Raw genomic sequence first — 110,373 nt, 5'->3', positions numbered from 1 at the left:
ACCAGGAAAAACTGTTAGGATAGCACTGGTGGTATCAGTGGTCACTTGATTAGGACTGTATGGGCCAAAGAATGGGTTATCAGTGAAGGAAAGTGTTGCTTAGATTTGACTGAGAGGTCAGTTTTTAAGCACTACTTAACTTGAGGGAAAGATTTCAATAAAGGTGTCAGGGTAGGAGCAGTATTAGAGTGAAAGGCTTGAGTTTACTCTACAAAAAGCACAGTTAGATTGTGTTGAGCCTGCCTGGTGGTGTGTGGAAGACACAACAGAGAACAGAAATAGCTAAATCTGGTTGCTCTTACTCTGCTGTGTTCTCTAGCCATTTTTTTGCACATTTGTCTTCTCAATCTGCTTTCAGTGTGGCAAAGGACAATGTATTCAGCACGTGGTGAACTTCTTTTAAATAAGCCTGAACTGTAGTTCAACCCTTAGGACAAAAGCCATAGCCTGAGGGTCTTAGAAGGACTTGCAAGAAAGTCTAGGGAAACAGCGCAGATATTGGCAGGGGCTTTTTGTCAAATAAAGAGTAAAATGGGGAAATAAAAAATTGTTCTTGCACCTTAGCTGTTCCAGAAATAACCATGTATTTAGTAAATATTCAGTAAATAAAGTTAACAGGGCCAGTAAGTAAACAGAGGTTTACCAGAGATACTGTTGAGCAACAATAATTAAATGCACACATGCCTTGCTATGCAACAGGGTAAGGGACAAGAAATATTTTTTTTAAAAGGAGAATCTCAGAAGAAACTCAGATTCACTTTGAATTGCTACAAGAAAGGAACAAGATGGGTGGAACTGCACAAACCAGAACCAACAAAATGTTAACCCAAATTTTTGCTGTGGAAAGCTCTTTCCTACTTTGTCAGATAAATTCTCTGTGTTCCAAGCCAATTTACAGCGTAGTCCCTCTCTAATCTCTGCATCCAGCAATGTACCTGAACAGCTACAGCCTTCTCCTCCCATTTTGTCAGTCACTGTCTCTTTTCCATTGTATCTTTTTCCTCCCCAATTATTTCATTTCTGAAATACTCTTGCCTAGTGAGCACAAAGAGCATCTGTGACATCTAATTCAAAGGCCAATGGCTTTAATCTGTCAGTCTTCTTGACCAATGTTCCCATCACAGGAAACACCCAAAATATGGCAACTCTGTCAGGAAACTTTACAAATGGCTTAGATTAGTCCTTGAGTAAGACAACGACACTCTAGACTCCATTTTGAATTCTTGGAAGTATTCTTTATGATGTTGAGAAAATCTGTGGAATTGTGAATTTTGTGGAAACTAGGATTCTTCAGCCAGATAATCATAAAGACATATTAGTAAATAGGAAGAGATTTAAAAGATTCATTGTCTTTGGCAAGATTATCAATGTTGATGCAGCTGCTGTTTTTTATGGCAAAGACTTGTATTTTCAAGCTCAAACCTTAAGTGAAAGAGAATGAAGTCTTTAAAATAGCAAAGAATATTGAACTTGATGTGAAGATATCTTCAGTATTCCTCATATTACTTAATTCAGATTTACTTTGCCAGCAATCCCAGTCATGGTTATTGGAGGAGTTTATTTACTGAGCAGTAAGAAACCACAACAGCAACTTACAGTTCCATTCAACTTTGCTCAGAGAATCGAAGAAGTCTGAAATAGGGTATCTCCTTTTTTTTCTGGGCAGCTGTTTCCCAAGATAAGCTAAGCTTCAAAAGCTAACCGAGCTCAAAGCACAAACAAATTGCTCCAGTTGTCAGAGTGCTGACTGGACTCTGATTAAGATATTTACCCCAGATTCTTTAAGAAAACAAAAATCCAATCAGTGACTTTTACCATTAAAGCAATCCTCTCCAGCCTGCAAAACCAGATACTTGAATCTGGCTGCTTATTGACAATGCATTTGGTGTGACATCTACACAACAGGCTTGTGGAATAGAGCCTGCACAGCGGATCATCTAACACACAGGTCCTCACACATCAGGGCACAGATCAGAGCAGAACTGGCACTTCAGGGTGTGGAACATTTCCCACACTCCCACATGCAGCATTGTCCCTCTTCTCCCCAGCTCCAGAAGCCCACGCTACGGACTGATGCTCAATTTACCAACAACTATGACCCCCAGGTCCCTTTCTATGGTGCTGCTCTCCAGCATCTCCTTCCCCAGTCTGTCCATACATCCAGGGTTGCTCCATACCAAGGTACAGAATCCAGCACTTGTCTTTATTAAACTTCATATGGTTGGTGATCATCCAGCCCTTGTCATGGTCTCTCTGCAGGGCCTCTGCCCTCGTGGGAATCAACAGCTGCTCCAGATTTAGTATAGCCAGCAAATTTACTTAGTATTCCTTCCAGTCCTGCGTCCAGGTCATTAATGAAGATGTTGAAGAGAACTGGGCCGAGGACAGAACCCCATTAGTGACAGGACCCACTAGTAATGTCACTCCATTCACTACAATCCTTTGTGCCCGACCCGTGAGCCAGTTACTGACCCGTCACATGATGTGTTTACCCAGCTGAGTGCTGGACATTTTGTCCAGAGGATGCTGTGAGAGACAGCATCAAAAGCTTTACTGAATCGTCTCCATAATTCTATCGGGCACTGAAGTGAGACTGACAGGCCGGTAGTTTGCATGGTCATCCTTCTTACCCTTCTTGAAAACCAGGACAATGTTTGCCAGCTTCCAGTAGACTGGGACCTCTCCAGATTCGCAAGATTCAGACATCATTGAGAGAGGTCTCTTGATGACACCAGCCAGCTCTTTGCTCTTGGATGAATCCCATCAGGCCCCAATAGACTTAGAGGGATCCAGCTGGAGAAGCAGCTCCTGCACAAGTTCAGGGTAGACTGGAAGTTTATCATTCTCAGTCATGAGAAATTAGTTTAACACAGAACAAAGAGTCAAACATAGAATGATTTAGTGATCTGCTCAGAATACTTCTTCATGACATGGAATTCTTCCAAGTACAGTAAACATTGCAAATTCCAGGTTTTAGATACAACTCCTCAAGGCTAGGTTGTAAAGGAAAAATCAGGAGTTATGAGTTTAACATTAGATCCCAGTTCTGAGGCAGAATTTTAAAAGCTATTTCCCACTGCAGCATTCCCAGCCCTCTTGAGGGCCTAGCAGGGCCTACTAACCTTTTACGGCTATGAGGAGACTTTTGAAGCCCCACAGCTGCACAGGAGCAGAATTCTCTTGTGTTTGGAAGACTATCTGCAGAAAGGAGCTTTTATGATGCTTCTCACATATACACCAGTCACTGACTTGAGCTCTCATAATCCAGACCCAGATTCTTCTTGTGTATTATAAAACAAGGAAATGGGAATTGTCACACTAGGTGGAGCATTTTTAAGAACTGGCAGGGGAGTTATGGTATGTTAGTAAATATATTATGCCATTATTTATATTAATTGCCAGTATTAAAAGGCTGTAACTTCTTTCAGTTTGGGTGACCTGGAGCTATAAAGCCACCAGCTGAGAGTTATAAATGTCTGTCATTGCAAGACATCAATTGGTCATAAAAATAGTTGGAGTATTCACTTCTCTTTGATGGAAATGTGAAAAACATGCTCTGGATCCCACTTTCCCATCAAAACCCTTTTTTATTTCCCTCTTAGTACTGCCATACTAAACTATAGGGTTCCCAAACCCCACACTATCACAGAAGGAAACTACGCATGATGAAAATTCTCAGGAACACACAAAAATCTTCAGCTGCCTAAAAAAACCCCATGTTTTGACTTTGCATAACAGCACTGTGCACGAACAAAAAGCTTCTCATTTTTAACTTTTACTTCTTCTGTCTCACCCTTTCAGCAAGTTTTCTATACAAGGCAAAAAAAACATTTCATAAACTGGCCTTGACAGAATATTAAGGGAAGGTAAATGAAGCTGAAATAACTTTGGCACAGGGGCCTTCCATAAGAGATTAATGGGGAAAAAAAAGGTGTTTTATGCAAATAGTTGTATTTGAAGAGACAAGTTAGACCCAGTTGCCTTCCATTGCAAACCAGAAAAATTTTCAAAATTACTGCTGTATGCAATAAATTAATTTCAGAGAGAAAAGGAAGTCAAGTTTACCTACTTATTTTGAAATAAAGGTAGAAACAGAATTAATCTCATCTACAGATGTAATCAGCTCAGTTTAATTTTTAATCAATGACTAAAAATACCATTGAGGAAGGACTCACCCCTTTTAAACAGGTTAATAAAAAATTAGGCTTAGTGGGAAACTCAGCATGCTTCATTATACTCAAAAAGTGCAGTGTTTCATATTTTATATAACAGCTTTATTATCAAATGGCAAGAGACACTTAGTAATGATGTCATGCAGGTATCACCAAAAAAATTCCAAAAGATAAACAGGTCACCTAACAGCTCAAAATCCCTTGCAATTAAAAAACAAAGCTACATCTTTCTGATGTCCTGGTTTGTTCCATGGTAGCCACTATTTTTCTGTTGAAATGTTATGGCTCTCTCTTGGATCACTTGCTGGATTTCCTAAAGGAAACAGTAGGCTAGTACAGTACTCCACAACACAGTGCTTTTTTTGCTTTCCACAAGGCCTGCCTTACTCTTCACAACCCTCACAAGTCCTCATGGGATAGGAAAGCACCTCAGGCTGCTGGGAGCTGAAGATAAACACAGAAGAGATGGGTTTAAAAAAATGCTAAGGTTTTGAAAAAGTAAAGAACCCTATTTTGAACCTTTTTAAGGTCTTAAGGCTTTTAGTTATTATGATGGGAAGCCAGTCTTGTGGCTGAAACACAACAGGTTTTCAGTAACAAAGCCTGATCCCCATCTCCATAGTGAAACAGAACTCAGTGAAAATGTCAAGTGATAGCACAAGTCACATTAGATTGAAGGAGAGTTCAGTTCCTTCTTTAGTGAGAAGGTTCCACCAAAACATTGGCTTTAAAACAGCTTCTGTTACTGACCAAGAATTGAGACAAATTTTGAGAAAAGTCACTGGAAAATAAGTAGTAGGTAATTTATTCTGAGAGTTCATCTGCATGAAAAGTTAACTCTGCAGGAAAGTAGGCTGTAAATCTACAGCAGCTTCACTCTCAGTAGTCCGTGGGACCCTTGCTCACATGGCTCAATTCACATCCAGGTATACTATGGAATAAATCCCCTGGGTAGAGGAGCGCTGGAGATTAGAATGGCAGCAATAAAAGTAATCACTGTTCAGTGTTAAATGCCAAAGTACACTTTTAGAGTAAATTCTACATAACAAAAGAATTGCTGAAGCTGAATGATCTTACAATAAACTTGCAAACAGAACTGATATAAATTCCTTTATATACTTATGTAAAAAATATCATTTACTGTGCAGCCTGGATTTAAATAAAAGACAAATGGTCTATCAATATTTACTATATATTTACAAGTAATACTGTGATGAAATGAAGCAGTCAATTAACATTATGTTACAAAAACGAATAAACCCTTTAAAGGTACCAGTACCTTTTACATTATCACATTCATGAACATCTCAAAGATCTATGATATGATCATGAGTTAACACGAGGACATGGACAAATAAACCCTGGAACTGGAGCACATGCTGCTGTGTCAACTCCCTTTTCAGGGAGATGCTGCAGGGGCATCAGCTTAAACCGCATGAGCAGCACTGGTTTCAGCAGGATAAAACGTGAGTGTGCTCCCCAGCTCCTGACCAGGGCCTTGGTTTATGGGGTTCCACTGACAAGACAACAAACTACCACAGCTGGAAGCACAAGGGGAGGTATCTTGTACCTTACTGAAAGAATACACAGAGTTCTACTGAAGGCGAGTCATGGCTGGTTGCCCATTGCCAGTCACTGACCTGGCAGACAATGGAACCCCCCATTTTTATATACACCGACACAAGAGCCTGCTGTTCCATGGTGCTCTGAACATTATTTGGGATCAGCTGTCTGATAGGAACTGCACCGTTTTGTGTACCTGACATTTCTTTTAGCTAATCAAGCTGCAATGAGAAATTTTATACTCTTTACATATTGCTTGAGAAATGGTAATATTACACTGCTTAAGCATTTTTAAATCACTTGAGAACTGCAAGTTTTACATAACCATATGATCACTTTCTTAAGTTGGCAGGATAAATCTATGCAAGTGAAATAATGGCAAAATAATCAACACTAAAATATGAAAATTAGAACTTAAAAATCATCAGCTAGCCAAGATAAGAATTCTAAGCTGCTCCCTCCCTTCCTATATCTGCTCCCAGAATAAAATTTTACAGGGGCCAAGAGGGAATGATGTGACACTTTGTTAACCCAGTAAGTAAAGCAGATGTAGGTTCAAGTATTTAATTCCATACAGCACTAATAAATAGAAGTAAACAACTAGGATGAGAATAATATTGTAGTTAAAGTACTGCAAAGAACCTTTGTTTCTGAGTGAGCACCATTATATTATTTTGAAACTCCCCAAGGCAAGAAAGAAGGAAAATATTGTTAGTGAGAAATGCACTCAGACCAGATCACATGCAAGCCTACAGACAATGTTATAAAGTTGGACTGAATAATTCAGGGCTTTTTCCTGCAAGTGTTAGAAAGCATCACCTCTAGTTTATGTCTACATTACAATTTTTGCTCTGCACATAACTAGAGCAAAATGTTACATCTATGTTCTCACTTCCCTCATCCTGAGGGCCACATACACACCCTCCCAAAATAAAACACTAGTGGTTTGGTTACAAAACTATATGCAGTACATTTCTGAACACACTTCCTTCCATTTAAGGACATGTGTTCATTTAAAGACATTCTTATCAATTACAAGCCTCCCCTTTAATTGCTTAAGATCCAATAGAAAAGCAAATATACAAATATCAGAAGTGCTGATCCTGAGATGAAATATGGGAAATTCTGGTCCAGTTTGATCCTTATTCAAACTTCTGTTTCAGTTTCTTCTGGAAGAGAGCTGGTAGGATGGAGAGGATGGCTAGAATCATGAGAACAAAAACAGAGTTCCAGGAAACAGCTTCCCCTGCTGTTGTAAGCTGGTACAGCGTTGTTCCTGCCTTAATGGCTACAAAAGACGGTGGTGCTACACCTGGAGCAAGGAAAGGATGAAAAAACAGCTTGTTAGGGTGAAAAAAACCATAATTAGTCATCCAAATTTTAACACCAAAATCTTGAGATTTTTGTTGTCTTGTACTTTTTTTTTTTTTAAAGAGGACTGTAAATACAGAATTCAAAGACAAAAACCCCTTATCAAAAGAACTAGTTTTATGCCATTCTTAATATTTTTAATGCAAACTCAAATACAGGAGACCAGACAAATAACCTCTGCTCTTTAGGCTCTGCAGATTTCAAGTTCTCCTTTCAAACTGATTTTAAGTTCATAAAGGAAAAATACTGGATTGTTTCCCAACCAGATTAAAAAGTATGTGCAAAAATATGCCAATTAAAAAATCTATAGTGTATACCCCTTCTTCTGGCCACCCCAAACTGTGGCTCACGAGCCACAACTCTTACCTAGGAAAGTGCCAATGAAAAACACTTTCAATGGCACATTGATTACAGGAGATGTGATATTGATAAACCAGTTGGGAAGGAAAGGTGTTATTCTCAAAAATATTATGTAGTTAATGAGATGTTCTCTATGTCGTTCAACCTGCCAAAAAAGAAAAACCAAACATTTGGTTAAAAAATCCCTGCCTTGAAAATACACAACTGTAGAGGTTTAAAGGGGTTTTTTTTCCTGTCTTTTGTAGACATTTACATGTTGTAAACATAAAAATCAGTTAAAAATGCGTGATGTGGGGAAGTGAATCACCTGTTAGATAGTACTGAGATCACCCTGGAAATAGCTGTGTGTGACAGAGCACAGTGGTGATGTGTCTGACTGACTCAGCTAACTCAAGCAGCAAGTAAGTCATAGGCAGAGCCACAGGCCTTACTCTAACTTCAGCACATCACCTCTGTCTAATTCTGGCCCAGTCAACACAGCCAGTCTCTAATCTCATTCCTAAAGCTTTTGCAGCAACTAGCAAGGAAGTTTGTTCCTCGAGCCATTCTGTCCTAACCTGTGATCAAGCTTCAAACACAGCTATATTCCTCACTTGGAAACTCAGCCAGGTCCCAGCTCTGAACTTCATGAGGCAGCTGCTCCCAGCACAGTTCCAAAGCCAGTCTCCTGGGCTATAGTGCCCAGCATTAACATTTACCCAGCAGCAACAACAGCTCCAACTTCATTTACAGTATTAATTATGTTTTTAGGTCTAGCCTAGCTCCTTACACCAATGCTACAACAAAGCCTCTTCTTCCAGCCTGTCTCTAGCACATCAGTCTTTCCAGACAAGTGTGACCTCAAGCCAAGCTGCAAGGATAGCCAAGCATCCACAGTTCTGGCCCATCCTAGCAGACCTGCACTAAGATTAAGCCTCAAACAGTTGAAAACAAATCTGGTCTGATTGCAATTCCACCTGAAATCTCACATGGCAGCTCACCCCAGTCACAACCCTGTTTTGCAGCTTTAGCCAAATTTAAATTTAACTGTAACACCAAAATCAGGAGCACTGTGGGTTTCTTAAATCTTAATGAAGGACAAATTATTTAAATATTGATTAATGCTGCATATAAAATGGCTTAACCTCAATACACAAGCATGATACAGTCCAGTTAACCTGGAAACAGTGAGATATGAGCTGCACATACAATTTTAAATCACATGTTCAGTTCTACTAATGGCAATAGTAACCATTTGCTACTCAGAATAGTCTCAAGATTATACTGCAATATTAAGATTTACTTGGGTCAAGAGTCAAAATAATAGTATATAATCTAACAAGGTCAGTTGTGCCAGACAGCTCCAGATCTTATCTAATGAGGAACAAGTTTAAAGCATTTTTATGTGACTCAAAAAAATCTTGACCAGAGTACATGTGCTTCATACTTGAAAATTAAAAAAAATTGTTTGAATGTTTCAGAGTATCAAAGAAAGACACATAAGGTCAAGTACAAATCACACTGTATTTCTGTACTGCAAAACCTTTAGGTTCACCTCACAATCAAGACTTGCTGAAATTAATGTTATCAGACACTGTAAGAGAACGTTTCTATATGCTCCAACTACAATAACATCTTCAAATTAATGTTTCTCAATCAGACATACAGCTACAGGTTCCTCCAACACAAAAACACAAACCCAGCTTTCATTAGTCCTGATGCTTAGAGAGCAATTACTTGAAATTATCTATAACTGGAGAGGTTTCCTATTGACACTAAATAAACCAGGGGGGTGATCAGTTGCAAACACTTCCTAGGCAAGAACAAATTTCTCATGGGAAATACAATAAAATCAGGAATACTTCAGAATCCCTTCTGTGTAATGACATACATGAGCACAAGACCTCTTAGTTTTCCATGCTATTCCACGACACATTTTGTATCGTAAGTTCCAGCATCTCTAGAAACCGTACCTGTTCTGACCATTTTACTGCTTTTTCTGTTAAATATCTGTACACAACAGGACGTCCCACTAGGTATGAAAGCATATAGCAAAAGGAAGCTCCAAGTCCTGAGCACTGAAAAAAAAATCAAAACAGACAATAAATGAGCAGAAACTCTAATTAATGTCAGCCTTGTTTCCCTACAAACTACACTGCCTGGCTAGAGCAGGTTTCTATGCAGCCCTCCATCAGGGCTCTCCTCCAGCAGTATGTACACACTCCCCAAGTACGCTGTTGACCCAAGACAGTTTATTTCCAAGGCATTTAAATCAGTCTTAGCACTCAAAGTAGACAACATTGATTACTTATCAGTTAATATCGAGTGCTTCTGCAGTTTTAAGACTTTGAACAGTGAAAGCTTTGCAAATAAGAGGCACAATGCCATTAAAGAAATTCAAACATGAAAACTGAACAACAGGGCCCTCCCTACCTTTTCAATACTAAGGCTCATTATGATTGCATCTTTGGCCCATAACTTATTAAATCTTGTTGAAAAAATACATTTCAAATCTTAAACTAAGCTTCTTGCATATTTAAGCCAGTTATAAACCAGATGTATTTTGTAGTGTGATAATAAAACAACAGTAACTGTGTTGTGAAATTACGACTGGGTTCTGGCAGATGCTGAACAAATTTAGAGTAAAGGAAACTCTGGCTGATTCACACTCGAATGTCTTCATTATTAAGAAAACCTGGAGAAACAGCTCAGTGTTTTGGATCATCACCCAATGCTACAGTGAATTTTTGTGGGTAATTCTTGCAGCAGAGCTGAGTAAGAACTCAGTAGTTCATCAGAAACTGAAGTGTATGCCAGTTTCAGACTGATCATTTCCAACAGGAAGCTGCTCAGATGCTTGGTTGTACTCCAAATGGATAAAAATACATGCCCTCACAAACTACTTTCCATACTTACCAAACAAACAAGAAATAAGGCCAGTGGAAAGGGATAAAGAAACCCTGACAGGATACTGAGAAATATAGACCCAGGAATAGCAAATGTTTGCAAGCTGGATGCATCTTAGTTAAGGGAAAACACATTCCTAAAAAGCTACACACCTCCTAACTTTAAAAGCAGTCAGGATACATATTACAACTTGAAAAACCATAAATAGTCAGGGCCCCTCAAGATCCTTACTTCAAAATGCCTTTTGTGGAATAGCACAAGAAGTGCAAGCACAGAGCAACAAGATGTAGATTTGTCACTACACATACAAAAAAATAAGTCCGTAAGTAATAAAAGCTGACTGCATTTTTCTCTTTATCTGCGCTACAACTGCCACAGAGGATTTATTGTGACTTCCAGGAAACACAGACTTCTGATTTTACACTGTTGACTAGAGATGTGCAATTTCAGATATTCTCTCTGGAAAGTTCACAGGCCTGTCTGAGCCCATAAGCACAAGTTTCATGGAAGACTGAAATGTATGAAGGCAGCTACTACTTCCTTACAAATAGGCTTGGTGTAATCACTGACTACAATAGCTGACCACTACTTTCAGTCAGAAATTTTAAAATTTTTAAATTTAAATTTTTAATCAAAAATTAGGATTCTGCAGCATAAGCAAGCAGGTTGCTGGATTTAAGGCTTGCGAGGCATACTTGAGACTATGATGCATTGCTCACTTTGGATACAAAAGATATAAAGCAAAAAAACCTGCACACTATTTTACCCAAGTTGAACTGACCAAAATATTAGAAAGTCCAATAATCTTCCTGAGTCCATTACAGTCAGTCCAGCTTTCACTAAGCAATGTCAAGGTTCAGAGGTAACTGTACCATGCCTAGAAACTGATCACAGTCTGCTGCTGAGACAGTAAAGGTCATCACATCAGCTCCTAGAGCAGCTCAATAAAGAGCCAATTTATTCTCCTCCTTGTTAATATAGACACTAACATTTTAATTTTCTTCATAGATCTATAATTTGGAAAACATGAAACTTTTTGTGAAATACTTTAAAAGAATGAGCTGAAGGATAATTACTAGTGGCACGTTCAGTGCTGACTCTCCTGAGTTACGAAAGCCTCCTGCATTAAAACTGTGAAACAAACCTCTTCCACAGCTTTAAAGTTATTAACCTTTAGTAAAGTGTTCCAGTTAAGAGTGTGTTTAATGATTAATATATTCAGCACTCAGGAAAAAGAAGTCAACACAGAACACAGGTAGCCTTTGTGTCTCCCTACACAGAAAGTACTTCAGAAATTCATCTCTCTGAAAGAAAACAGAGATTGGGTTTTCTTAATTTGGGCAGTGCAGAGATGAAAGATGGCTCAAAATACTTTCCTTCAGAAATACTGCTAAATATTCTACAAACTACCCTTATGTGGAACTTTGAATGTCTCAAAGAAGAGCACTGCAATAGTCTCAGTCTTCCTTTAGAACAAACAGTAATTTCTACCTCAAAATTCACTTTATTTTAAAAGTTATCATAACACTAAAGTGAGACCAAGCCTAATAGAGAGAAATGTTTCTAAATTTCCAAGATTTTAAAATATTTGTGTCTCTTTGTAGACACTCCTATATTAAACAAAGTATGTTAAACTTCACCCATGACCAAGAAGTTATCAATTTGTATTTTTCACTTATTTTTTCAGAGAAGCATGACTACATCAAAGCTGCCCTTTATACCAGAAAAAGGATACAAAACATATGTGGCAAAATAAGCCACTAACACTTGAACGTAAAATGTGTCCTTGTATTTGGACAAGACTTTTCCCAAGGCCTTTGCATCATCCATATCTCTAGGAACCTTTATACATTCTCTTTCTTCTCTGGAGAGGAAAAAAAAAAAAAAGCAGGAATGATGGAAATATAATTTAACAGTGTAGTACAATTACTTACTGAATACAGAGATAATTAGATACACTACATCACTAAATTACAGCTTCAGCAAACAAACCATGATTATTGTTGTAATAATGCTCTCAGGTGAATACCTAATATTTACAGTGTAGTTTATATTAGAAAATCCCCAATTTTAGGTATTTGCAACCTTTTTTTTTTTTATTCAGTACAATAATGTGCTTCTCTTCTAGGTTTTTTTTCTTACCAAGTACTGACCAAAAAGAAATAATTGAGCAAACTAAACCTTGGCAAGTGAAAGGAGCCAACATTTCAACCAAAACCAACTGCAGTTGCCTGAGTGCTGGGGTCATAACAGTTGAAGTGCAGCAGGAGTGGCAGAACTTCACCTCACAAACAAATAAAGCTCTAAGGGCAAAATCTCATGTCACACCTTAATCTGGTGCAACTCTGGGCAGCACAATTCAGTGTCTTCGCTTCCTCTGTATCAGATTTAGGGATCAGGCTGTTGCAAACTGACCTTGTTGAGCAAGTTAATCAGACAGAAAATTAACTACTAAAAGGGAAAAGAAAACTGTTAGACAAGCAGGCTTTCACCTGTCAGCCTGCCTGCCTTCCCAACACAACTCCTGGGTGCAACAAGAAGGTGAAAAAGAGAAGGCAAAGTTTAGCTAGGAAGGAAGAAGGATTTCCCCTTTGGTGACAGCCTCCAGTTTTACCAAGGCACAAGGAAGTTTAAAGTGAACCCAGACTGAACCAAGCACACTCTGATCTCATCTGAAGAAGGTTAAGGACACACCGATAATGTGCTAGAGGGTAACACCTCAAAACACGGGATCTCCACTGTGCAACAGAAACCTTAGATCAAGACCAATTCTCTGATTTTGTGCCATATCCCCATGCAGGATCTGATACTGAAAAGAAAATTATTTGATAAATAATTGATAAATTAAACTTTCATAACATACTTACTCACTAAGTTGTGGGAAATTTTTATATACCAGGAACATAAGGAAAGCAGCTGATAAGAAGATGGACACTAAAATAAGAAGTGATGTCCGAGCTGATCCACCTTCTGCAAGAGCTTTCCCTGAAATTAAACATAAAACAAAGTTAGAAAAAACCCCAGCACTACCAAAACAAAACAACAAAAATCAATCCCTCACAACTTACAACAGATTCCAGACTTATCCTTTAAGGGAATATTAAAGCAAACCCTCTGTGGACATCATCTTCCTACCAACACCTTCAATAACACACATCGGTCACATTCCCGGAAAACTTTCAAACAACCTTGAAGTTTTTACACTGGCAAACATCCCACAGAAGTCAATCTCTATGATCCATAAGAATTCAGGCCTTAATTAATAAATACATTTGTAAAGAGAAAAATCAGAGCTAAACAATGTAAGCCATACATATGTTTTCCTTTTCGCCAGAAATTTTCTGCCAGTCTAATTAACTAGAGATTTAACTTGGAAGTTAAATTTCCAGTACATACAACATAACTCTGAAACCTGCTCATTAACAGATTCTTCCCTCTAATGAAAGACTACCAGATACAGCCAGTTAGGTGAGACACATTCATTAGGAGGAAACCTATATAAACACACACACACACCAGCCTGTGATATAAAGATCACAGTTCCTAGTCTTGGGAATTACACATATTTTACACTCACGTGGATATGGGTATATATAAGTGTGTATTAGCCCTTAAATTCCAGCATAGTGGAAGCAATGGGAGTGCAGTAAGTGACACTGACATTTTAGGCCTCTTCTGCATCTTAGATTTTTATCAAAATGACCACATAAGTGCAATACTCTGATTAACACAAAGGCAACTACACACATCAAGAATTTAAAACTGAAATGAACACTAAGTACTCTCTGCATCCACACTGGGGTGTGGATGTGGGCATGTATTAAACCACTCCTCAGGCACTTTGAGGCTCACCCAGCTTCACACCCAGGGTCACCTGAAGAACACTCCAAGAGCCGAGGCTGTTTTCTCTCACAGATGCTGCTGGCACAACTACAATGCCAACACACAACACTCAATCGGGTCACGGTGACACCTCACTGTTGTGAAATGCAGCGACTGGATGACGAAACCCACGGAGCCGGCTGGGCAAGCTAGCAATTTTATGGGCTTTAAGGTTTTTTAGGTTTAAGGTCAGTGCGACCCCACAGGTGTGCGCTGGGTCAGGTCAGCCGAGGCCAAAGGGAGCATCCACAAACAGAATCACAGAACCGTCAGGCTGGAAGGGACCACAGTGGTCATCTGGTCCAACCTCCTAGCTCAAGCGGGGTCATCCCAGAGCTCATGGAACAGGACTGCATCCACACGGATATTCTTGAATATCTCCAGTGAGGGAGACTCCACACCCTCTTTGGGCAATCTGTTCCAGTGCACTGTAACCGTGGTTATTCTGACAACTTCTCCAAGGAGCAAAATAAAGAATAAATAAATAAAAAAGCAACTTATAGGGCCAATAAAGAAAAACACAGCCCACTGCGCTTTCTGGCACTTCTACTTTCTATACTTCAGCTGTGCCGGTAGTGGAATAACACAAACACACGCGCACACACAGAGACATGAAACCACGCGTGTTCCCTCACGCAGGGCAGAAGGAAAAGGGGTCGGTGCCCCATTTCGGCTCCCGCAGGGCGGGAGCCGCCTCACCCCGCACGCACCGTGAGGGGCCCGGCCCGGCCGCCCCAGAGCCCGCGCGGAACGGGGCCGATGCCCGAGGCGCCGAGAGGCACCGACAGCCGCACCGGGCACTGTCTCCCGCATCGGGCACCGTCCGATGCCAGGACGAGGTCACCCCCGCTCCCGCCGCCCCGAGCCCCCGGCACCTTCCAGAAGCTGCCGCTGGTGCCTGGCGCTCTCCGCCGCCGCCGCTTGGCAAGGCCCGCGCTCCGCCGCCCTCCGCTGCGCCATGGCTCCGCGACGCCCCGGGGCCCGGCGAGTCAGGGCCGGGGCAGGCCTCGGCGGCACCAGGAGCCGCGGGGAGCAGGAGGCGGGACCGGCAGCACCGGGACCCGCGGGCAGGAGGAGGAGAAGAAGGAGGCGGGACCGGCCGCTCCTCCTCTCCTCACCCCACCGGGTCGCGGCCGCGCTCCCGCCCCCGCCGTCTCACGGCGCATGCGCTTTTCTCGGGGCATTACGGCTCTGCCGTGGTATACAGGAGCACGTGTTGGGCTCCACGTCCTTGAAATGTGGTGGCGGGTTAGTGGCAGTAAATACGGTAACACCGCCTTTCGGGCGTACCCATGTGGGTGGGTATATACGGTAACGGGGATGCGCTCAGTAGTGGTAAATACGGTGCGGGGCGGCGGGGTACCAGCCCGCTCCTCGGCCCGGCTGCGGAGAAGGCACACACATCACTGAATCCACGTTGGGAAAGACCTCTGAGGTCATCGAGTCCAACCTATGACCGAACACCGCCGTGTCAATCAGACCATGGCACAGAGTGCCACGTCCGGTCGTTCACTGAACGCCTCCAGGGACGGTGACTTCACCACCTCCCTGGGCAGCCCATTCCATTGTCTAATCACATTTTCTTTGGAGAAATTCCTCCTGATGTCCAACCTGAACCTCCCCTGGCACACGAGGGGAAGTTCAAGAGGCTATGTCCTCTTGTCCAGTCGCGGCTTTCCTGGGAGAAGAGCCCGACCCTCGCCGGCTACAGCCTCCTTTCAGGGAGTTGCAGAGAGCCATAGGGTCCACTCTGAGCCTCCTTTTCTCCAGGCTAAACACCCCCAGCTCCCTCAGCCTCTCCCCACAGGACTTGTGCTCCAGACCCTTCCCCAGCTTCGTTTCCCTTCTCTGGACACACCAGCGCCGATCGTGCCAGAGGGCAGCGGGATAAAACCCGTCTGTGAGCTCGTTTTCCCTCGGCAATGGCTTTACATCAGTGAAGGGAGCAGGATCTCCCCTCAGGGAGCGGGAGGCGGGAGCCCCTCGGCGCTTCTGGCTGTGGCGCTGGAACAGTGTCGGGTTTCCAGGAAACGGGGAACTTTATTGGGTTTGTTCCTCTCGTTCGAAAAGAAAGCTTATTTCCCGGGACGAAGGAAAACTTCTCTATCAGCCCCAGGATTTTCCTCACGTCGGTTCCTGTCAGTAAGAAGGTTTGAAATCCCGCAGAAAAGCCAGCGGGGCATGTCCCACTCTTCGCGGATTCCTTCGCGTTCAAGCCGAATGTGACCTCGAAGCACCTTTTCCTCTGCAATCTTCTGGCAGCAGGAGATCCCTGAACTTTCCAAGTGCCCGGGCAGCACAGAGTGTTACAGGGACAGTTCTCCAGGGAGAACACTGGAACCCTGCGGACAACACGCATTGCATAAGCTTCTGGGCAGCCGGGTTGGCTGAGGGAGCTACGGTGACACCCCCTCGTCCCTTTTCCAGCTGTGTCTGCTCGTAAATGTCCAACTCTTCTTCAGGGTCGTCTAGAAAGGAAGCTCTCCTGGGAGAGCTGGATACTCAGATTTAACTTCAGCCTCGTTTGTCTGATTACTCCGTGACTAAACAGCTCTTAAAATTGCTCATACAGGATCCAGCAGATCAGTTGTTTCATAGCAGTGGTATTTACAGATTGTATTTCCCGAGATCACTGATCTTTCCAAAGCCAAGAGGAAGATGCAGGTCAGCACACAGCAGAGCTCGTAAAAGCATGGCTTTATTGCTACGTGTACAAAACTCACTGATGTTACAGTGCAAGTGTCTACAGGAAGTTGATGACTCAGTTAAGATCTCAGTAGTCTAATATTCTATTACACGAGTACAGCCCCTGCCAAATCCAGTGGCAGGAAATAATCCAAACTATAAATTGTGGTCAGATTCCACATAAAGCTTCAAATCATGAGCAGATTCCATGCCAAGCTATAATTTACTCAGAATTTATTTCTTTTAGAAACAAATTATTTTAAATTATTTCATGAAACCATGTAATTAGCTCTTTTAATATTTGCAATTGATAATTCAGGAATTTAATGCCCTGAGAAGCTGGTCAGGCCTATGAACTTGCTGCTCTGGGCATTGGTGCCAGATGAGGGAGTCCTTTGTTTTTTCAAACCCTTTCACTAGAAAATTGTACATACTAGCAAGATGAGAATTGCTGACACTGTAGAATATAGCATTTTTTTCCCTATTGTAAATGCACATCATGTTTGTCATCTCTTTTCGGTTAATTACTTCTGAAACTCCAGGTAAAATGATTCAAAGACTGGGACTTTTTTCCTCTCTAACTTCTGACAAAGCATCAACTAGATACTAAACTGAAGAATGTTGGAAGCAAAATTGGAAACCAGATTATTATGCAGACAAATCTTTACCAAGTCATCCTGAAACAGAGGCAGAAAGATGCAGACTGAAAGATGTATATAAAATAAGTACCACAATTTAAAAGCTGTAGATGGTAAATGCTGCAAGGGCCATCTCTCTTTTTGGTGAGGTAGATTGTTCGGTGGGGTATGAATCCCAGTTTGGTGTGGTTGTTGTTCAGTAGCCACTCAGGGCCAAGGAGCTGGGCAGAACCTACTCCAGGGGATGTCTGATTTCTAATTAACATGCTCTGTATGGTGTAGCCCCTCTGTGTAACCCAAATGCAGGTAAACTGACACACAGGCCAAGTAACTTCTGATTCTTGCTGAACCTTCTGCAGCTCCCCCGTCCAAGACACCACTGTAAAATGCCCAAGAAGCAATTTCAACAATACAGACTTTCTCCATGTTTCCCCTTCCATTTAGTAGAAAGCACATGGCCTGCAGATGATTCCCAGGATGCTCATTCTGCAGTAAGCTCACAGTGTTGGTATATGTCTCATTAAAAATAGAGAAGATTAATCATCTCAATGTTAGGGAGCTCCAGCTCTCTGAATTGCTGCCAGAGTGAAATTTAAAGATTCATTAGATAGATCAATTTGCAGTTGATATGCACTGCACAAATTGTATTTGTTAGACTGGATTATCAGCAGACTTTTAAACTGCTCTTCACTGTTCTCGGTTCTCCTTGCTGGGGGGTACTGCTGGCGTGAATGTGTTGTCTATTTTACTAACCTTTGAAATTGTCAGTGGTGTTTAGTATCCACTGATAATTTGAACAGTCCCCTGCAAAGACATCCACACCTAACAAATGCCAGCAGAACCTCTGCAATCACTCAAGGAAAAAAAAAGGACGTGTCTGGGGAATGTTTCTTAGGGCTCACTCTGTAAGCTGAATAATTCAGGAACTCTATTTAGAAGATTAACTTAGATTTATTTACTGGAAAGAAGGCAAAGAATGAAAAATACTGCCATAGGCCACATCCTGTACGTGTTCAGAGCACGAAGAGTTTTGGTAGCTGGAACTCAGCGAGTATCAAGGAAATTTTTGACACGTGGTTGAGATCAGCACTGCCAGGAACAGCTTCACTCCACAGCACACTGGGAACAATAGCTATGGACTGAAAATAGATTTACTCTCATCATGTATAAAGTATCCTGTATATATAATGTATAACTTAAGAAAGAGCATAAAACCTGCCCTGTCTTTGGAGCATCTTTCTAAGCCCCACCTGACACAGAAGGCATGCTGCAGAATGCTTTGTCCAGCAGAGAAATGAGAGAAGTGCTCCAGTCTCCAGTTGGAGTTTGCTCAGTGACTTTACCAGTGGGAGAAGCACTCTCTGTGCTTAGAGACTAGAGACTGAATGAGCCAAAAGCTTTATATGAAATGGTTTTTGGAAAATGTACCTTAAACTCTGATTAGGAGTTCTTTCAAATTATCTGTGAACCAAAAAAGCAAAATGTTTTTCTGACCTGCTGGGAAGTAACAAAATAGATTGACATCTACCAGGGCAGCAGCTATGTGGTCAGCTCCATGAAGTCACTTCCTTCTGTGGGTGGCTGGATGAAATGCTTTATTTTTGTCTGATTGAAAGAGTTGTCTTCCCTCCGCACAAAAACTTGTGTTTGCCTCTTTTCTAAGTCACTCCTCGATGGACTGATAGAGCCCATGTCACATGGCTGACTCACTGACTCTGCTGATGCTTTGTGGACTGAGTCATGCTAGCTGTCAGCAAGAGGAAGGAGGATGAGAGACTGAGAGCAATCCTACTCCTGAGAGCTTCTAGCTGAAAATGATAAAAACCAGGAACACTAATCAACAAGTAAATCATACGTATAATTTCTTGAGAAGTGCAGATTCAGAACCCTTTTCTTCCCCTATTATTGTCTTATTTTTGACCATCATAAAGCAAACTGCATTGTTTTAACATTTTTATTTTGTAGAAATATGGCAAGAAATTAGACCTCAAACATTTATTGTCATTATACCTAAATTCTAATTTAAACCAAATAAACTTGTGCACTTGGAATGGGGCTTGAGTGTTTTACTGAGCTCATAATTTCATTAGTTATGGTAAAGAGTTTGAGGATGTAACTGGAGAGTAACCATCTGCACAGGAGACAACTTAAGGTGGAAGTCAAATGCTTTGACCAAAATTAGTAGAAAAATGTCACCAACAAGTGAGATAAATAGAAATGAGCACCTATTTGTAGCTGTTTGTGTGAATGAAGGGTTAGAAATTTCTTGGAGCCAAAAGGAGAGTTAATGAAAGCTTTTATTTATGAAAGCCAGTGCTCAAAGACAGAAGCTGAAAAAATTACTAAACAGCGAGAGCAGAACTTGTAATTTTTAAAATGAGTTGAATCTGAGCTCAGGGATCATAAGCATTCAGATTTCTTTCTCTCCTTGTATTTTTTTATAGAAGATACGATTCTTAACTCCTATTGTCCTTTTTATGTAGAGTTGTACATTTTGGGTACATCCTGCACATATGTACAGACAATACACTGTACACAGATTTATGTACAAATGTACAAAGTGCAGATTTTCAATAGTGTGTACCTATTTCTGTTACTGCTTAACTGCTTAGGAACACAATGAAATAGATAGCTATGATGTTTCTATTCCAAATGGTAAAAATAAGAGACAGATTCTCAATTCTGATGTACCTCTTGTTCCTAATTAATAGTAAATAAATCCTCTTAATAGCCAGCTTTTTTTTTGTTTTTGTTTTTCTTATTGCATGTGTCAGTGGTGTACATGAAATGGGGAAAGAAACTTTTCTCGTCAGCCTGCTCATATCCTCTATTTGAATACAAAAAACCAGGAATTAAAGGTTTTGTCTTCCTGCAAATTAAGCATGAAACATACCCTGTAATAAGCTTATGCCACCCCAAATGAGGAACATGAAAGCTCTGTCAGGTTCTTTAAATGTAGTTCCAACCTTCAGAGGCCTTACTTCCATTTTTTTCCCAGTCTTGGAAAGCACTTTCTCTAAAAAGTCAAACCTCTTATTAAAAATACTGATAGAAGAGGGAGTTCTCATCACAGGACAAGGAATCTCAGGTGTCCTCCTGGCAGCAATAACCAACTTAGTGTTCGTAACAAGAAGAGGGATGAACAACTCCACCTCCCCCTGTCAATCACCTCATCCCAGCTTTTAGTCCAACCTACAGCATCTGAGTTGTGGGAACTGGCTCAGGCAGCAAATATATTGAACAGCTCAGCCAATGTCAGCTCTTTAAGATAGGTAGCAAGAAAGGCAAAAATATTTCCAAAGCAAGAAAATATTCCTGACACCTTATTCTAGCTCAGAGTCTCCTTTGAAGCTCTTGGGAGTACCTGTGGAGCACATCAGAGCCCACACAGAGCAGAGCAGAGCAGAGCAGAGCAGAGCAGAGCAGAGCAGAGCGTGATCGGGAGAGGCCAAAAGGGAGGCAGCAGGAGAGTGGGATGTGGAGCTGCAGGGAGAGTCCTTGCTTGACTCAAAAGCAGCTGCACAACACTTCAGCCATGCAGCTCTGCTCTGCAGCTGAGGTATTTGTGAGCTGGTGTTTATTGCTTGTGATAACGATCACAGTTGTAAATTTCTGTGTAGAGAATGGCCAGGCCCTTATCCTGAGATACACCCATTAGTCGTGATTCATATTTAATGCTAGGGTAGGATTAAATGTAATTATCAGATTTATACCCTGTCTGAAGCTGAGTTTATATTAACATAGCTGAAAATTCAAATATTCCTGCTTAGGAGGAATATGTTCCTTCAAGGATTCCTTCTAATTTATAGCAGTGATGTAGCTGGACATACCCATCTGCAGGGCAAATGTTTCCAAACCTAAGTTATTCCATGCTGATAAAAACACCACCTTTAATCTGACCAAAGACTCATTTTAATTTCTCTTTAAATGACATTACAGATTTTGCCTCTACAAACGTGGAACTGAAGTTTCAGCTCAGTTAAACCAAAAATTGTTGGTCTGGAGAACCAGCTTCAGGTCACCTCCCAGTGTTGAACACACGCTGGGGAGTGTAGCTTTGACAATGTCTGATCTGCTGGAGTAATGACAGAAATCAATGCTGCGGAGTGCAATCAAGATTTTTTAAGCTGCTTTTTCTACTACACTCAAAAAGGCCCAAGTGGAACCTCCTACTGGAACTCATCAGGACCTGAATGATCTCCTCTTGCTGCTAGGTTCTTAAAATATCATTGTAACTGTCTATTGACATTTCCCTTCTGTGTTTTGTTTGTTGACTCTAAGTAGGATAAGCAGGTTGCACTGTCATAAAGAAAGCTTCCTTTTATTTTAATTTGCCCTGGTTTGAGGTCCTAACTCTGTCCCCTAATATAAGAAAGAAGCTAGATGAGAAAATGTGTTTATAAAAGACTAATTGAAAGGAATAAGATGCTAAACAGAGAATAAACACTGTGAAAGGTTAAAAATGAAAATCTGAGACCTGAACAGTTCAGATTCCTCATTTATTCTAGAGGCCTTGGAATGTGGTCTTTCCACAACTCACCACTTGGTTACCTGACCTGGGTTTTCAGCAGAAATGTCAATCAGCCAATTGCCTGAAGGTATTGAAGGCAGAGTCGAGTGGTTAAATTACCAGCGACCATGTCCTGCTCTCAGTGCAGTTGCAAACATTCTCTGGTGTAAAGTGGATGCATTTTGCTTGGAAAAGGAGGTACAGATCAGCATTAAAGGCACGTAGTTTTGAAAAACAGACCAATAAAGTGTAAAATTAACACTTTCTTCAGTGTTATTAATTACCTAAATAACATCATTCCCTTCATGAATGTTATGGTAGCCACGCGCGGCAAAGGAGAAATGATAAAGACAGAGCTTCTCAGAAACGCTGAGTACCTGACTTCTGACCTCAGCTTCTCTGAAATTCAGGGTCAGACACTCAGTGTAGCACTGGGTCATGTGGCACTGTGTTCCTGGGGTTCTCTTTTCTGGGAATACATTTCTCTCTTACTTACATACCATGGTAAACTATGTCACATCATCACACAAGAGGAACACGTTCTGGTCTGATGGCAGGAGCAGCCTGTTTCATATGACACAAGGCCTTACACACTTACTTGGTAGTTCCTTCAGTGACAGGGGCACTGGTTTAATCAACCTTCTTCCAAAATTTACAGTTTGAAGTGCTGCTGCTTTTACTGTTGCTTCTGAATCTCTTCTTATCATCAATGTACCCGAAATTATAGCAGTTGGCCAATCCAAGCTGTTCACTGCTTGTGCTTACAAACACAGTTGCTTTTTGTTGCTGAAGAGAATCATTGCTTATGATTGAAAATTTCTTCTATCTTAAAGGAGTAAGAGAGGAAAAAATTCAGGATCTTTGGACATGCAGACCAGACAAAGATATTTTTTTTTGACTACATGGTAGTCAGACACTCGATTCAGGAAGAAAATGTGAACGACAGTTCTGATGGGGAAAGGAAGATGGGGAAGTTTGCTCAGGTAATGCAGGAGTGTGAAACGTTGCAGAAGGAAGCAGAATAAGGAAAAAGGAAAAGCAGGAAAACTCAGTATAACTTTTTTAAAAAAGCAAAACTTCCAGAGAAAAAGTTTACAACTTCTAAATCTTTCCCATACTGCAAGGACTCCCTGCAACCTTCAGATAAATTGTATTAATTGCTTTTCAGACTAGAAGGGAAAAAGTTTTTTTTTCCTGTTACAATGTGTATCACATTTCACAATTTAAGAATGCATGGTCTAATCATAGTATGTGCAAATGTCATGCCATGTTTTCATCCAGATTGCTTTTTCTGTGAGATACAAAATGTCTGCAGTGAGAGTGCTCACTGTTTGTCCTGATCTGGCCTCTAAAGTCTAAGTGCTTGAAGAAAACAACCATAAAGAGTGGGCCAACAACCAGTTCACAAGGAACAAACCTTTCACCCCTGCTGCATGCAGCCACACCCATAGTTAGTTTTAAAGAAATATATTCAGGTCATCATTAAACCAGTAGTCTGCAATTGAAAATAATTAAAATTCAGAGCAATATCAGAAGGGTCAAAATGTGATTTAATTGAAACATTTTAGCAAAGCTGCCAACATTCTGAGAAATGATTCGCTGTATGTGTATTCTTATGGGAAATTATTAAATTAATTGAAAAAGCTATAATATGCCTGATAGCACTTACTTTCATAATAAATGAGCATCACAAAATCAGTTGTTAATCAGGATTAGAGATTAAATGGGGACAGTCTGATAAGAATCTTTTCAGACTCTTTTCACCTAAGGCAGTTCTGTGAAGGAAAACTCTTCATTTCAATTTTGAACTTTATGCACCCAGTCCTAGAAAAGTTTCCTGTCAGACACCTTGGCTGAGTGCAGAAATCCAGATCTACAAATATCAATAAAGAAATTTGCATGCTTTCCACTGCATGAAATACTAGGCCCATTTTGCCTATGGACAAACCACAGGATCAGCTTTTTGGCCTGTTCCCTGCAACGAAATTGGCTAAAACCAGTGACTGCAGAACAGAAGTGTCAGGCGCTTGAGTAAGACATTATTAACTAATATGCTGTAATCGTTTCTGAAAGAGCAAGACTAATATAGAGAAAATAAAAGGAGTCCCCAGGAAGACTGGTAAGTGGTTTTATAAGAACTACAAGAAGCTGGTATGCCATTATTCTGTAGAAATCCTTACTGTAGCTGAACCAGCATTTTTTTGTGTGGAATTACTTGCTGTACTGGTGATACACTATCATCCAAATGCTTTAATAAACTTTAACCTTGGTTTGGCTGTAGCAATTAATTATTTTATCTTGTCAACCCAGCAGAAACATGAATGAAAACTCATTTCACATTCTGAAGTGAGGAATCCTTTCTGCACAGAAAAGGTCAGGGAGTGGAACACCAGGATGCTGGCAAGCAGGAGCCAAGGATTATGAGGAGTGCCCAAGAGGAAGCTGACACAGCTCCTTGCTATCCTGAGAACACGATGTTGTCCTGCATGCATCATTCATGTACCTTCCAAAGGTGAAATGAGGTGCAAGTACTTTCCACCTTGTTACACAAAACACCTGGAAAAGACACGGACTCTTGTTCAGACAAAGACATGGGCACTGGCAATATATTTCTTGTGTTTCCTGCCTTGCCTTGCTGCTGCAGGTGCTGGAACTTTAATCCAGCTGTTGGCTACCGAGAGCCTGGAAGCCATAGGAGTGTGGATTTGTGAGCAGCTACTCCTGCTGTTCTACCTGTTGTTCTACATAAACAATTAGTGGTGCACCCACAGTCACCAAGAAACACAGATGTGTGTGCACAGCCAAAGTAATATCAATTTCATTGCTTGTTTTCACATCTGTATTTCTTCAGCAATTTACACACAGATCAGCATAAGTCCTATGTTTGCACATCCCAGCATTATGACTGCTTTTGTTAAATTGGAAAATACTGGTATTTAAAACAATATAACCAAATAGAAAACATATTAAAACCTTTTGGACAGCAATACTGAAGTGTAAAGCTTTGCAAGGAATAAACAGAATTTATAGCACTCCTAATAAAAGTGCCAACCAGATAACATCTAAGATACAAGTAAAAAAAGAAAATTAAGGTGATTTCTTATAAAAAATGTGGGTTTAACACCCTCAAATTCTGTTATTTATCTTCAGCTAGGAAATCCCCATACTTGTCAACCCTAATTTTGTTATTTTTGACTCTTTTAACATAAGCAGCTATCTAAGGCTTATGATCTATAAAAGCATTTCTAATAGCAAAGTATTTTCATGAAAAAGTAAGGTAGTTTCATGAAATGCTATTTATTTTAAAAACATGCATCAAAAGCTGTGGTTCACTTAGTGAGTCAGGAGTCAAACAGAAAAGCATGTTTCTTTTAGTGCTTGTAAATAAACTTTCCAGTTGCTGCTCACAAACTCTGTATGTCATCTCAGTTTTTCTCCCAGTGAGCTGTGAGCACTTCCATGTGTGCCCTTGGGTCTTTCTTTGATGCCTGCCTTTACTAAGCTTCCTCTTGAGCAGAGAATTCACCCTGCCCCAGTCGGTCTCCTCTCTTTGCAGTCAGACCCAAGAAACACACTTGGCTCTGTAGCTCCAATTCTTCACCTCAGCTTTATATTCTGTAAAGCAACCAAAGTGGTTTTACATTTTTCCTGCATAAAAGTCTCCTTTTCTATCTATCTGCTCCCCCTGTATTACACAGAAATCAGTAACTTTACTCTCTGAGTACTTTGCTTTGTCTCCTCAAGTTTAGAAAGGACAGAGGGAAAGGCAGATGAGAAAACATGGAAAATTAAGAGAAAGGAATAATGTACCATGCCAACACAACCAAAAAGTGTTTTCTTTTTTATAATAAATCTATAATAAATCCCAAATGTACAGTTAAGACTGTGGTCATCACTAGAGGTCAATCACTTTTACTGATCTGAAATGCTTCACAGGTTCCCGAGAAGCCATGCTGGCACACTTCCCAAACACAGGTGTGTCCTGGAGGGAACTGCCTGGAGTTGTATGGACTGGAACGAGTTCACACACTGAATACTGTGTTACTAGATTACTGAAATTCTCAATGTGTGTTTGTAGTTCCTTGCATATAAAAAGCTCTCCCTAGGTGCTGAGAATTTATTCGGTGTGAATTTTTAATATAATAAAATCCTAGTCCTGTTCTACTGTACTCATTGTTATTTAATTTAAATGGGAACAGGATAGGATTATAAAGATTAAAATTATTCTAAACCAGACTAACTTGAACTCTCTGTCTTATTAAATAAAATTAAATATTATAGCTTGATAAATGTACATATAGCTTGCATAAGCCTCACTTGCACACATATTTAATTATACGACTGAAGTTATAGCTTAAATATACTTTTTCACTCTTTGGAAGTTTTAGAAATTTTTTCCTGTTCCCCAATTTGAGTATTTTCACAACTCTTTCTGAACAATTCCAGTTAATTGTTTCATCTAGGCTGAAAAAACATCATTAGAAAACTTGTGTTTTAAAAATCAGCATCTGCTTGAACACTACTAACTCATAGATACACAACCCTTATACTTAAATTTTCTTTAAATTTGCTTTCTCAAAATGTAAAGTCAGCATTACATTGGATTCACAGCTGTCCATTTGAGGAACAATCATAAAAGATAAATAAGCCTGGGGTCCTATGTAAGGAACAGTAAGGAAAGGACATACTTGTTTCCTTGCAAAAATAAAATAAACCAACTCCCATACTGCATATAAAGAGATATTCTTGGAAAACACTGTGATCACAGGCATTATTCTGAGGTCACACTGTAATTCTGTGATCCTCAGCACGAGTTTTCATTTCACAATAGTATAACCAATTCCATTGATGCCTTTGTAACTTCTGTGCCTTTACACCTGTATCAAAAATGTGAAAAAGAGCATGAACTGTGAGTGTCATCTTAGTGCCACAAATACCAGTTGCTGTCTCCTGCTTATCTCTCCAGGGTGTCACCAATCCACCATTCTGCAGCTCTGTAAGTGGCATTTTCCCTCAGGGACATGAAATATAAATATACAGGGTGGAAAACAGAGCAAGAGGGAGGAGGAGGAGGTGAACAGGTTACAGACACTCTTGCTTCACTGTCTGTCACGCAGGGCCTGAAGCAGGTTGTGGGCTGCATTAGCTGGACTTCCACATAGTGCAAACCAAGCCTTCAGGAGCAGATAGATCTAACCTGACAGCAAACAGCAAAACCCAAAACATCGCGCAGTTCACCGTCACATTATCTAGTCCAACATCCTGTTCAAGTTTTATGCACCTATTTTCTATTAAAGCACTAATCTTGTTGGTTTGACTGAAGCACAGCTTGTGTTTTCACTAAAACATATCTTCTAGAACTGCATCCAGTCTCACTTGGGAAAAAGAAAGTACCAATTAGTGCCACTGGGAATTTTTTCAGTGATTCTCTAGTTTCACCTGTTAGACATTTGTTCCTCTTACAACTTTATTCACTACAGAGTTGTTCAGTACCCACTATTGTCTTCCTGATCTTTCTTTTTTTCCTCACCTTGCTGTCCAGAGTTAACTGATAAAATGATGAGGAAGTCCTGCATCGTTGAAGAGATATTTATTAAGACATCCAGTTTTTCTGATCTTCGAAGAATCACACATCAGAGATTTTTTTATTTTCTGGTTTTGTTTGTTGGTTGAGGTGTTTTTAATTTTTTTGATAAATCATCGGTATAAAAGCCCTGTGAAAGCTCTAAGAAAGCTCTGTCTCCTTGGCATTCACTCAGGACCTTAATATCCCTGGCTCTATTACAGAGACTGTTTCTTTGCAGCTTCATCTCAGCGTTGCTACTCCTGCTGTTCCACTTGCAGCCACTTCCACCAGCTAATGGCCAAATCTTGTTTTCAGCATCTGTCCCCTGGGAAACCTGTTTGGATATGGGGTTTAGCATCTGCTCAAGCCTTGCCATCTGGCTGGAGGGGGTGGGGATGGCTCCTGGGGTTTTTGGCAGGGTGTAGCTCATGGCTACATAAAGGAGCATAGTGCCTTCCTTGCTGAACGAAATTCTGAAGAAATTTCAGCAAAGTTCTCCATAGGGGTGAAGCCAACTCCCAGCTGACTAAAGGGGATTAAAGGGAGCCGTGAAACCATGGCTCGGGCATGTAATGGCATCGTGCTCCCTTGCTAGAGCCAGCCCCAGAGCAGGGACTCTGCAAGGAACCACCCTTACTCTGCCTGCTAAATCTCTGTTTCACCTCAACACAATTGTAGTGACAAACAGCAACCAAGACTCCCCACAACTTTTGTCTTAAACATAACTGGACATTTAAAGTAGGTCTCACACAGATGAAGAGAATAAACTCTTAATCTCAAATAACTTTTGGGGGTATTTCATGCATTGTAATTTGTAAATACCTAAAAACCACAAATGCTGGTGTTATTCTCTGGCAATGGAAGATCCATCTCTCCTCACCAGCAGGAGGGACAAACCACTTCCCCACTCCCCCTCTTCAAACCTCTGGTTTCAACTCGAAGATTGTGCTAAGTCTTTTACCACAACATCCTGCTGGGAGCTCATGCCAACCTTCATGCCCATGGCATCCCTGATAATCCTTCCAATCTTTCATTTTCTGTTCTTCTATGTGTAACTTCACATTTGCCTCTGTTAAAGTGCATTTCTGGTTCTTTTTCAGGTTACCATCCCATCTCATCCACATAGGATTGTTTTGCTAATCTTATGTCATTCTCACAATGATCTGCAGTGATTTTTGTACTTACTTCAAAACTACCTAAAGTATCAAATAGAGTCTGCTAGTGGTATCAGCAGAAATCCAGTAGAAATTGGCCCCTTAAATAATCACTCTTCACTTACCACCTTTTAACTGAGAATTGTAATTTAGCCAGTTCTCAATCCCCTTCAATATGTGATCAGGGTCATAGCCTAGTATGATCTTTTAAAGCAAAGAAATATACTTATTCTGTACCATTTCCCCAGCCAAACCAGAGAACTCCTCAATCAATCACCTTTGTTTGATGATTTTACACCAAAATATGTTGACTATCATGTTTCATTTCGTAGTTTCATATTTTAATCCTATTTCAGCTTTTTTTAAAATTAATATAAATAGTTATTTGCAAACTTTGCACATCAGCACAGTATTTCTGTGCATACCTTTTTCTCCCTGTTGCCATCTTTGATTTAGCAAAAGTAGCTTCACGATAGCTTTGGGTGCTGGTGATTCATCCACTCACTCCTGTCCAAACTCCCTTTGGATCTGTAGGACTGGTTAAGTACCTTCATGTGCAAGTATTTTTTTCCAAATCCTGGGCTGACATTTGGAATGCTGTTGATGCAGGAATACACTCTGCATAGCTGGAGTCAATTGGGCTGCTGTCAAATCTGTTCCAGCACAGAACAGCTGACAGCAGCATTTATTAGTTACTGTCCTTGGGGGGGTTTTTTGAATACATAGATGGCATAAAAAGTTGTGCACAGTTCTTTAGCAACATCTGGTGAATGCACCCAAACTCGGTGATCTTTGATAGCTGTGCTCTCCTTATACACCATTCCTGGCTTTTCACTGACAGTAGAGAGAATGGTACCCCAGAAAGGCACACAGGCTAAGCAGTGCTCCACAGTCAGCTCCAAGGAGCACATTATTAAAGCTGACAAGTACTGTCTTTGCTATTGTTCCAGCTTTCCAGGGAAAGTACACGACTGCTAACCCCAAGACAGACAGTGTATGAGAGCACATCTTCAGGAGTAATTGAGACCGATTTGCATCCGATGTTTGAGGCCTGTGCAATACCACAGCTGCCCTTTCCGAGATAATTTGAGCGGCTCCGTTCTCCCACAGCAGCCTGAGGTTGTCTGTAGGCATCCCTACACAACAGAGAACAGTACTGGGCAGCTAATCCCTGCAGCACGTACACATTTGTTTCCTGGTCTGAGACCAAGAATTTGATGAGGCTTATCTGGCTAAAGGACATACTTCTTTCCAATGTTAACTCTTGTGATTTGAAATTTGACTGCAAAATTAAATTTTCCTATCAGCTCATCTGCTGCATCTTGCAAGACATTTATTCATGTCCCTTTTGTTTGTTAAACAGGTTTGGCCAAAGTCCTCACTAATTTCTGTGCTGTGCTGGGTGGGCTTAATGTCTCTTTTGTCCTGCTAATACTCTTCAAACAAAGTGACAGAAGTGGGTATATTTATTTAATCTTGACAAAATTTCAGTGTTAAGGATGCCACAGCTCACCAGTCCCCTGTAATTTGAAGTCAGTTGCCGTCTGTTAGGTTGCTCCACTCAAACTGCTGGTGTGGCAGTTTTCTTCCACCTTTACTCTTTCGTCTCTCTCTAACACTAAATTACCCACAGCAAATGTAATCCACAAACAAATTGTTCAGATTTGTGATAAATTCTTTTTTAACCTCTTGGATGTTTCCTCTTAAATTTGGCTTCCTGTCTACATGAAATGTCCATCTTGACTGAATCCTGCATTTATTGTTTTCTGTGAGTCATTTATGTAATTACTCCTGCTGTGAAGTTAACAATTGTTACTACTTCTGGGCAAGAAAAGATGCAAATACAAATGTCCTGGACAATGCAAACATTCCTGGACATACAAGGTTTTCTTTTTCACAGTACTCAGGGTGGACAATTGCTTACACATTCTTTTGCATGACTTTTCTTTGGTCTCCTCACTTTTGAATCCAAATAGGAACAGCTCTGGCACAAGCTTCCAGAGCAACAGCACCTTTGCTGACAATAGCTCACATCCCATTGTGCTTGTCTTTGCAGCATTTCACATCTGTACACCTGACACAGAGCATTATGCATGTCATGAGCCCTCTGTCCTTTGAAGTACTTATTTTTATTCTTAGAGAAGATATATTCTGCTTTGTAAGTTGTTAGATCAGCTTAGCACCTAAGTTCTCCCTGGCTGGAGGCATTATTGCTTTGCTCCTTTGATACAAAGAGCATTGAGATTTGATCTTGTTATCTGTGCTGTGACACAAAAGCAGAGAAAAGACTTTGTTGTAGCATTTTGTAATGCTGTTGAATCTACAGTATTCCACCTTTTTTTTTTTTTTTAACGTTTTGGGCAACATCTAGAATGGGAGTATGACTGCAGATCTGGGCAACTTATAAAAGAACAGCATATGACATCATGTCCCAAAATTATGCCACGTTGCCACTTGGGTCATCTGGGCCCATATGTCTCCTGTGCTTACTTAGAAAGGCAGACATTCATTGCTGCTTCACAGTTCAGTTTCATAAATCAGTTGCTAATTTTCACACTTGTAATGAGAAAAAGCTACCTAGGGTAAATCATTTTTGGTTTTCAGCATTATGTAAAAAAAAAAAAAAAACACCAACAAGCCAGTAGCAAGAGAAACTGAGAAATCCAGGTTTTAGTCCAGTGACAATCATGGAAAAAATACTAATTTGGAAAAATTATGTACAAAAGCAAGTCTGTTATGCTGTTCCATATATGCAAAGACACTCTAGATAAGCCTAGATTTCCTGAAACTTAAGTTTAACATAACTGTAAAGAGATAGTGCACTTTATCAACTTCCTAAATTGTATCACTTTTAAATTTTGTTATTTTCTGTATTTGCATGTCTGCTTTTCTCTTTCATATGTGCCTTCATTTCAGAGTCATTCCAGGATGAGGTGTTTGTGAAAATTTTTTCTTGATGGTATGATCTAACTGTTCAATAAATTCCTCTCACAAAAATAACTCCCAAAATTTCAAGTAAGTACATCACTGCACGCTGTCCCCCAAATGAAGGCATGAGAGTTAATGAATGACTGTATACTGCCAATTAAATTTTACAACTCACTAACTTATAAATAGCATTGCTCATTTTACCATGACTACTCATGGAAGTGAAATTACTTCAGTGCTCAAATGCTCATAGGATGAAGCCTACTGAAGTGACTTACAGAGGAACAAGTTAAGCAGTTCAGTTCTGACTCTGTGACTGAGCCAAGGCCTCCAGAATCATTGAATCATGGAATCGTCATGGTTGGAAGAGACGTTCAGGACCATCCCATCCAACCACCAGCCCAGCACTGCCCTTGTAACCCCTAAACCACTAACCCGTATCATCCAGCTCCAGTTTCAGATGCCTCTTGAACCTGGGCAACCACCCCGACAGTGAAAACTTTTTTTCCAGCATCTCATCTGAATCTCCCCTGTCTCAGCTTAAGGCCATTTCCTCAGATCCTCTGCAGGCACAGCAGGAGTGACCGGCCCTCACCTGGCTTTCTTTCTCCCTTTCAGGGAGTTACAGAGAGCGATGAGATCCCTCCTGAGCCTCCTCTCCTCCAGGCTGAACACCCCCAGCTCCCTCAGCGACTCTTCTTAAGACACGTTTCCTAGACCTTTCACGAGCGACAGCTCTGCTTATATTGATTTTCTGACAAAACTTTGACACATCTTCGGGATTTTTGTTCTCTTCTTTTTTTTCCCCACCACCCCAAACCCAGCACGGCGGGCACCCGTGCAAACGCAAACCCATGCCTCCACGACCCCTCCTTCCTCTCTGAGCCGCACCAGTTTCTCCGAAAACGGGGCGCGGACGCGGGAGGGATTTCCAAGGGAGGCACTTTCGCTACACCAATGGATCCCTCAGAAGCGGCCGAGGAGTTCGGTTCAGAGCGGAGCCGCGGCTCCCGCGACGCCGCCGTTCGAGCGGGGCCGCAGCTCCCGAGGCGGCTTCTGCCGGCCGGCACCGCACACCCCGCCCGCTCCGGGTGGCTGGTACGGCCGGTCGTGTCCGGAGCGCACCTCCCCGGGGATCGGTGCCCGGCCGTGCCCCTCCACATCTCCCGGGGCGTCGGTGCCCAGCCGTGCCCCGAGCGCGTCTCCCCGGTGCCGGGGACTGCATCTCCCGCGGCGCCCCGCGGCGGGGCGGGGCGGGCCGTGCGGCGGAAGGGGCGCCGCTGCCGTCGGCGGCGGGGGCAGCTCTATCCGGGCCCTTGGCGCTCTCCCTTCCTTTCGCGCCGGCGGCCGCTGGAGGCGGCGGGTCCATGTGCGCTCGGCGCGGCCCCGGCCCCTGCCCTCCGCCCCCCGTACTGCCCCCGCCATGGACCCCAGCGGCATCATCGAGGCCCTGCGCGGCACCATGGACCCGGCGCTGCGCGAAGCCGCCGAACGGCAGCTCAACGAGGTGAGGGCGCCGCCGGGCCTGGGCCGGAGCCGCGGCGCTGGGGAGCGGGGCCGGGGCCGGCCCTTGGGAGGGGGAGCGGGGCGGGGGCGGAGAGGGTCCCCTCGGCTCCTCGGGCCGTCCACCCGCGGCCGCGGCCCCTTCCCGCCGGCCGCGTCCCGGCGGCCGCAGGCCGGGCCCGGCGCGCATTGTCCCCGCACATGGCAGCGGGGCCGGGCCGGGCCGGGCGGGGCTGCTCGGGCGGGGGGGCAGCGGCAGAAAGCGGCCGAGGCCCCCGTGCCTCTCCCAGCGCTACCAAATTGCCTCCATTGTCTCCGTGCTCAGCCGGGAAAAGGGTGATCCGCTGAGGGGGCTTTAAAACCGCCCTTGTGCAGGCCCTCGGTGGCTCAGGCTGGACATCAGCCGTGCCTGGGACCATCTAAAGGACATCAGTCTTTGGATGTTGAAAGCACTAATTTGTCTTCAGGGAAGGAGGTAGCAAGAGCCCCATCACTTCGCAGGCAGTGCAGCCTGTAAAAGTGGCCTGGGCTGAGTTCAGAATCAAATCTGGTGGCTTGGGCTGAGTTGGGATTCAGATCTGGCAGCCTGGCGGTGTTTTATGTTCCAGATCCTGTGGGCTCCGGGTTCAGCAGGGCTGCCGAGGTAGGTGCGCTCCCTGGGTGTATACGGACACGTGTCCAAGGGACGGGGGCAGACAGGGTTCCCATCCCAGGTGTGTCATCCGCTTAGACTGCACTCACCTGCCAGGCTGGGATGTAAAAACCCAGCAGATCCTAGTTCCACGGATTTCAATTTTGGAAGAAGATTATATTTTTGTTCTACTTAGCTGCACCTCGTAGGTGAAAACTTTATTAATGAGACACAGCCACGGGGCTTGTAGACATTTGGAGAACAGAAGTGCTTTAGTGTTTGGCCCAGAGAAAAGGTGATGTCTTGATGGAGGAAGTGAAGGATAAGCCTCTGTGGCAGTTCTTGTGGTGGCTTTTTCCACAAACATTTTTCCTTGTTGCTCTTAAGCAGACTTTGGGCCTGACAATACTCATGTAATGCAACAGATGTTCAGCAGAGCTTAGATAAAGGTGGGCCAAATGTTCTGCTGGCAGTGAAGAAAATTTCGAAAACTAAAGGTATAGCTTCTCAGAAAATAAAAAAGTGTAATTAAGACATATTCCTGCATGTTATTTAATAAGCAAATGGCAAATAAATATTAGGTACATTTGAAATAGATAGCTGTAAAACTATCAAATGATTAATTGAGACTTGTATAAAGTAATTGCCTGTCTTTTCCATGTACTCTGTTAAAAAGTGTGTTAGTGTTTGTTACTTAAATCAAAAATGCAAAAAATGTGATGGCCTATAGAGACAGTAATATCTATGAAATCTTGAACTGGCCCCAAAATGCAATTTTTTTTTGTGTTCAATGGATGTCAATATTTATATACAGTAACTTGCTTAAAATCTGTTTTAGTTATTTTCTGCAGGTATTGAGCTGCTGAAGGTGCAGGGAATTGTGTTCACTGCCAGTCGGGGTCTTCAGCAAATGGCAAACCCTTGCAGGAAGGATTGTGCTCGCTGGCCACTGGCTTTTGTTCTCACTTTGGAATCAAAACCCTGTGGTCTATCGTGTACTACACAAGTGCTAAATTGGCATAAAATCTGAATATTTGTCCCCCTTTAAAAACTCCAGATATTATTGAACCAGCGTGTAAGAATTCCTTGTTCCGGGAAATGGAGCATCACTAATCTTTCACAGATATTTTGTGATAAAACTATGTGCTAAACCAGAAGTCTGCAAGCACTTACACATACATGCAGCTTTAGTCACATGCGTGGTCTTGGTTTTACTTAGGTTTATTGAAGTCAATTATGCATTTTCTTGCAGTATGCTGGTCTAAATTTGTCGAATATTAGAGCAATTCTGTTACCAGTTAATACTTAATTACAGGTATGGGGGTCTCCTTCTTTCTAAAAATGAGATCACAACAGCAGTGAACACTGTTCTTGCTTATGGCCAGGCTACACAGGTGTTTTTATAGCTTAATAGTTGTCCTTGGTTGACCTTTTAGTTTACCCTTAGTTTGTTAGAAGTGCCTCTGTTGAGCTGATGAGACTGGCTTTCAGCAGAATGGTCACTTTACCTTACCAGAAAAGACCGTGCATCGGTCAGTAATTGATATTCCTGATTAGTGGAAGAGATATCTAAATAGCTAAGAGTTAACCAGGTATTTAGATCTGTCTTCACCATATCCTGTCAGTCAACAAAGTTTCTACTGAGAGGAGAAGGGAACTGGGATGTATGATTCTTGATTTGTCCAGACTCTATTATTTTTCCTTTGACCTTGGCCAAGTCTAGAATTATTCTATGCTTTATTTCTCCTTTCACTAAGTTTTTATCAGGCTATATTGCCTGCACATAAGAGGCTGTGAGAACTTCCAGAGTTGAGATAATGGGAAAAAGCAAGTATTTTGGTCTCTTTGGCTTTACTTTTCTCACTCTGAAAAGAAGTTATAGGGAATGAGGTCACTGGCTTTTGTGTCTGAGAATTTTTAGTTGATGAGGTACCCTGAGGTGTTCACCCATCTCTGTCCCCGTCTCGCAGGGGAAAGCTGCCTTTTACCAGGACTTAGAACCAGACTCTTCAAGTAAGCTACTGGAGAACAGCAGGAACACATTGCTGCCTTTTGAAATAGTCTTTGTGCTTCATGTATAAAGTGTTTTTCAGAAATTGTGATGAAAATAGGTATTTTTAACTATGCAGCTATGGAATGACACTCTGAAAATAATACACAATGTTGTTTCATCTTTTAATATCAACATAGTTATAAAGCTGAAGTTGCTAGATAATACTTTCAGGTTTTTTCTTTGTAATTCCGGGGAATTTATAACTTCACTGTGATGTATGTCTTGTAAGTCTCTGAGATTAACCTTGGTGTGTGAGCTATTAAGATATTTTTTTAGACTAACAACCCAATTTTTGTGTCTGACAATGTTTAGGGGGAAAAAAGTACAATCCCCCATAACTCATCCTTTTTTATAAGTCAGAGCTCAACAGAGTTTGTTTAGGAAAACATCCTGATGCTCTATTGGAAAGCGACTTTCAGAAGTTACACTTAAGCCTTTTCATGTTCTAATATGAGTGACACAGAAAGGATGAAAAGGAGATCTTGTTGGCTGGCCACCATCACCACTGGTTTAATGGTACAGTAGGGCCTAGTTCAGTGCATTTCACTGCCCGCTTAATAGCCACAAATGTCAGAAGGATGGTATGATTAAATTAAAAAATTGGACTCTTAGCTGCTGAGAGTTTAGGAGTGAAAGGTTGTCAAAGGGAAAGAAGCAAGTTGCTTCTTACATGGTGTCTTTCAGACAAGACTTGACAAATGCTGGAATTCTATGGATACTTTGGGCTAGGTGTTTATAGTGTTACCGCCAGCGTGAATTTTTTTTAACCTTTTGTGACACGGTCTGTATGTGTAACATCTACAGCTCTATATTGTAGTGTAAGAAAAAGAACAGAGCATGAGTTTCTTGGCTTTGATTATCAGATCACAGGGTCTCTTTTGAAGTTGCTAGGGTGACATTTTACCCAAAGTACTTCGTTACTTTCACTTCCCTCATCTTCCATCTATATATTCTGGTGCGTGCTAGAGGAGGGATGCTTTGGGAAATGGTGTTTTAAACTGTGTGTGCCAAGGCTGGTCCAACACCAGGAGTCCCCTTGGGGGCAGTAAGGAACCGAGGGAGTCCTGGCTCCACTAGGAAGAAGTTTCCTTCTTGGTGCAAGTTGCCCAGCACAAGGTAAAATGTGAGCGGAAAGGGCCACTTGCCACTTTCTCATGACTTAGCAGATAGTTCCTGTGTGTGCTTAGCAAGCCTCTGCTAGGAGCACACTGCTTTTTCCTCAGCCAGCAGTAGAGCAAATAGTCCTCCAAACTTGCAGACAGTATTGTGATAAAAGGAGCATCAGGGATGTTTGCAGGAACTGATAAGTGTATGTGTATCTTTTGTGGACATTAAACTAGGTTTGCATATTGGTTGTAGCTGCCTAAGAGGTGGCAGAACTGGCTTGCAAAAACCTGAGGTCAGAATGACTTCCACACCTGCTGGGTTCTTATAAAAGAATTAAAAGAGTGCTACAGGGCAGTTTGCTGATTCAGCGTGGCCTTACAGCTCCTGACCTTACCTTTGTGTAAGAAAAGTTTCATCTCAGTGTAATAGTTATGTGCACCCAGTCCTGCTATGGCTAAGATCAAAAATTGCATGTAGGTTTTTCTTCCCAAAAAATTGAATGGAGGAGAAGCATTGAATTCTTATTTTTTTCATCTACTTTATTTTTAAAATGTTAGCCTTTATTCACATGTGTGCTACTTTGAATAGCTATATAAATAACCTAGGGTTCTAGTTTAGCAGCATGTAGTAAGTGTTGCTCATCTGTTCTGCTTTTTTGGGCAACAGTAAAGGAGGTGCCTATTGTAGTTTGTTTGTTATGGTGTGTCAGGTTCCTGATGTCTGAAGAGAATGCATGGAAATCTTTTTACCCAAGATGAAACTTGTTTTTATCATTTAGAGGCATGCAGGCTTTGTGTGAGAGATGAATATTCCAGCATTAAAGATGAATGTAACTTACTGCAGTGAGTATCATTACTGGAGGAAAAGTGCTTTTCCACATTGTAATTAACTATTCATAGTTCACATGCCATGAACTGGTCTCTTCAATGTTAAGTTTGAACTTCTTTCCTCTTTTGGATTATGTAGCTGGTATGACACTTTTCTCAAAAGTCTCTTTTAGCACATATCTAACAAAGCAACCCTGCTAGGAGAAGCTGCAATGAACTGTGCAAAAAGATTGTATGTTCTGGAGCAGTGATTGATACTAACAGACAGTGGTGTGAGGTTTGTGGTCTGATAGAACACATTCCTCAGCTAGCCAGGCTGCATAGCAAAGATTGCTCTTGGGAAAAGCCCCTGAATTCTTTGGCTCTTAGACAGCAAAGTCATACCAGTGACATGGCATGTTGGACCTTTTGTAAGGGGGAAGGACTTGAGATGAGTTTTGGTTTTGTTATTCTTTAAATGCTGAGTTAAGTGTAGGAAGACTGACTTCTGTGACAGAACTATTTTAAAAAAAATAGTGTCGTTCTCTAAATTTAGCATTTACTTTTAAATGGTGTTTGTAAACAAGGAACAAGAGAATAAAAGTAAAAATTTTACCATGTCAAAACTTTGAAGTCTTAGAAATTCTCTGTTCTTAGTGTAGTTTATAGTAGGTGATAGCGACTCTTGTGAAATCCTGATTTTAGTTCAAAAATGTACCTAAAATAGGTGTGGTTTTCAGTGTGGTTGTTTTCTTTAGCAGTGCAGTCAGTGAAGAGGAGCATGCTGTCCTGAGAGGCAGCAGCCCTCTTGGGGGACTAAAATTATTAAAGATGGAAGTAGCTGAAATAGATGTGGGTTCAGTGTTTTTTAATGACATGGATACAAAAAGGCACCGAGGCACTGTCTTACTTTAGGTTCAGTTGTTTTTTTCCCCAAGTGAAACACTGGGTGCTCTTTTTAAAAGTGAAGCAGAGCGAGGGAGCATGTGAGAGGTGACTGTAGTACCTGGAGTTTTCTTTGAGCATTCAGTACACTCTTGTCTTCATGGAACTGTCCTTACTCATCCCAACATTTCAGTTTCTCTGGAATCACCTTCCTTTCGGTGGCTTGCGAAGGAGGTCATTGTGAAGAGCTTGGAAGTCCTTTATATTCCATACAGAATGCATAGAAGTGTTAATGTAGCTCTGTGTGAATGTAGGTATTAACTGAGAGGATTAAGAGCAGACTATGATTGGCAAGTACAAGGTATTTTACTTGTATTAAAAGCACAGATTATATCTCGGCTGAGTCTGCTTTGAACCGCTAAAGGTGATAAAGTAGCTCATCCTCATGGTTGGTTGGAGTCTGATGCTTCAGATGCTAATAAGGATGATACTTGTAAGATTTTAGAAAAACCAAACAGATAATGGTGTAGATGTTTTGGTTCTGTCCTTTAAAGCTTGCTATAGTTCAAAGAATCCAGTGAAAATATATTAATCCACATACTAATAGAATTGATATTTCTAGGGAGCTTCTGTAGCCCGCTATAGGCACAGGCTCAGTCCTGTCCTTGTATATGAAGAAAACATTCTTTGGTATTTTATTAAATTTCAGTATATGGCGGTTTTATACACTGCTGTCTATTTTCTGTTTCTTTGAAGACATAAGATTTTAAAATTTAATTTCTTTTGGTTTTTCCGTTAGCTCCTTAGTAGCTCTTAAGCAATTTCCATATTTGTTGCTGAAACTGATGGTTTTTATTGCAAGAATAGCGGTCATTTATCATGGGAAAGGGAAAGTAATCCCTCATTTTTAAAATTATAGAATTAAATGCTTTTGACTTCGCAAACTGCAGGTTTTCACTATAGGAAAGATATCTGTTAAGCATATAGCCCTTGTGGAAAGACATCAGTTTGCACTTTTAAGTCCATTTTATGCAGACTAATATGACCTTATTTGTAGGTGAGTTAAAGGTTATTGAAACTGAAAGCTTTCTTCAGGTTCATAACTCGTTAAATACAGGAGCACTTCCGCTGACATTAATGTTAAGCATAGATCTGAGTGCTGTGCCGAATTAGGGTCTGATGTCATTCGGAATGTGCTGCAGGACTCTGTGTGTCTATTAATGCTCCTTAAGAAAAGGAGGAACTTAACGGACCTGGACCTGTAGGAGAAATCAAACCCAACTAGTAAATTTTATTTTAAATTTATTTGTTCAACCATTACTTGGCAGTTGAAGACAGGCGCTCTTTTTATTTTTTTCATTTGAAAGTGTATTTGCTTCTTGAGGACTTGAGGGATTATCACAGGGACACGGGTCAGCAGGACGTGTGCTCATATTGCAGTGTCAGTTACTCCCAGTCCCAAATCACACTCTACAAATAAACATTTCAGTGGGACCAGATGCTTCTGGGTGCTCTGCAGCCTGTAGAGTTTTAGTGCACAGGATGAATGTGTACAGCATTTTAACATTTTGGACAGATTCTTAAGTCAAATTTGTTCTACGTTTGAAGTCTGTTTGAAATTACAGGAGATAGAAAACAAGCTACGCTATTCAAATCTGAGTACCAGTGTCATGTCCCAGGCTGTCCCTTTTACAGTTGTTTATACTGGAACCTATTGGAGATACTTGCTCAGGAAAATTAAAGTTGGAGAGAAGATTCTGGTACTGTAGGAGTGAGCTGAGCAGTGTTACACACTTAGGAGGAATCTTGATATCAAGGGCTTTTGGTCCTACTGAAAGAATGAAAGGATAATTTATGATTATTTCTCTTTATGATAATGAAGTTGCTGCAGTATTTGAGACAGCCATTTGGTTTTGATAAATAGTGTAATTTTGATGGTTTTCGAAGTAGCAAGTGGGTAAGAGGTGTTTTCCTACATGTTAAATTATGTGGACCTGTGCAGTTGTCTTTGATAGAGGAACTGCAAAGAACATAAGAAACAACATTGCCATGTAAGTGAAGATAAAGCAGAAGAGCAAAGCTGTTCGGAAGTTGGATGAGGTAGATCAGGACTTGTCCAACAGAACATCTCTAAGGATGAGATCCCACAGCCGTTGTGGATGAGTGTTCCAGGCCTTGGCCTCCCTTGTGAATTTTTTTCCCATGCATAAAATAGGGATTTCCCACTGTAACTCATCTCTATGGAGTCTTCACCTTGAGGAAAATTATGTTGGGTTTCAGTTAAGAAAAGTAGTTAGTTTTGAAGGATTGCAATTCACTCTTCCCAGCAAAGTCAATGTATCATCTCAAGTTCTTGATGCTTGGGAAAGGCAGGTAAAGGGTGTTGTAGTAATGTTAAGGTTTGTTTCCTCATTAAAAATACAATCCAGTCCTTAATGTATCAGTGACAGTTCTCATTATTGTAAGAAAAAACATGTTTTGTGGTTTTTATAAGTGAACTCCTGCAGATCTTTGGGAAGCTGTTACTCCGCAGATGTGTCTCCATTTGGATCTCCCTGCTGTTGCTTTGCTGTTGTGTAGTTCTGTGGACAGCTGCTGCAGTAGCCCATCAGTGGTCCATTGAAACTGGTTTTTCAGAAAGATGAAGTAGGAGTTGGACTTAGTTTTAAAACGTAGTTCCCATCTGTTTCTTAGCTTATTGTATAATGGACTCATACCTTGCTAAAGGTCACTGTAAACTTGCTGCACTTGGGTTTTTCGGGCTGCTCAGGTGCTTCAAGTGTTTGTTCTGAATGGGGAACATGTTTGGTCACTGTGGAAGGCTCATTTCTGCAGCCTATTCAGTGATTTTTTCAATTTTGTTACATTAAATGGTAGGGTTTTTCCTCCCCCTTGCTGTCTTCAAAATACAGTGAGCACAAAACTTTGGAATGCTTTGGCTGATTAGCTGACTCCTGTGCAAATGGCTGAATTGCTGGTATTCTACTGACTGCATTACATCATTATAAAGATATTGTAAAACTTAATGAGACTATTCTAAAACTTAACTCTTTTTTTTTTTTTCCTCTCCATAGGCTCATAAGTCAGTGAACTTTGTTTCAACTCTGCTTCAGATCACTATGTCCGAGCAACTGGATTTACCAGTGAGACAGGCAGGCAAGTTTTCAAATAATTTTTTCGTTGTATTTACTCTAGTGGTGCATACACACAATGCAGATACTGTCAAAGAATTCTAATGGTTTTAATATCAAGCACTCAAAAGTTGGGGGTTGCTCAAATTACAGTCATCATGAGCTATTATCTGGCACCATACACTGAGCAAGGGAGACAGAAAGAAAAGGTGTGTCTGGCTCTTGAATGATTCTTCCCCTTTATCTCTAGTGAACATTCCTTGGGGAAGCAGAATGGTTTATGATGCTGGGACACTTGGTCCAAGGAGGTCATTTAAACTTGTACTGTGAGCACTAATGTTTCTAAATGTACTAAGTGGAAGAAAACAAGTTATGTCTTTTGGAACCATGCTTATTTGCACATGAGCTATCAGTAAAATTGGATGTTGATTATTGACAGCTCCAAACATCACCTTAAAGCTGCTCTAATACTTGATAGAGGTTTTTAGTACAATATTTCAATGGGTTTTCTGACTTGTCAGGAGGGTGTGATCTAGATTGCTTGTTTGGACCTTCCATGTAGTAGACTACTCCAGGTTGTAGCCTAAACTTAACATGCATTTTTATCTTACTGCTTGAGGGGGTACCATTCAAACGATGACACAAAAAGGTTACTGCTTTACGAGTATAACATGCAAAAAGAAGTTTGAAAACAACCTGTGAAATTTCACCCTCCTCCATGTGAGCCAATTAAACCCCAAAGCATCCTGTGGAGAGTGGGGATGGCTCATTCAAGGCACAGCTTACAAACAGTGTGTGTTTGCACAGCAATTAATGATAAATCACTCTGAGGGCTGGCTGAAGTCTCTATCACTTCAGTCTTGTAGTAATCTGCTGAGTGTTTCTTTACCTCTGCAGACACTTTTAGAAAGCCTGTGGTTTCTGAATCTTCAAAAGGTGCATATGAAATTTAGGTAGAGAAGTTGCTTTATGGACTTGTGCGTAGAATTAGATTAACAGTAACTTTGTTACCAGTTTGCCCTTTGAGATTTCCTGTTGCATGTTGTAAGTACTTCTAAGTGCAGTAATTTATATTCTGCCACACAGTTTGGATTTGGTTGTCAAATGGTAAATGCAGAGTTTGTTCCAGCAGCCTGATTGCTACAAATTGCTCTGGCCCATAACCTGGGTATAAAGGAGCTCTGTTTTGCCAGGGTTCATTCCTGTATGACAAACTTAATTAGATTTTTTTCTTTTTTTTGCTTGCAAGGGATGTTTTAAGTCATCATTGGTATTGATCAGCTTTTCTTTTTCTGTTTTAATGAAAATATTGAGAAAATCATTTTAAAGGATTTTTCAGAAGTGTGTTGCTGAATAGTTCCACAACTGCTTACTGGAATCACAGATAAAAGCAATACCTTTAGTATTTTTATATTAAATGGATGAAAGTATCATATAGTGAATTATCGGGTTAATAATTTGCGTGGTTTATATATTTTGATTCTCCTACTTAGGAAGGGCCAATGATTTAGTAATTTTGGTCAGTTTTGTTCTAAAAAAACATTTGCTTGCAAGGTGTGTGTTTGTTTTGTTCTTTGAATGGCTGTCAGCTGATTTGCCACTTTTGTTTCACAGGGGTTATCTACTTGAAAAATATGATAACCCAGTATTGGCCAGACCGTGAAAGTGCTCCAGGAGAGATCGCACCTTACTCCATCCCAGAGGAAGATAGGCACTGTATCCGTGAGAACATTGTAGAAGCCATTATCCACTCTCCTGAGCTGATCAGGTGCACAGTTTTAGCCTCTGCATGAATTGCCTGTGGATTCTGACTGCTGGGTTTCTTTCTTTTTTTATTTTTCCCCCAGCTAAGATCACCCACGTGCTAAGCATCATTGTCATACACTGTGTATCCTAAACATAGAATTAATGTAGATGGAAAAACAGTTTTCAGCTTGTGTAGCATGTAGAAATTTGAAGTTCCTTAAATGGAGAATATTAAGCAGAAACTACAGAACCTAAACCTTCTAAACAAAAAGGAAGTCTACATATGGACAGTATTTGCTGTTTCAACACTAGAAGAATATTATTAAAATAATAGTAGTAACTTATTTAATTGTTGTGCTTTTGATTTCCAGAGTACAGCTTACTACTTGCATTCACCACATTATCAAGTATGATTATCCAAGTCGTTGGACTGCAGTTGTGGAAAAAATTGGATTTTATCTCCAGTCTGACAATAGTGCTTGTTGGCTTGGAATTCTTCTCTGTCTTTATCAACTTGTGAAAAACTATGAGTAAGTTCTTTCTGGTCTTCCTCCATATAAACCGGCAGAATTAATATATTGGTGTGTATTTTTTTTGTACTCTGTGTGTATCTTGTAACCATATAGAATTGTCTGTGGGACTGCACAAAGGTGATGGAAATGTCATTTTAGGAAGTGTTCTTGAATACTTGCTATGCAGATGCTGGCTCGTGTATCTTTTCCACTAAAAAAATGACAGAAAAAGTGCTTCTAAAAGTCTAAATTCAGAAAAAAAGAGGGTGTTTTAAAACCTTAATGTGGTAGTTGTTTTTTATGGATTGATGGCAGTAAGAAAGTCTGCTCAAAAGCATGACTTTTGCAAGAATTTATTATTTAAATCAAGTTTAAACTTTTAAACAATTTTTACTCTAATACTTGGTGACAGTAACCACAGAAGGGTTTCAGAGTGTGAAATCTGGAATGCTGGGAGACTCAGAATTAGTTAACTGACTTTGCAGTGATCCCTTGAGTAGCCTCATCCAACCTATCAGGATACTTTTATCAAAGCCCACTGTATTCCTACAAGCAAGGCATTGGGCTGGAATACCTGTGAGTGTTCCTGGCTCTGTATCTGTGTTATGTCAGAGCTTTAAAGTTGAGGTTGCATTTTAAGCAGCTGTGTGGAGCTTGGCTGCTGCTGCCATCCATGAAGCACATTTGGGCTGGGTCAGAGAAAAGGACAATCCTGGAGTCAGGGAACTGTAGCAGTGGGACTGATGGAATCTGCAACTTACTTTTTCAAAGCATTGGAATGCATAACATTTCTGTTTCAGGTACTTGTCTTAAAATGTTGCATGGAAAAATTTCCATCTAATTTCATGAATTTTATGTCAATCAGTGTAAAACAGTGAATGTCAGTTTCTCAAAAATACTTTTACAGGAATGCCATAAAGATCTTTGTAATCCCATGTGGGAATTTTCTTAGTGGCTGAAAATTGCAAGTCCTGCTAGGAAAGGAAAGCAAAAAATTTCTTACTTGACTTACAGCTTAAACATTTTTAACTAAATATGCTGCAGAGATCTGTGAGCTACAAGTCAAGCAGTGTTCGTGTTCGTTCGCTGGTAGTGAATTATGGTGATAGAAATCCATGTTTAGGGATCTGAGCACAGCCGTTGTGTGATAAGGTAACAGGTGTGTCTGTAGTCTCAGCTGATCAAACACTTCAGCTGAGGCCAGGAACTGCTCCTGCATGCTCAGCTTTCTGGTGAACTCAACAAGGGTGAGTTTCATGTCACAAATCATGTAGGAATATGCACATTTCAGTGTGTTTCAGTCAGGTTGGTGGGATGGGAATCTCTGTAATGTTATGACTTTGATCATGTTTTTACTGCTTGAGTTGTAGGAATATTTAAGTATTGACTTTTTTTTTCTTAACATGGTACATAAATATCTTTGAGCTTTTCACATTTTTTTTCTTTGAATTTAACCAGCAAGATCAAATGGCTGCTCTTTGCTTAGTCATTTTTTCTTGTCTTTTTCATTTTTTTGTGGAAGTTAGAAACTGAATTTTCCTGAGCAACATTTAATCTTAATGATTATGTTTCTGGTTCAGAAAATGCATGAAAACAGTATTATTGAACAGGATTTTGGAGCTCAGTGTTTTGTAGTAGTTTTTACAGAGCATGCCATCTGGCAGCAGATTGAGTAGTCTTTATCTTGTTATATTCTGAAAATTGCCACTGTTTAGGAAGCTGAGTACTGATATTTAATATTAGTGAAAAGTCTACAAAAAATGTGTTTAAAAAACAAACTGAAACCAAACGAAAGCTCAATCCTCTAACCCAAAAAATTTTCCGCAGGAGTCCAAGACTATGACAAGTATGGATTGCTTAATCAAGTGATAAATGTACAATCATAAAATGATACTTTACCTTGTTATTGTCATCCCCAGTATGGACAAGATCATGTTCTGCTGTGATAACTCTTGAGTCAATAAGGAGTTTCTTGTGTACAAGTTAAAAGTTGGGGCAAAGATTTCAAAACGTGCTTTCGTTTCCTTTCAGGAATTTTGAAATGTTTGAGAAAGGAAATGGAGCCTTGTTTTCAGCATGGGCAAACTGGTGGGCTGTCCCCAGCACAGGAGGTCTGAGGCACTATTTCGAGGGTGGTTCCAGTTGAAGCCTGCTCAGAGTCTGCCCCATAGCCTCGAATCCCCACCTTCTCTATCAGATTGTTAGCTTTGGGCAAATTAAATGCCGAGATGTGAGACATCAGTGGCAGGCTGTGAGAGACTTCTCAGTTTACTTTACCCAGTGTCAGTGAAGCAATCTAGCTTCTGCAAATATTTTGCTAAATTGTGAAGTCTGATTAATGTATTTCTCATCTGTAACACTATATGGCTATGGCTTTATTTCGGAACTGGCTACGGGGTGTTTTTAAGCCATAGGTTGTTACAAGCTGTCATATAACCTCCTTGGGCCTACACTGGGGCAAGGTGAGTTTTCTCAATTTAAAGCTACCTGAAAGAACTACAAAACTGGTTTTGGTCTTCTCTAAAGGTACAAGAAACCAGAAGAGCGGAGTCCTTTGATAGCTGCAATGCAACATTTTCTGCCAGTCCTGAAGGATAGCTTCATTCAGCTCTTGAATGATCCATCAGACCAGTCTGTCCTCATCCAGAAACAGATCTTCAAAATATTTTATGCCCTTGTCCAGGTAAAAACCTTTGTTTTTCCTTACTTTGTACTTACTTACTGTTTTTTTTTACTTGAACAATAATTTAAAGTAAAGTATTATGCTTTTCTTTAAAATAGTGAATGACAGAAATATTACAATATTAGATTACATCTGAATAATTTTCCCTACTACTCAGCTCCATGAATCACAAGTTTCTGATTGTCTTGTGCTTTTACTTTTGTACAGTGCTATTCCTGGTTGGCATTAGATAAAACTTACACATGCCATCCTCTAAGGTAGAGTGTTTGCTGGAAAACCAGTTAGAAAATGAGTTTTCTAAGGACAGATTGTGGAGGCCAGCATACAGAGAATTACCAGGGTAAATATAGCAGCTTGGAATGAAACTGCTGTTAAATGCTTCAGAAATTAGAGTAACATCCATTTAAGTAGCATTTTAGCATTGCATAAGCACAATGAATTGGAGCAAAGACCTCTGGCACCTTTGAGGATATTTAGGCTATAGATTAGATTGTGTTAAGTTCTTTAGCCTTGCTTTTGAGGTAAATTGCTAATCTTTCATGGTAGCTAAGTGCAGGCAAAGATTTGAAAGCTGAAATTCAAATTGTAGAAGTAACATAAATTTAGTATAAAGCAATTCAAAAATAATTTCCCCTTTTGCTTTTTTTGACAAGTACACATTACCTTTGGAGTTGATAAATCAGCAAAACCTGACTGAGTGGATAGAAATCCTGAAGACTGTTGTCGATAGAGATGTACCAGCTGTAAGTGGCTTTTGGCTATTTATGCCTTTAAGCTTAAGTATTTTTCATTCATTAGAATGTTCAACAGTTTAATTTTTTTATTTCTGCATTCTCTTCTCTCTACAGATGCCAAGAAAATAATTTTTAATAAGATTTGGCTAAATGGGGAATTTTAAACAGACTAAACAAATTTTGAAAATATGTAGCTTGTATGGGAGTTCTGTTGTTTTCCAATTATAGCAAAACTTATTTTGGCTTCTTGTTTAAAAACTTACTTGATCATTTAGGCATATTTCATGGGATTTATTTTTAGATATGCTGCACTTCATACTTCTGTTAAGCTAGAAGTGGAAATGGCAGGTTAAAAGCCAGATATACTATGTAGTTGTTCAAATTACATATAATTTGAGCTCTTTGTGAATAATTGGTAAATAATGTTGTTTTTTTCCTAAAGGAAACCCTTCAGGTTGATGAAGATGATAGACCTGAGTTGCCATGGTGGAAATGCAAGAAGTGGGCTTTGCATATCTTAGCTAGACTCTTTGAGAGGTATTTTCTCTTCCATTATTATTTAAAAAAAACCCCCAAGCAAATATTCAAGACAGTAATATTGCTGCAGACTTGAGTTTACACACTTGCTTCTAATTCTAGGTATGGAAGCCCTGGTAATGTTTCCAAGGAGTACAATGAGTTTGCTGAAGTTTTCCTGAAGGCCTTCGCTGTTGGTGTTCAGCAAGTAAGAAACACTGAATTCAGGGGTATTCGGATAAGTTTAGAATTAGTAGTAATTTCTTATTTCATTATTTTCTGAAAAGGCTTCTTGCCCTTATTCACAATTTTTTTTCAAGCACATTGGTATGGAAAGCACTGGTGTCTGTGGGTTAAAATAAAAAGTGATAAGGAAATCATCCGTTTGCCACGTAGCACAGTCCATTTTCTGCTAATAAGCCCTCAGATGAGCTTCAGACAAATGCTACCAATTTTTTTCTTTTATGAAAGAGATGGGTATAATTATGTGGTGTAGTTGACCTTCAGAACTACCTTTTTGCTCTGGTATAGTTTTTCTTTGACTCAAAGTCAGTAAAAGTCAGAAAGCTTTCAGCCTTCTCCAAAACCTGATCAAGCAGAGGCTCTCTTACAGACAGGTGATTCTGACAGTCCCTTTCCACTTGTCTCCCTGTTTTGGGGTTGCCACTTGTGCTGTGTTTTAGGGTCTGCTGTATGCAAAGAATCTTTGGATTAATTAAAAACCTCAGGTATGTTTTTATAAAATTTATTTGTATTTGGTTATAAATACCTTTATTTTAAGGTGATTATGTTGCAAATGTAAATAGACTATTAATTTATGAAAATCTCATGGTGCAGAATGTTTTTTTCAAAGTCTTTGAGTCAGACAAACAGTTCTTAGTTCAGTTTAAGTTCTCCTAATTTCTAATGAAATTATAATGAATTACAGGACTTTAAAAGAAGAAATGTAGGGAAAGTATCTCATAAACCCATGCTTTTTGAAGGTTGGCCAAAGAATGGAAAACATTTGTCCCATTGAATGTGAGGCAATATATCCCAACATTCCCCTCAGACAAGTGGTGTCAGCATTGCTTCCTGAGGTGCTCATCTGTCACCTGTGGTGACATTAGGCAGTTAATTATTGCATGCTTCTTAAGGCCTTCCTGGTTGCTTTGCACTTCCAAGATAAAATGAAGTTCTGAGAAAAGGCTGTGGCCTTTTACAGTCTCTTTGAATCAAATTTGATCCTAACTGTTATTGCAGCTAGGAAGCACTAAGAATTCAACATTTAAAGGAAACTGCTACAAAATCAATACTTTAGCAGGCTTAGTTTATTCCTAAACAATAATGTAACTTGTTTAGGAACACAGACTATATTTAAGGTTCTGCCCTCCCGTTTTTCTGCAGGAGATAGATCTTGGGCCTTTGCTCAGGACCTGGAATCCGTCAAATAAATGTTGTGGAAGATTTTTGAGCAGGATGTGTTTCTTTACAGAAATTGGAAATCTGTGAAATACTGAAGAATACAAATTTGGATAATAAGTTTCATTGAGTTCTCTCTACTTTGCAAGTTGTTTTCATCCTTTTAGTAAAGGAGTAATAGATAAATACAAGGCATGAGACTACAGGTGGTTCAAGTATAAACTTGAAATATACTACTAATATTATTGTCCTAATTACTTCTCATTGATTATCCCTCATCTCTCTCAAAAAAAAAAAGTCCTGTACATTCAGCATCCACTTTAGCTAATCTTTCTTAGCTTGTCCAAAACAGGCTGAGCTGCCTAGCTGGAACACCTTGAATCTATCCCTTGTGTTAGCAGCTGTTTTGCTCAAGATGCTTCTCATGAGCCAGAACTAAGTCCTGGGTGGACACTACTGCCTTGTTGTTCCTTGGCACTGTTACAGAATTTTATTTGCCCCAGAGTGTCCATTCTGCTTTTCCTCACTGCAGTTCTTAAACCTTTTCTTAATTTTATCCTATCTTTACCTGCTGCATCTGAATCATGAAACTACATGCATCTTCTTGGATAGTCCTCAAAACAGCTGCAAGTTTGAACTTTTGCTCTCTTCTTTTCTATCCTAACCCAATACCTAATGCCATGAAAATGTTGTACTCAGGTGTGGGTACCGACCAGTAGTTTCCCTGTAAATCCTGGAGGTTTTTAAACATGAGCAGTTCAAACTTTGGGAGCTGCTAAAGCATCTAGAGCATAAAACCATGTGTAAAGCTGTGAATATTTTGGCGAATGAGTGCATCCCCCTGAAACTGAAGTGCAAGGCAATTCCTTTGGGAAAAACACTTCAGTGTTTGTGTAATAAATGGTATCAATGGCATTCATTTGCAAAATAATGAATCTTATTTTCCCCAAATTTTTATTTTGGTAATATTACAGATTGATAGGTATCTTTCCAGTCCCTTCAGGTTTGGATTTTTTAAAAAATTCTTGTTCTGTGTGAAGAATTAAATGAAACCCTGGAAAGGGGATTTGCCATTTCTCTCCAGTTGGTGATGCTGCTTCTGAAGGTGCAGTGTTGCCACTGACCTGAACTGGGCTGCAGGGAATTCCCTTTGCATTACCCATGCAAAATTCTCCTGTGAGGTGTAATTTAATTACTGGTCATGGTCCCGTGTCCATTTCATGACCTTATTTGTGGAGAGCCATAGACTTGAACACAGGTAGATCCCTGTGAGGAGTTCTGGATGCCACCTCAGGAGAAGAATTGAGGCCAGAAAGCCAAAAGGAGTGGCTGATGGATCACTCTCCACACGCGCACATTCCTCACACAGCTGTGTGGCTGGGAGGCTGCTCAGAGATACAGATCAGTAGAATGTGAGTGTAGAGTGTTCCACCAATGCAGTGGCTGGGCATGAATTTCTGCCCCCAAGGAGTGGCAGGATGGAATAATAAACCTCAGAGGTCAAGGCCCCCTGGGGTGTGTTGGTGGTGTATTAACATGTATGGTTTGTCTTACTAAAGGATGGTATTTTTAAAAGATGTGCAAGCATCCAGTATGAGCTGCTAATTGTCTTATAAAATTAACAGTGACATTTGGTAGAAGGATTAGTCAGTACCCATTTTAGCCTAATGAATAAACGGGGGTTTTGTTCAGTTTAGAGGGGTTCTTATGTAGGCTTGTGAGGGAGGGTAGAATTGTGGTGAAAATGGTTTGTGCTCAGTATAAGCTATTGATGAGATCTGATTTCTCTAGGTGTTGCTGAAGGTGCTGTATCAATACAAGGAAAAGCAGTACATGGCTCCTAGAGTTCTGCAGCAAACGCTGAATTACATCAATCAAGGAGTGTCTCATGCAGTCACCTGGAAGAATCTGAAACCTCATATTCAAGTAAGTTGGTTTTAGGTTTAATACTTAGATGACTCAGAAGTACATTAGTCAGTCTATTGTACAGTGTTTCCAGCCTTGCTACAATTCACATTTTAGGCACTTCTCTTATAAATTAGGGGTGGAAAGAGTTTAAGTCAGTTTAGTGAAGGTTGCCTTGAAACATGAACAAAGCCAGCTGATTTATTGCTGTCTCTCCTTTGTGCTTTAATTTATTAAGGATTACATTCTAACACAGCAACAGAACATATTTGGAGATGGTGTTAGCTGCTGAATTTATGGCATTGAATGATCTCCACATAACATTATCCAAAGCCTATCTAGCATCTTGTGTTGTATTTTAACTCTACCTGAACATGAAAGATCTGCTTTTTTGTAAAGTGCCACGTAAATTCACTCCAAGTCCAAATAGTTTTAGAATGTTACCATTTTATGTGAGGAAGTGCCAGGATGGACAAAATCTGTGAAATACAGAATACAGAGATTGATTTAGTAGTGCTAACCTGATTTCAATCTGTTTTTTTATTTCAGGGAATTATCCAAGATGTTATTTTTCCATTGATGTGCTATACAGATGCTGATGAAGAGCTTTGGCAAGAAGATCCATATGAATATATCCGCATGAAATTTGGTGAGCATTTGAAATCTACTCATGTTAAAAAATGATTTCACGCAAAGATGGGGTTTTTATGGGGTGTTTTTGTGGAAACAGAGATGGCTTTAATCCTTAAAAAAAAAAAAAAGAAAGAGAAAAACAGTGTATTAACCAAATAATAGAAGTTAATATAGTTAACTTGGACATAGTGGTGGAAAGGAGAGAGAAGATACAACAGTCAACAATGACACAGGAGTTTGTGCACTTGTAAAAGTATTTCATTTTTACAGTTACAAAGTTTTTATTACAAGTCAAACAGTCCTGGTCTTGCTAACAACAACTACATAAATTTAATGTCATTTAAAGGTTATGCTTTACAACAGCTAATATTTCAGGCCCTGGATTTCTTAGGGAGTTTCACCCATGGCACAGTTCAGAGCAGACTTACCCCAGTGGTAAATGACACATTATGGAGTAAGCCTGGCATTCCAGACTTGTCCCATTTCGCCTCCTGTGCTCTGCTGCTTTATGTAGGGCTTTACTGTAAGTCCGTGCAGCCCTCTGAGGTTGGGGACGGAAAAAAATACTTCAGACTCCCTGAACAAATTCTTCCCTCCCCTAGGAATGTTTATGTGGTTAGAACAAGGAATCTTGAGGGGTTTGGGAGTTTTTATCCCTCAGGTCAGAGGCATACCTGTAAACACTACAGGTATTACACAAGGCTCTTATAATCCACTTCTGCAGAGAAATAAGAAACTGAGCTTTTTTTAACCCAATTAATGCTGTGTGCTGGCCTGTAGAGCAAATAACTTCTATGTCACAACTTGACTGTTGTTACTTGGTTCTACTGTTACCAAAGATTTATCTTAAAAATAAGAGACATACAGCTTCAAATTAGACATGTAGAGGCAGTGATCATGAAAAAACATGAAACATATGTATCCAACCACGTGTTACTCTTTGGTCTTGGAATATCTGTAGCCAGCAAGCACCATTAACCACCTGAAAGGAAAATTACTGGGGTTTTTTTCATATTAAGTATGTTGGGATCATGAACTGTAGTAAAGGACAAGAATTTGTAACTGTTACAATGTTATTTAACAGATGTATTTGAAGACTTCATTTCTCCAACAACTGCTGCTCAGACGTTACTGTTTACATCATGTAGTAAAAGGAAAGAGGTAAGCTTTTCAAGGATTATACTGAAACATCACACTTGATAAATTCAATTTATTTGCTGAAAGAGCTATTAATATAAGTTTTACTTTTCTGCTCTCATAGTATGCTAAAATTTGAAATTTCAAATTTATTTTGCACTGGTCTGTTTGTGATTTTTGTATTTGCAAATTCCCCTAGGACCCATCTATCAAGAACACTGTGTGTTTATAACAAAGACATAAAACATTGCCCAAATTCCAGACTTGGAGCAGACTATTAGATATTTTAGCATTTCAGAACACTGAGAATGGTCTCTGAGATGGCTGATTGGAATACTTTGACTAACCTTACATGTAATGTAGGTCCTGCAGAAGACAATGGGCTTTTGTTATCAAATCCTCACGGAGCCAAATGCTGACCCTCGCAAGAAAGATGGTGCTTTACATATGATTGGTTCTTTGGCTGAAATTCTCCTAAAAGTAAGCATAACAAATCTGATGGTTCTTTTCATTCTTTTTTGCCCCTCCTATGCTTTCTTTAACATGTAGTGTCTTAAAAGAAATGCAAATAGCTCTGAGTTCACAAGTTTCTGAATTGCTGCCAAGCTTTTTTAAGCTGTTGAACTTAATTGTTTTGGGTTTAATGTCAGCTTAATTACTTAATTGCTAAAGTTTTATAGGTCATGTTCGAGTTCAGATTATTGTTTTAAGTTCCTTTAAGGTTCTGTGCTTCTAGTGAGAATTACTACACCATTTCTGTGCTACACTTAATTACATTCACTTTCTTGTGGAAGGAAGGAACAAAATGCATCCAATGAGAGGCTGTTGATTTAATGAACTCTTTTTGTGTATAGAAGAGAGGAAATAAAATGAAATTAGTGACTTTGCTCAGTTAAAATGGTAGCAAAACAGATGCATGGCTAGGACTTGTATTTGGACCACAGCTCTAAGAAGTTTTCCTGACCACTTTTGCTTTTGATGCCAATGTGCTGCTAATTAAAAAGTGTCTCTTGGGGTGAAAAAATGGCTGGGGGAAAAGTGTCACTATTATAATTGAAAATTTACAAAATCCATGTAGGATCCAAGTTTAATTACTATTACAGGAGATCATTGTTGCATAATTGACTTTAATAAAGGGATAAGTTAAAAGTCTGGGGGTTTTGTTACACTGTTCACACTTTATCATGTGTGACATTTTTTTACTGGGTTAGAAATACATTTTTATATGAAGTTTTAAACTGATGTACTTCTCTATATTTTGGCAGAAAAAGATCTATAAGGATCAGATGGAATATATGTTGCAGAATCATGTGTTCCCTCTCTTCAGCAGTGAGCTGGGTTACATGAGAGCACGGGTAAGGAAGTGTGGCATTTACTGTTGAGATACACTGTCTGTTCCAACTGAAGTATTCAGAAATCTTTAACTTTTTCCCTCTTACAGATGCTCTCCTTTCTGCACCTTTTCCTTAATAAATTGTACACTTATTCAGGGATGAGTACCAGTGTTTATGTGTGATTGTAGACAGCCACTGTGTAGTTTGGAAATGGCTGCAGCGTTGTGTGCACAGTTTCCCATCTGTGTCTGGTGGTAGGGTCTATGTGTGTTTTGCATATAGGCTGTACTGCTCACACAAAACCTGTGGCCAAAGATGAACCTGAGATCATAGTACTGGTCTAGTGATGTCTGCAGGACGAGCCTCCCACTGACCAGCCTCCACACTCTCAAACATCTTCATCACTAAAATGTTTTGTAGTATCTTTATTCAACAGGAGTTGTACCTCAGATTCAATGATTTGTGTGGGTTATGGGTATACAAGTAGTTGATAATCCTCTTGGTAGGTTTTGCAGCTCTGAATTTGTTCAATGTGGTGTTTTTCAGGCTTGCTGGGTTCTTCATTATTTCTGTGAAGTCAAATTTAAAAGTGACCAGAATCTCCAGACAGCCTTAGAACTTACAAGACGGTGTCTGATAGATGATAGAGAAATGCCTGTGAAAGTGGAAGCTGCAATAGCTCTTCAAGTTCTTATCAGTAATCAAGAGAAAGGTAGGAGCCCTCTTTCTTACAGCTACAGGGAGCTTTAATGGAATAGGTGTTAACTTTGTGATGTTCAGGCAGGCTTGTTCTCTTCTTCTCTGATATTAATTTCCTTTTTGCAATTGTGACTTGTAATCACTTACTATAATTTTTCAGCTAGAGAAGTTTAAATTTTTCAATAAATAATACAATAAAATGCATTTTAACATTATAAGACATTATGATTATTAAAACATTATAAACAAGAGCTTCATGGTACAGTAAATCCAGTTTTGTAGCACCTAATAGTTGTATCAGAAATACAGTGGCAGTATCTGTCTTGGCATATATTCATTCATGTTAAAATTTATTTAAAAAAAAAAAAAACTGTCTTTATCCAGGCAGGTTTTACATGGCTTAGTATTCCTGAAGCTGGCATAAAAGCCACAAAGCAAACAAATTCTCTATTTAATACTTCAGGTCATTTGACAAAGATGTGTATGTACCCATTCCCATTCAATTAACATTTGCATTGATTGGTAATCTTGCATTTTATGAACTCAGACTGCAGAGCTCTGGTTTTCATACTTAATTTTGTTCCTTTGTTATATATTGTTATTCAATTTTTTTCTGAATGGTAGTATTGCTATAATGATTTATACTACCCATGGTTTTGGCATGTTAATGCTGAAGCACTAAATAAAGTATATATTGAGGTTCTTACACTGATCTGTGGACTTTTAAGAATGTTAATTCAAACATTCCACCTTTTTTACAGCTAAAGAATATATTACTCCATTCATTAGACCTGTAATGCAAGCTTTGCTTCATATTATAAGAGAGACTGAAAATGATGATCTTACTAATGTGATTCAGAAGATGATCTGTGAATATAGTGAAGAAGTTACCCCAATTGCAGTAGAAATGACACAGCATTTGGTGAGACTTTATGGTGGCTTGGGAAGATGTTTAATATGGGAAAGATTGGTATTTAAAAATGATAGTTGAGTTTGACCATCAGTAAATAGCTGTTGTTACTGCAGTCTAAGTGCATTGATACAAGTAATTGTCTTCTATTTAAACAGTTTTACACCAAAAGTGGCTTCAAACTTACACCAAGTGGAAATTTCTAAGAACAATTTTAGAAATGTTTGCAAAATCTTTGTATATTTTCTCCTGATAGTGGTAATAATGAAATCGGTAGCACACTTTAGATAGTCTCTAAAATGTCACTTATGTTGTCTGGTTTAAAATATTAAATTAAAGAGCAGGTTTTTAATGAAAGATTTGGTGTGAAAATAAAGTTGAATCTGCAGGAGGAATTCAGAACTTGAATGTCCATATCTAGCAAGTTGTACTAATGTTTGCACAAGCAGAGGTCAGCTCAGTGCTTCCCTATTAAAGGCCCTTGCCTTGGAGTTAAAACAGTTTGCTTGTCTTGTCTGGGAATGCCTGCCAAGTATTCTGGTCTAGTTCAGCTACTGAGGAAACCTTGTGGCAGAAGAACTTACCAGGAGAAAATGTATTCTTCTGCATGGGACATAATGTCATTTATATGTTTTCATTCGTGATAAAGGGCGACAGCTCCAGCAGCTTAACATTGAGATTTTATCATGCTGAAAAATTCTGGAGCAGAGCAGTCACCTGCTATTATCTGTACATGTTTTCTCAGCAGAAGTCCTTCTTAAATTGTGTAGGACGCCAGACTTTCACAACTTAGTGTCATATTTATGGCTTGTTCTGCTATTACGTGCAGGCAATGACATTTAACCAGGTGATCCAGACTGGTCCAGATGAAGAGGGCAGTGATGACAAAGCTGTGACAGCAATGGGAATCCTGAATACTATCGATACACTTCTCAGTGTAGTTGAAGATCACAAGGAAGTAAGTAAAAATTACTCTAAAGCTGATATGTATGGTCTAAGACACTGTAAGTCCTTTATAGTTGCTGTGTTCCTGGCATTGTTACCTGAAAAACTGTCCTTTTGACCAAAAAGATGTTAAAATAGAAAACAGTGAAGTACTCAGTCGTGTGGCTGAGTTGCAACAGAGTGGGTCCCATTTCTAATGCAATGCATGCAGTAATAGAGTTGCCACAGTATTTCCCATAAGAATCCAGCTTCTTGTTCAAACAGTGGGAGCAATGTGTCTGTAGCAGGTGGAACTCTGTCAGCTCAGCTGGAAACACACATCTGATTTGATGAGGTCTGCCCTTCAAACAAAACAGATAAAGCTTCACATAGCTCCAAACATTGGCTCTGCTGACTGGGTTTGCTCTGTGACAGAATCGATGTGGGTAAACACAGCTCTTGTGGCTGTGCTCAGAGATGGGGCATTTTACCTGCCTCATCTGCCCTGGAGGATTTTCCACTGGGATGAAAACTCCTGTCATTTTGTTTTGTTGTACTGAATGGATTCACTTCTGTCCAGAGGACAGCCAGTTCAAAAGATGCTATTTCTGGTTAAAATCCTTCTTGACAAAGTCAGCTACTGTCTTTTAATAAATACATTATAATTTTTTTAGTGACTAAAGAGTTCAGTACTAAACTCTACTCTGAGGGCTCTGAAGACTTCACTAGAGAAGCAGCATCATACAAATTCCCAAGGGCAGAGTCCAGTGCTGCCACACAATAAACCAAGGACCAAATCAGCTCATTTACTTGTTGCTAGAGCTGCTCATCAAGCTTTTCATGTACTTGTTTTTGTCAGCAAATCCTTGCCTTCTAAATTAAAAGTCTGTGTAACAATATGCTAGTCCTGAGGAATTCAATTTGAAGATGTTGACCAGTAAACATTTATATTTAGAGACATCTCACACAGGATGACCAGTGTTCCAAGAGATAAGGTATTTAGCAGGTTAGTTTCAAATCCTGTTCTGCATAGCTAAGACCAGAAACTCAACCCTTACTTGTCCCTGTGCAAGGTGAGTGCCCTCAACAGGTTAATGCCGGGTTTGTTAGCTATTCCATGGAATAATAAATACTTATTGGGAACACTGACTGAATCTGTAGGACCAGCATTTAGACCAATGGTCTCCATACCGTATGAACATCCTAAGCTAGGTTTGGGAAGGGGTTTGGTATTTGGGGGTTTTTTTTGTTTTAGTTTATTTTCTGGAACAGGAAATACTTCCTGTGATTTCCATAATTTACTCCTTTGATATATAGTTTTTCTTACAGTGTTTCAATGGGACTGAACTGGTGCATAGGGTTACTGACAGGATTTTCTTTTTAAAGGATGCCCTGTAATGAGATTCTTCCAATACTCTAAAAATGCCTTGTATTGAAAGCTATCTTGCAAGTCCTTGGCTGAGTGCTGCTCTTACACATTTAGTGCTCTAAAATGTGAGACATTTCTAATTATTTTTAAAAACTATATTGTATATATAGAAACTGCTTTGACAAATTTTAAAATGTGTTTAATTTCAACTCCCAAGCATTGAAAATAGTCATACATCTCCTTTTTTTTTTCTTTTTTTTTCAGATTACCCAGCAGCTGGAAGGGATCTGTTTGCAAGTGATTGGAACAGTTTTGCAGCAGCATGTATTAGGTATCCATATTTCTGCTGGCTTACTTTTAAAAGTGTATGGGATGGGCATTATATTTACCTAGATTCTGTTTGTTTTAGAGTTCTACGAGGAGATCTTTTCCTTGGCTCATAGCCTGACCTGCCAACAGGTTTCTGCACAAATGTGGCAGCTTCTTCCTCTTGTGTTTGAAGTCTTCCAGCAGGATGGTTTTGATTATTTTACTGGTAAGTAATATAAATAAATCAGGAAGCCAGATGGTTTCATGGATGCAGTTTCAGCCATACAATGAATTGCATCATGACTGAAATGTTAGAAAAACACTCAAGTGAGGTTACACATAAAGTATTTTATTTTGCTGTTGCTGCTGCCAGCAGACTTGTTTTGCCAAGGAACCTATGACTTGCACACAACTTATCTTGGCAAACATTAAGCAACAACTGTAATTATTAATACACAGATTTCAACCTGATTTTAATAGCATGCAGACAATACCTAACTGTGATTGTCCTTCTTTTAATACAGATATGATGCCTCTCTTGCATAATTATGTTACTGTTGATACAGATACACTTCTGTCAGACACAAAATATCTTGAAATGATCTACAGTATGTGCAAGAAGGTGAGTAGATTCCTGTGTGGTAACAAAACCTGCCATCTCTGAAGAAATAACAGTGTTAAACTGGGTACTTTTTTCCACAAGAGCTTTTGACATCTGCTCTTTAAAGTATTTTGCTAACATCCTCCGAGATTCCCCAAATTACTAAGTTATTGCAGAGAAATTTAAAGAGATTGCATCAAAATTTCAGATATATGCCTTTGGCAGAAGGGAAAAATAAATCATACACAACAAAAGCAGAATAAACAAACCAGGTTTGGTGCAATACACTTTGTGCATATGAGCATGCAAGACAAATGGCAAAAGGTGGGTGGATTCTTTCGTCTGGGATTTGTAGCCTCACCATGGCCAGGATAACCCATGCTGAGTGTGTGCTGAAGGTCTGATACCTGTTAGCTAAACAAGTGGAGTAGGGATGGAAGGTAAAGGGACAGGAATAGGATATTATTTTCCCAAGTTCGTGCCAAGTCTGTGGTGAAAGCTGGGAGCAGAATGCAGTTATTCTGACTCAGTGCAGGCACTTTTGGGCAGGGTTTCTGTATTCTACTGTGTATTACAGGTAGCTGCCAACTGGGCTTTTTGTCCAGTCAAAATGCAGAATATGCAGCTTTCCAGAATGTTAGCCCTATGTGAGGAAAGGAATACTTCTTTATAAGATGGTGTTAATGTTTTATCATCTCTAACAGTAATCTGTGGGGATTTCAATTTTCCACTCCTGGATATAGTGTGTGGTGTCTATATAAGAGCTTTGGTGAACTGTGAGCTGTGCTGCCCGTGGTATTTCCTGAGTAATTCTTTGGAAGATGTTTAAATATTATAGTGAATAACTATTTTAGTATTCTATAAATAGTAGTGAATAACTCGTGCAAGCCTTTGTTTGAAAACAAGTTGCAACCAGGCCAGTTAGGGTGTTTGTAAATTCTTGGAATGTTAATGTATAAAAAAATTAGTCTGCCACAACCACTTAGTGATTGGTGCTAGCTGAGAACAGCGAATATTTAACACAAGTTTTAGATATTGCATGGTCTTCCACTGGATATTCCATTTTTCTAAATAAAACTACGAAATTTTATATATTAATACAGAGGAAAAGTTTTGTGTATGGAAATAACCCTTTGCAAAATGGCAGCTGATGCTTTTACAGTAACTGTGGTAAGCTCTGCATCCATAGAGTTACTGAATATTTGTACACGTAGGTTAGTTTTGCCCATATTCAGCAGTTTTCGGTCTGTGGTTGTCACACTGAGCCTTTGCTGTAGATTTGGCTGTTCACTGATGGCTGTTGATGCTGGCATTGTTAGAGGGGGTAAATTCATGCCAGCTTTTCAGAGCAAAGCAGTATATAGAGAATAGTCCTTGAGGGGTTACCACCACCAATAATGGCTGTGTTTCAGGTCCTTACAGGAGTTGCTGGAGAAGATGCAGAATGTCATGCAGCAAAGCTGTTAGAAGTAATTATTCTTCAGTGTAAAGGGCGTGGCATTGACCAGGTTGGTAACAAGTTTGGTTGCTAAAACTAATATTTCAAAAAGATTTTATTGTGTAGTATTAATTGATTATGTATCAACATGAGTTTTGTTACAAACAGTTTGTGTTGTGCAACTGATAATCCTGCCTTATACTTCAGAGTTATTCACTGCAGAAAGTTCCTGCACACTCTGGCTCCAGAATATAGGACATTGCAAAACTCTGGTGTTTTCATGAATCTGGAACAGTGCCACCTCAGGAGCATCTTGGTTCCAAAAAGTCAATTTATTGCATTCTAAGAATACTCTAGTGAATATTTAATGAAAATTGTTCAATCTGTCATGCTCATAGCTTTGAAATAAGGAACAATGAAAATGAAGTTCCTAGAATCCAAGTCAGTGTAATAGAGAGACCAGGGACTTCATTATGCACGTATGGAAGTTGGAATTTGAGAGATTAATAAGCTGATTTTTCTGGACTTCCTAGTGTACACATTTCCTCTATTTTCCATTTTTAATAACAAGATTATAGAACCAGAAATTACATTTGCTGTGCAGGATGTCACAAAATCCATGTGATTAAATATTTTCACATTTTCATTTCATCTTTGTATCTGACTTCTGCTGGCTATTAAAAACGACTCCATTTTATGCCATCTGTGTTTATGTGCCAGACTGTTGAAGTACAGAAGGACAAATTTTATTTTTGTTCACTGAGTGTGTAATGTTCTCACTATCCAGTGCATACCCTTGTTTGTGGAAGCTGCCTTGGAGAGACTGACCAGAGAAGTTAAAACCAGTGAACTGCGAACCATGTGCCTCCAGGTTGCCATAGCTGCTTTGTATTACAATCCTCATTTACTATTAAATACGTTGGAAAATCTTCGTTTCCCCAATAACGTGGAGCCTGTCACCAATCACTTCATAACACAGTGGCTTAATGACGTGGACTGTTTCCTGGGGTAAGTGTTTCCACTTTTGGAGATCATTCTCTGTGATACACCTGTGTATGACCTGCTTGTAAATCATGACAAAACTTGCAACTTTTTTACTCTTCTGTTTTGTAGACTTCATGATAGAAAGATGTGTGTGCTTGGCTTGTGTGCTCTTATTGATCTGGAGCAAATACCACAGGTTTTAAATCAAGTTGCTGGGCAGATCCTGCCAGCTTTTATCCTTTTGTTTAATGGATTGAAAAGAGCATATGCCTGTCATGCAGAGCATGAAAATGACAGCGATGATGATGATGAAGCTGAAGAAGATGAGGAAACAGGTATGGAGATGGAAACTTCAATGTTTTGCATGTTTCATTTTCTTCTCATGGAGATACTCAGTTCCTTTGTGGAATTTCTGAGTACCCTAATTCTAAAAATGAAGTGCTGCAGTAGAACACTGGACATCTTTTGACAACTTTGACCACTTTTGACAACTTGATAACTTCTGATTTATTTTCCAGTCCCTCTTAAAACTAACTTCCAGGGCTGAGTTAAATGAGCTCCCCCCTTTCTAGCCTGCACTGTGTTGTTACCACTTCCAGTGCCTGTTTTACATAATTTGCCACATTTCTAAAGAATTGTTCTTGCTGTTCTCAAGATAAACCTTTTTTTTTTGTGTTGTAATTAACTCAGAGGAGCTGGGGAGTGACGAAGATGACATTGATGAAGATGGTCAAGAATATCTAGAAATTCTAGCAAAACAGGCAGGTGAAGATGGAGATGATGAAGACTGGGAAGAAGATGATGCTGAAGAGACTGCTTTGGAAGGCTATTCCACGATTATTGATGATGAAGACAACCCTATTGATGAATATCAGATATTTAAAACAATTTTTCAGAGTAAGTAGCTGGATTTCCTTTCCTGGCCAACAAGTTACATTTTAACTTTAGTGTACCCTGTTGTAAACTAGAACCTGTCAAAACTTCCAAACAGGCTTTCCAATACGTGCTTGAAGCATTTCTTTCTTTGGAAAGGGGAAGCCGTCATTAAACTTTCAGAGCAGGGGGAGATGCTTGAATGAACTTACTTTGGTAGGGAAGAGGTCAGAAGCTGTAGTAGTGTTTAAGTGTCTTGAATTATGTAACCATAACAGAATATTATTCTGATTAAAATGGCAGTGAGTAAGCTTTGAGTTATAGAACATTCTAATCAACGCTTCCCTTTTGCTTGTGTTTTCTTTCTGCTGCAGCAATTCAGAACCGTAACCCTGTGTGGTACCAGGCTTTGACACAGGGCCTTAACGAAGAGCAAAGGAAGCAGCTGCAGGACATAGCGACTCTGGCAGATCAGCGGCGGGCAGCACATGGTATTTGCACCCCTTTATACCACTAATGGCTCCTTTTGCTCTTTGAATGCCCTGGATGGGCTCAAGAAGCATAATACTAAAAAGCCTGTAATTCAAGCCTGATAATGTCTCCATCAAAGCAGTGTTGTTTGAAGTCTCTTAAGATTGTCAGGTAACAAAGCCTCAATGCACAACCTGGATGGCAATACCGCAGGTGGGAGGAATGGTAGAAACACTTGGGGAAGTGGCAAAGGAAATAAAAGCATATTTGTCCTCATTGCTTGGATTTGAAAACAATTGATTTGATTATCTGAAGGTAGATGAACTCCAAGTATGTTAACAAACACATTAAGCGGCTGATAAATTATTTCCTAAGATGTGACATAGTCCAGTTGGGATAGACAAGGATTCTGTGGATAGGAGGATATTAAATTACAAAAGTAGTATCCATCTGTAAAGCCACATCATTAAGCCCATTAAATATATCAGAACATTACAGATAATACAGATTTTTAAATCTGTATTCAGTTCTTCTTTTTCTTTTTTCCTAGGTTTTCTCTTTTGAGAATAAGCCAGTATATATCACACTCTAAAGTCAAGACTGAATGTTGAGGGATCAGTCCAGCCTCCTATCCTCTGTCTTATTGAGCAATTGCTGTAGATGTTTCAAAACAGAAATTCAGAAATATTTCAATAAAAAGATTGGTAGTAACAATACACATTGAATAAGTGCTTTTTATGAGAGCACAGCCTAAATTACCTCACAAAGCTTGTAAATGTTCAGAATGATCCAGTTTTAATGGTTATAAAATACAGTTTCACTGTGACCCCTGTCAAGCAGTAGATATTATATGATGAAGTTATATACTATTGCATTTTATGGAGATAAAAATGTTTGAGGTATGTGTTTGTTTGTTCGGTTTGTACTGTTGTTTTCAGAGAAGTTGTAAAGTTTAGTTAAAGCAACCAGATCCTTATGGGAAATTCTTGCCTACTGTCAGAACACACTGATACTACATTTAGGCCACCCACCACGCATGGGGACATCCTGTTAGAAGGATTTGAAATACAGTTCTCCCTCACTAATGTAGCTTAGAAGAATTTCCATATGCTGAGAGATCTGTCTTTTGTGGAGCTGTGAGGGATTCTCCCCCCATGCTCCATTAGCCATGGCAACATCTTTCTGGCCTGTTCCCAAAGAGCCAGAGCCAAAATGCAGATTTGCTAGATAATATGAGCTGTCCTGTATTCCCAGAGAGATTGCAACTGTTTTGATTTAGGAGAAAGCTCTAAGACCAATGTAAGACATTAGTAAGTGTTATCTTGGCCTAGGAATAATACAAACCACCTTCTGCACTGTCTAGACTGTAGCAAAGGTACAACCTAAATTACCAACCTGATTTTCAGTTGTCCATGTATTAGAGCTTGTGAAAACCTCTTATAGTAAAACCTGTCCTACAGCAGTGTTTGAAGGATGATAAAACCAGACACCTTAACTATCACTGGTAGTTACAGTGATGGATATGTGGACCTTAGATGTCTAAAGATCTTGAGGTTTGGCTGAAAATGAAAAGTGATGAACTGGGTAGTTTTCTCTCAGAATTATGTTTCATGGTCTAGTAATCTAAAGTCCAAATTATCTGCTTGGTTAGCAGCATGTGTAAAAAGTCTTTTTCTGGTGCTTCAGTAGCCATTTCTGCTTATATTGTTTGAATCGAGATAGGAACACTGAAAATTCAGCCAATATCTACGTACTGCTTTTTTGTATATGTGTTCTGTTACTGATTTGACTGCAAGGTGTGTTGATGTTAACCAGAAAGAATTGTGTGCCTGTTACCAAGTTTATAAGTGCAGCATTCATTCAGGTCCTGTTTCTAAACTAGTCATGTCCAAAAGCTAAAGTTTGGGCTTTTTCAAGTACAAATTCATTTAAGCATGGCTTTAACAATATTGAGAAGTTAAAATAAGTAAATAGTCCATCTGTTCTTTGGGGCCTAGCACATTTCCACGTGTGGGTGCTGATTCCTTTGTTGGGTAACCCCAGGTTAAACCTGTATCTCTGAGAGACTCAAAGTAGTCAGTCACAGAACCTTGGTCTGTCTTCCCCCCTACACACGCACTAAAATATCTTCCTTCTGTTTTGTTTTGTTTTGTTTTAGAATCCAAAATGATTGAAAAGCATGGAGGATACAAATTCAATGCTCCAGTTGTGCCAACTTCATTTAATTTTGGAGGCCCTGCCCCAGGAATGAATTGAATTATAACTTTTCCTGCTACTGTGTGATTGTAGTGAAGAGCTTGTGTTCCTCCCAATAGTGGTTCCAGAACTGGTTCATGTTATCTACAACTCACTCTAAACTAATTTATAAATAGATTGGACAAAAGCCCCAGAAGTGGGACCTGATTATACAACCTAATACTGGAAAGCAAACCAGAGGTTTTTTTGAAGATAGGAAGAATCTGAATTTAAAGCTTCAAATGACACACTTTGGAGATCGGAAATCAAGAGGGGATGTCATGAAGGCAGCTTTTCTTTTTCTGAGGAGAAAAACCTAGACATGGGCTGCAGGACTATTTAAAATGTCTCATTTACAGTTCAAGCTAGAAGGCAGACTTAATTTTTACACCTGTGGCAGTATGAGTATTTGCCCAGTTTCTTTCCCTTTTATCGCTACCTACTGGGTGTCTATTCTTTTAATGTAAATAAGATAAGGTAATCAGATAGCCTTACTTAATCTTCATCATTTCCATTTATCAAGAATGTTCATATGTAGAATATTGGACACTTAATGTAGCACTACATAACTGATAAATCTGTAAATTAATTAGCACTTTCATATTGAAACAAGCCTGCTAGCCTATGTACAAAAATAGCAAAATGTTTGCTGTTTATAAAAATAAAGAATAAGGGATGTATTGGGGAAAATAATTTCAAGTTATTAATTTAAAATGAACTAGCAGTTTTGTACCTGGTGACTTTGTGGTGCAGTCACCTCTGGTTGTGACTTGAATTCGGATATGTAAAAAGGGGTTAGTGATATTTCATTGCTGCTAAAGAAAAAATAGCAACACCCTCCGTGTCCTTTGTTTTTTTTAAAGATTTCACTGTACAAGCTAGAAAAGTGAACAAATGTGTACTGTAAGCACAAAGAAAAAGCTATCCTCTCTAAAGCAGGTAAATAAGATGTGAAGTTCTTAAGGTCAATTGAAGTATGTGGGTGAAACATCTACATATGCAGTCTGTTAAAAACACAACAGTGTCATTGGCTGATCTGGGCTATGGTATATAAATGCAATTTTTTCCCCAGTTGTGCAAAATATTTTCCAGCTCATGGTAGTGCAGGTGCACTACTCCTGCATTTCATTCCCCCTCTTTTTGCACTTGCAGCATTCGTGTGTGCTGTTGTCTGCCTGATCCAGACAGTGTATTTGAAGTTTTGCCAATCTTTCAGTTTTGAAGCCACAATTTTCTTCCTTCAAAGTTGCTATAGTAACTAGTATTTTAGCTAGAGAGGCAAAATACAGTTCCCTCTGGGACCACTATCAAAACCACTGTATGAAGAAGCCAGCAGGGAGAGGCTGTGAATGGGTTGGCTTTAATGCCCCCCTTTTTTTTTTTCCTAAAAGCAAAATCCATTGGCGTTTGATCTTGCCTTGAGATCATTGGTGTCAGGTCTTTTAAATCAAATGTTTGGGTTGGTTTTTTTTTTCTTTAGGCTGTTTTTATATAAAATGTCACCTGCTGTTACAATTGATATTAAACAAGCTACCTTAATTTAATGTAAGCCTCCAAAATTTAAATACAGGTTAAAAATAAACTGAGTTTTTATCTGTAAAAATGAAATGCACATATATATATATTATGATACTCAAAATGCAGTCTTCAGAAAATTGGTTTGTGTGGTGTGGTTTTTTGCATCAGCAGAGTAGCAGGATTTGGTGGTGGTTTGGGGTTTCCTTGCTGAGCTGCCCAGCCCCACGCTCTGCCTTCCACTGGTGCTGGCACTTCTCAGGCAGCAGGAGGGGTTTTCCAGCCCCTCCTCTCGGGCTGCCTTGCTCTGGCAAATGCTTCCCTGTGCTTGGGGTGCCAAGATGGGACACTCACTGAGCCAGCTCTGCAGTGCCACGCTGCCCTACCCCAGTACCAAAGGGACACTTGAGAAGCAAAGCACCCGATGAGAAAAAGCCTAAATAATGATGCCTTGGATGGGAATACCCATCCATCCTCGTGGTGGTGTGAGAGCCAGGATAGTTCCTGTGCATCTTTAGGTGACTGGCCAAGTGCACACAGCAGAACTTACTTGGGGTTTTGTGACTGTAACTCATGGGCACGTCCAGGTATGCTCCAGCCCCCAGGGCATCTGTAGACAGGGTTTTTATTTTTGTAGAAAAAGCTGACAGACTTACTTCCAGCATGCCTTCCCCTGTGCAGTCCTTGGGATCACCCAGTTTGACATAAATCATTTCTGGACATCTGCTTGTTGGGTATCTGCTTACCTCCATATGCATCCAAAAAAATGTATGAGAACCTTTGAAGACAGATGAGCCACTTAGGCCTCGTGGCTGAAGATGTGACAGCAGCAGTGAGAAGGCTTCATGTATAAAGCAGATGACAAAAAAATAGGGGGAAATCACCAGTTTTAGTGCCATTGTCAGTTCTGGAACAATTATATTTTTCAAGTCACAAGTCAAGGGAAGAATTTTATCTTGGTGTGAGGAATACAGTCTTACTTCAAGGGTGCTTTTATGTGTCACTAGACTGGTTAGCAAGGAGCATCTTTTTTAAGAATGGATCTAGAACTTTGCTTTCCTTTGCTCCAAGAAATGTATTTATATCAATTGCAAAACAATTTTGCATTGTTGTTGGTGGTGATAGCGCATTTTGTGATGCAATATATCAATTTCAGTGATACACTTATGTCAAATTAAAAACTGATCTTCCTCCTAGAACTTGCGCTTATCCATTCCATTTTCAAGGATAATGCAACTCTAAAGGAAGAGCTGGGAAATTTAAAGCCTCTGTTTTTTCTATTATGGAAGATCTCCTTGGATTAATAAACATCTAAAGCAAATCCTTATCTTCACTTATTTCAGTGTGGTGTTTTGAATGTAGCTGTATCCCTGCAGTAGAGTCCTCCTCAAGTTGTGTGTAAGGTTTGTATTTCCCTCCAAAATATTTCTCTGAACAAATGTTAGGCACAACCACAGTTCTCTTCAACTGTGTTAAATATAAAAAATAGGCAGTTTTTTAAAATGCCAACATACTGGGTAAATTTAATCTTTTTTTTTCCCTACATCACTGTCTTAAAAGAATTATCAATACGTGCCAGCATAGTACAGCAAAGCTCTGTTCAAATCTCTTATAGCTTAGAACTGATACTGCAAGATTTATCAATTCTGCAGTGGAGTAATTACTGACTACCTGCCAATAAACATGCAGATGATTTTAATTATGCCTAGTAATGGATATACCTGGTAAGTTTTATGGGTTTATTTTCTCTGTGAAACCTTCTACGTACCCAGAATGAGTCGTGGAAAAGCTTTGTCTGCTGCTGATTATCAGTTACTTTTCAAGCAATATGTAGCTTTATGTTAAATGGCATGTAACTGGTTTGTGTATTTCTGCTTTTTGTAGCAAACTGTTGATGCTGGAAACATAAAGCACTTCAGAGTGGGAAATAGAGGTTGCAGCATTTCACAGAGATGTTAATAAATAATTATTAATACAAGGGGAGTTGGCAAATCAGAAATAGGATTTTATCTCGGGTATTTCACTGCTGCTGTACCTTGAACCAAACTGATGGCTGCAGTTTGTACTTGGTTTAAAACTTACAATTAGGAAACAGTACATTAAGAAAAACCGGCCATTAGCTGGGCTTACTGTCCCATCATTGGGGAGCATTCGCGTCAACTGCGCAAGAAAAATCGCCTGCGGAATTAACCGTAACACGCTTTGCTTGCTGTAGACTGGGAGCTGCTGGACTATTTATTACACGTTTTCATACCTAAAAATCACGTAAGGATAAACACTCCCAAGCATAGCTTTAAGCACAGCGTCCTTCTTCCCCGGAGCCGGGCTGGAATGGCAGCCGGAGATAATCCGGCAGGAGGCCGGGAAGGGAAGGGCAGAGCGCTCACTGTCCCCGGCCCGGCCACGCGGCCCCTCGCACGGCCCAAGGGGGCGCGGATGGCCCCGGCCGAGCCGGATCCGCTCCCCAGGAGGGCCCGGCGGCCGCCGCCGTCCCCTCCCCGTCCTCAGCGCCTCAGGCGCTGCCGGCTCCGCGCGGCGCCCGCCGGGGGAGGGCAGGAAATGGCGCCGCTCCCCGCTGGCGCGCGGGCGCCTCGCCGCCCGCGGCACAAAATGGCGGCGGCCCCGCGCCCGGCACAGCCGCGACGCCATGAAGCCGCGGGGCGGGGCCGCGGGCGCGCGGCCAATGGGCACCGCCGCGCGGCCCGCAGGCCACCAATGGCGGGCGGCGGCGGCGGCGGCGCGCGCGGTGCAGCCAATGGGAGCGGCGGAGTCGGCGCTGCCGGGCCCCGCCCGCGGGGCGCGGGGCGGTGCCGTGCGGGCGGGCGGCGCCGAGCGGCCGTTTCCTGTCCTGGTGCATGGTGGTCGGACGGAGGAATTGTTGGAAAATTTCTCGGCGAGGTTCGTATATAAATGTGCTTTTACCCAGTGTGCCTTATGCTCCCTCCGCCATCTCCGGACGGGGCCGCCGCGCCGCGCCCGCCGCGCCCGCCGGCGGTGCTCGGGGAGGCGGGCAGGGGCAGCGGGGCGCGGGCGGCATCGACCCGAGCGGCAGAGCGGCGGCGATAAAGCCGCTCCGCTCCGCGGGGCCCGCCCGGCCCCTCCCGCCCGCCGGGCCCGCGGGGGTCCCCCGGGCCGCCCCCCCGGGCCCGCTCGGCACTGCGTCACGGGCGGGGGGCGAGGGGGGCACGGGCCGGGGCGCTCCGGGCCCCGCGCCCGCCGTGCCTGAGTCGGGGGGGCTCATTTATTTTTACATTTTCCCCGTTGTTTGGGGCTTTTTTTCCCCCCTCTGATTTTTAAATATGTGGTTTTATTACTATTATTTTTTCAAACTTGATGTTCCCATGCTGTCGGCCGCAGAGCGGCATTAAAGCGGTGGCGGCCGGGGCTGCCCGGGCCCCGCGCGCGGCCGGACCCGCGCAGGCTCCGGAGGAAAATCCGCTGTGCCTGCCCCGAGCCGCGGGGCTGCAGCGCGGCCCTGGCCGCGCTCTCACGGGAAAAGGTCCTGGCACCTCCCGGCCTTCTGAAATCCAGCTGTTTTACTGCATCTCGCTCACCTCGCCAAAATGCAAAAGCATTTTAACCCTTTTTTTGGTGGTTTTTTTTTTGTTTTGTTTTGGTTTTTTTTTTGGTTTGGCTTTTGGTTGTTTGGTGGTTTTTTTTGGTTTTTTTTTGTTTTTTTACAATTGTTCTTGTCGTTCCCTTCATCTGTTTTCCTCTAAAACTTCTAATAGAACGGGATAACGAGAAGCTGCTCCTCTAGAAAAATGGCCTGCAATAATGCAAAGATTTTAATTTTGTTTCCTGATAAGGCCTGATTTGTGTTGCTTTTTCATCCAGAAAAAATGATGTGACTTCCGTGCAAGTTTAAATTTTCTGTTAAAACAAGGCTGCGGTTGAGCAGCTCCACTTAAGTTTAAAATTTTTGTAAGGGATTATTTTGAACGATCAAAGAGTTACATCTGCCATTATATGCAGAGTGATACCAGTATTTGTAAGGAATGTTATTTCTGGTCCAGTGACACAGGAACTGCAACCTTACAGTCTTTCAAAGCATTTCCTCTTGTTTTATCGAGATTCTGCATCAAATGTTGTCTGTCAGCTGTTTTTGCAGACTATACACCAGATATTTCTGTTGTAGCTTCTAGGTGATGGTACCTGAAAAATGAAATTAGGTTATCCTCAGCTAGCAGCTTTTTAACATAGACATAGCATATTGTTAGCTTTGTGCTAACATTAATAGCACAAATAGCTAATATACTACGTCGAATGGCAGAGTACGGTGTAGCCGTGTTTTCATGGCTTGTTTCTTTGTATTTCTGCATTAATGCCTTGAGCTTTCAAGGTGTGTTTGTGTCAAACGCGATTTGTCTGTATCACTGCAGAAAAGGAACCTCAGGAATATGTGGTCAAATAATAGATGATTGCTTTGGTAATGGATTGCGGCTTAAATGAGATGTAAAAATAAACATTATGAAAGAGTTTTGAGAAGTATATTTCAAATTGATTTAATAATTTACCTAAACTGTTGTCATAATTAATATTTCATTTCTACTACTCTATCTGAGGAAGAGTAATTTTGCTTTATATTAAAGGCTAAAATAAAGCAAATACTTTAGAAAGTGTAAAAGGTACTTTAGGTAGAAGGTCACACTGACTTAACTCTCTTCATTCTTGTGTAGCTTTTGGTGCATTTCTCAGAGGAGGGAGGCACAGCAATAGTCAAGTGATGAATAGTCCCTGGTAATGGGTGCCAAAATTAGGCTGTAAATTAGTGTTTTTCTTTAGAATATCTCCAGTTGTGTGTTGCTTCAGCTCACTGGGCATTTTGCTGTCCTGTACTGTCCAGGAAAAGGGAATTGTCAGGAGTTAGAGCGGTAGATAGGTCCAAGTGCTGGCTGCTGCTTCTGTGACTGCTCCCCCGCAGCTCTGTGGGATGGGCACAGGGATTAGGATCAGGATTCCTCGGTTTTAGTTTGGTCGGGGTGGCTTCATTTACACTGCGGGATGCTGGTCTTCCCTTGCTGTTGCATGTGAGTCTTCACCTTAAGAGTTTTGGGTTAACACATACTCAGCATAGGTGGAGTCTTTGAGAAGCACTATTACATTTTGAGGAGTCTTTAGCTGTCACTTGTGAAACTGTGAATTGTTTTCCAAAGGGCTTGGCTGAATTTGGATGACTTTCCACACACAGAGATAATCAGGGCAATTCTTCCAGTTTCAGGCCTTACAATGGCCAGAATGCAAATATTCATGAGGAAGGTGGGACCCATCTTGGTGCTGCTGTACTTACTTTTCTCCTGTCTGTATTTTGATTTGTACCTGCTTCCTTGGCCATCCCCATGATTTGTGCTTCCCGTGATAATCTTCTAGAACTCCTGCAGCCTCTGACATGTATGTACATAGCACAGCATCCCAAGCCGGCCATTCCTTTCCACTGACTTTTTTTTCCTGTGTTGCTGCTACATCTCTTGCAGATCTCTGCAGCTCACCAGCAGTGCTTTCTGCTCAGCAGTAGTAGGGGGCAGCTTTGTTTTTCATCTCCTCTGTGCAAGGAAATCAGTGCACCCGGTAAAGAGAGCATGAATTGGGTAGTCTGTTCCTGTGGCTTGTGTCACAAAAGATCCCAAAAGATGGGAGGGAGGTTTCTACTTAGCTTATGGATCCCTAAGATATACTGTGATCCGAAGGGATGCATCCTCTTCTTGAATGCAGGAGTTCAGCTCTGAAGTGCAAGTTCTGTAACTTTTGTGCATAGGTCTTGTTCTGAGTGTGGAGTGAGGAGTCTGAGGAAGGTATCTCTCCATGGACACCATTTCTAGGGAGGAGGGGAAGGAAGCCTTGTGACCCATCTTGGCACAGTGGGGTTTATGGCGTTTTGCCTGTACCTAAATGTAACTTGATCTGCCCTTAGTTGTATTTTCTTAAGGGAATATGATTTTGCTTCTCCCTCTGTGCACCAGGGATCATTGATCAGTTACTCAAAACCAAATTGGACTAAATTAGTAAATGCTTCCAGTGACTTAGTCTGTTAAAATTTTCTAGGTTACATGGCTCTTTTTCATTGTATATTGGGATTGTGCTTTGCTCCACCAATAACACTTGTTAAATAAATGAAATTTTTGGTTTTGAATGGAATTTACAGTTCCAGCAAGTTTTGCAATTTTCAAGGCTGACATCAGACTTACATTTAAAACTATGTAATGCGTCTCTCAGTCTGTATTTCACTGACTGCAGAATGTTTCCCTCTGTATACACTTGAGCAGAAAGCTGTGTTACCTGCTTAATGCTCTTGGACTTAATTTCTGATGACAGACTTTTCTAGAATTGGAAGATGGGTCTGTATTTGCAAGTTAGTTGGTTTGACTGTATTTTAAGTATATTCATACATAGCTAACATGATGCTGCACAGAGTTTTTTAGGATTTATTTATTTACAGTATTTATAGATGTACTGTGTTTCAAGTTATGTTTGTAATCTGGCTTTGGCAATCCAGTTGGCTGCCCCTTTAGTTCCTGAAATACAAGCCCGTGCTAAAGCACTGCCATTAACTGTCATGGCTAATGCTGATACATCTGTAAGGTAGTTATCAGATTGCTAATTAACTCCTAGCCACACAAAACAACCCACTCAAAATTCCTCTGTTTGTTGGCAGTCTCAGTGGGTTTGCAGGATTTGGAAGGGCATGGCCAGAATTCATTTGTTTTCGTGATGTAAATAAGACACTTTTGTGATTGCTTGACCGATTAAAAGCTAGAAGGCTATTTGACATGAAAGTAAAACAGCAATAGAAACAGCAGGTCTCAGTTTCTTTCAGATTTTTAGCCCTTAAGTATTCATTTAATCACCAGGTGTTCCCAGTTATATTTAAAACACCGATATAACTGGAGGTTTTATGATTTAAGGGGTAAGTAGCCCCATGAAGTGCTTCAGAAGTTAACTGTATGTAAATATATTTTTTTGTGTAAATAGGCATCACTGCTCATTTCTAGGAGTAACGTAGATACAGTTGTGACATGCATCACCTGGATGCCTTCTGGATACATATTTTAGCTATATATGCGCTTGATGGTAGAAACAAACCCAACAAAAGCTAGTAGTTTTAAGAACACACAGATTGATCTGTTAGGTGCTTTCAATACGTTTATCCCTTCATAGTTCCAGGGTGAAAATCCATTTGGAATGAAATGCTTTATCTCACTGACATGTGCTGTAAAATTATTTCAAGTTTGGGGTTTTTTCATCTTTGGTAATCATGTTGTAAGTTTTTTCAGAAAATCAGCTGACCTGCCATAGGTTCAGCTGTTTTTCTGAGTGTGCATATTATGAGTAGTTACCCTAACTTTTTTTGACTATTAAAACACAAGTAACTTATTACCAGTCAGTCTGCAATAAAGAAATGGGTTTGAGGTTTTTTAGAAAGGAAGGTTTGCCTGAGCATTGATAATACAAGTGTGGCCAGGAGAGAAGAAATGTATCCTAACTGAACGAGAAATGTGACCTGAGTTGAGAGAAACTTGCTGGGCTGTTTTGGTAGGTGAGTTCCACTGTTGCATTTGCAGTAGGTCTGCAGGCCATTCATTCCGTGCATTCCTAATGACACAGGGGTGTTTCAGTCATACTTGAATTGGTGTTTGGGACAGATTATATGGCCCTTCCTCAAGCCAAACCTCTGCTGCTGTGTGCTACTGCTACTACTGACTGTGTCATTAGTGCATTGCTCATTGACCAGCTGGATTAATATGCTTTTTTGTACCTTATTAATATAAACATTTTGGAATCCTGTTGTCTGTACCCCTGCATGGATCTCAATTGCTTGTCAGGTTCCATGCAGGATTTTTGGAATTGGCTCTGTTGGAAGACTCCCAGATCTGTTTCAAACCTCTGTCTCAGGAAGCTGTGCTGCTGGAATAATACACCCAGGGCAGCTGTGGTCATGGAATTGGGTGTTTGCTGTGAGGTGCTTGTCCCAGAGCTGCAGCATGAGTTTAATTAGCTTCTGTCAGCACTGCTGACAGCTCACGTGCTGATGGAACTACTCTGGCCTCCTTTCATTAACCAGTAATTTCTTCTCTAATATATTCAAGAAAGGTGTGAAGTTAGAAGTCATATTTGAGGGATCAAATGAGGAGTCAGCCTGAGTCTTCTACATGTGTAGGACTTGTTGGTGGGTGGCTTTCTGATCTGCCTGTGTTTAAATGCCATACCTTTGAAAATAATAGCAACCTTAGCATTCCTGCAGTGTGAAAATACACACATATACATAATCTCATTAGTTAGAGTAAGGATTTGTAAATATTCTTTATTTGCACTGGTTAATCCAAATTTATATATATATCTATAAAATGCAAGCATTGACATCTGACAATACTTCTAACATTCACAATGGGATTTGCAATATAATCTGTATGGAAATGACTTTGGGGGGAAAAAGACTGCTGAAACATGAAGTAATCTTGTCAGGCTAAATATGGTTCCCACTGCTCACACTGAAGTCTGATGTGTGGTTAAGGCAGTGATAAATTTGGTCTTGCATTTATTTTTCAGTTCTGAAGAGATACCAAACTGTGGCAGCGAATTAGTCTTGAAGTGCATTATTACCAGGATGTGGATGTATCTGTTGTGAAACAGAAAGGTTGAAATACTGTAAAAATGAGCCTTGAATTTGACTACAAACCTCTGCTTCAGAGTGCTTATGCAGTTGACAGTGCTCTCAGTCTTGGTCTAGTTTTTCTCCAGGGCCAGAATTAGAGCCTGTGCTTTATCATTCACAACACTTCTTCACCATGTAGAAAATTAGAAAATGATTGTGTAATTTGCTATTAAATTGCATACCTTAACCCTTTATCTGAGTCCAGCTTTTGTTACCAGGTTATGTAGTAGATGTTTTTGTTCTGTATTTCAGCCTTGTTAGCATTTTATACTGTGGATAATTCATGTGGTAGAAATTGCTGTTTAATTATGTTTTGCCTTTACAAGAGACTCGAGAAAATACAGTAAAAGAACTTGAGAGAGATTGTGTGAGAAAGCATGTAAGAAGTGCCCAACATGAAGTAGTTGTTACACTTATTTACTGAAAGTCAGTCTGACTGACAACAGCACAAACCCCAATTTTTCAGTGCAGTAAAGTCCCGGAAAAAGTAAGGGCTGTTGATGAAGAAGGAGATCCACGTCTACTGAAGTGTTTGATCAAAGCACCCACAGGATCCAGATTTAATTTCTAACCCTGCTACAGGTTTCTGCAGTAATACTGGAAAAGATTATCGTGCAGCTATGTAGGGGAGCAGAAGATTGTAAAAGGTCTTCGTTCTCCTGTGTTGTGTTTCTGAGCTTACAGGTGACAAATGACTTTATGTAATTAGTGGGGGGGAAAAATGCTGGAAGTCCTCTTGGGTTGTCTGAAAAAACTTTGCCTGGAATAGTCAGTTTTCCAGAGGTTTTTTTGCACTGATACTCAGAAGGCTGTAATGCATATGAATTACCAATTGAAATGTATTTAACCTGATTGTTAATTGTAGGTATTAGCTTTGATTTTTCACACTTTTATTACTCAGACTAGTTTTGTGAAATTACTGGTATTTGCAATCATATCAGTTGTTAAGGACCCTAAGGTAGCCAGTATTTAATCCAGAAAAAACTTAATTGTGTTACTGTGTGGACATACTTGAATTGATTTTGGGATCCACCTTTGTGAAACATGGGACTACAGTTTTCTAAAATTCCTTAATGAAAGTTTCACTATTGTGAGGCTATGTGTTATTTGCCATCTTACCCTTCTTGATTTATTCTTATTTGCCATTTTTATAAGTTTTATAAAATTACAATGGTTTTGTACATTATTTAGAAGTGTATTAAAAATAAAAGTGATGTTTCCTTTCAAATGAAATAAATGCATATTATTTCAAACTTCTCAGTGCTGTCTGCATGAGGGGAGTGAAGAATCAAAACATTGCTGAATGTCTGGAGTAGCTTTTTTTCCTGTCATTCTTTCCCAGTTTTTTCTGCACATTCAAAGTTTGTATTTTGTAATAGTTAAGTTTTCTTCCATGACTGCTGTTACAAGCTTTATTCCATCTTAATCATCTAAGCATCATCTTTGCCTCTCTCAAGGAATTTCTGCTACTGTCACTGCAGGATTTTTCTCTTTTGTCCAGCAATACAGTGGTACAGTCGTTCTTTAAATGACAAATTCCTGCTCTTTTCCAGGCACGCTGGGCTCTCCTCATGCTGTCCTCTCAGCTGCTGGGGTTCCCAAGTGCCCCAAGCCCCCTTTCTGCTCCACGGTAGCCACTCTCTCTGCCAGCTCTTCCCTTGCTTTTCAGCTGCCTCAGTCTCATCTGCTGTTTCTTAGTTGCTTGAATTCATCGTTTTTAGTGGAAATTCCTGTTTCCAGTTGCTAGATTGAGTTTATATAAAAACCTTTATTCTAACATTGCATCTTTTCTCCAAAACAAGTGATAGCACCCAGAAGATCCTATTTGTTTGAGTGTTAGTAGGGGGAAAAGTACCGGAAGTGCTCTCTAGATAGGCAACTTGATGAAGTCTTCATGAAAAATCTTTTATTTTTAACCGCCATCTCCCCTCTCACATGCCTTTGGTTTCCAAGTGTTGAGAACTTAATGTGTGCCTGAGGGTAGTTTTTTCTGTTCAGGTAATTTGCAGGGGGTGGTGGTTTGTTTTGGTGTTTTTAATAAAAGCTTGCACCTCTGTACCCTGCTGGTTGGCTGTTTAAGGTATCAGTGTTAGAGTGGGGGTGACTGCCTGTTGTCAGACACTCAGTTCAGAGATTTTCAGTCGAATTTTTTTGCCTCAGGCTGATTTTTTGTGAGAAGTGTTTTAACCATCTCAAAGAATGGTAATATTTTCTCTGCATGGATACCATAGACATGTTTTGGTGACTAATCATTTTAGGAATGCAAGATACGTTACTGTCCTTGTGAAAGTCTTCTCAAATATCACCATTGACGTGCCTGAAAATTGACAGTTGCAACTTGCGTACGATCTGTGAAGATTTGCAAGAGTTCACAAAGTCAAGTCTCAAGTTTGCACTTCAGTGAGTACTTCCTGACTGAGCCTGTACTTGTCTTTTCTGTAAAACAGCTCTTGAGATTAAGCAGAATCCACATGTGTCAATCTTACCGAGCTGCTGTGCAGGCCCCACCACAGCATTTGTCTTTTTCTAAAAATGGATACTTTCAGCTGCTTTTAACTAATGAGCTGCAATATTTGATGTGGGTAAAGGAAATCTTTCTCTCCCAGATTTTTACTGACAGAACTCCTGGCAGACAGGAGATTTAAAAGAAAAAAGCTTAGTGATGCAGATGCAAAGGAATAAAAGACTTGAGGTGGATTAGGGAAAGAAGTTTGTGAAATTCAGATTAGAAAAACAACGGAGACAAATTTCATGGAAGCTGAGGAGAAAGCAGAAGAGAGTGATTAAAGTGGAGGCAAGGGAAGAGATTTGAGTTTGATGAAAACCAACTGGTTTTGAAAAAGCAAAGCAAATTAAAAAATGTTAGGAGAGTAGATTTGGAGGGTGGATGATCCACCAACAGCAAGGTGATGCTGTTGTGTATGTATGCATTGAAATGATTATCAGAGAGCAGCTGAAGTTGGAAGGACTTTCAGAAGTTGTGGTTCAGCCCTGATCAAGGCAGGTCTCATTTGCCCAGATTGCCCAGGGCTATGTCAAGTTGTTTTGAACCTCTGCAAGGCTGGAAAGTCCATACCCTGTTTCGGCAATTTGTTCCTGTATTTGACTACTCTTACCAAGTAACACTGTAGCATCATTATCTCTGATAGATTGACTCCTTTCTGTGCAACACAGGCCAGCTCTACATCTTTCCTACATCTCTCCAGCCCTGTCTAGCTAGTCAGTGTTCTCCACTGGGGAGAAAGAGGAGAGCCTGGAAGGGAGCAGCACATCCACTTTTGGCTGAGGGTTCTCCTCCCTGCACAGCAGAGTGACAGAGCAAAGCTGCTGTGTCCCTGAAGAGTGAGTGAAAGCTGGGGAGTGGTGTTTGGGAGCATCCCAGTGCTCCAGCCTCTTGTGGGGGATGTACTTCCCAGGTGGGCCTGAACATGAACTGTTGACACAGAGGCAGGAAGGGGATAGACAGTGGTGTGAGGGCGGCATGGACCAGCAGCAAAAGAAGACTTGGGGACTTGTTGCAGAAGGAGTTGGTGTGGGCATGGAACTATTTTAGATTATTCTGACAAGAAGGATGGGATTATATTTGGGAAGAGGCATGTCCTAGGAGTGTGGTACCGTGATAGGACTGAAAAAGAAACTTGGTACTTCATGGGAAAGGGATGGAGCTGGGGATAAGGAACTTAGTGGAAGGACAGAGGATTGAGAAAAGGGTATATTGGGAGTGACCATTGAAAGGAGCTAGAATTGGGAGAAACACAGACTGCATTGCTGCTGATTCTTGTGTGAGACTGTATGATTGTCCAGATCCTCTGGAACAGAGGAAAGTCGTAGGCATTGTTCTGTGTGCAGCAGTTCCCTTTGGTTCTTTTACAGTGTGTGAGTTGACAGTCAGCCATGCTACAGTAACAAACACTGTGAAACAATTTAAACAAATACTATTACTCCTCACCCCTTTAATTTATCTGGCATTAGATTTCTTTTTCTTCCGAAGTAGCTACTCACCCTTTAAGAAATTAGTTCTGCTCAGACTGTCAGAACTCTGCAGCTGCCTGCATTGCCTGCATTCTCACTGCTGCCCAGAGGTGAGAGAAGAGCCATGAGTTCTGGAGGAAGGCAGATGATATTAAAGGTGCTAGGGATTCTTAAAAGATACTTTGTCTAAGAGAGGGAATATTCTCTTAAACAAGTAGACCGGAGCTGAAAGGCCTTTGAGGTGCAGAGTCTGCTGGAATTGTTTCACTCTATAGTTCTAGTCAACACCAGTGGTTGTGAAGCCTTTCTTCTCTGCTGTGTGCAGTGGTGTAGCTGTTTTGCAGCCTGCATCCATGAGGTGTCCTAAAAACTGAGTGCATGGAAAATGCTGGCAATAGAGACCTCTGTTAGCAGTTCAGAGGATAGCCAGCCTCTGGGTACCACTAGCATATAATACCAGAATTAGTTAATGTAACTCGCTACAAGCTGGCAGTGTCTCTGGAAAAGCAGCCCTTGCAAACTGGTCGGGATGAAACTCCTTTTGCTGCTAGTTTGTTTTTTTTAAACTGCAACAGCTTTCTGATCTTATTTGCTTCATAGTACATGGATACTGGGCTGCTTTGCTTCCGTGCCTGCTTAGGCTGACTCTGTAGCTACAACATGTTGATTTTTGGTTTGTGAGCAAAGTGCTTCCTAAGGAATAGTTTTCTGCCTATTTTGAGATGGGGGGATGATAAATGAGTAGTAGGAAAAGAAGTTACTTTACCAAACTCACAATCATGGACATGGCAGAGGAAGACCTTGAGCTCAGGATCTTTTATATCCTCATACAATTCCTTGTCTCTTAGATTATAGTATCCAAAACACTTTCCTATTTTATTTTCTTCAGAAACATCTATATAAATGCAATTTAGTCTGGATGGCCTCTCTTTTTCTTGTGTGTCACATCTCTTTTAGAGGCCTCATTTTCTGTAAAAGCTTATTTTCCTGAAAAGGATGTTGGGAAGAATTATCCATCTTTTCTTGGATGTTAAAAAAAATCCCTCACACCCATTTTGAAGTACATTTTGGGTTCCATCTTAATTGTATCTTCTTTTTGATGCCAAAGTTGTTCAAGGTTCACATTCCTTATTGAAAGCCAGTATTTTAATCTCCTTAATGTTCCAGATAGAAATTATGGAGGATTTTAATCTTGGAAGCCACATTTCTTACACAATTATGCACTGATTATTAGTAATGCTTTTTTCTTGTATGATTTTCAGTATAACATGCGAAAAATCTTTAACCTTCCCAAAGGTACCCTTTCTTTCCCTTTCCTTTATATACTGACTGGAAACAAGAAACTTAGCCTGCACCTCTAGGAAATAGTCTGGCTCACTATATACTTGGATGTATTTGGAAAATACTGCTTGGGTGTAATTTTCAACTACTAAATTACAGTGGCAAACTTTTTAAATACTGTAGGCCCACTGGAGTACCTACATGGTCTAATTTTGTGCTCCTATTCCTTAGTTTTGACAGAAGCACAATTGTCTCAGTGGTCTTTGAGACTGTTGATGAATTGCTTATTCGTGAGCAGATTTCTGGATTGTAGAGGTAAAAAGAGTTAAATGTATTTATAAAGGTAACCATAAGTAAATTAAACCCCCATGATTATTCTTCTCAGCCTTGAATTATAAACCAGCAGGCCAGAGAACAACATTAGGATTAAAAGCTGTGATGTGATCTCCCATATTAAAACATGCCTGGGTAAAAATGTGAGTAGCCAGAGGGGTGGCTCTGTCTCGTTCTGTGAGATACAGCAGTCACTCCCTAATCACTGTCCTCTTGTCTAATTAAAAAATTTTATAATAGGATACTTCATTATTTTAAAGGACAGATTGTTTTGGTTGGTTGGTTTTTTGTTTAAACAGAAACCTCTCTGGAAAATCTAGGGAAATAGTTGAATTGTTCAGTAAGACTTTCCCAGTGTGTCATTGTTTTTAAATCTCTTACTGGCACTGGAGAGATCTTTAATTTATACAGAGAAAGCCCTGCTGTTGTCATGGGTGACTATGGGTGAATTGTCAGCTTTATTTCAATTCTGGGGACAAGCAGGTATCATTACCTATACTGTCACTACCACCGTTATTCTTTGTACATTGCTTAAATAATTTATATTTAACTGAAATTTAAATGTGGTTGATGCACTTTAATTTAGTAACTGCTACCTGAAGTTGCTAACATCTGAGTTAATTGAGGTAGTAATACTTACCTATTTGAGATAACTTTATTCCTTTAAAGTATTTTCCAGATAAGTCAATTATTCTTTGCATCTATTCTATGCGAAACATAACATAAAATATTTGTAGCAGCTATATAAAAATCGCATTAAACTGGGATTACCTAGTTCTGGGTGTGTATTTCAATTTTCTGGTTTTTTGAATACTTTCTTTCTAGGTAGACGATGTTATTAGCTCAGATAAATCGAGACTCTCAGGGAATGACGGAATTTTCTGGAGGAGGAATGGAGGCCCAGCACGTGACTCTGTGTCTAACAGAAGCTGTAGCTGTGCAAGGTGAACCTTCAGGTTAAAATACCTCTATGTTATTGTCTTTTCTCTTTGAAACTCATATAAAACACTAAAATTCATGTCATGTATTCTGAATTAAAAGTCCAACAGAAAACAGTTAACTGAGATTGATTAAATTCACTGATTTAATTCTGGATGGAAATTATCTTTTAATTAAGATTATAGAAGTGTAAATGTGCCAAAAATATATGAAATATAAAATCTGACTTTATTCTCTGTATAGTCTTACCATTTTATACTTTGTAAATTCAGTTTGTATCTAAGTATGTATTAAACAAATTGAGTTTTAAAATAGATTAATGAATTGAAATTGGCTTAAACTGTGCTTCCTGAAAGCTTTGTTAGATTTTACATGATTACAGACCCTTTCCTAAATCTGCATTTTAATTTAAATAGTTTTGTGTGTATTAACAACAGGTAGTGTTGTACGAAACAAATTTATCAATGCAAGTGTGTGTCATTATTTCACTGTTGGCTCTGATGATTTAATTCATAGTTCTCCTAAAACCTCAGCTTTGTAGTTATTTATTCAGTGATGTATTTTTTTTAGTTAAGGAAACTAACATTGTAGCTGTCATGTTTACAGAGCAAAATCTTGAACATATAACTCTAGTATACTAGTGTCCCAAGCTCAAAAACCAGAAAGCAAGTAAGAGCTACTTGCTCTTACTATTTGTCAAACCAATATACTTTGAGGGGATGTAATAATTTATGGAGGTGTTTAGGTTGAGATTTCTAGGGTTTCATGCTGGTTGTAGTGAAGGTGAACTTTTTTCCCTGCTAGATGGTGACAACTTGGAAAACATGGAAGGTGTAAGTTTGCAAGCAGTTACCCTGGCTGATGGCTCCACTGCTTACATACAGCACAACTCTAAAGGTGGGCAAAGGACTGCAAACTGATGGCTACTGAAGTGGTATTCCCCTTTCTAACCCTCTGTTTGCATTGTAAAGTCAGGCAAAATCTGTACAATATTTCTGAAGTTCCAATTCCATTTGGAAATTACAGTAATACTATAACATAAATATTTTTTTTTGCTACTAATAAGATGCAAAAATGAAATTCAGAACTTAAGTAAAATGAAAGTGATCTTTATAGTTCCAACCCAGATATCAATGTTCTGCCTAACAGATAGGACAGCAGACCTTTTCTGGTTTTTTAATCCCGTAATTTTAAAAGCTCTGTACAGTCACACTGTGCTTTCTATTTACCAAACATTATTTCTTGTTGACATTTCATTTATATGTTAATCAACAAAGTATCAACTGTGTGTTAAAACTCTAATGTGTTACACAATTAGAATTCTTTGAAATATTCTGTATATTTCAGATGGTAAACTGATGGATGGCCAAGTGATTCAATTAGAAGATGGTTCTGCTGCTTATGTTCAACATGTACCTATGACTAAAAGCAGTGAGTGCAATAATAAAGAAATGTGTCATAAAATAATGTATTACTGATAAGTATTGATATTAAGTAATTAACAGTCATGATAACAGCTTGATTTCTTATTTTAGTGGAAATAGTTATGAAGAGATCTTAGGTATTTTGTAATCCAAGGTGTTTAGTATTTAATCTTTCCATCTGATGGATTCTTTGAACTCTTGCTGAAGTGCTGTAATTCTTCCTCCTGAGCAGGGGACAGCCTGCGTCTGGAAGATGGACAAGCGGTTCAGCTGGAAGATGGAACTACAGCATTTATTCATCACACCTCAAAAGGTAACTGTTTTGTCAAGTGGGATTTATTGCATCAGTGTTCAACAGAACTTCAGAAATGTAAAATAGGATACTCTCTGAAAACTATCATCTTTCTTAGTGAGATTCCCAGTGTGGATTACTTCTTGCTTTAACTTTGTGAGATCTGAAAATTATTGAAATGAGACTGGTTCAGTTTCTTACTTGGGCCTCATGTAACAGTTTTAAGGGTAATCAAACCCAGTGCATTTCACTGTTTTTTTTAGCCCAGGATCCCATTAAAGTGAGTATATACCTTTAGGTAGTAGGGCAGAAAATGTGACAGCCAACAGTCAAGAATGCAATTGTATTTATCCCAAATGATAACTTACGTTTCTGCAGAAGATGATTACACTAGTCTTGGAAATAGTACCACTTCTCTAGAAAAAGTGATCAAGTATATGTTTTAAGTCTGTTTAAACTAGTGTGACAATTACATTTTACAACTGACAATAGTAAGAGGAAAGAATGTAATATAGAATTTTTTTGTTAAAAGTCTTTTTATATTTTGTTTCTTTTGCGTATTTGCATGATTCTCTTCTTAAAATGTGAGATTTATGAATTCTAAAATCTGAAGTAAGGGTATCAGTAGATCTCTTATATTATTTTCATTTTATTATGAGTGGATGTGAAATGGAAAACATATTTGTGTTCCTGATTTCCTTTGTCTATAAAGCTAGATCCATATAAATTATTTTGTACTTTATAAGTGTAGAAATAGAAGTATGGAGGTGTTGTCTTGAAAACAAATTCCTGTGTTATTCATAGTATTATTTTAAGTGGTTGTATTTCTCATGTATTTCATATGTATGTATGACTTCAGGAGACACTTCCTGGAGAGCAGTAGTTTCTCGTGTAGCACACTGCTGCTCCTTTCAGAATCCTAACACTTTGCAATATCATTCCTCAGACAGTTATGACCAGAGTGCACTGCAAGCTGTGCAGCTGGAGGATGGAACCACTGCCTACATCCACCACACGGTGCAGATGCCCCAGTCAGACACCATTTTAGCCATCCAGGCTGATGGCACAGTGGCAGGTCTGCACACAGGAGATGCTGCCATCGACCCAGACACCATCAGTGCTTTGGAGCAATATGCAGCCAAGGTACTCTGCAAGGCATTTTCTCTGTCCATCATGTTTTACTGTACAGCACAACATAGCTGGCAGCACAAGCCAATTGTCATCTAAGAAATAAAATTACAACTGAGAGACTCTCAGGCTCCTAGAAGAGAGAACACCAAATTGTCATGACAGTGCTTCACTGCCATGAGCAGCTCTGGTGTATAAAGAGGAGAAGAGATTGAACACTGAACTGGAGTCAGATTTAGAAAGGAATCTAGACAGCTAAATAATAATCTTCTCTATACTACAGCATTGCAAAGGAGTCTCTTGAAAGGACACTGTTTGGAAAGAAGGACAAAGTTAAATTTTTCTTGTTCAGGCACTATTGCTGGATTAATTTTTTTCCTGAATGGGAAGAGTATGGCCTGGTGTACTGAGCAAGGACAACACATAGTATGAAGTGTAGAAAAGACAAATAATTACTGAGTTCAGAAAAAACCTTCTTTGGTCCATATTTTCAATAGTAAAAATGCAGTCTGATGCACAAAATTCATGTTGTTTGCTTTACTGGACTTCTGTAAGGCATGATGCAAGTATGGTAATGGGTGATGCAACTTCCATGACTCCATAGTTAAGCAGTGTCCCACTTGCTGGATAATTGCCATCAGTGCTCGTAATGCTCTTGAAAAAGAGCAGAATAAATTTTAAAGTCTGTCCTCTTCATGTCAATGAGAGTTGTCAAAATCTGGGAGAAGGCCGGTTAGGATAATTAAATAGCTTATTCACTATTCTTTTCATTATGCTTCTGTCTGTTGGAATTCAGATATTTTAAGGCAACCAGTCAAATCGTGTTGCGATGCTATGGATTAGCATTTCATAAATAAAAAGTAATTCAGCATTAGTTGAGCTGTAATCACAAGATTTCACACATTCCACAGATCCTTTTTCATTTAGATTAAATCAGCCATAACTTTGCCCTTCTTAACCAGCAGCTATATTAATCATAATTTCTGAGAAGTTTCTGTTTTGAGAAGGTGAAGAAGAAACAGAAGAAATGCAAATAGATTTGCATTTTCATCCTATTTAACTCAATATGTGTTTTTTAATTCTGTAATGTGAATTTGTTTTCTGTAGTGCTCTTGTGTGTTTGTTTAGGAAAAATTCTATTTTCCTTAAGCTTTCATCTCAGAACCTTATTCTGAATGGTACTGCTGGAACCTTTAGGGAAAGTCAGTGGAAGTGAGTTTCCAAGTGCTACACCTGATTTATGTACAAAACTAATTAATAGCTTAGTGGTCAGAACCCTGGATCTCTCTTAAAAGGAGAAGTGGGTTTGTGATTCTTCTCCATGTCCGTGCACACTTCACAGTTAGGCAAGGTGTACTCTTCATAGCAGCTGGTGTTACAGACACTTTGAAAAAGGTACTGAAGAAATTAAATACACCTGGTAAGTATATGATAGGATTTTATAAAATTATAAGTAGCCCAAAGAAGAGTAGTGACTTGTCATTGGCTGCACCAGTTTCAGAACTCATAAGCATCAGGTGAAACTCTCAGGTGATGGGTTCAAGAAGAACAAAGAAGGCTTTTTCAAACAGCTCAAAGTTAAGCACTGCTTGTAGGATATTGTGGATACTAATATGTCCTTGGATTCAAGGAGTAATTAGATAAATTCATGGAAGAAAAATGTGTCCATGGCTATTAGGTAGAAGCATGTGACTTCTGGTTCAGGAAGTTCATAAACCACAAATTGCTTGGAGGTTGGCAGAATATTATGGGGAATGCATCACTACATGCTTGGCCTGTTTGTTTAGTGTTCTCCAGCATCTGCTACTGGCTGCTGTTGGAAATGAAATGGTGCAGTAGTATGGTCTTTAGTTTGACTCAATGTAGGTGTTCTTGTGTTTTTATTTGAAGGCAGACTAAATCTTTCTTTAGCATAAAAGAGAGTATTTTAGGAGGAGCTCAAAGATCTGCCCTGGAATCCTTCCAGAATTCTTACAATACTGCAAAAGAGAAGTTTAAAATAGTTGGGTGTCTTTTTTTGTTTGGTTTTTTTTAGGTTATCTTTTCAAAACTTAAAGGGCAAAGAAAAAAAAAAAGATGCATTTGGAAAGTGGTGGCTCTTCTTTGTTTCCCTGTCCTATGGAACAGGCAAGAACAGACAGATCAGTGGGGTGCCCAAGATGAGTGTAGAATATAAGGGAGTTCATACAAAGAGATCCAAGCAGACTACTCAGAAGCTCATGGAAGTGGTGGAACACGTACATTTTTCATTGTCCCTCACTTCTCCTTCAGGCATAGAACCACCTTCCCACAGCATGCAAAGCACATGCAGACTTAACTAGAGTCCTCTAATTTTGGGCTGAGTCAATGCCACCATCCTCCCAAAGCAACCAAGGGAAAATGGTCATTGCTCCCAGTGAAGTCAGAAGATGGGTGATGGAATTGTGAAGAGGTTACAGCATGTACTTTCCTTCCATAAGCTGTTTTCCTGTGCCATCACAGCTGCTGGCAAAGTACAGTAACTGGGATTTGTGCGTGTCTCAACATATGCACATACATTCTGTTTGGATCATTTGTTTGTAATAGTTGATCAAGTTCTAATTTCATGTCAGCAGTTCTTTTCTCAACCAACAACAGGAAGTTCAGGATGAAGTAATTCAAGTCTCCTTTCTGTGCAGGTTCTCTCCTCTCCCTTTAAAAATTCTGAGGGAGAAGGGCCCAAAATGGCTATTGTTTTCCTTTGAAAAAACACCCCAAAATTACCTGCTTTCTGACTCTTTTCAATCTTTTTGTAATGTAAATTTGCCTCTGCTTGGGAACTTTCCTCATTATTCTTCTAACTCAAAGTTCCCAAAAATGTATTGCTCATAATTGTCTGATTTAGAGAGAGAGTACAGTCTGAAAACTCTTGTGGGATGAGTCTCCAAGCAAACCGCTGGGGGCTGATGCTTTGGGCAAGATGCTTTACACAAGCACCACTGTTCTCAGGAGCCTGCTGTGGCCTCCTGCCAAACTGTTTTAGAGAGGAAGAGAATCACTTAGACTAGGCTTAGATGCATCAGTCTCAGCCTTGAATATAATGGATGCAGAGGGTATTGTGAATGCCTGTGCTTAATACAGAGACAATTAAGGAATGGGAAACTATGCAAAGTATACTTTAATTTTTTATACAGTGACCACTAACATCCTGTTCTTTGCTTCATGTGAGAGAGTTTGGGGTGGTTTTTTTGAACAGGGTAATTACATTTTTATTTAAATAAAATTTTCACATTAACATCTAACAGTCTTTCAAATATTTTTTTATGAGCTCCTTGGAAACAGCAATGCCTTCCTCCTCCTGGAGACTGTTCTTAAAAACAAACCTATGTAGTAATACCCAAGTCCTTGCTTAGTTGTAATTTGACTAGTTCAAATTGACATGTAACACATTGTCTTAGGTATTTTGATTCGAAAAGCAGTTGTGCTGTTTGAAACAAGTACATTCTGCTTAACAAGGAGTGAGAGAGATATCTTTATTATGAAAGATGTAAATGTTTGGGGTTTTTTTTGTCAGAACTCAGTATTGTTAAATTCATTGATTTATTGTAATACTTTTGTCAGTCTATTAATTTAACATATTTAGTTCTTGCAGTCTTTCCTACCCTGTTATAAACCAACTTTGCTATGCTCACTTTGCCTGTTCTGTAATGCAAGTGCTAGAAATGGTGATTTTTATGTAAACTCATGTACTAGAGGATAACCATGTTCCAAGAGGGCGCTAGAGAGCTATAAAATAACAAACCCCCAGAACTGTCTGTAACCCTCTGTTTCTCAGATGAATAAAAATAACCTGTAAATGTTTTTCCCATTTCAACTTTGTTTTTCAGGTGTCTATTGATGGAAATGACAGTGTTAGTAGCACAGGAATGATAGGTGAAAATGAACAAGATAAAAAAATGCAGGTATGTGCCAAATACAAAATAATTAAATATATTTATTTCTTTTGTCTTTTCTGCCCAGCAAGGTGCATGATAGGGAGCCCCGTAGCCATGAACTAGGGTCTGCTTCTACCCTTCAGAAGTTATAGATTTCAAACTATACAGGTAGATTATATTATCTCACTCTGTGCAAGATCCTGTCACAAGATTTTTGAAAGATCTTCTAATGCTTATTGTTTTCTATGGGGCATTTCCTGCTAAAAGGTAATTTAAAATTACATTGGCTTTCTAAGATTTTTCAAGCTGACCTGAGCATTTCATCAATGAGAGTGTAAGTATTCCAGAAGTTCTTTTCCAGAGAAGAAACTGATTTTTGACAGTACTTAGAAAGGATGCTGTCTCAATTAATAAATTTCTTCTAGGAGAGACCATTCCAGGCACATGTCTGGAACTGTTCTCCCTTTGATGACTTATTTTGATTCCACTTGCCCTTTTAGGCTCCCTGACTTTCATAGCAGGTTTTATTAGGAATCGGTAGATAAGTGTTGCTCCTAGAGAATGCTTAAAGAACAGAAAAATACTTCCATTTCTTTTTCAGGATCCATGTTGTTAGTATATAGTAGTGTAAAAATCTTTCCGTGGGGAAAGATTAATGTAAAAGTTCAAAGGGTAATGGAAAATACAGGTGCAACTTACTAAGTTTCAAGCTTTCTTTCCTGGGATCCATAAAATTATGTAAGGAGAATGGTATTTGACACTATAAGGTATTTTATTAAAGGTAAAGACAAAGAAAAACATATTCTGGGCTTCAAATACACGACAAAATTAATACTAAAACCTCCATATCCTCACACGTTCAGATGACAAAATCAAAAATGGAAAAGTCATCGCACTGAGAATCGGGCTTCTCTGGGCAAACCTTTTCTCCTTTTTGCTTAATTTAAGAAATAATGAAGTAGACAAAGAGGAAGAATACCTTCCAAGATCAAAAGACATTATCTGTGAAAGGAGTAATTATAGACTCACCTATGACAGCTCAAATTTTCTATTCTTAATCTTTAACAAGTTAGGTCCCACAATATTTAAAGCTGCAGACTCTTCACTTTTGCCTGTGTGGCATGACTGTGGAAGGAGAGAATAGCTAATACATTCATTATTTACTGTATTGGACTATATTTCAGAAAATGAAATTAAGAAATTCAGAGGATTTGCACACTTGTAGGTTAGAATAGGAAAACTCCAATGAAAGACAAAGTTGAAGAAAGAGTAAGATAAAAATCTTTGTTGGTTTTACCTGAAGTAAGAGCCTATTAAGCAAAATTACCTGTTACCAGTATCCACCTAAATATTGATTTTGGCCTCAGCCCCAAAGGCAAACTGAATGTGGAGGTGATTTTATCTTATACATATATGGCAACATATGTGCCATATGGAAATGCGCCAATCTTACGAGCATTATATGTTCCAAACAAAACAAGATCTGATATTTCAAAAAGGTAGTGAGGCTTAGTCTCAAATTCTGACCCTTGTAAGGTGACTACAGTTGGCCTTCAGTTGAAGGGGCCCAAAGCTATCAATTATGTATGAAAATATAAATCATTCTTATATCTTGATTTAAATAGATACCTGCTTTTAACTCATTCTGTATTAATAGGTAATATATAAATCTCATATTTAGATGTAGAATTAAATAGGTTTATATTTATAACCTTTTTAAGTACACAGGTAACAGAACAGATGTCACACTGCTAAGCAGCCACTCAGACTTGCATGTGGTTAGTTAGGTGTTTCAGCAAAGAAAAAAAGCATAAAACCTCTTTGTGATTTCTGCATAGGAAAACAAAAGACTCTGTGTGCCCAAATGGATATCTCGCTATTTCCTTTCAAACCTGTCATACCCATCTGTTCATAACAACACTTTGGTTATATGATTCTGCTTTTACGTGTGCAATAGAAAAATCTGATCCAAGATCTTTGTTTTTCTCCCGTGTTACCTCTCTGGAGTTGGGATGCATTTGTGATCTTTTAAAAATAGGGAGGTTTAATCCTATTTATTTATTCTATTTAAAAGTATTTGAAGTGCACTGTTCCTCACAGTAAGTTTCACATTATTATAAAGGTGCTTTATTTCCCCCCCCACCCCCCCTTTTTGTATCCATCTTAATATTGGTAAGATTGTTGCTGGTTATTTCCTTGCAGGTATCAGCACATTACAGACCTGTTTTCATTTTCTTTTAAACTTTGGCATACTTGAGCTTTATAGCAGAACTTAGCAAGTATATACATATTGTTACATGCTGGAACAACAAAGAAATAGTAGTAGGTTTACTGATAGAAAAAAAAAAAATTAGTGCTTCAATGCAGATCTCAACCAAGCGTATTCTTCATGATCCTTAATGTATTGAAGTGACTCCTGTGATTCATGCTGTCGTAGGCTAAACAATAGGATCAGTAATGGGTTTCTTGATCCAGGAGGTTGTTTTCCTCTGCGGTTCCAGAGAAGATTTTCTGAAGTGATGGAGTTGAATGTTTCAGCTGATTAAGAATTTCGTATTGAACTTTGCTCCTTTAGTCGTAAGAACAGCGTGAAGGTAGTAGGTTATCCTATCCTCTCTGAAGAATCTGTAGGAAAAGTATTCCCCATCAAATTTCTGATCTATCTGAATAAGGAAATAAAGGTCTGTGCTGTTGCAAGGCTACAGCCTCATTGGTTATGAGGCAGATGTGGTGGGAGAGCTCAGATACTGTGGTGATGGATCCAGGCTCTTTAAACGGGCCAGGTGGGGAGAGAGAGGAGCAGGAGCTGCCCTTCCTGTGGGAACAGCAGGACTGTATAGGGCTTTGGGATGGGAGATGGCTCAGACCAGCATGGGTGCTGTGGTGGTGGCTGTCTGCCACAGGGTGCATAGTCGGGAGGAAGATGAGCCCTTCTTCAGACAACTTGGAGAAGCCTCATGTTCACAGGCCCACATCCTTATGGGGAATTTTAATATCCTTGGTATCTGCCAGGAGGGCATCACAACAGGGCACGTGAGGAGCCTTCAGGAGTTCAGGGTGGCAACTGGCAATCTAGAGCAGCTGGCACGGTGAGACGCTTTGCAGGGCCTCAGTTGCCAAGAAGTATTAGTTGAGAATGTGAACACTGGGAGCAGACTTCAGGAGTCTCCATCCTTACAGATATTCAGAACCCATTTGGATATGGCTGTGACAGTTTGGGATAAAATTGGATCCGTAAGAAAAAGGGAGGTGGTTTAAAAGGACAGACCTTTTAAAAGAGTATTGATTGCTTTGCATGCAATTGTATCGAAGTGCTTGTGTTTGGGCTTCTGCCTCTGTGTTCGGTCTGTATGAATGTCTCTTGCACATCAGGGTATGAAGGAGCCTTTACAAGGGGTTTCAGCTGCCTCTTGAAGCTGTGCTGTATATTTTCCTGTTGTCATGCCAGAAGGAGAGTAGAACCTAGCTCATGTTGCTCCAATTAGCTTGATGAAAATACACGCATGGCAGATCAAGTACAAAATGCTTTCCTTCATTTTCAAAAAGTACTCATTCTAAGGACATTTAATTATTGTTTGGCCTTTCCATTAACTTATCTTTGAAGGTGGTCTGATTTATGACTAATCTCCCTTAGGAACAGATATAGCACCTCAGATGTAATCTAAGACTTGTCTACTAATTTGGTCATTTTACCACTGTGCTTTTGAATTATTTGCCTTTGCTATTTGGCTAATTAATGCAAGCTTTTAAATTTGCTAGGTACAAGTAAATATGTTTTACAGTTTCCATCATGAGAATTTGATTTTCAGTTCTTTAGTTTATTTATTGAGGACTCAGAAATATATGGCATAGCAAAGACAAACAAAAGAAACCTGTCAGAATCAGCTCTGGGTTGATAGCAAAATAAAGCTCTAAATATCAAGCTCTGGGTTGACAGCAAAATAAACTTCTCTGATTCATTTTGGTTGTTGGTTTTTTTTCAGTGTGTGGTTTGGCTGGGGTTTTTAAATTTTTTTTTTCTCTTTCACTTAAGATTGTCTTGCAAGGAAATGGAACAAGAGTGACTGCAAAATCTCAACAGACTGGAGAGAAAGCCTTTCGCTGTGATTATGATGGCTGTGGAAAACTGTACACAACAGCTCACCATCTTAAGGTGATGTGATGTAAAATGTGCATTTCTACTTTGTAATAGGATTTTTTTGGAAAGATGATGTGGTTAAAAGTAATAAAAATTGAGAGAGCCAGTTGCAATGGGGCTGTTCTGCCAAATGTTTATAGGATTGATTTTACAGTGATTGGTGGTGCTCAGCTGAGTTTTCTTAGTGTTCTGGTTGATGCAGGTGTGGGATCACATTAAGCTGCTATATTGGCAGCATGTTGAGCTTGCTTCCACCAGAAGTGTCACAGAAATTCTGGAATCCAGCATTCGCTTTACGAACTTTACATGTATGCATGATGTGCAAAAATTCCAGTTTTTTAAATATTTCACTATCATAGTACAAAGCAAGACTCTTCAAAACTAATATTCAAAGTGAAAAGCTGGAACATCTTTTCTTCACAGATGTCAGCTTCTTAATTCTCTTCCTTTTTTTTAAATTAAGTAAAGGAATTACTGAAATGGTGAATGGTGTAGGGATGCTCACATTCCAGCTGAGGCTGAGACAATCCCTTGCTGATGAGGTAACCTCCTCCCCATGCTGCTTTGTCTCTGACTAAGTACAGGAGTCAGTGAGGGGTTGGCTTTATGAGTCACTTGCTAAAATGATGTCCTTGCTGTAGAGGTTTCATGCAATATAAAAGCATCATTGGAAGCATTCAGTGGAGTCAGAAATCAGAGAGTGGGCTCTGAGGCATATTTACCTACTGTCTTTAATGTAGTGCATGATGGCAAATCTGCATGTATTTACACAAGTGTTTTGTGCAAAACGGACTGTCTTGGAAAGAGACATCTTTAGTTTTAAGGAAACATTGTTGCCATATTTCATTATTCATCACTGATATAAACAGACACTTGAATACGAATCTTAGTCAGATAAATAAAATATGTTGACTTTAAGAATGAACTGTTTCTGTGCTGAAATAACCAGATACAACATCTCATTAAGTCACTGTATTGGATGTCAACAGGTACATGAAAGGTCTCACACAGGAGACAGACCATATCAGTGTGAACATCCTGGATGTGGCAAAGCCTTTGCAACAGGTAATTTTTTGCAGACTAGCTCCTCCTGCTTGTTGGTGTTTGTGTGTGAATAAAGTAAGTTTCTAGTATTGCCGTTTTTAACTGCTAAGCAGGTTGGGAGAACTGGGAAAAGAAAGTAATCTCTTCAGCTAGTGTAGCATGTAGAAAGGACAGAGGATTTAACTCTTACTGAAGGGGGAACAAGGTGAAACACTCAACACTTATCTTACTCTTCACCTGTCATCTACAGTCAAACTGAATGTTAAAAAATAGGCCTTTCTTACCATTAAACTAATAGTGAAAGTTAAATGAGGTGATAACAGCAGGCTGAACTTGTAGGCTAGAGGCAGATTCCTGATCTTCTGGTCTAAATTTGAAAGGAACTTTGATAGAAGAGGCTGGTTTAAGTGTTCTTTATTGAATTTGTATCAGAGTGACTTCTGTCATGAAGTGAATTCTCCATTTGTACAGATTACTCTGCTCATAATTATGCTCTCCCTGATGTTGAATTTGATTGTGTAAAATGCAATTATGAGGAATGAAACATGGAATAAGTGGAAGAGCAAAACTTGTTTCAAATTTTATTCTTTCACTTTGAATGTAAATTAGTATAATGCTTAGAAAAGTTAGGCTCTGTTTATTTAGATAAGGTATTTTTAAAATAACTTCATCTGATCTAATACATTTAATACAATTGCTTTGAAGAGAAATGAGCAAAAGAGATGCTGATGCAAAAGTCAAAAGAGAAACAACCACACTTTTAAAGGGCTGCACCTGAGTTTGTAAAGGGATCTCAAAACTATGTAATGAAATAGTCTCTTCCTTTGCAACAAACTGGTGTATGGCTTTAAACAGCTGTTTGTTTATAAATACTATATTTTTGGTCAGAGCTATTGTACCATTGTAGTTCAACAGTCTTTGCCTTGGACAAAGTTCACTTTCAAGTACTGAATACTCTTTGGTTTAAATGTTAAGAACTCTCCTGGGCTGGATCATGAAACTGAGTTTAGATGTAAAAGTGAATTAGTGCTCAGCTTGGTTCACATGCTTCATGCTTATAAAAGCATCAAGAATAGGAATTTCAGCTGTTTTGGGGAGAACACTCTGAAATTAAAGCAGATGCTATTTTCTTACAGACTTTTTGTAGAAATATGTACATCACTTGTGGGTACAAGTGAAATTCAGGTTCATTTTCTAAAACTGCAGTTTCAGGCTTCTTTAGTCATAATCCTTTCAGAGAGGTGCTGAAAGGAAAATCTTGGTTAAATGCTCATTGCAAAATAATTTTCTAAAACGACAGTTTCAGGCTTCTTCAGTCATTATCCTTTCAGAGAGGTGCCGAAAGGAAAATCTTGGTTAAATGTTCATTGCAAAATAATTTATAGAGGGCCTGATCCAATGTTCACTTCAGACTGGTGGAGTTTTTGATGATGATGAGTTCCTAAAAGTGATCTTAAAGAGAATAAGTGTCTGTGACTGCTCATCTGATTTTACTGCTGACTTCATTAGTGGTATTGCTTTTCCTATGAGCAAATAATTAAATGTCATTTTGATGACAGTAGTGGGAAGAAGTAAAAACTAGGTGGAATGCACAGCATATAGCTTCCTCAGAAGGCAGAATAAATATTTGTCCAAATTGTAATAATTGCAGTTTATCCTTCTGAAGGGAAGGAGAAGCATTATGGAAGTGTATTTTTTTCAAAAGTAAAGAATGAAAGAATTTCCAAACTGTTATCCAAAGTTCTGCTGCTCTGTAGGGTAGAATGAAGAGCTTGTGAAGAATGAAAGAGTAAATTTTACTCATCAACATTCCTGATTGGAATGGCAAGCACAGCTTTTGCTGGTGATGGTTTATGAGTATCCTTACTTTGTGCTTATGCTGTGGTAACATCCTTTCTGATCTCCAGGGTATGGGTTAAAAAGTCACGTGCGAACACACACTGGTGAAAAGCCTTATCGGTGCACAGAAGAGAACTGCACCAAATCCTTCAAGACTTCAGGAGACCTGCAGAAACACATTCGGACCCACACAGGTACTAGCAGCACACATTACTATTTGCTAATTCACTTAGGTGGATTTTTAGTTTTTTCTCTTTCCTCATTCTCTGACTTTATACTTAAAAAATCAGCCTGTGTATATTCTCTTTCTGAAGCCCAGTGAGCTCAACAGCATTTCAGCATGGTAAGCATTTACTGAAAATCCAGCATGCTTTTCTTGGAAAAAGTGCTTAAGCATTCACACTGCTATTGCAAATGCACTAACTTTTAGCAGTGCCTTACCGACATTGTCACTGAGTCACTCACTGCCTTTACAGTTTCATCTGCAGCTGTAACAGAACAAGGAACTTTTCCTCAATCACCTCTGTCTTGCCTTTCAGAAATGGCTTCAGTGTTCCTCAGTTTTGGTGCTTTAATATAACTTGCATGCCAGCTTCATGAAGGTTTACTTTCTGAGCTTGTTATCCTGATTTCCCATCCCTTCTTCCAGCAAAAACAAAAATATCGTAGAAAACCAACTGTTACTGAAACTTGCACAGACACAAAAAATAAAACCTTACATTTTGTCTAAAAACATTAAATTGAGAGCCAAGCCACAAATTTTAGACAGCACACACTACTCTCTGCAAAACTGTGGGTGTACACACGTGTAAACAAGTTTGCACAATGTCTCCTTTGTGCCTGTGATCTTAAAAAAAAAAAGAAAAACAACCCTTAAATGTAGGAAGAACAATGTATCACTTGCTAACCTATTCCATTAAATATATTTATGTCTCTTCTAGAACACTGACAAATTTTTCCAGTAAACTGTCTGAATTTTAGTGAGTCAAGAAGAAAAAGAAATAGGGGGTTTGATTTTTTTCAAATTAAAAATAATAATATGGGGGGGTGGGATGTAAATACAGGCAATAAAAATTGTAAAAACTCAGGATTACATTAAAATATTTCTGCTTTTTTTGGACTCCCATACAGAAAGACAATCTGTTGGGATTAGTGCTATCTTGATTTTTAAACATCAGGATGAACACGTATCATCTCAGCTCTAGAAAAAGAACAGTTGATATGCACTGCATCCAGTACAGACTATGAACTGAAAGGTTTCTGTAGTATGGACAACTTCATTAGCTGTGGACTGTTTTCTTTACTTCTTTATGGCCACAGAAGTTGTGTGGTAATTTAGTCTCTCTCTGTTTAGCAGTTGAGACAAAAGACTTGAGCCAGCGCTATGTAACCTACCCACCTGAACAATATCAGTAATAGAATCATAATCTCCCAGCAGTCCAGGGGCCAGAGGTGTCTTATTTTAGATTTATGAGTGTTTTCAGGAAGCTAAAGAATGAGGAGAAAATTGCAGCAACTCCTTTGTGCAGGTGGAGGGAGCAGTATGCGCTCATGCCTTGTGCAAGCTGCAGCAGTGCACCCGGTGGAGGCAGGTCTGGGCTCTCCCACTCTCTCTCCTGGCTCAGAAACCTTTCCATTCCTTTAGTAGGTACATCAGGGTCAGCGCTTTCTTCATTTTCTGCCTATTTTAACCAAAAGTGGCTTTCCCCCCGTCTCTTTGAGTAGAGTCAAGTCTCAGTGCCATCAAATGCTTGCCTCGGGTTTCTCCCTGACTTCCCCAGACACTCAACTTTGGCATCAGAAAAGCTGCTGTGGAGGGTACCTCGTGCTGCAGTGGGGCAGAGCTTCAAGGCTTTGCATTTCTAGTGTTGGAATTCTCTGTCACCTGGAAACAGGTCGCTTTGCTGGGAAGTTCATTCGAATTTGAAAAGGCCCCTTCAGGGACCGGTCGGGTGACATTCCTGCGGGCATTGTTTAAGAGCGATCTGTTTTGGTTTCTGGTGCAGGGTCTGTTGTTGGGTGGGGTTGGCTCTGCAACTCTGCTGCTTTCAGACGCGTTTGGGGTCCTGGCTGAAGCAAGGATTAGGGGAGCCATGGTAACACAACACCGAGGCATGTACGGGGAATGCACACTGCCTTGGCAGGAAGCTGGAAAACCTTCCCAAAACAGCTGCCCGAAGGAGTGAATAGTAGTTTCCTCTGCCAAGGAGCGAACTGCTTAGGAGTTTCATGGTATTACTGTCTATCAGGACTTGTTCTTTTATTTTTAAGTACCTGTTGTTGTATCTGTAGTGGTGTTCTGCTCTCTCTTGCTCTCAGATTCTGCTCTTTGGTAAGCAGCACAGTGCAGTGCAATGTACTTGGCTCTAGAAGTGGCAAATTACACCAGGACAGCCTGTCAGTGGCTCGAATTTCTCCAAATTTAACCCCCTTTGCTCTCCTTCTCTGTGTGCTTTGACAGATCTGAAAGGTCAGGGTTATTGGAGTATTATTGGTTGGCCTTTTCTACTATTCACAGTGAAATGGTTTGGTGCAGTGATGTAAATTATTGCACTTAAACTTATATTACACAAAGAGATTTAATCTAAAATTTGTATTTGTGATTTGCTTCGGTTTGGGGGTTTGAAACTTGAGTTTCATGGCTGCTTCTCTTTAGAAAGTTTGTTCTTTTTTAAGGTTAAGTGCTTTCTATAACAAATTTTACTAATCCATGTTTATCCTGGTTATATGTTAAATCATGAAGGTATTTTTTTCATTTTAAGAATTAACAATTGTCAAATGTCAATGGTATGATACCTTGGTTTGGATAATATATGTATTAGTTGGGGGGGTTGTTAAATAGTTGTTAGATTATGGGCAGTGCGGAAGCTAATCCAAGCAACTGAATCTGTTCTATACATGTTAAAGTCCTAATCTAAATGCTTGATAATTTAGCTTACAGACTGTATGGTTTTCCTGAATTTTGCTCATTTTGGCTAAACTAGAACACTCCACAGTGGCGTGTTCATGGTATTTCTGACTGAGGATCTTAAAGATAGAATTAGGTAGATTTAGGTTCCTACATTCCAGTCTAAGTGTAATTTAGGATTTTCATTCTTTTATAACTTTTGTGTGTGTACCTTTTCTTGTCTTTTTTTTTCAGGTGAAAGGCCTTTCAAGTGTCCCTTTGAAGGATGTGGCAGGTCATTCACAACATCTAATATTAGAAAGGTTCACATCAGGACACATACAGGCGAAAGGCCTTACTACTGTACAGAGCCAGGATGTGGGAGAGCTTTTGCCAGTGCAACTAATTATAAGAATCATGTGAGAATACACACAGGTATATGAGTGATTTATTGTATTTTGAGGTGGAATCTGCTTGGGAGAGGCTGTGTCATTCTCCTTGTGAACAATGTTTTGGTGTGTTGTAATTGGGTATAGTCATGTTTATATGACTTGGCTTGGTACTTCTGTTTGGGCCTCTTCTCCCCTCAGCTGAGGATACTTAAGTAGTTACATTTCCCACCTTGCTGTCAAGGCAGAAGAATGTTGGTTTGGATACAAAGTCTTTTAAACTGGACGTTGGGCTGAATCCTTATTATGATTCTGGGGCTTGCCTCCCTTGTGAGCTGTTTCTTAAATAAATACCAGTAAAGGACAAGTCTGAGCTTAACTTTGGCTCACTTCTATGAGTCACCCTTTCATCCCAGCTGTATTTTCCTTGCTGCTGGAACTGTGGTCAAAATTTCCTTTTTTATAGACTGGATGTGAAAATACTTATCCAACTTGATTTTCAGGGTTAGTGAGCACAAATAATAAGCACAAATTTGAAGATTCTAAAATCTAAAAGCCAGTGATAGCCATATCAGCTTGGTAGCATTATCTATTTTATAGAAAAACAGACAAACTTTATAGAGGGGCATTTTGTATCTCAGTTTATATTTTTAGTTTACATGGTAATCTGGACACTTGTTTCATTGATTTTAAAATGAAAGGTGCTTCTAGATGAAACTATAATTGTCTATACACATGCTTCCTATGGATTTCCTCAGAGCTTTAAAGACTCAAACTAGCTAATCAACATGTCAGATCATCAAGGAAAACTATGGGGCTTCCAGTAATAAAGAACAAAATTCTCAGTACAACGACAAACTGAAATTGCAGCTTTCAGCCGGTATCATTCTGCCTTCATCAGAAGGGTATTCTAGATGGAGTGATAGGGAGGAAAATGGGCCCAACTTGTACTGGCAGTAGTTCTTAAAAAAAGACAGTTAGAGGTTGCATTGATAAACTTTGTGAGGTTGAGCTTCTCTGCTGCCTTTGAAGTCAAAGGATGGTAATGAAGGTTTGTCCCTAAATATCATTTGCTGGCAGCAGCTTTTCCTGTGCATCCTGAATCAAGTTCTCTTTATTCCTTTTGTTTTCCCATGCAGGGGAGAAGCCTTATGTCTGTACAGTTCCTGGCTGTGATAAACGTTTCACAGAGTATTCCAGTTTATACAAACATCATGTTGTACATACTCATTCCAAACCATACAACTGCAATCACTGCGGGAAGACCTACAAGCAGATCTCTACCCTTGCTATGCACAAACGGACAGCGCACAACGACACAGAGCCCATTGAGGAAGAACAAGAGGCTTTCTTTGAGCCACCTCCAGGTTAGAATTGCAGCCTTTGAGTCTCTTGTTGTTAAAAAAAAAAAATGGGCTGGATGGTATTTTTCTGGGAGATTTTGATAGCCAAGGAAATTAAAGCATAGATAAAAAGCTAAAGTACTTAATAAAGGTATCTTAATTTCTCTGTAAGACTTCTTAGGGTGGTAGGCAACTTGAGAACAGAAATTGCAGGAGTAATTGGCCAGATAATAAACTCATTTATAGCACTCCCGGGGTTAAGGGAGAAATTTGAGTTTCAGTCTCAGCAAACCTGCTAAAAATATGAATGTGGGGAAGGGACCAGAGAGAATCTAAGCCCATTACAACCTGGTGGATTTTTATTAGGGATTTTTCAAAGAGTGTATATATAACACCATGGCTGGTGACAATCTTTTGTGTGGGAGTAAAGGCTCTTGCCTTGAGAAAAAACATCTGGTTTTGCAGCACAGTGAAATGAGCTGGATTTGCTGTGGCTTAGAGCAGTTTCTGTAAACTATCCTGGAGGCAGAGATGAAAAGGAGCTGCTGTGGTGCAGTACTCCTCAAAGTATACTGTTCATGGTATCATGAGTATTGAATCCTGTGAATATATGGATCAGACTGAAGGAAATACTGTGATAGGACAAACACCACTTGTCAAATTGTGATTTTTAGATGTTCCTTAAGATGAGAAATATCCACACACACTGTTTTGGTTAGAAAAGTTGTTTTGCTACACGTTTGTGGGAAACTGCACTGAATGCCTCAAGCAGACTTGCTATATCCTAATTCCTTCCTTTAAAGGAATGATAAGATTCATTTGCTGAGGTTAAACATTTATCAAGATAATGAACTTACTTACATCTTCACACAAAGGCATTACTGTGTTCTTCTGTATGTTTGTTAATTAATAACTTTCTAAAAAAAATTTCCAGTTGTGTTTGTATGGAGTCCCTTGCATAGAGAGGTTAACATTTAATGAATAAATTAGAAATGTTTGTCACATTTTAGTATTTGCTTATAAACTAAATGTGTAGCTTCTTTATATGTAGTATTTATGTGTCTTTAAACTCATTGCTAGAAGATTATGCCTCGTGTTCCCAAAAAAGATTTTCTGACTTGTTTCTGGTATCTTTCCTTCTTTTATTTTTCTCATCTTTCCACTAAATTTTTTTGTTGGAGTGTTTAAAACCTTCAAACTAGACTGGGACTTAATCCTTGTAATTTGGTCTCCTGGGAGCATTTAGAGTATGTAAAATATCCTCTTGCCTTCTTTCTATCAAACAGGTCAAGGTGAAGACGTGCTCAAAGGCTCCCAGATCACCTACGTGACAGGTGTAGACGGAGAAGATGTCATTTCTGCCCAGGTCGCTACAGTTACTCAGTCAGGATTAGGCCAACAAGTAGCACTAATATCCCAGGATGGCACCCAACACGTAAGTAACCAGTGCTCAAGGGCTGACAAAACCATGCTGAGAATTGAGGCACAGGTTTGCAGATTCTCCATTGACTCTCTGAAATCACTTAGGAGTCTTGATAAATGTGGGTTTCTTAAGGAAAGAAGCTTCTTTGGAGTTGCGTCAGGATATGTTTAGGGTTGTGCCTCCTGTGGAATGCCTGAGTGAAACCACATATTTTGACACATGTAGCTGTATTAATACAAAGTTAGAAGTTTGGGCTCTCCATGTTCTCTTTGTCTCTCTGCAAAGGGCTGTTTTAACAACTGTTATATATACAGCCTGTTTCTGAGGTTTCTCACAATTCCCAGATTATGCTGTTAATATCTGACGGGCATATTCATTGTCTTGTCTGCACACACTTTGGGGGGCTGAGGGTGGGAAGTCTTTTCAGTCCAGGTGCTTCCTTTACAAGCAGTTTGGCTGGTAGTGTGCAGTTCTTACCATTTCTAACATAAACTAAATGATAAGGAATGCTTTGATACTATTTTCCACTTGAACATTACTATGGCTGTCTTTTTTTTTAAGGTTTTTCATGGATACATATTTTTAAGGATTTTATATGAAATTTCTTTAGAAAGGGATTTCAGTACAACTGTCTTGATTCACTATGGCAATATGTTGAAGGCTTATGGGAAAAAGTTTCTATCTTAACTGGCAGGACAGCTGAAATACCAGAAACATATGAAAGATATATTCTGAATTCAGACTGAAATGAAATATCCAAGGGGCCTGCTATATTGGCAGCTCTGGATATTGCAGGAATACTAAGTAACTGGCATTTTTACCCTCTAAAGTGAAGGCCTGCAGAAGCCTTGACATAGATTTCTTACATTTAAATTATCTTTCAGCTTGACTTCAGTTGTGGGATTTATTACCTTGTAAATCAGACATCAAATTGTATATCTGATGCCCTAATACATTTATACTGGTGACATTAGCAATTTATATCATTAATTTGTTATGGATTGTTTATTTGTGGTTTAAATTCTAAGCCCTCATAGGCCTGTTTACTATTTCCATCAAGATCAAAGTATGTCGGGTGGTACGCCTTGAATCCCACTGACCTCTGTGAAAGACACATGCATAGATAATCTGTTATGCTGTTATTTGGGATGCACTCTGACTAACATGGAGTTGTAGACTCTGGGATTGGGTATGCAACCTCTTTCTTACTACTGAGAGCCATATTCTTTTCTGTAGACAGATAAGTGTATCTGAAAGGTCATGAACTGTTCGAGCCCAGCCAGTGAGGCACATGGACCAAGGGCTCTGACATGAGCAGCAATCAAACCCTTCTTTGCTTCAGGAGCTGCTCTGTGTTGCAGGTGAACATATCCCAGGCAGACATGCAGGCCATCGGCAATACCATCACCATGGTGACACAAGATGGCACCACCATCACAGTCCCTGCCCACGACGCCGTCATCTCCTCTGCGGGAACACATTCCGTGGCCATGGTCACTGCAGAGGGCACCGAGGGACAGCAGGTGAGACACTGTCCTGCACACCTGTGTCATGGCCCTTTAGGAGCGGGTATCAAACGGCCACCTGAGCCATCACACTTCTGTCATTGATGGCGATTTATCTCAGCAAAGCATTTTCCAGCACCTGGCCAACACATTCCCCTCATAAGTGCCTGATGTGTTCTAGTCCAGTGCTATACATCAGCAGATGGCAGAATGTTTTAAAAACAACTGAGCACCAAGAAAAATTTCTGAGGTACCAGTCCAATAATTTCATTTAGGTGTATGTAAAATAAGATCTAGAAATGCCAAGCATTTTCCCCGAAGTCACATAGTAAATGAGTGGCATAACTGAGACTAGAATCCAGTATGAACTGTAATTTCAGTGGTTAATATTATGGGACTGTAATTTATTTGGCAGATGGGAAACATTTGTGTAAGCATTTATCTCTGGGTTGTTTTTTAATACACAGATAAAACAGCTAACTTTTTAGTCCAAATATGATGATATAATCTCTAAGTTAAAATGCATTCTGCTGTTCTAAAATTGCACCACATGCAAATGAAGATAGTTATTAATCCCTGTGTAGATAATCACAGGTCTTAGGTGCATTTATTGAATAGCTGCAGTCCTGAGGATATTTATATTTTAAGAGCTAGTTGGTAACTTAGAGAACACAGTTACGGCAATTTTCTTTTGCACAGTACAGTTATGCTCATGAGCGATCCCAGCTTTGACTGTAACTGTGAAGGCAGTGGTGGTGTGAGGTCAGGAGCAGGAAGAGATGTGTCATGCAGATGATTCTCTCCCTTTGTCCTGAAGGTCGCTATTGTGGCCCAAGACCTAGCAGCATTCCATAGTGCCTCCTCAGAAATGGGACACCAGCAGCACGGACACCATCTAGTGACTACAGAAACTAGACCTGTTACATTGTTGGCTACATCCAATGGGACACAAATTGCAGTACAGGTAAGATGGGGATAAATGGTTTTTTGGAATGTTTCTTATTTCTAGAGCTAGGGCTCCTAGCCAGGTAACAAAATGATTTGAATAAGCTTGGTTTCCCTGGAAAAAAAAATAGCCCACAACCATATGATCTCATATTTAAAATAATTTATAGGATTAGGAAGAGAAATAAGCAGCATCTGATTTTCCAAATCTACTTGTGGAACTCCCAAAAAAGAGGAAGGCTGGGGGAGGGCCAAATGAGTTGTTCACGGAGTCACAGGTTTTCAGTGAAAAAGTGCTTTTGTTCATCCTTCAGCTTTACATATAGAGCTGACACATATTAAGCCAAACTCTCAAGGATAAATTGCTATGAACTTAAAAAATTAGCAAATTTATTATTTCAGCCTTGAAATGCTAATAGCAAAATAGTGCAAACAGTTATATAGAAAGATTAATAATCAGAAATCTCTGGAAATAGTGACCTTCTGTTATGTGCCAAACCAGCACAGTACAAGCAGTCTCTGTAAACAGTTCTTCACATTGTTCAAACACTGTCAGGAAAAGGTAGTTTCTAGGTATGAAAGACTTCTTTAGAGCTCAGGTTGAAAGGAATAGTATTAATATCCTCGAGCAGAAACAAGAGATTGTTATTTTAACCTTTGTTAAATGGAAAATAGCAAGTCAGATGCTGCTTGAAAGAGCAATGAAAGTCGAGAAGTTCTGAAGTCCTCTCTTTTGAGCTAAGTTGGCAGTAATCAAAACTGCCTGTAAGAGAAACCATGTCAGAAGGCAACTGTTTGCATGAGAGCAAGAAAAAAAGTAACTTGCACCCTCAGCAGTGGTCCTTTGAATGAAAGGAAAACAGACCTGCACAAGCCCCTCTTCTGTTACCAGCAGTGCGGAGTTTGGTTAAGTCTCTTCACATTAATTAAACTTTAAATACACAACTAGAAGAGAGACAATACAAAATGAAAATACTATTGATTATTCCTGAGGGTTTGATTGGCTTTTCTTTTGTACTTTGATCCTAATAAATGAATCCATTTGGTTTCTAAGTACAGGTAAAGCCAGTAGCCTGATAGTCCAATTGAAGCCCTAACAAGGTGAAAACAGAGGTCTTGACTTGAGTGGCTCCAGAATGTGATATGCAGTGACTGTAAAAATAACAAGTGGTACTTAGAACTGTTCCATTAGCTCAGACAATCTGGTTTTACCTTTCACACTCTCATACGTGTTTCTCCTGAGCCAATAGCTAACGGCCAGCTTTATATTTTTCTGTGAGGTTGAGGTTGTCTTCAGTGTTCCCATGAACATATTATAAAACTCCATGGATTCCTTCCCAAAATTGTGTCAAAAGAGCTGACTTTCTGTTAGAATGTTAAGAAAAATGAAGACGTTTGTTTGCTTTACCAGTGATAAAATGTAAGGCAACAGCCACTGTGATTTCTGCAAGCCTTGTCTGAGCTTTGTAATATCTGCCAAGTTGAAATATGACCTACTTTGTGGGTCATGAAGTGTGTTTATCATGCAGCAGTTCTTTGAAGCAAATGTATTTAGTAGTTACATAGAAACTCAGCTTAATCTCCTATCAGCAGCTATCTTAATTGTCATGCTGATTAGATAGCTGCTGGTATATATTACCCACGAGAGGTGTGACAATACTGATCACACTTATTTGGGCTGAAGTACTGTTTGATATCTAGATCTTTGCTTTCAGATCTTTTTTGATGCATTTATTATACAAGTGTAACATTTTGGATTTATTTCTGTTTCAATGCATTTGTTTCAGCTTGGAGAACAACAGTCTCTGGAAGAAGCCATTAGAATAGCCTCCAGAATACAACAGGGGGAAACACCAGGGATTGATGATTAACTTCTAAAACTGCTACCAGAACAATAGAGTGAAAGGTATTTTATTTTCAACCAACAAAGGTCCATGCCAGCAACAGCCCATAAAAACTTTGAAGTCCCCTACTCACTGATACTGTGTACACATTTTATGCAAGAGTGAAGAACATTTTCTAAGTTTTGTGTACATAACCCTTGGAATGGACTGACATCATCTACTTCCAACTGTTGTATTCAGGAATATGGAATTAGGATTACATAGTAAACTTCCTTGTTCTCTTTTCATCAGATTTCAGACTGGTCTACAAGCAAGTAAAAATAGAAGTATTGGAATTAATTTTTACTGTCATGTACAAATAATGAAGGCATTACTGAAGATTTCAGCTGTTTAAATAACCATTTCAGGAACCCTTACAAGTAATAAGGCAACAAAGCCTTTTTAAATTGCATTCCATCAATGGAAAAGTCTTGGATTTTGAGCCTACTACTGTAAATCTTCGTATTTTGATTTGTTTCATACAGATTTGAATACTCTTTAGATTGTCTACCCCATCTCATTCATTGTAAATACAGACTGTTAATGCTGGAAGTGCTAATTATATTATCTTTAAATTGGATTATGTACAAAGAACTGGTTGTTCAATATTAAAGAAAGTAAATCTAATGATTTTGTTTCTTTACATATTTTACTTAAGATGTTACTCTCAAATTATTATGCAATAAAATATAGCAAGATTGTATTGTTTAGATAGGATGATATTGTTGTGTGACGTATTGTTTTACTTCTTACTGAGACTGAAGTTCAAATTATTTATTTACGGCCTTGTATAAATTTTTCCAAAGTTTATTTATCATAAACTTAATTTTTTGACATTAATTTTGATCGTAATCCACTATAGTGTATTAAGCAAATACTGGTAATAGTTATTTCAGACATTCTAAAACACTACAAGGGTGATTTTCACTAGAAGGTGAAGTTACCCATTTTCAAGAGAACTATTTTCAAATGGTGCATTTGCAGCAAAAGTACAAGTACTAACAGTCTATTTTCAACAGTTCTGAGTGCCTGCTGCTACCATTCAGTACCTAGGATGTGCTGATAATCAGTGCTTTTGAAAATCAGGACACAAGTAACTAGAAAAAAGGGATTAATGATGATGTAAGTACAATGCTCCTCTCCAATTATCATTCTGTAAAGGAGAAAATCCATTGTAGATATGTCTAACACATACAGCAAAATGTAACTTTCAATTTTTTATATGAAGAAGTGTTTTTACTCGTCTTGTTAGCAAACTGGTTAAGCAAGTTAAAATTTTTTGGCTTCCTGTAAGATTCAGTGCTTATTTTAGATTAGTGTAAAGAGCACTTCTGAAACTGAAGTCTCACCTTTTGCCTTCTCAAGGGAAGGACTGAACATCCTCTGGACAAAAAGTTTATTAAGGAATCCCAAGTATTGTGAGGGCACATCCTACATGAAAAAATAAAGTCCATAACTAAGTCCCTTGAGGTATTTGACCTCAGAAAGGCCAAGTTTGAATAGAATGAGCCAGTTTATTGTGAATTACTATATCAGTGTGGGTTGCAGCCTTTTATGTTTTCTGCACGGAGGCCAACTGTAAAGTGCAGTGAGAGAATACGGTATTGTGGGATAGATGGCACAAAGCAAAGGCTATTTTCTGCATAAATTACAAAGTAAAACTTGGAAACATTTAGGTTGTCTGTAACTTTTGTATAGGATTGAGGTTGCTTGCTCACTTAGGTGCCAGTTTTCCTGAAATGTTGTAAATCTTGATATCCCATGGAGATAAATGTACTATGCAAGGAGGATTAATTGCCTGTCAACTAGATCAGTTTCTTAGTACTTATCACCTTTTAGAAATTAAAGTTGTATCATTTGACATGAATGTTCAAGGTTTTTTTGTTTTTTTCTTTAATTTCATTACTAATAGTTTCTGGAAACAGTGGCTGGAACAGTGGCTTTGACTTAGCAAAGAAATAACTTCAGCTCTTACTTCTTCTCATTTCCCAGGACATTTTCTGACCACTGTACAAATGTGAGTATTCTTTCTCTTTCATACAAGTTGGTTTGCTGCAAGGTGTTCATTCTCAACCAGCTCAGTCAGGAAAACTGTAGTATTTTTAAAATTCTTTCTGTGACTGTTACCTTACCAGTTACTCTTGCAAAACTCCCAAGTCAAAGGTAGTGCTTCCGTGTTTTGCTAGCTACCTCTACAAAGGAAAACTTACTGAATAAATAAGGTAGAGTGACTTAGACTGCTCAGTGTGCAAAGAGAAGCTGAGGTGATTATGTGTGTCTTAGCTGCAAGGCCTGCCTTATCTTCGGCGTGGAGAGACCTTGGTGATATTTCCCTCCTGCTTCCATTCAGCCAGGAGTGGAAGGAGCAACATGTTTTGGTAAGCCGATGCTGCATGTTGGTATTGGAAGGTCCTGTAAGGGAGTTTAGACAGGACAAAACTGGGTTAGATAGATAAGAAAACTGGCAAAAAGCCTGTCAGGAGGAGGAAGCAAAGAATATGACAGGACTGGGTGTTTGGCAGTAGACATCTCTATACTTCACCCACAAATTTTGCCCTTCTCTTGAAAGTTGTCTCAAAGGGAATGCTTCGGCACACTAGAAAGAAGTAACTTGTAAAAGATGAACCCTGTAAAATCAGTCAGCTCAGTATATCACTCTCTGCCTCTTACAGACTGACTTCCCCCATTTCCAGTCACAATTTTTCTGTTGTATTTGAATTCCAGGCCTATACAATTCTCCCCATAAAAGAATAAGCCTCAAGTCTCTCCAGACCTCGCAGTCAACTTTTCCCTTTTAAGTATTTCTCCCGTTTTTCCCTATGGTGGGCTTTGCTTTACTGTAGTTTAGTGCTCCCTCTGATAGTAAAAGACGGGATTATTTTCGGTGCTCCAGGCTGATGACCTATCTTGCCAGACACACTGCATAACAACAGGACGGCTTTTACCCTAAAGGGCTAATGGTTTTCATAAGAGTAAATCCTGCTGTAGACAGGCCTCGGCCCTGCTGCTGTGATTAAGCCCAGCTCAGCTGACCGATACCGCAGATCCTGGGTGTGAGACGGGCACGTGGTGTCTGCTCAGCACACAAGGACGGCGCTCACGGACCTGATAAACAACGGCTGAGCTGGGAAGGCCGCTCCTCCTAAACTTTGCTCTAGTTCCTGACCCTCCTAACCCCTCAAATACTGCCGGGATTTGTCTGACTGGCTGCGCTGGTTTCTGTGAGGATTGTGCTGTAGCAGAGAAATCCCTCTGCTTTGCTGCGCTCTTCCCAGTGCACTCAAAGGAGCCCTCCCCAGGGACAGGAAGCCATTTAATCGGTATTTAGCCACAGGGAAAGATGGTGTGGACTAAGGGTCTGATCCAAAGTGTTTCTGATTCTGGCAACTCCAGCTCTACAGCTGCTGAGATTTGTCAGAGGCTAACACCTTAAGCTGACCAAGATGCAGAAGTGCCCTCTAACAAGGCACTCTTAAGTTTGTCATTGAATGGAAACAAATTTTCTGTAGAATTTTCTGTTTAATTTTCAAACAGCACAGGTGAAATTGCACTACTACTTGGGTGGCATGAAAACTGATTTTCTTGAGCAGTAAGGTGTTAAGAGACTGAAAATGACACGTAACTTGTGTCCTGTTCAGCTATTAATTTACAGTTGTTTGAAGCTTTAAAAAATGTATTTATTCAGCATGCATCATTTTGTCTTGATAGAAATGGAATGAAATTGCCTTGTCTTTGCAGATGTGTAAAATCAAACTCCAGCCCCTTGTTTCTAATAAGGTACTCCTGGTTTTTTTTATTTGTAAAGTATATATTTGAACACCATTTTCCCAAAAGTATCCTGTGCTCTATTGATAAAAACCTTCTAAAGCATAGACACCTATGACAACAAAACAAAAAGCCAAGAGCCATTTCAGTTCTTTTGTTGTAGATAGTAAACTGCACTCAAACCAAAGCACAGAAGCAAGTGTTTTTCCTTGTTGTGTTATGTGTATTGTAAAATATCCCATCAGTTTGGCATTCCTTTGATTCTATTTTTCATTCTGCTGGTGAAGTTCACTTGCCAAAGGAAAATCTAACAATCTCATTAGGCCATCACCATTAGCACTAAGTGGTTAACACCTTACACTATCAGGAAAAGGGTGATACCAGACTTTTTAACTGAGGATTATATTCAAAGCAGACTTTAATTATCCCAATCAACATACAAGCTTACATCAATTATCCCAATAAACATAGAAGGCTATATCAACAAGTGAGCACTTGGTCCTACACAGTCTGTGTATTTATCTCTGCTGGAAATGTGAC

The 110,373-nt window shown here is 39.7% G+C and overlaps 3 protein-coding genes across 8 annotated transcripts; 2 read left to right on the top strand and 1 right to left on the bottom strand.

Annotated features, from left to right (window-relative positions):
- Positions 1 to 2,882: 2,882 nt before the first annotated feature.
- Positions 2,883 to 15,346, bottom strand: TMEM41B (transmembrane protein 41B). 2 transcript variants are annotated; one of them, XR_014226519.1, is made up of 8 exons: positions 15,110 to 15,346; positions 13,220 to 13,337; positions 12,088 to 12,216; positions 10,362 to 10,455; positions 9,419 to 9,523; positions 7,473 to 7,611; positions 3,123 to 7,047; positions 2,883 to 2,993 (listed from the first exon to the last, which is right to left on the bottom strand). XR_014226519.1 is itself a non-coding variant. In XM_082283897.1 (7 exons), the coding sequence occupies exons 1-7, from the start codon at positions 15,192 to 15,194 to the stop codon at positions 6,878 to 6,880; spliced, it is 840 nt and encodes a 279-aa protein (XP_082140023.1). In that variant the 5' UTR covers positions 15,195 to 15,346; the 3' UTR covers positions 2,883 to 6,877. The 2 variants fall into 2 exon arrangements, 1 of the variants encoding a protein (XP_082140023.1); XM_082283897.1 differs by having other exon boundaries at positions 2,883 to 7,047.
- Positions 15,347 to 33,022: 17,676 nt separating this feature from the next.
- On the top strand, positions 33,023 to 68,093 carry IPO7 (importin 7). The gene is made up of 25 exons (XM_082284489.1): positions 33,023 to 33,222; positions 41,775 to 41,856; positions 43,446 to 43,599; positions 43,949 to 44,107; positions 46,616 to 46,772; positions 47,426 to 47,515; positions 47,949 to 48,043; positions 48,146 to 48,230; positions 51,215 to 51,349; positions 51,878 to 51,977; positions 53,046 to 53,122; positions 53,462 to 53,578; positions 54,364 to 54,453; positions 54,979 to 55,144; positions 55,893 to 56,053; positions 56,871 to 56,999; positions 58,599 to 58,665; positions 58,744 to 58,869; positions 59,168 to 59,265; positions 60,657 to 60,752; positions 61,470 to 61,690; positions 61,796 to 62,001; positions 62,357 to 62,563; positions 62,914 to 63,030; positions 65,169 to 68,093. Exons 1-25 carry the CDS (start codon positions 33,139 to 33,141, stop codon positions 65,264 to 65,266), a joined length of 3,117 nt encoding a protein of 1,038 aa, XP_082140615.1. The 5' UTR covers positions 33,023 to 33,138; the 3' UTR covers positions 65,267 to 68,093.
- Positions 68,094 to 69,576: 1,483 nt separating this feature from the next.
- Positions 69,577 to 106,695, top strand: ZNF143 (zinc finger protein 143). 5 transcript variants are annotated; one of them, XM_082283394.1, is made up of 17 exons: positions 69,577 to 69,658; positions 81,822 to 81,952; positions 82,740 to 82,832; positions 83,283 to 83,366; positions 83,592 to 83,672; positions 84,598 to 84,794; positions 88,625 to 88,699; positions 92,706 to 92,825; positions 93,800 to 93,875; positions 95,762 to 95,887; positions 98,836 to 99,015; positions 100,109 to 100,336; positions 101,599 to 101,747; positions 103,097 to 103,258; positions 104,058 to 104,204; positions 105,973 to 106,091; positions 106,321 to 106,695. In XM_082283394.1, the coding sequence occupies exons 2-16, from the start codon at positions 81,829 to 81,831 to the stop codon at positions 106,054 to 106,056; spliced, it is 1,926 nt and encodes a 641-aa protein (XP_082139520.1). In that variant the 5' UTR covers positions 69,577 to 69,658; positions 81,822 to 81,828; the 3' UTR covers positions 106,057 to 106,091; positions 106,321 to 106,695. The 5 variants fall into 5 exon arrangements, with proteins under 5 accessions (XP_082139520.1, XP_082139521.1, XP_082139518.1 ...); XM_082283395.1 differs by having other exon boundaries at positions 81,822 to 81,940; positions 105,973 to 106,695; XM_082283392.1 differs by having other exon boundaries at positions 105,973 to 106,695.
- Positions 106,696 to 110,373: the final 3,678 nt, after the last annotated feature.

Source organism: Coloeus monedula (assembly GCF_965178545.1).
Source record: "Coloeus monedula genome assembly, chromosome: 6".
NCBI lineage: Eukaryota > Metazoa > Chordata > Aves > Passeriformes > Corvidae > Coloeus > Coloeus monedula.
This window is presented reverse-complemented; position numbering and strand designations above follow the sequence as displayed.

What these genes read in the sequence shown, in the direction of transcription:
- TMEM41B (XM_082283897.1), bottom strand. Translation starts at nt 15,194, where the DNA reads ATGGCGCAGCGGAGGGCGGCGGAGCGCGGGCCTTGCCAAGCGGCGGCG. An exon ending in TATTTTGCCACATATGTTTT is followed by an intron (nt 10,456 to 12,087) that starts GTATCCTTTTTC and finishes AGATGCATCCAG; the next exon opens with CTTGCAAACATTTGCTATTC. An exon ending in TTTCATTGGCACTTTCCTAG is followed by an intron (nt 7,048 to 7,472) that starts GTAAGAGTTGTG and finishes TCCTTGCTCCAG; the next exon opens with GTGTAGCACCACCGTCTTTT.
- IPO7 (XM_082284489.1), top strand. Translation starts at nt 33,139, where the DNA reads ATGGACCCCAGCGGCATCATCGAGGCCCTGCGCGGCACCATGGACCCG. An exon ending in ATCTGAAACCTCATATTCAA is followed by an intron (nt 51,350 to 51,877) that starts GTAAGTTGGTTT and finishes TTTTTATTTCAG; the next exon opens with GGAATTATCCAAGATGTTAT. An exon ending in ATATATCCGCATGAAATTTG is followed by an intron (nt 51,978 to 53,045) that starts GTGAGCATTTGA and finishes GTTATTTAACAG; the next exon opens with ATGTATTTGAAGACTTCATT.
- ZNF143 (XM_082283394.1), top strand. Translation starts at nt 81,829, where the DNA reads ATGTTATTAGCTCAGATAAATCGAGACTCTCAGGGAATGACGGAATTT. An exon ending in TATTCATCACACCTCAAAAG is followed by an intron (nt 83,673 to 84,597) that starts GTAACTGTTTTG and finishes ATCATTCCTCAG; the next exon opens with ACAGTTATGACCAGAGTGCA. An exon ending in CAACAGCTCACCATCTTAAG is followed by an intron (nt 92,826 to 93,799) that starts GTGATGTGATGT and finishes GGATGTCAACAG; the next exon opens with GTACATGAAAGGTCTCACAC.